Below are 109,646 nucleotides of genomic sequence, written 5' to 3'. Positions count from 1 at the left end.
TGATATTTTTCCAGTTTTACTTAAAGTCCTATGTAAACAGTTTTCCCCCTTTTCCAACTACAGTGATCTTCCTATTCAGAAATTCTAGAGGGTGGCAGGTTTTTGTTGGGGGTATGCATGGCAAGGGCAGGGGGGATCAAGAATCCAGTTATGGACATGTTAGTTTTGAAATGCTTATTATACAGTCAAGCAGGCAATCGGCTATCTTAAGTCTGGAGTTCTGGGCTACACATAGAATTTGGAAGTAAGCCACGGAAAGCTGGTACTTAAAGTCATGGAAATGGATGAGATAGCTTAGGCTGAGAATGAAGAGAGGAAAAAGGATCCAGGATGGGGTCCTGAGAAACACCAGCATTTAGTTGTCAGAAAAAGAAAACCCAGTAAAGGTAAGGAAGAAGGACTGTTTGAGGAAGCCGGGAAAAAACCAGGGAAACAGAATAGTCTCCAAGAGGAAGTGTTTCATTCATTTAATAAATATTTATTAAGAGTCTACTGAGTGCCAGGCTCTATTTCAGGCACAATAATAAGTTGAACAGAACAAAGCTTATAAAAAGGAAGGCAGACAATAAAGAAACAACTATGTATATAATAAGGTGTCTGAACATCTTATTGGACAATAAGTCCAATGAAGAAACATAATGCAGGATAATGGAATAGGGACTGATGGAGGCTGCAATGATTGGGTGGTCAGCAAAGTCCCTATTTGAGGAAATGAAATTTAAGCAAACACTGGGAGTGAGGAAGCAAACCATGAAGATGTCAGGCAAAGAGCACTCCAGACCAAGGGAGTAGCTAGTGCAAAGACTCCAAGGTGGGCACATGTCAAGGATGTTTGAGGAACAGCAAAGTAAGTCTGTGGCTGGAGTGAAGTGATCAAGGGGGAGAGCAGAGAGGATATTGCAGAGGGAGCTTGGGCCAAATCACACAGGGCTTACAAGGCCACTGTAAGGATTTTCGATTTCATTCTAAATGGGTGAGAAGCCATTGGAAATTTGGATGGCTTCTACTTTTTATTTTTTTAAATATTAAGTATGAGCTGTGATTTTCAAATGAGTACGTGTTACAAAACCACCCCAAAGACACTGCATTTTAGGAAAATGTTTTTCCTCATGCTATTTTTTTCCTGATGCCAGTTTAAATTAAGGCCCTGACAGTAGAGAGTGCATCCTCCAACCCATGCTAATAATAATAGTAATAATAGCTAACATTCATTGAAAGCTACCATGTCAGACTCTCTGCTAAGCACTGTGCAAAGGTTATCTCATCTCTCCTCTTCATAACAACCCTATGAAATAGATTCTATGACCATCCCCATTTCGCAGAATGGGAAAGTGAGGCTCGGAGCAGTAAAGTGCTTTCCCCAGGCCACACAGGCCATGAGAGGCACTGACCTCTGTGAGATCCCTGCTTCTTTAACACGCGTATTCCAAGCTGTTCATTATAGGTGCCCAAGGATGTTTATTACACAGTGCCTTGCCAAAGCAAAAAAGGGGGAATTTACAAGTTCCCCATCATCTCTAGATATTGCCTGAATGCATACAGCATGCTGGACTAACTCAGCCTGAAGTCTGGTGGATTCCTTAGCTTGCTGATTCTACACATGTGCGATCTTTCATCGGGTTATGTGGATTTTACTTTTCGTGTCTCCCTGTAATGTCTCTCTCATGTACAGTTTGCTTCCCATTCCTGCCCCACCATAGCTTAGTTCTGGTGCTTGTTCCTTCTTGGGCTCTTGTGATGAGCTCTCCCATGGCAGAGGCCTCTGCCTGTTGTCTCTCTTTCCACCAATACATCCTACATCCTGTGGCCACAATAACTTGGCTGAAATACAGGTCTGATCTTGTTCTTCTGCTTAGATATCCTTATGGGTGGTCCATTGCCTGCAGAGTTAAGTCTGGACCTGGTAGCCTGGCTCACCTTGGTCTGACCTCAGCCTACCTTTCCAGCCTCATTGCTGACTCATACTCCTGGCAGCAGGCCCCACTCTCACCTCAGTACGTTGCTTATGCATCTGCACTACCTCCTGCTCCATTTCTGCTTTTAGAAATTCTGCCCAGATCATGTTTAAGACTTAGCTCAGGGGTCACCTTTTCATGAAGACATCTCTGATTAGCACTCCAGATGGGTAACTGACCCCTATCCCTTTGTTCCCGAACCATACCGAGAACATGTCCTAAAATGGGCCCTGTCACACTATCATACTTAAAGGCCATGTGTCTGTCTCTCTCTGACCCCAACACACACACACACACACACACACACACACACACACACACACACACACACATGGCTACAACTCAACTGTAAGCTCTTTGACAGAAGAGGCTGTGACTCATTCATCTTTGAATTCCTACTCATCTTGAATTTCTAGACAGCATAGTGTCTAAAATATAGTAGGTGCTCAGTGAATGTGTATGGAATGCATAAATGAAGGAATTCAAGGTAGAGAGAAGATGAGGAAAAGGGAAGAAGGCCCTGGAATAGGTTGTAATTAGTTAGACAAAAATACATATTGATCATCTCTGTGTGTAGGGCACCCGCTCAGAACTGGGGTAGGAGTACAGAATTAACAATTCTATGAGAGAGCCTTGCCCCACAGCTCCAACACAAAGGTCGAGTTTGCTGTTCTTTAACACCAGATTTCAAGAGCAAACAAATGACCCTCTGTTGCTTGAGCTGTTTCCTTTCATGATGTTCAGGGTTCTGGCCCTGTTGTTCCAGCTTCCTTACCTACCCGTTTACTGGGAGTGAGGTCACTGGATGACATACTTATTCTGGCTCACTTCCCTCCCTTAGGCTCCATCTTTGACCTGTACCAGGGGTGAAGCCTCTACGAGAATGATTAGGGCTGAGAAGCATCCTTCTGGCTTAATCACCAAGACCTAGCACCCAAAGCCTTGATAAAATACAGGAAGACAGGCCCCCTTCATCATTCCTCCTTTGGGCTAAAGGATTCTGCTTGACCACTGGAATCTGCTCTGTTGCTAATTTGGGGGACTGTCGATGCTGTTCTGGTTTCCAAAGGAGGCTAACACTGAAACAAAAACAGAAACAAAAGCAGAAACTAGAGATAGGGCTCATAAAAGAGAAGCAGCCTTACTTCATCTTTGGCTCTGTAACTCACAGAAAAATTATAGGCTGAACTATCAGTCAGTAAGGGTTCCCAGGGCTTCAACTGCTCATAAATAACTTGATTAACAGCTCATGATTGAGACAGAATGAGAGCAGGTGTACATTTGGGGGCTTTGTATCTGGCTAAAGATACAGGCCTGACAAAACACCTGTCACCCCTCCTTGATGGCTCTCTCCTTCCTCCAGGGATGTCCCTGAGATGAAGTAAATTGTGGCACAGCTGTATCTTTTGTCCAAGCAACTGCTTCTACAGTGTAGAGCTATTAGAGCAAATAGAAAATCTAAAGAAGAAAATATAAATGAATGACTATCCTACCTGAGATAACCATTATCACACTTTTGTTGTTTCCATTGTCTCTTTTAAATGCATTTTCTATATTTGAGACCCTGCTCTAAATATAATTTGATGTTCTGTTCTTTTTTTCTGCATATTATCCTTGGATGGACCTCTGTGGGGAAAGCATAGACAGCTCACTCAGGTGGGGGCCGCCCACTGTTGGTGGGGTCTGGCCTGAGGATGGGGCAAGCAGACATCATCTGATTCTGCCCCCCACACCACCACACTTTGATTTGAAGCCTGAGACAGCAGGCTCTTGGGTTAAATCTGCTTCAAGTACGTGAAATTTTCAGTACGTTCTCCCAATCCTTTACTTATTATATACTTACCACTGCTCTTGGCAGTACAGCTTTTAAAGATTTTTTGGCATCATGCACTTTATATTTGCATTTCTTTTCTTTAAAGCATTTTCTTAATGAAACAATTTATTCTTCAATATTAAAGGCTTCCAGATTGAAAACATTTCCAGTTTCCAGTACAGGGTGCCTAGAGTCGCCAGTATTTGTTTGTTTATATTTACTTATTTTAGTGTCTCACTTTAATTTAGATTTTTTAAGAAATTATAATTCATTGACAGTGGTATTGAAGATATGGGGGATGGGGAAGATTAACAAATTGAAAAGGTAGCACAAGGGAAGGAAAGAGGAACAAAACTTAGATATGAAACAGGTATCTGTTTTAAAGTCACACCTCATAGATTTCTCCTGGAAGACCAGGTCAGAGAGAAGTAGAAATGTGATATTATCTGTGTGCTTTAAAAAGACCTACATTCAGCAGAATTCATGTGCATGCATGCCTATGTGCCTGCAATGAAATCATGTTTTAAAGAGGATTCAGCTGCATTATATTTATAACTATGTGGTTGCTACCAGCTACCAGCCTGTCTCCTTGCGGTGGTTCACTTCTCTTTTTCTCCATGTCCTAATTCTGTTCTAAAAGGTGTAGCTTTGGCCAAGCCACCCATCAGTCTGCAGCCTCTCCCCATCATACAGAATTCCAGCTGTGGCTTCCTGGGAATCCTGATCTGGTCCCACACAGGCCTATGTTTTGATGTTTTGTCTCTGGCTGCAGCAGAAAGTTTGAAGTTTTAGGGATGCAGACCCTTCCCTTGGCAGTGAAAAATTCATCTCTGCAAGGGTCCTGTCCTACTTGGCCAGGATAAATGGACAACTGGAGTTTAACTCGATCTGAATCCGAGGCTCATTTGCAAACATCAACTCAACAGCTTCCTGGGAAAACAAAAAAAGTGATTAAGTAGTGCTTCTTAAACATTAGTGAGCTTCAGAAGAATGTGAGGAAGGCAGTTAAAATGCAGATTTCTAGGTCCCACCCAGAGTTTCTGATGTCATAGTTTTTTTTTTCTTTAATTAATTTATTTTTTCATTTATTTATTGGTTAAGTTGGGTCTTTGCTGCTGCACAGGCTTTCTCTAGTTGCTGTGAGCTGGGGCTACTCTTCATTGCAGTGTGTGGGCTTCTCACTGCAGTGGCTTCTCTTGTTGTGGAGTACAGGTTCTAGGCATGTGGGCTTCAGTAGTTGCGGCACATGGGCTCAGTAGTTGTGTCTCGAGGGCTCTAGACCACAGGCTCCATATTTGTGGTGCTCGGGCTTAGTCGCTCCACGGCATGTGAGATCTTCCCAGACCAGGGATTGAAGCCATGTCCCCTGCACTGGCAGGTGGATTCTTAACCACTGCACTACCAGGGAAGTCCCTCTGATCTCATGGTTTTTAGTAGAGACTGGGAATCTCCATTTAAGCAAACACTTTTATGTGATTCTGATGTCGAAGTTCAAAAACCACACTTGGAAGAGTACTAGGGTTCTGGTATCATATCCTGCTACCACCACCAATACAGTAAAATAATACCACTGTCCCACCCTCCTCCCACCTCCAACCTTTAGGCTGCATGTTTTGAATCATCAGGTGTACCCTTAAATTTCCTCTTAACCCTCCATTACCTTGGTAACAACATGTACATTGGGCAGTGGTACACACCATGATTTAGTCCAGTTTAGCATCTCCTTAGGGATGGCCCAGGTCCCACCCACTCAGAAAGATGCTAACCAACTATACCTCTTTAACGAGAAGACAGACACACAGGGTGCTATGCAGAAAACAAATTCCCTGGATGGTGGACAAGGCCCCTGCATTCTATGATTCACTCTGGTACAAGCTCTTCCCCAAGTGCCCTGACTCCTTGCTGATGTACAAACTCCAAGCACACATTCAAAGCTCGCTTCTGTGGGCTTTCACTTTCTACTTCCCATGCACACTCAGGTTCCCTTCGCTTAGTCCATCCCCCACTTACAATTTCTCAGTTCTTATGTCCAAGTTTTGTATCAAATACCATCACTATGTATGCTTAGATACTAAACACTATTCAAACTCTTTTATGCTCTGTGTGTATCGGCACACCCTCACACACACACAGACAGAAAATGTGTGTAAATAATTTGTAGACAATACAAATACATCATCATATCGACCCTCTGGTCTAGAGGTCGGTTTTAAAGTGCAAAGGGCACGTGTTTTGGAGCCAAAAGATCTCAGTTCAAATCCTTCCTTTGCCACTTGCTAGCTGCCTGATCTTAAGAAGTTAATTAAATGCTCTGGGCCTGAGTTTCCTCATTAGGATTAACTGAGAAAGCTTGTGAAACATCTAGGACTGTGTCTAGAACCTGAGAGAAAACCCACAAATGTTAGGTATCTCCTTTATTTAGATTTTCTTCCTCCCTCCCTTCATCCCTTCCTTCCTCTTTCCCTCCCTCCCTTAACTTTTGTATTTGAAAGAAAATAATCCTCCAAATTTCTCTCACCCAGCGTATTAGTCAGGGTTCTTTTTTTTTTAAAGAACTTTTATTGAGATATAATTGACATACAATAAACTGCATATATTTAAAGTGTACAATTTGATATATTTTTCTTATTAGTAATGTATATATGGCAATCCCAATCTCCTATCTCATCCCACCCCCCCACCCCCGCTTCCCCCTTTGGTGTCCATATGTTTGTTCTCTACATCGGTGTCTCTATTTCTGCCTTGCAAAACACATGCCCTTTGCACTTTAAACCGATCTGTACCATTTTTCTAGATTCCGCATATATGCGTTAATATACGATACTTGTTTTTCTCTTTCTGACTTAACTTCACTCTGTATGACAGTCTCTAGGTCCATCCATGTCTCTACAAATGTCTCAACAGTCAGGGTTCTTAATTGCAAGCTTCAGAAATCATCTCTGGCCAAAATAAGCAAAGAGGGAATTTATGAGAGGATACTAGGTGGCTCAGAGAATTGCCAGGAAGGCTAAAGAGCCAGGTATAGAAAATGAGCTGGAACCCAGAGAGGCTACACAACCAAGAGCACAGCCAAGATCACACCCCAGGGTAGTCTGACCACCTGACCTCTGCCACAGCTGGCCTGTGAACACTGGATGCCGGCTGCCCCCCCTCAGCGGCAAAACCGATTCTGCCCTGACTCTGCTTCTTGCCTCAGGGCACTCCCGATTCAGAAAGCTCTCAGCGAGAGGGTCCCTGGGTGGGGAGACTGCTCTAGCCTTTTTGGCTTCCATAGTTGGAACTCCTTGAAAATAAGAAGGGAACTGAGATGTCAGGAAGCCATGAAAGACCAGTCACTTCTCACCATTTCTGATGTTCACATCTCATCCCCGTTTCACATATACGGACATTCCTTCCTAAGTGTGTAGAGTCTCTCCAGGACTCTCCTCAAGCCTAGAACCACTATGCTTTTAGAGGAATTTTATACCTTTCTGCCCTGTCTCCTTTCTTTCCTCTGCCCAGAATTCCCCCTGCCCTGTCCCCTTTCCACCACCAATTCCTCAACAGCACAAATCTTGTCCATTCTGCGGATACCAATTGAGACATTACCTCTTCACTGTGGACGTTGTCTACTCTGCCCAACTCTCCAACCCACCCCCCCAAACTGCTCCTTCCTTCGTGTTCTGAGGGCACTTTCTCCATACCTCCATCTTCTCATTTGCTCTGTTTCACTGCCAGTATGTGTTAAGTGTTTAATGGTCCTACCTTCCTCCCTCTCCTGGACCCAAAATGAGGCTCTTTAATGACAGGAAGTCTGTCCTCCTCATCTTTGTAGCCTTGCTTCTTAGCACCTAGTAGACGCTTAATATATGTTTGTTAACATATACATTTCCCGGTTGTCTCAAAACACATACACTTAGAATCCTTTCCTATATACACAAGACAGATGCTTTTAAAAAATGAAGTCATCCACGTAAATGCGCCCTGCAGACAGTCAAGTGTTGTACAAATGCGCCTGATTTTAGCCAAAAGGCGAAGCCATTAAGTGGTGGACACATGTGAGCCCTATAATTGTTCGTTTCATATTTTTACATATTTTCTGTTACAGAGCCGCATGCCCTTATTTCATAATGTTTTCACAAGAGGAAGTTTCGACGCGGGATTTTCACCTACCTTTTCCAGTTGTGCGGAGCCCCTCGGCTCCTTGCACCGCCCAAAAGGGAACGGGACGGAGGGGCAGGTGGGTACAGCGAAAGCGCACACACTTGCCAAGGAGTTCTGCCAAGTCCCCGCAGGTCCCCCTGTCCCGCTCTCCCAGGTCGGAACGGCCCTACCCACGTGCGTACCCAGCCGCCCCCGCCATGAGTCCCCAGCCCCGCTTCTGGCTCGGGTCCCGAACGCCGGCTTCGCCGGGAGCCGCCGCGCCGGCCGCCTCCCCCGCGCGCCCTCTCGCCCGCGCACTTTGTCACTCGCCGCTGACCTCCGGGCCGCCGGGGCGTGCACGTGACCAAGAAACTTTGGAAGCCCCGGGGCGGCGGGCGGCGGGCGGCGGGCGGGGAGCCGGCGGCCGAGCTCCCCCGCGCGGCGCGCTCTGCGGCGGGAAGGCGCTGGGCGGGCGGGCCGCGCTGCCTGGGCGTGCGGGTGCGCCAGCCGCCGGGGAAGGCGCCGCGGAGCGCCGCGCGGACCCCGGGAGCCCGCGGCAGCGCGCGTGCCGCCGGCGGCGCGGTCAGCCCGGGGCCCCGCCTGCGCGGCCGGGCCGGCGGGCGGCGGCGCCCAGGGACGCCGGGGGCCCGTTCGCGCCCGCCGCCTCGGCTCCGCCGCCGCTCGGTTACCTAGACCCTCCCGTCCCTGCCGCTTCCCGCTTCCCTCACTCCCGAATCTGGATGGGACGCTGGGGAAAATGGACAGGGTCGTGCTGGCGTGGGCTGCTCTCTTCTGGCTAACAGGTAAGAGGCATTTTCTACGGAGACGGGTAACTTTATCTGTATTCCGGTACTGGTCCTGTTCTCACCCTACCCCACCCCACCCCCAGGTCCCCCCGATTGTGTTCAAAGCTGCTTAGCAGGCTGGTGGTAAGTGGGGGAGGGGTGTGTGTGTGTGTGTGTGTGTGTGTGTGTGTGTGTGTGTGTGTGTGTTAGAATGATGGGGGAGGCGGGGAGAAGCCCGATATCAAGTGAGCCGGATCGAGATGCAGGTGTTTTGACTCATTCGAGATATTGTTCTTCCTAATGTGCATTTCTCCTTCCATACAACGGTTCTTCCTCGGTCTTATCCTGAGTTTGTAATGCTGTGAGTCCTGGGAAAAGCCTGGTTGGGGGAAGAAAAAAGCAAGCAAGCCCGGAGGAGACCGATTAATTAAGAGAACTGGCTTTCTGGAGGTTGGAGGTTGAGTGTCTTCCTTAATTCCTTCCCCAGAGAAGCCGGGAGGCACAAGGACAGTCTTCTGTGGCTCCCAGGTGTGTATAGGAGCGGGGATGAGGAAGGAGATGGGGATGGAGGCTTGACTGGTTGTGGAGTTGAGGGCCCTGCTCTCTCTCATTTGGTACCATTTGGGGAGTGGTCCCATAGAGGGGAAGAGCCTTCCTCTCCCGATAAACAGGGGAGAATACCCCCTAATAAAGATAATTTGCAGATATTCAGAAGGTAGGGTCTCTCCTTAGCCTTAGAGTTACTTCCTCTAGCTGGGACCTCCGCGTTTCCCCTTCCCTTTTGGTGAACTTTCTCCCCACCCTCCTGGGGTCTGGAAAGGCTCTAGTTGGTAACACGTGTTCCCACAGAATGATCTGTGAGGTTGAGAGATAGGTGGCCAGGCAGAGGGGACAGCCCTGAGAGATTCACAGAGCAGCCCTGCCTGGGGTGGCGGTGGAGGGGTTAGGAAGGATTGGGTAGTCTGGACTGGGTCTGAGACAACAATTCAAAGCAAGGTGGAAACCAAGTGATGGAGGAGGGGAACAAGGGAGCAGAAAGGTGGTGAGGACAAGATGGGCCAGTGAAGGGCAGGAGAGAAAATGGAAAATAGCACCAAAACAAAGTTGTGTCCCCCACTGGGGACACTGAAGACTGGGAAAAATCAAGTCAGTAGGAAAAGAGGAACAAGATTAAAATACCTAAGGCAAGTGATTGAAAGAGGGTAAAATACATTTAAGAAGAAAGACAAAACCACTATTTCCCTTAGCTTCAGAATAAGATTATAGGTTGCCTCAGTTTTTTCTTCCTATTCCTAATGAAGGGTCCCTAACGCTGGCTCTTGCCCCTTGCTGGGTTTAGGCTGGGGGTGGGGCGGTGGGTTGCTTAGCAGAGTTAGCCTCTTCTCTTGGCTGCTCTGAGTTCATCCCTCCCACATTATTCAAATATGAATCATCTCTAATTTCAGGGTTTGGCTGATCCATGCCTCCCCACTCTCCTGGCCTCCCAGTGCCTTCCATTTCCACCCTCACTGATTCTGAACATCCTTAATTTGCCTCTACCTCTCAGTTATCATATTTGAGGGGTACTTTGGCCTTGAACCTCTATCACCACCTACCTGAAGCCAGCTAGGCATCTGGGGAGGGGTCCCCAAGTCAGAGGTGCTCTTCCAGATACCCTGGGTATACCCGAGCAAAGCTCTCTAGGGACTTGCAGGGCATGGGGCAGAAGGGGAACACATAGCCCTTGCTAAATGGCTGACAGCTTTTCATGAAATGGTCCCTGGAAGGGACCATCTAGGTCAGTCCTCTCAGTTTATATTACAAACAGAGGCCCGGAGAGGCAATTGTGCACACAGCAAGTTTGTGTTGGAGCAGGCACTAGAACCCAGTTCTCCCAAACCCCAGGCCAGTCCTGTTTGTACTCTCCTGAGTGCTCTCTCTGGGTTTTGTGTTTTGTGTGTGGTGGGGGTGGGGGGGGGGTGTATTTCTTTTTTGTCTTGAGGGGAGGTGCCGCTTCATCTGGTCTGTGCCTTCTCCCATCTGCACCTGGAGAGGTTGCTCCCACCTGGAAGCAGGCAACAGGTTAGTAATCAGGGCCATCCCAGCAGTCAGAGGGCTGGCACTTCTGGGCTCTGCAAGTGAGGCTGGCTCCAGAGATCCCCTTGATCACCCACTGGCATCCCCCAGCTTCCACTTCCCCCTCATCCCACTGTGGACAAGCCCCTCAGCCTCAGCAAAGTGGAGGAGCTAACAATGGTGGCCGGGGAGGGGGAGGGAGGAGAGACGAGCAGTCAAGGATGAGATGGATTCAGACTCATCGTTCGCAGAGCAACCAGGAGAGGAAAGGTAAGACATTTTAGTCCAGCCCAATCAATGAATTCTCTGTTGAGGGGGTGGTGGAAAGGGAGGGAGAAAGGAAAGGACAGATTAAAAATGAGTCATAGAGCCAGGAAAAAAACACATTCATTCTCCCTCTCTCTCTCCTCCCCCTTCTCTCTTTTTCTCCTTCTCTCCTCCCATTTTCCCCCCACCTCCCCTAGTTCTCTCTTTTAATGCAGGATGAGCAGTTTCCAATCAACACTTCAGGTTTTTATCCTCAGGCTCTAGCAGCTCCTTCCTTGTCTTTCATTGCAAAAATTCTGTATCTCTTTCTGCTGTATATTTAGCCTCATGATTTCTCATTGTCAGTGTGACGCCGCTTCCTGTAATAGATTATTCTTGTTGTTGTTGTCGTCCTTGTTGTTTTGCACAAAACAAAATGCTTACCAGCTGCTATTTTAGCAACAGGTGCCATCTAGCAATAGGACTTGAGGAGGGTTCACTCTGTCTTTGTTGCTGAATATGGATGGCATTTCAGCCCCTCCTGGCAGCAGAGGCTGTGAGAAACGCCGGAGCTGTGGCGACAGTGTGGGAGAGCACATTCTCTTTGGGGTCTCTCGGTACTGAAGAGTGCTTGTTCTGTTAGCATTGCTTTTGGTACCTTTTTGGTTGTAGTCATTCATTATTCATCCTTTCTCCAAGCATGCATTAAATTCCTGTGGTTTCTAAGTATTCTGATAGGTACTGAGAATCAAGAGAGAAAAGACGTAGGCCTTGCCCTCAAAAAGTTGTCAGTCTAGTCAGTGACTCAAATGAGTTTTCAGGTAATTTTGATATGGAGGTAAAATGTCCTATAAGAAGAGCCATGAGAGCCACATACCTGCCCCAAGCCTGGTGTGGGCGTGGAGCAGCTCGGAAACAAACTCCCAGAAAAGGTGATGGCTCAGGGACGACACGTACTCATGCGCAGTCAGCTGCTGCGTTTCTGTGCTGGGGTTAGTAAGACAGCCCTGCCGTCCGTGAGCTTACGGTTTGGTGGTGAAGACACCAGTGATGGAACAGTGATCGCACAGTTGCGGAGTACCCTGTACAAAGGCCATCATGGAGATCTGCACTAAGTGTTGTGGGTGCCTCAAGGTGGCTTCTAACCCAGCCTGCAGCAGCAAGGGTTACTGGTTTGGTTTGCATTCAGGTAGATGCCTGGTGACCATGAGAGGATGGGCTTGGGTGTGGAGGGTTAAAGTGTAATTAGCTTTGCAGAAGAGTTGCTTTTACAGATTTGTGACACCTCAGTTTCCATTATCTCCTTTCCGATCCTGTATACCTTTCAGTTTTTCTCCATCCTCTGTTCTACTTTCCTCCATGGAAGAGACCTTTTTCATCCCAGGGCATCTTCTTTCAGCACTTTGTCACAGCTCTCTCTGCTTCCCACCATCCTCAGCCTGGATGCTTCTCTCTGGACTGGGAGAGGGGGCTTATTTCAGTATCCCCATCATGCTTTAGATTTTAGACTCACATGATTCTGCTGAGTGTCTAGTTTATACAGACTTGGGTATTAGTTCTAGTAGTCCTACTGCGATACTATGTTAGTACCATGTCTTAGCGCAAGTACCTAGTGCTTAGTACAGTGTTAGTAGTATTACTACCAGGACTTGGTTAGTGGGAAGAACCCTGATCTGGGATTTAAGGATTGGATTCCAGTCCAATCTTCTCCACAAATTAATTGTATATCCATGGGATCTGGGTCTTATAATCTGTTTTTTTTTTCCTTTTGGCATCTAGTTTTATTTTATTTTTTTCATTGAGCTATAATTGACATAACATGATATTAGTTTCAGATGTACAACATGATTTTATATTTGTATATATTGTGAAGTGATCACCACAATAAGTCTAGTTAACATCCATCACCATATATATTACAATTTTTTTCTTGTGATAACTTTCAACATTTATTCTGTTAGCAACTTTCAAATATGCCACACAGTATTATTAACTATAGTCACTATGCTGTACATTATATCCTCAGGATTTATTTATTTTATAACTGGAAGTTTGTACCCTTTGACCCCCTCACCACTCACCCCCCACCTCTGGCAACCACCTATCTGTTCTCTGTATCTATGAGCTCAGTTTTTTGTTTTTGTTTTTGAAGATTACACATATAAGTGAGGTCATACAGTATTTGTCTTTCTGACTTAGTTAACATAGTGACCTCAGAGTCCATCCATGTTGTCGCAAATGGCAAGATTTCATTCTTTTTTATGACTGAATAATATTCCATTGTATGTGCATGTATGTAAATATAAATTATATATATACACACACTATATAAGTATATTTGTGGCATCTTCTTTATCCATTCATGAAGTGAAGGACACTTAGGTTGTTTCCATATCTTGGCTATTGTAAATGAAGCTGCAGTAAACATGGGGTTGCATGTATTGTAATCTTTTGAATGAGGACACATCTTAGGTCACTTTCAGCTCTAAGATTCTATGGTTCTGAACTTTTCTCCATTAAATTTTGTTGAGCTGGAAATCAAACTTACAAAGCAATAGATCCTTAGTGAGGAGCCATGGAGGGAGCCCTAGTTGTCTTCAGCCTTTCCCTGACCACAAATGATTGGAATGAAGAACAGCAGCGGGGAAGGGAGCTGCTTCTCGTTAACATTTTCAGAGGAAGAAGTGGAGTAGCACCCAGTGCTTGGTGGAGAGGATAGGGTCCACTCAGAACAATTAAATGTGGTCATACTGGGGACTGCGGAAGCCAGGCAAGTGCTTTGGGCCAGGTGAGATGCATCCTACTCTAACCAACATGGCCCTAGAATGTCCCTTCTAGTTTCAACTTCTTGTTTCAGGACGCACTCACCTCTTCACTCCTTCCAACTATTTTAGCTCTTATACCAATTTTCTGCCAATCAGGAATCTAAAGAAAGGTATGATCTGATTGTTGCTCCTGCTTATTTAGATGCTGTAATGCTTTTCTATGTATTAAATGGCTTTCATGGACATTATCCCTTTTGATCCTTCTAAGTAAGTAACGCCGATATTACTACCTACCTATACATAAGAAGAACAAGGCTCAGAGGAAGTAAACGACTTGTCTAAGTCCATGGTATCTTATTGATTAAAATAATAAGAAATAGTGTCACTGACTTATATATGACTTGGTTGCTTCAAATGCCTGAATCCAAGAGAAACATTATTTCCTGGTTAAGGTGGGTCAAACTGGAAATCCCGATTTCAGGGAACATATATATTGTCTATTATGGGGCATTGGGTATTGAGGCTCAGAGTTCATAGAACTCGGGGAAGTATTTCAGAGAAAAGCGATAAAGAATAGCAGTTAGTATTTCTAATTAAATCCTAAGATCTACAGGAAAGGAGAGAATGAGGAGCGCTCCAGCGGGGCACGGGAGAGCAGTGGATGTGACCCCGTGACAGCAGAGACCGCTGGCGTGTCAGAGCTCATCTGGGACTAGGGACTGGTGCCATGTACCAGGAACCTCACAGGATGTAACTGGGGCATGTGTAGGCTTAGAATCTTAGTCTTCAAGATAGCTTCTGGCTTTCTGAGAAAGAAAGAAGGCTTTTTGGATGACTACAGTTCTTTATAGGCCAAGAAACAAGGAAGAACTCAGAAGAACATGCTGTTTCCCTGTTATCCTGCAGCGGCTGGAGCCCTGTGGGAAGCGGTGCTGTAAATTAGGAGGAGAACCTTCACATTCAGCTGGGATCCTGCATTGTCACTGCTCCCCTGCCCTTGGCCACCAGGGGGCAGTTGGGGGAGAGGGATGAGGCTCAACCTGACCTGGATTTGAATCCTAACAATAGTTTACCTTGTTTTCTTTAGCTTTAAAATGGGGAAGCTCATTTACCTTCTAGGGTTGTTGTGATAATTAAAATGAAATTACGTATAACTCCTAGCACAGTATTTGGCACATAGGGAGCTCTCAATAGTTATGACGAACCCCAAATAGGAATATTAGTCAGCATTTTGATGTGGCCACAAGCAACCCCATAATCTCAACAGCTCACAACACCAAATATTTAGTTGCTCATGTTATATGAGAGCTGTAGTCGGTTGCAGGTCAACTGTGAATTGGCTAGAATTGGTGGACTTGGTTCAGTTCCAAATGTCTTCCTATACTAAGACCCAGGATGAAGGAGCAGCCACTATCTAGGCCTGCTGTTTTCGTGGTGGAGGACTCACAGTGGGTAGGGGGAGGGCACAGAGCCAAACCACACAAATGCCTTTTAAGCTTCTGCTTGGACAAGTCTTATGGCACGTGGACTCACATTCGATTGGCCAACACATGTCACATGGCCAAGCCTATAGTCACTGGAGTAGTAAGTGTACTCTGCCTACAGGGAACAATCTAAGAGTGAGGAGAGAAAACTAACTGGGAACAAATAATACCGTCTATCGACTGGGTTAAATCATTCACAAATATGTTAAGAACCTACTATGTAGCAGACTTTTTAAAAGCCTGCAGGAGAGAGCTTGTTATTAATGGCACAGACAGATGACTAAATAGGAAATTCTCAGGCAAGGTGATGTGATTCTCTAGGGTACTATGACTGCAGTAAGTGTGAGAGAAGCTTCTACAGGAAGTGATAGCTGAGGAAGTCTGGAAGGATAAGTGGGAGTTACTAGGGAAAGAGTGGGATGGAGGGAAGGGAAATTTACAGAAGAAACAGCATGTGTAAAAGCCAAGAATCAAAAGAGGACATGATGCTTTTCAAAAAGTACAAATATTTTAGTGTGGTTGCAGAATTTCGTGCTGCAGGAGGAATGGAAGAGAGTGGCCCCATCTGAAATGAGCCCTTGTACTTCTGAATGCTTAGAGGGAGTCTTTAAAGGATGAGGTCAAAGGAGTGCTGTGCATTTTGGAAATGTCATTTGGACCTCAGTTTGAGGGTAGATTAGACATAGGCAGACTTGCAGCAAAAACCAGCTAGAAGACACTGATAGAGAGGCAAGATATGATGCGATCCTGAACTCCTGTGGTGAAGTAGGGATGAGAGAAGTGGACAGAGTGACCAGAGGTGGAGGAAGTAGTCCCAGCTTGGTTGGATGCGGAGGTTGAAAGAAAGGAATGTCAAAGATACCTCCTCCAGGTTCCTGGCTTGGGATTGCTGGGGGTGCCATTTGTGGGCATGAACTAATATAGGAAGAGAAATGTATAAAGGAGGGAGAGACCGGTTCAGTTTTTTGCATTATATTAGAGAATAGCCTAAGATGCTATAACAAAGAGACCTTAAAATATAGTAACTCACACAAAATAGTTTTTTTTCCTGTCTCCTGTAACAGTAGAGATCTAGTGGGACTGAATCTACCATTCCCAACATGTGGCTCCCAAGACTGCTCCAGTGATAGTTACTTTTCAGCCAGTAGAAGCAAGGAAAGCAGAGGCTCAGGGCAAGTAGTTTGTTTTTAGAGAGGTTACACAGAAATTACATCACTTCTCCTCACTGAATCTAGTCCCATGACCACAATTAGCTGCAAGGGAGGCTAGGAAATGTAGTATGTGGCTGGCTTGGCTGGCCAGATTAAAACCTGGGAAGTTCTGTTACTAAAAGAGGTGGACAGTTAGCATCTCCATGTATAGAATGATGAGTTTGGGGTGCTTGTGTAACATCCAGATGGAGACTGAAATGATATATTTGGGTCTGGAGCTTGGGTGAGAGATCTAAACTGGAAATACAGGTAACAAGTTGATAAGAGTGGAGAAGAGCTTTCTTACAGGAGCTTTCTCTGTGCAAATCGCTGGTCCATCCTAGAAGTCTGACCCACCTGAATGAATCAGGACAGCTTTCAAAGAACCTCGGCCCTGCAGCGTAGAGACTGACCTCTTTTAGTACTGCCTTCGTCGCATTGGAACAGCATGTAAGCCAGCTAGACATTACCCATGCGCTCATTTCAGATCTCTAGAAGATGGGGCAAATCAGACAGAAAGAAGATATGCTTCTGGCTTTCATCTGCACAGTGGTAGCAGAGAATGGGAAAGCATGGCTCCGTGGGACACATAGAACATATGCTTACTAAATGGCAAGCTCTGTGTGCACAAGTACCAGAGTTATTGGCAGCAAATAATAACTAGGCCATGAGCAATGCCTACCAGAGCAAGGGCAGCACCAGTGTTTGCTTTAGTCGCATGGAAAGAAGGGAGATATTGATGTCTTTTAGGACTCTTGGAGAGAAAACATGCAAGAATGTTGTCATGTTTTTAAAATCTCAAAATAGTTCATCTGCTCACCCTAACCCTAAAATGGATCAAACCATCAGGTACTATGGTAGCAAACAAAAGAAACTGATTCTGTCCAGTTTAAGCAGGAAAGAAATGTATTGAAAGGAAATTGATTAACTTACAGGACCAATAGGCAAGCCAGAGAACTAGGCTTAGAAAATAGGCAAACACCAAGGGAATGTCAACTATTCTTGGTAAAGACTTTTTAATTTTATTTTTTAACCCAACTATATCAAGAAGATGAATGGTTTCTAGTTCTGGAGGAAAAAAGGTTAAAGCTGTGTTTTGTCTTTAAAAATTGAGCCTGTGGGTCATTATTTCCCAAAATGCTTTGCTCTCATGCTGACAGTGCTAAGGGTTGGACACACTATGGACCAAACCTAGTGGAGATGCTCGGACCTTCCTTATTCATCTCTTACACTTAGAAAGCCTACCCATCAACTGTTCCTAAAACAGTGTCCTGGGAAATTGGGACAGTATGTTAAAAATATGAAGACAAAAGATGAATTTCTTAAAGCTCTTCCTTAAAGGCAGGAAAAGGAAGATGTATATTGTCATACTGAATGAAGAAAAAACTTAGGAGTCTAAAAGCCAAGATATGCTGGTGAGTGGGCAATTCTGAGGTCAGATCACAATGCTGAGACTTCAAGAGTTAAGGGATGGGTGAGCTTGATACAAAATTTCTAAAGATGCTTTTCTGTAGTGATAATAATTTTGCAGGATCTTTAGCAGCAATCTTTGTTTCTCTAAAATGGGGCTGTGCTTATAGATCTGCCTCTCAAAGATGCTGGCAGGAATAGCTTACAACTAGTGGGGAAAAGGAACTTGCTTTGAAAAGAATGAAAGTGCTAAAATAAGAACAGCATTGCTGTAGATACTGTTTTTGTTATCCTTATAAGAACACAATCGTCATGTATAGAATCCTTTTCTTTACGTGAGAATTGGGGCAGGAACTTATTTTGCCATATGCAGTGAGGCACTGTCTGCACTTGGAGCTGATCCTCCCTGGCCTAGCGACTAGGTACCCCTGGTGACTAGCTGAGATGGGGGCTACTGCTTTGAGCTGTCACTCATCACTCTTTTAGGCAGCTTTCCTAGTTATTGGCCAGAATCCATTCTCTCCACTGAAGACCACCTGCTAAGAAAGGCCCTTCAGATTCACTCATTCATTTGTTCATTCATTCATTCATTCATTCATTCATTTTGTAAGCTTCAGCTCTATTTTATGGCCTTGCTGTCTACTGAGCAACCAATCCTGGTCCTTGCCCTCAGGAATTTTAGAGTTAGAAACCAGGTTTGTGTTGAATTTCTCAAGATCAGAGACTAGTCTCTTCAATCTATTTTCCTGGAATGTAACACTGTATTTTAAAACATGTTTTTGAACGAATTTGAATTAGTTAGCCAAGAGCAGTTTTTCTGAAGATCAGGGCACAATAAAAATGGAAGGAATGATCTGGTGGTCTAAGAATGATGACCCCCTCCTCTGCAAATGTAGAAAACCACCTATAATCTTCATTCTTCAATCTGTCATCTGGTGCTTCTTTTGGTCAGGAATCCTAATTTTTACAGATGTGTTCTATACAGTATGATCCCTTACTTCACTTCCCATCTGTTTCTGTCTTTTGCTTTCTTCTCTAAGCAGTCTTCTTCCAGTATTTTGGGATACTTGCTTTATTTTGTAGGATAAAACATGGATTCTTTCCATACCTCCACAAATGTCTTTATAAGGGCTTCAAAACACGTCCCTTATGGTGTCACTAGTGCCTGGACTCAGAGTCGCAGCCTCCCCATTGTGCCAACACGCGCTTGTTCATGTGTGTGCATGGACCACACTCAGTGCTTCTCTCTGTCTACCTCCCCGAAACTCCTCAGTGACACGCCCTGATGTTTCCCCAGGTGGGGGGAATAACATATTTACAGTCAAAGAATGGAAAACATCTTAGTATGCCTGGAACGTGCACGGGGCCAAATCATGGAGAAGACCTTACATGCAATGTCAAGGCATTTGAGTTTTATCCTGGACGGAATGGGGAATCATTGGAAGCTTTAAAGCAGGGGGATGACACGATTGGATCTGTCTTTTAAAAAAATATTCTAAATAGAAAAAATGTGGAGAGTGTATTGGGTTGAAGTAAGGAGACCACTGAAACGGCTATTATAAAACCGAAAAGGTAATGAGGACTTGTGTAGAGTGATAGTAAGAGCTTTGGAGCCAGTCAGCCTGAGTTCAAATCTGACTGTCACTTGCTAACTCTGAGATGTTAGGCAAGGTGTATACATTCTTTGAGAATCAGTTTCTTCATCTGTAAAATGGGTGTAATGATAATACCTACTTTATAGGATTTTTTGAGAGAATTTATTAAGATACTACATGAATGTAGTTAACATCAACACAATTTCTAATATACAGTAAGTGTTTCATAATTATTACCTAGTAGAAGGAATAGAAACCTGATTTATTCCCACTGGGAATGACCGTGGGAATAGAGAAGGGTCAAGTTTGAGGGAGGTTTAGAATTAATGACCACTGAATGTGGTTAGAGCCAGGGAGGAAATGATCAAAGCTATGATTTCTATCTGGGGTGATAGGATGGGGGTATGCTGGCAAAAGAGCTAGGGAAGCAAGAAGGACTAGTTTGTAAGCAAGAGTTGAGGTGGGAAGAGAGAAGATGATGAATGTTTAATTTGAAGTATCTGTTAAACATGCAGATGAGGTTTCATGGAGTTGAGGGTCTGAAACATAACTGGTAGTTGGAACCATTGGGGGAATAAGATTTTTTAGATTGAATGCACAGGTGAACATTACAAAGAGACTGAAAAATTTTAATTTATTTACTTGCCATTCAAAAATATTCCGACTAGCCTCTATAGACTGCAGCATAAGAAGTACTAGGATTTTAGCATCTGACAGGTGGTGACATAGAAAAACAAAAGCTATAAGAGGTGGGACCCAAGCTCAGGACACTAACCTAGCCCCAGGGCAGATCTCTTGGGAATTGGAGTCAGAGGGAGGGAGTTTCCAGGTCAAATCTCAGTGTCCATAGGGGACTCTCAATCTTGGTTCTCATCCAGATTAGCTACTATCTCTGAGGGGCTTGATCTGGGGTAGGAGTAGGGGTCCCATGAGAGGTATTTTTTGAAGTTGGGTGGATAGCAACATTACAGTTTCAGATATGGGGCAGTCGGGTGAGGGTATGAGACAAAACCTAATCCTCAGGAGAAGGGGCTTGTATCAGGGCCCAGGCAAGCAGACTAGAACTCAGGGCAAAGCTTTGGTCCCAATGGATTGCAAATCAGGTGGAAACACAGTCTAACAACACGGGTTAAGGGAAAGACATGTGGCTCAGTGGGAATAGGGAACCCCACCCCTTGCCCAGAACCCAGGGTTAGGGCCAGAAGAGCAATTCTAGACCTCACCCTCCAGTGGGAATGGGGTTCCTAATAGGCTTGGCCAGGGCAGGCTTGGGACCTGGGTGGCGTTCATCCTACAGTTTGAATATTCTAGAGCTAACACAGGGATTGGCATCTTCAGTTTTCTCTCTAACTCTCCATTCTTATGGTCCTCAGAGATCCAATAAACTGACACGTCCTTGAAATTCCTAGTTCTGTCCTCTCCAGCTATCCAGATCTATGCTTAGCCTAAATTCCCAGGGTTCCCATTATACCTGCATATGTATACATGTCTGTGTATGTGCACATACACTCAGGGGTACCCCCCATTTCCATCTTCCAGGAGGTATATATGTGATCGTGCAGTGATGAGCACACCCAGTCACTGCTGAACACCTAATTACCTGACCTAGCGTTCTGCCTTATACACACTCAGCATCTGACACCTTGATATCTGTGCTCACCTAGCTCTAATTCATGGCTTCACAGAAGTCAACAGGCTATTCTTGACAGCAGCAGCAACTACATTTATTGAGTGCTTACTGTATACCAGTATTATCCTAAGTGCTTAGGATAAAATCTTATTTAACTGTCAAACAGCTCCATAAGACTGTTACTATTATTCCGGCTTTACCAGTAAGGAAACTGAAACTCATAAGAGTTGAGTAATTTGCCTTAAGTCATACAGCTAGGAAGTGGTAGGGCTTGGATGCTAAATTAGGACTCACTCTAAAATCCATGCCTTTAACTATCATGCTATAAAAAGGCAGATGCTTCTGGAAGTGTATTCTTCATTCTTTGGAACATGAGCTTATATGTACGTCATAGGAGCAGCTGTGAATTGACTAACCTCTATTAATAATTAAGGGAGTCCACAATTTTAAGAAATAATAATTAAGGGAGTCCAATGGCTTGGTCAAGTGGCTAATCTCATTAACAGAGAACAGAGCTGAGAAGGAGGTCATTCTTAGTAATCATCTAATGAAGAAAACCCCAAACTTCACTCTCTCAAAAAAGCCAGAAACAACCCTCCCCCCAGCACTTGTGCGCTGCACCTGCCTCCTTTGCTGGTTTGGTTTCATTTATCCTAGAAGGGCTAGGAAATGTGATTTCCCAAGTAGAACCTGAATAGTGAGCAGAGAAGAAAGGTGGCTGATCACCTACCCAGCATTGTACTGGGAACAATGCCTGTGGTTGGTTATCCAACCTCAGTCACTGCTAACTGAAGTCACTTCACCTCTCTGTCCCATTTTTGTTACCTGGAAGATTGGAGTGTACATAAGGATTTGAAGAATTACAAGGTTAAAAATTAATGCATTAGGGTACTGATGAACCTAGTGACAGGACAGGAATAAAGACGCAGATGTAGAGAACGGACTTGAGGACGTGGGGATGGGGGTGGGGCGGGAAGGGGAGGCTGGGATGAAGTGAGAGAGTAGCATTAACATATATACACTACCAAATGTAAAATAGATAGCTAATGGGAAGCTGCTGCATAGCACAGGGAGATCAGCTTGTTGCTTTGTGATGACCTAGAGGGGTGGGATGGGGAGGGTGGGAGGGAGGCTTAAGAGGGAGGGGATATGAGGATATATGTATACATATAGCTGATTCACTTCGTTGTATAGCAGAAACTAACACAACATCATAAAGCAGTTATACTCCAATAAATATGTATAAAAATATTAATGCAATAGAATTTAAGGAGAAACCATAAAAAAAAAAAGGTCTTTTCCTCAACATTTGGGAGTAGTGAAGGGAAGCAGTGGAGCGTGGGAACTGGGGTTCTTTTCTGAGCTTCCAGATGGGAATTATTTGCCCCTCCATGGGGCTGATGTACATAATCTGGCTGTAATCAAACTTATTGGTGGTGGATGGTCATTGAGATTCAAGAGCCTCAGATTGGGAGGTAAGGGAAAAGGCAGGAGAGGTGAGGGAGGATTCGCATTTGAGATCTGCCCTCTACTGGTCATGGTCAAGGTACTCTGTTATAGAGTCCACTCTACAGGCGTCCAGAGAGATGAGGTTTGTTAAGGGCTCTGCTGAATAAGGAATATGAGGCTCATTTTACAGGTGAGGATTGCTTAAAAGGCTTCATTAAGGTCTCACCATTAATACATGACCAGATGAGATGCAAAGCCCTATCTCTTTGATGCCAATGCTCTTTTACTATACTATGCTGTTTATAAGTCATTTAACCAGTTTCCTCTGCAAAGTCCTAGAAATTCCCATATTAATAGTCATTCATTTGCTCACCCATTCCTTCATTTATTCCACAGTATCTATCGAGCACTTAGGTTCAAAACACTAAGTCTCAAATACTCTGTTGCATTCACTTCCAATTCCATAGAATGCAGAAGCCTTTTCTTCATAACAGGAATTCATTTTCACAGTGCTTTCATAGAAGAGAGGCACTGGTCTGGAAATCAGAAGTGAGTACAAACATGGTATCTTGCCCTTGTCAAGAGAGCTTCTATAAAGAGACATTCATGAATAAGTGCATGTTTGAGCTTGTGAGAGTGAGTTTGCTTTGTGGGATGTCATTGTGACCATGCGTAGTAATGAAGGACAGTAGGCTCCCCATGGAAACTAGGCCTTTCTTGTGTGTCTCAAGTCCACCTGCAATTCTAGGGTGAAACTCTTTGCCTCAAGCTACCTGAAGCTGGCTTGGCAGGCTCCTGGATTCATCCCTGAACCTTTTTATCATGTCTTTCTATTCACATTCCTTTTTTTCTGCCTTTCATCATGATTCTACTTCTGCTTCTAACCTCAGATCAAGCTAGAAACTCTTAACTCTCCCATTCACCTGAAGAAGTTACGTTCTCTTTGCCTGGAATTTCTAGATCTTACCATTGAGTTCATAGAGGCCCTTTGCCTCTCAGACATTCCCCTGGGCTTTCATTCACTGAAATTTCCCTCTCTTTCTTGGACACCAAGCCTCAAATTGATCTTTTTAACCACTTAAACTTCTCATCTGCTTTCTAGCCTCCCCCCCACTCTTTTTTGGATTACCCTTCAAAGCTTTTGATCTTAGTCTACTGCTTTTGATCTGAAATTCTCCATTTTTCTCAAAGCCTTCTTTTCCCCTTAATCTCGCTCTCCTTTGCTTGGTCACCAGCTGGAAGGGAAGTCACTTCCTCCTGAAGTCATACTTCCTGGCTTCATTGTCCTCATTTATCAAATAGTTGTTGAGTGTCTATAGGCTTCACCAGCCAGGACAGCAAGATAAGACACATTCCTTACCTGACCCGACAAGTGTGGTGGAGGCGTGAAAATAAGTACTTGCAGAATTATTATAGTAAATGTCTAAAGGAGAATGCTGGGCATACTGATGGCACAAAGGAGGAAGTGACAAATGGACTGATTGGTCAGAAAAGCCTTGACAAGAAGCCTTTGAACTGGGCTTTGAAAGATGGACAAGAATTTCCCAGGAAGAGAAGTGAGGAAAAAGCATTTTGTAAACAAGAAACAACACATGCCAAGATCAAGAGGTGTGAAATAGCACATCCCACTTGAGAAAACTGTTAGTTTGGTATCCTCTGAGGTTGGTGCTCAAATAGGGGTGCTGTAAGAAGTGAGGCTGAGGAGGATTTAGATGATGGAACACCTTAAAATGCCTTGTCAAGAACTTTGGGTTTTATCCTGAAGGCCATAGAGGATAAGTGAAGGGTTTTAAGAAAGAGAACCATAACAGTCAGATTTAGAAAGATAACCTGAACTTATAGCAAGGAAAATGGACTGCATGTGGGCAGCTCCAGGCAGGGAGACAGACAAGAGATTATGGCAAAATTATAAGCAAGAAATGAGGAGGGCATACACAAAAGCAATGGTAGTGGGATTAAAGAGGGGGAAGGAAATATTAAAGATGTTATGAGGTCCAGTTGACATGACTTTGTGACCAATTGGATATTGGGAGTGAGGGCAGATTTCTGGACAAGGCAACCAGGTAGATGTTGATGCTATTCATCATGGTGGAGAAAACAAGGGGAGGGACAGGTTAGGAAGATAAGGCGGAAAGGCACACCTGTGTGGTGTGAGATGAGGCCCAGGATACAGATACCGTTTGGACATGTTCATTCTGTTTTGCAGCCATGGCTGAAGGCCTTCAGGTCACCGTGCCTGACAAGAAGAAGGTGGCCATGCTCTTCCAGCCCACTGTGCTTCGCTGCCACTTCTCCACGTCCTCCCATCAGCCTGCAGTCGTGCAGTGGAAGTTCAAGTCCTACTGCCAGGATCGCATGGGGGAATCCTTGGGCATGTCCTCTCCCCGGGCCCAATCTCTCAGCAAAAGAAACCTGGAATGGGACCCCTACTTGGATTGCTTAGACAGCAGGAGAACTGTTCGAGTGGTAGCTTCCAAACAGGGCTCGACTGTGACCCTGGGAGATTTCTACAGGGGCAGAGAGATCACGATTGTTCATGGTAATAATGCCTCTGTTTTCAATCTAGGGAATGGGAGGGAGGTTGGTTCCATTCTTCTGGGTGCTAGAGGATGTCAGCCTCGCACCTTTTTAATCCCTCAAGACTTTGATTTTACGGGAGATGGGACCATCAAGAAACCTAGCAAATTGCTTTAATGGGATGGTGTGGAGAGGAAGGATGGAGGGTTGTAATATCAAGAGAAGACACAGAGATGAGCTTTGGAAATAGTGTTTCATGAGCCTGATCTCCAGTCTGAGAAATTTATTATCAGTACTGAATTGAAATGGGTTCTAATGGAAACTTTCTCAGTCAAATACCCTACACCTTTACACCAGCCCTTATTGCCCTTTCCTTAACTCAGAAAGCAGACTTCCCTAAGAAGTTCCTCTGCTGGGAGAAGGGATATATGTGTACAAGTTGCAGAGCCAGGTCAATGCCATGGCCCAAGCCCCAGGTGGTTTTGCATCAATTCCACCCTTTCTCCTGGTCCCTAAAGCACTGGACAAGAAAAGATCCAAAGACTGGTATGACCTATTTGATATTTTGAATTTTGAAGAACTCCTGTGAACCCAGCCTCATTTCCAGGAGTCCAGATTAATTCTGGAATTTACTTGGCTTTCAGGGGCCTTTGCAGGCCTGGTTGAAAGCAAGTCTTCTATTTCTGAAACCAGACTGAAACTAGACCAGTTTCTGGGGGTGCTGGAATTCTCTCACCATAGGGATGCTAATTTTTAATTATTGTTCTGCTGTTTGTTAGTTTTAAATAAAGCAAACATCTTGTCAGCCATCATCCAGGTAAAGAAATAGAACACTACAGACACCCAGAAGGGCCCCCACCCACCCTCCGTTGTTCAGGGTATTCCTTTCAGAGGGCAAAGTACAGGACCAGGTCCTTCTCTTTGTGATAACAGATGCAGATCTTCAAATTGGGAAGCTCATGTGGGGAGACAGTGGCCTCTATTACTGTATCATCACCACCCCTGACGACCTGGAGGGCAAGAACGAGGACTCGGTGGAATTGCTGGTGTTGGGTAAGTGAGGACCCTCGGCCACATTTTCACCGTAGACTGCTTGCACTGTTCCCTCTTCTGACTTTTCCTGCCTGCGTGTATCAGCAGGTTGCACACACAGGCTTTGTCTTTGGTGCACAGACAAATCGGTTTTAGAATATGTTCTTTATGAGCAGTAGCTGTATTTATTACATTCTCTTTCTTGGCGGCTATGGCCCTCTTTTTAGCATTGTCCTGAGTGTTTCCTCTGCTTTCTTAGTTTTTTCCCCTCCTTTCCACTTGCACCTTTAACCCTGATTTCTCTCTGCTCTTATTCTTTATGTATGCTAATGGTTAAGGAAAATGCGAGGAGACTTTGAAGCAGGGTAGAGACAGCTAAGAGAAAAGAATTCCCTGGTGTGTTAGGATCTTCCGAGACTTCGGGAATCTTTTCTCATTCAATTATCTCCACTTAAGGCAATCCTAAGGAAAGATGGCTGTAAACTTTTAATAGTAAAAGATGCCCAGTGAAAAGAACTGTGGGGGAGATGTACTAGTGTTTAATTGGAAGGCAAATTTCTTGAAACCTAAAAGTGTCTGAGTTATTCTCAAAGCAAATATAATCTAATCCTTATTAATATTAATTTCTTCATAAATGAAAACATTACTTTTGGCTACTTTCTCTTTTGTGGATTGGAGGAATGTCAGCAGGAGATGACTTCCTTGTATGAAACTGAAAATTGAGCACATATTTCGTGCTCTATAAATGTTGGTTGGACAAGAAAATTAGAATAAAACATACAGAAGTTAAGAAAAGAAACATTAATTGTAGGAGAAAAGGTAAATCATTGAAGCCATTTTTTCAAAAGAAATTACGATTTTTTTGTAGCTTCAAAGAAACTAGGTGATGACAGTTTGACGAAATATTTTAAGGTGCTTTCTTTTAGAGGCAAATGAGGTTGAAGGTTAATTTTTACCCTCTCTGGGAAACTCAGTGCCCAGGGATAAAATGGAATTTCCTACTTAGGACTTTTAGTTTTACTCTGTCATGACTTTGGCAAGTCAGCTGCAGTGCTGCCTTAATTTTATAGTTTACAAAATGGATTAAGGTAATATTTATTAATGATTAACCCTTTAATTAATAATAATTAGCACTTATTAGAGGGTTGACTTAATTCAAATACATATTTCTTGAGTCCAGTATATAAAGCAAAACTGCTGTGATTTGTAAAAGGATGGGAAATATGACATATATTCAAAAGGAAATAAAAATGTAAAAGGTTTATATTGACATTGTAAAAAACTACAGGGCAATCCAGTCAGATTTGAGATCTGCTGTGACTGTAAATCAGAAGGGAATAAAAAGATAAATTTCTGCCTAATGACACAATTCTAATGGCCAAATTTGAAGGAACAAGTGGCTCATTGAGCCTGCAATTAACTAATTGTGAACACAGTTATTTGGCCAGTGCAGCCATTTGCAGCAAAGTAATGGCCTGTACAGGAAAAGGAGGCCAGGTAAAAACCACTTTAAATAATTTGGTCCCAGTTCTGCAAATGTGAGGAAATAAATTGAGTGAAAGCCTTGTCATCTGAGGCTGTGCTGAAGTGTATGAAGGGCAGTCCTCTGATTGAAAGAAACAAAGCAACTTGGGCAAAGATGCTATCCTCAGGACCAAAAGGTGGGCGGAAGGAAGGCTCAGATAAAAATGGTCAACAATGATGGGAGAAACGATAACAGAAATCAGTGTTACCCTAAAAATAATCATAAAGGAAAGTGGGGAGGCTGCAAATCAGCTCATCACAGTGGAAGCAGCATATCTGTGAGATAAAGAGATACATACCAGGGTTCTTGGTGGGGGAGAAACACATAATTCTGCTATATGGATTCCACATTAGTTAGAAATGTTCAGAGCATGGTAAATACTTTTTAGGGCTGTACTAGCTGTGTTAGCTAATTGAAAGGGTTTGACATCTATGAGAATTTTCCGGGTGCAGAAAGTACTGTATTGACTTTCCAAACGCAATATTCTGAGTCTTCTTGATCTTGATACCCCTTTATGGAATTTTTAAAAATACTGTCACAGTTTTTTAAAATGCTAATTATTTGGTGGTTATATCCTGCAGGCCTATTTGTTAGGTACGCTTTTTATGTGAGATTGGGAGAGCAACCTGATTTCTGAAGTCAACCTCAAGGAGATAAAGGCTTCAGTGGGAGGATAACTGGGTCCACAGTTTGCTAATTACAACCTCCATGATCCACTGGTTGTCACTGAACTTAACATGAGGACTGGTTGGAGGAACTGGGAGGATTTGGTCTAGTGAAAGAGGACTTGGGAAAGGGAGCATGGGAAGTGTCTCCAGATATCTGAAGTGAAATTGTATAGAAGAGAGATTGGAAACTTACTCTCTCTGTGTGGCTAGGTAAAACTAGAACCAGGAGTGGAAGTAACGAAGGGAGGGAGCCCATCTCAGGATAAAAAAAGAACTCTTAACGATTGGAGAGACATCTAAAGATGTTCTATGTCCTTAAGAGGGTGGCAGATTTCTTATGAGTTATTGTATCAGGCATTTATGTATAGGAAAAGGTATTCAACTCAGTTATTTTTAAGCTCTATTTCAGTTTTAAAATTCTTGGTTTAAAAAGTAGATGAGTATGAGTGATGTGACTACCTTGACAAATGAGAAAATGATATCCTGGTCATTCAGTCCTCATGATCGAGATAAAAGGGGTTACAGGTTGGTTACAAGAACATACAGGATGGTGCTCACTCTCAAGGAAGCCAGAGGGAATAAACTGTGGCCTTTTGCAGTAGGTCAGGGTTAAAAGGACTAACTCCTCAAGAATGAGAAGAAACTATTGATAGAGGCTTGAAGGAGCTGAAACTTGAGCTGTTCTTGGAGGATGATCACAACATGGGGAATAGAAAACTGGCTGGAATTTCAGATGACCAATTAGTAAGGAAAGATAGTTACAGGGATAAATCAGAGGCAAAGTTAACAAGAATTTGGTTTTCTCTTTATACTCATATAGGTGAAGATGGAAAAGTTGTGGGAGCAAGATTATGAAATGTCTTATATGTCAGACTAAGAAGTCTGGACTTCATCTGACGACTTTGGGGAGCCAGTAAAGAAACCATAACAGAGGAGTGAAATTAGATCTCAAGGTCAAAACAGACAATGCATTAGAGAGGAGTGCTAGAACAGAGGGATCAGTTATGGGGCTGGTGCAGTAGCACGGGTGAAAGGGTGTGAGATTCTGAAGCAGAGTAATGAGTTGAGAACAGACAACCTGGAAACATTTCTAAGATGGAAGTGATGGATCTTGGTGACTAATGTATTTTAAAAAATGAGAGAGAGGGGTGAGTTAAAAGGACACCAGGGTTTCTAGCTAGCTGGGTAGCCAACTATTCCATCAACTGAAAGAGAGGCCACAGGTTGGAAAGCAGGTTGGACAGGCAGGAGAATGCATTTGGTTAAAAAAACAAATGAACTTATTTACAAAACAGAGATATAATCACAGATGTAGAAAACACGTGGAATATGAGAGGCCTATGGGACACTATGGTGGAGATGTCTCACTGACGATTAGAAATATAGGTCTGGAACTCAGTGGAGAAACAAGGATTAGAACAGATTTGAGAGTCATGAAAGATAGTCACAACCATGAAAGAATAGATGAGTGACCCAAGAAGATATACAGTGAAAAGGGCCAAGGACAGAACCTTATCAGTGTTACATTCTAGTAGGACTCCTGGGAGTAGTGACACTGGTACCGCAGGCGTGTTTGTCCTCATTTCCCTACAACACAGGATGCTTCTCACTGGAACATGAGCTCTTCAGAGGCAAGGACCAATGCTCATTTATCTTTCTCTCTGCAGTGCTTAGCAGAGCATCTAAAGAAGCTTGAGTAAATATTTTTTTAAAATGATAAATGGGCAGGATTTGTAACTAATATTACTTTGTACCTCTTAAATGTTAGTCAATGCTGAGTATATATTTGTTGACATGAAGTGTTAATACAATACATGTCTACAGTCTCAAGTGAGATATAATCTGGCTTAATCTCATTGGTCATGAGTCTTTATATGGGTATTTAAATTTTTGCTTGTGACAACCATCAGGGACTATGGTTGAAAGCAACAGAAGTAGACTTTGGCTGACGTAAGCAGGAAAGGAATGCATTGGAAGGCTATCAAAATTGAAAGAAAGGCTGGAAAATCAGTCCCCAAAAAGGATAATATGTTAGACTAACACTTACTAGCTTCTATAAAAACAACCCCCAAATCTCAGTGACTTGCCACAATAAAAGTTCATTACTTCTTCTTGTCATAGTCAGATGTGGGTTAGGAAGCTTACTTGGGGAGTCCCCTTCCACGTAGTGGTGGAGGGGTCTAGGCTTCTTCATTGTTTAGCTTGCTATGTTGGAGAACTTTGCTCCCAGCTGCACAGAAAGAAAAAGTGAGGAAGGTCACATGGGACTTTTTAGGGGTCAGGTCTGTCAGTGACATGGAATACTTCTCCTGTTATTTTGTTTGTGTCCAGGAAGAAATTAAAAATGTTTTGATGAACATAGCACCTTCCCTGCCCTGCCAGAGATGCTCCAGGATCTATGTAGCGAGAATTAACAGACAATGTCTTTGGGGCTCCATGGACGTAAAAAAAATAAACTCAACTCTTTTTTTCCGATCTTGCATTTTCTCTCAAGAATCAGTCTCAGGAGAGAGAGTCCAAGTGGCCCAGTAGGCAGGTGTACATTGCTTAGCCTCGGGGGATCAGAGGCTCTTGGTGGCTAGTCCATCACGATACGGGGAAGATGTGATTCCCCAAAGTAAACTGGGGCACTGTTACAAAAAAAGGAAGAATGGATGTGAGATGCCCCCAAAAGCAATATATATCCGCCAAAGCGATGCCATCACTACATCTACTAACATTAATGTACACTGATAATAATTTGAGGTCACAAAATGTTTCTATAACAATATTGTAATGTAGGAGAGCAGGCATTATTTTTCTTGTTTTCCAAATGAAGAAATTAATGTTCAGGTTTTGTAATTATTATCCCGGTGAAAAAAACAGTGTCATTGATCAAACCTAAGTGTTGCAATTCCCAGCCTCATCTCTTTCCACGATACCCCACGACCTGTCTATATTAAGAAGCTATAGAATGCTCCCTTGCATAAGTCATGTTTTAAAAAATGTTGTCGCTGCCTTAGGCCATAGGTAATGATTTTTACTTGTCCCAGATTTGCTTTAGTTTTTCATTTCATTTCTCAGTGAAACTGCCTATAACCATTGACCTAGGCCCTCACTTCAAAGACATAGTTGTTGTCTAGATTGCATGCCTTCCCACTGAGCATGACGCATCTTCTTTTCCCCATACACCTGAACTATCTACAAATCACTGCAGCTGATTCTTTCAGAGGTTTCAGAAATACCCACAGATGTGATTCAGAGAAATGGGAGGATAACTGCTGATTCAACATTAAACGCAAACACTATGCTGAACACTCTTTAATCTCTTGTTGATGATTCAGAAGGTAGTCATTCTGAAATAGGAAATGCACATGGCGTTTAGGGTGCTTAGAGATAACAGTGACAGGTACCTCAGAAATATTTAGACAGATGTTCGGGATTGTAGAGCCATACCAGCAGACAGTCACAGAAAGTGGAAGTGTCCAGAAATCTGCCACCCTGAGGTTAGACATTGGTCTAGGATCAGTGGCAGGAACAGTCTGTTTATAACCTGGAACCATGCCACTGTTTGGAGAGGAATAAAGTTCCCTCGGGCAGCTCCAGCTGGCAGGAAAAGGACTCCACCATTCAGGAAGACTTAAGTAGGGAAGTTGTTATTTTAAAATCTAAAAGCAGCTCGCCTTGTTCTTACTTCCTTCTATGCACAATGTAAGGGCCTGACCCCTTCTTTCTGATGTCTCATGTGGTAGCTTGTTTTTTAAGGGCCAAGTAGAAAAAGGAGGCAAAGGAGCTCCACGGAAATATGGCTGGATGAACACTTGTGCCTCTGGACCGAGAAAAGAATAACAGGACATGAGCCACGAGTGTTCAGAATTAAAGCTAAGGAAGACTTTCCTAATGGTAAATAACAATTTTTGGAAATTATGGTTGGTTGAGGGAGATTATAGGCTCCCTCCCTGATGAGCTTTCACATGGAACAGGTTCTCTTGTCCAAGACATTAGGATAAACAAGATGGCTTTAGCATCCTTTCTATAATTTTGACCTTATCTAAAAGATCCACAGGTTGCAGAATTAATTCTCTGCATAGGGTGATGCCCCAAATACTGCTGTCCTGTTTTGTTTTAATATTGTTTCTATTTTAGAAAAAATGATACATGTTTATTATGAAAATTTCCACTAAAACAGAAGAATACAGAAGAAGAAAATATCTTAAAAATCTCACCATCCAGAACTAATTATTGTGTTCTTCAGAACTCTTTTAATTGCAAGGGATACGTTCTTAAACTGGCTTAGAGGAACTTTTTGGCTCAGGTAACCTATAAGTCCAAGGGTATTCCTAGCTTCAAGCATGACTGGGTCTGGGTGTTCAGATTATGTTTTAAAGAATCTGTCTCCTCTGCATTAGCTTCATTCGGGCAGGCTGTCTCCAAACCTGGCCCCTAGCAGGTCTTTAACACCTTTGATCTCAGGACGATAAAGTGCCTCTCTCCATAGTGTCAGCAAAACTCCTGTTGTTGGGAGTAGGCTGTGCATTCCCAGTGGAGCTTAGGGTACCACCAGCCCTAAATGAACCATATGCATTGAAGGCGAAAGGTAAAGGAAAAGCTTCCTAAAGAGAAATTGGACATTTGTTTCCAAATGAAGAAGAAAAGAATGCCAGGCTGGCAAAAACACACACTGTTAATATTTTGTGGAATTCATCAATTTCTGCTTCTCTTTAGGCCAAATGCAATGCTATTCCAGGAGGCCAGAAATAGGCTTGCTCCCAGCAGGTCCTTGTGAGTAGGCGCTAAGTTGGAATTGATTCTTCCCTGCAAAGGTAATGCCACAGAATTACCTTTGTTTTCCTGTCATGCTTCTATTTTTCCTTCCATTTCCTATTATGACTTATCCAGAAGTACAGCATATATTACATAGACAAGAGATGGAGAAACAGGCATGCACTAATTTAAAAAAAAAAACACATTATTCACAATACTGTGCCTGAAAATGTTATTCTGGTCTAAAATCAACCTTTCTGCCCATTAGTATTAAAAAGCCATTAAGAACATAATAAGAAATCAGGGAATTCTTAGGAGGGGACATCTCGGAACTTGTGATCAGCTTTAGGGATTTTTGATGGAAGTCTGTTTCAATGGCTGTGCAGAAATACTCGGGCACTCACCCCCGTGTCAAGGCTGCCTCAATTTGAATCCCTTCCTACCTCCACCCCCAGGACATTAGTTCTGGCTATTTAGAAAGGCTACTTGTTGCCAAGACTCCCCCTCCCCCTTCTCTTCCTCTCTGCCAGGCCCAGCCCATGCTGCTAACCAAGGAGATTTGCCGATTAAAAGGGCTTCAGCTGAGAGAGTTCCCATGGCAACAGCCTCCTCGGAGGTCTTTGTTGCCTGCTAAAACTTTGATCTCTTGAGAGTGGCTGCTGCTGTTTCTCTGGAAGATTTACAAACAGAGGAAGCAGAGGAAAGAATTGGAAGAGAAGAAAGAAAAGTTTACTCCTGGCCAAAGGAAGAGAGGAATTAATTACAGAGCCACACTCTAGCCATAAATCTGGGGGTTACTCCTTTGGAACATCTTTCAATTAGGGCTGTGCCCACATTTTCATTTGTAGACTCGATTCTACTTCAGATATCTTGGCTACACATGAAAGCCTTCAAGTGGAGTTGATTCCTCTAGGAGGAAGGACCTATCCTGTCTACCTTCAGATTTTCAGAAGAGCCAAGATAACTGTACCTCCTCCCGTGAAAGGGCGGACACAAAGCTAATAATGGGAGAGAGCTTTTTAGGCCTCAGCCCGGTTGGCTTTTCTCCCAGCCCCTGCCCCTACTTCTGGCCTACTCTGCCCTGAGCTTACCTAGATGCCTCTGTTGGTCTTGGTTTTGAGAAGAACCAGAAAAATGTGTTCAAGGTATGGAGGAGGAGGCAGAAGAGTCAGCCAGGCATCAGCTAGAATCTGATTCTGGTTCATGGCTGTCAGTAATGAGCTTTCTACCATCTGAGGAGTGGAGTGGGGTTTGTGGTTGCTCCAGACTAGGGATCATGCCTTTTACCCTTTGCAAGAAGCCCCCTATGGCCTTCAGACCTCTTCCTGCATAATCACAACCTTGCTCTTTGATAGGCACCCTGGAATGGAGTCCGTTTTGCTTCAAGTGTGATTTGTATTTGAATTATGCTTTAACTTTTAACCAGTCTGTTTTGCGTACTATATCCCTAGCACAGTGAGGATACAAAATTTCAAAGTGAAACTGTTTTGTCCCTATAAAAAATACTGTCTTTTGGTAAAGATAAGTATTATTGTTTCTGAAGCAATGAGAGAACAATACAAGAAAAGATTAAAACTGTATTTGATATTAAGTATCTAGGCTACTGATTCTTAAGAGGGGCCTCTTTTGCCCCCCCCCAGGAGATACTTGGCAATGTCTGGAAACATTTTGGTTGTCACAGTTTGTGGGGTGCTGTGGCATCTAGTGGGTAGTGACCAAGGAGGCAGCTAAATATCCTACAATGCACAGGACGGCCCTCCTGCCCCCAACAAAGGATGATCTGGCCCCACATGTGAATAGTGCCAAGGTTGCAAAATCAGAGGTCAGTCTGGATGCTGGATAAGGTCCACTGTGAAGAGCATGGGTTCTGGGGTCACATATATGTGGATTCAGTGCAGCAATATAACCTTTGATAAGTCAGTGTTGCTGAGTCTCGGTTTCCTTATTTGTAAAAATGGGGAAGGGAAAATAAAAGTCACATGGAAGACCTATTATGAAGAGTAAATAGCACATAATACAAATTCAGTATATGTTAGTTCCCTTCTCCTACCTCTTCCCATCCCCCCCCCCCCCATCTCCTTGCCAGTGTGTCATCCCTAATCTGAGGGAACCCTCTTTAGGGAATTCTGTGTTCCAGGACTCCTCCTAGAGAGCCGATTTTCCTTTAGCCCGGTCCATAGGCAGAGGCTTTAATGAGCCATCTGTGAATTGGCAATCCTATTACTAATAGATTCATGTTTTCTCAGTGACATCTGTGCAGTGCCTTGTGAGTGGTGACCCTAATCAGCCCTGTGGGAATCTTCCTGCTAGTGGGTTTCAGGGCACTCTGTCCCAGCATGCAATCTTTTGGTTGCTATGTTTTGGTAGCTGTTGGAAGCCCCTGTTTCTCGGTTAATTAGAGGGTGTTTACCACCTAACCTGAATACGAGGATTAGGTCATACAGGCCATTCGATGAAGTCTGGAAGGGTTTGGGGAACACGTAGCACATAGGTTAGGATGTGGATGGGCCCAGAAAGAGTGGGACCTTATAATTTATTGTCCAAATTAGGATACTCTTGAGAGTGAAAAGAGGAGACTTTCAATAATTTATGTCAAGACAGTAGGCATACTGGTATGATGGTATTATCTTTAGAGATGACCACCTGGAAAGTTCTTATTTTGGTGGAAGAGAGCAGAAGATCCAGAGGAGCTGGGAACAAATGAGTTGCAGCTCACCTTCACCTGCTGAACCCTGGATGTTAGCTGGCATTCTAATTATGGGGACCTAGGGATGTGCCCATCTCCATTCATTTACTAGAAGCAAGCAAAGGGGCCCAGCAAAGAGGTGGTGGTCTGCAGGAATAGTTGTTCACTGAAAAATGTGTGCTAAGATTTCTGAAGGGTAAAGGACGTCCTTTTAGGCTCTTCACTGCCCTGCGTTGAGGTCTTGAAGGCGCTCTTTGCCCTCTCCCCCCCCCCCCAGCCCCCCAGCCCCCCAGCCCCGCGCTGTGACCGCTCTCCCCTCCCTCCCCCTGCTCCCTCCCCCTGGTCCCTCCAAGCTTTTAACCCGCCTCACTATTTTTGCTTCACTTGTTGCTCATCACTGTGGGAGGAAACTCGGCCTTCAATTAGCGCGCATTCCTGAAGCCCGCGGTTGCCGTGGTTACCGGGCGGGAGCCGGAGCAGCTGGGTCAGCCCGCCAGCAGCATTGTAGTCGTTGAACCCGGGCAGCGGCAAAAATGCGAAGACGGTGCGCGGGAGGGAGGGGACGGGGCCCGCAGAGGGGAGGCACTGGAGGCCCGCGGGAGAGTGGGTGTCGCCTAAAGTCGGCTCAGCCCTGGAGAGAAAGAATGGCAGCCCTCGAAAGCCGGTCAGGAGACAGGCATGGCATTTTTCTCCAAAGCCAGCTGCCGCTATTCAAGTGTGCAGGTTTGCGTTCACACGGGGCAGTGCCTCTGAGTGTGCGCTGGGAAATGCTGCATGCGCAAACCCCTCACACTGAGAGGGGGCTGGCCGCGGAGGACAGGGCTGGAGCTCTGACAGTCCAGGACCTACCAAGCTGTGTGCCCCTCCGTGTCTGCCTTGGATCCCCTGGGCTTTTTTTGGTTAAGGAAACTAGCGATTCTTGATATCTTTGCATCTGAGGTGTCTGTGCCGGTCTGATGGATGGAGCACAGGGAGCTCAGGAAATCACACTGGACACCAAGAAACTCAATTTCCTCCTTCTATTAAATCCCACCCTCCTCCATATCATTTTGAAATCAAATCTGTCTTCGTCATTTCATCTCAGGCCAAGTTGAACATGTCATGTTACTAATAACACTTCGCATCTATTCACTCTTGAGGGCCAAGGGGTTGGATCACTATACCACTTTGCAAAGGCAGAGTGCTTTGCAATCATTTTTATTATTGTTTATTAGTTTACAGCAGCATGGTGAATGCCTTTTAATTAGCTCATACTGTGTTATGATGTATTCAGCGGTCATTTTCTGGTCACAACTTTAAAAGGTGCTGAAATTGTTAACCATCTCCAACACTCCTATATCCAAAAATTATACTTTAATTATGTAAGTAGAGCAATAATGCCACAAACACAAATTTCTGGGTTGCTCACTGCAAATACTAGGAGATTAGAAATGCTGCACATTTCTAACATTTCTAAATTAAGAATAAGCGAAGCTTGAGGGGGAGTGAGGTAGTGGGGAAAAAAATACAGGAATGGGGGTGAGTAGACGCAGGTTGTACTCCTGGTTTGATTATTAGTCAGCTTTGTGACTTTGGGTAAGATTCTTAAGCTCTCTGAGCCTCAGGGTCCTGAAAACATGGAGTGGGTTATGGCTTAGATGACCTCTGAGATCCTTTCTAGCAATACAATCCGATTTTAGAATTCCATGTGAATAGAAGAAGTCAGTGCCTTAGACCAAGCTTATAATCACTGCTGAAAAGCCTGAAGCATTTGTTAACAGTTAATTGCAGATGGTCTGATACTAGTCATTTTGTGGAGAGAATTCACTGTCAGAATTATTCATTATAATTTAAAGTGAGCTAAAACGAAAGGGACACAAAAAGAAAAAATACACTTAAATACATAGTTTATAAATACATATAGAAGAAAGGCAGGCTATATCCACATTTGTGATGAATAATCATAATCTATATTGATTGAATGCATGGTTGCCATGGGAATACAGAACAAAAGCAGGGATATGTGTGCCCTTGGGAAATTTCCAATTTGGGGGGATACCAAATAGCCATAGAAACAACTTTACACTTAAAAGGGCCAGAGAAAAACATCTGCTCTCCTCAAAGACTTAGGAGAGAAACATTTTGGAGGGTTAGTAGCTGAGAGAACAGGGGTGGATACCGTACATCCCTCAAAATGGATCCCGGGCATCTTAGGAAAGCTTGGAAATGGGGTGAAGCCCAGATGTGCATGAAGCAGAAGGGAAAAGAAGGGGACCTCAAGGAGCTGGGGAAGGAAAACATTCTAGATCATCCTGAACAAAAGGTTCATTTGTATAATATATTGGTAAACTTGAGGAGGACTCCAAGTTAGTACGTTTCAAAGAAATGAATGGAAATAACTATGCCGTCAGTACTGTTGACCTCACAAAGACAAAGGAAGTATTGTTTTCCCTTCTTTTCATAAGGTCCAGTGCATTACATAATGTATCTATTATCATGAAATAATTGAGTAGCAGATCGAGGATCTGAAAACAAGTTTGTCCTGCATCTAGAACTTCTGTACCTCCCATTGCACTTCGAAGGCTTGGACTAATGATCAGAGCTTGGATTTAAGTTTTAAGACTAGAGCCAGAAACCAGTTTGGGGGGCATATTGTATCTCTCTGTAATGGCTGCCTTGAAAATACCCTAGTCCAGTGGCTTTCTACTTGTAGGGGTGGGGTGAGGTGGTGCCTCAATCCCCTGAGACGGCACGATGGCATTTGGGGATATTCCAGAGACTAGAAGATGCTCCTGGCATTGAGCCCTGAGTCCAGGGCTGCCAAACATTCTCCGGTACATAGAATAGTGCTGAATGAATGAACGGTTCCTTCATATTCTCATTAAGAGTCAGTTTCTCTCTGGGATGGATAAAAGGCATTATTGTGAGCAGTAAATCACAAGTCCAGCCAAAAGCCCAGCATAGAAAACAATGGGGATTTACTGCTGGGAAAACTTCAAGGTCCTGATGGGTGAGGTGCCTTCTCATGCCAGGCTGTTGGGATGCAGAGGGATTTCCATCCTGCTAGTGGAGGCACATGGAAGGGAATCACGGCAGCTGAGAGATAAGCTCTCTCATGAAACTGGGAGCATGAAGGAGGATACACCCTCTCGGGGCAGTATTCTTACAGGGCTCTGTCAGAACATATTTCAGAGTCTTGTAGACTGTGTGTGGTAAGGATTTGGGTGAAGCCAAAGATCAAGAAGTTCATTAGCTGGTTATCTTAGTAAAGAAGGTAAGAACATCCTGCATTGAAGGCCTGGCCAGCCAAGAAAAGGGTATCAGAACCTTGGGGAAATGTCACCAGGACACGGTTTGTCGTGAAAGAGGCAAAGATAATGCCATGGGTAGGAGAGGAGTGGGAAACCAGGCAAGGACTGTGTCTCTGGGGGAAGGCCTCATGACTGGGGAAACCTGATGTCAAAAATGCAAAAAAAAGAAAAAAAAAAACACAGTGAAAACATGGGATTTGGCAGGAAGAAAGTCCTTTGACCTTGGTGAGTCATGTGACACAGAAGCAGATACATAAAGCTGAGTTCTTGCCCTCACATTGTTGGACAAGCTGCATGGGCAAGCCTGAGGCTTTCAAGCATAGGGATCATGTCTTGTTCCTCTCTGTGTCTCTACCTGGCACAGTATACATTTCTTTGTTGAATGAATGAATGAATTGGAGACATTGCAGAACTGAGCTTGTTCTCAGGAATATGTACCAAGGATTCAGTTGGGGATAACGTCAAGGTGTCAGTGGCAGAAAACAGCTGAGATAGGGAACGATATAGGTAAAATCTGTAAGTTGTTTTATTAACAAGGATTGTTTCTGCCCTTGTCATTCCACCCAAAATATGTGACTGTTTGGGGCCGTGATGTTTGTGGCAGTAGGGTATTCTACTGGCACTTGCATGTGTGCGTCTACAGACTATTAGTATGCCTGATTCGTTTGGTCTATTCATGTGGAAATTTCTTAAAAGTAATGGATTCCGCAAAGTTTGGGGAAAACTGTTTGAGTGCTTACATGAAAACTGTATTTTCTCCTCATAGTTTGAACTGGGGTTTGAAGAGAGTAAACAGGGCCTGCTATTTGCAGTGTCTGTTTTCCATCCTTTTCTTAGACAGTAAAGTGACTTGTGATTGCCACTCTAACTGAATCCTGGAAGAATGACAGTGATTCACAAGTGTTAGTAAAGTGCTGCTGAAGTCTGGAATGTGTTCACTGCAGTTGTTTGGACTCTCTAACATCAGACCTTCACTGGTTGTGATAGAATAGAGTAGGGCAGGAAGAAAAGTCAGAGCATTTCTAACTGGCAACAGCATTTTTTAGGGATTGTTAAGCAATAAGCTGGAAGCAAAATGATTTTTGGAAATACAGCATTCCAGCATAAATCCACTTTTTAAAATGCCTTTAGCTCCAGGGAAATACAGGTCATGGTATAAAAGCCAGAGAGCTTTGGGCTCTCTCTCTCTCTCCTGTTGACATAACATAGTGGTATTGTCTGCTGTCCCAAAACTCCTACTGTGTTCTGAATTCTGAAGACATTGGGTTTTACCCACTTTACTGCCAGAGTCTGTCACCCACGCCACCCTGGGGCTAACACTGCAAGAGTGCATCATGGGAAGGCTTTACCATCTTCTGAATAATCAGCTATTGGCTGTTGCTTCAGGGAGAAGGAGAAGCTGGATGTGTGTCTTTCTGTTGGAGTGACAAGCTTTGTGAAGCTCCTGTCCATGTTTCTTATTTTAGCTTTTTCAGTTACACATGTTAAAAAAAAAAAAAAAAAAAAAAAAACCTAAAAATTGAAAGCCCCTTCATTGTTCTTTCATGATGCCCATTCCAGCTCCCCAGAAAGAAGGGCTAACGATTTGGTGTGTCATACTGTGGCTTTCAGATTTTAATTTGAACATAGGTGCCTAGAGCTTATATTCACTAACATTTTGTGTGTAGAAGTCATCAGAACACCATCAAGGTGTTGTTCTAAACAGCCTGTGGGGAAGTCCAGCTTTTGTGTTTTACCCATCATAATTACATCTGTGTATATATACCCCTCAGTGGTTGTAAGCACATGATCTCTGGGCTCTATACAGCCCCCAAACATATATTGTATGTCTTGTCCAGTGATTTTTTTTATATATAAATTTATTTATTTACTTATTTATTTTATTGGCTGTGTTGGGTCTTCATTGCTGCACACGGGCTTTCTCTAGTTGCAGCGAGTGGGGGCTACTCTTCGTTGTTGTGCGTGGGCTTCTCATTGCGGTGGCCTTTCTTATTGCAGAGCACGGGCTCTAGGCGTGTGGGCTTCAGTAGTTGCAGCACATGGGCTCAATAGTTGTGGCGCACGGGCTTAGCTGCTCCGCGGCATGTGGTATCTTCCTGGGGCAGGGTTCGAACCCGTGTCCCCTGCCTTGGCAGGCAGATTCTTACCCACTGTGCCACCTAGGAAGCCCCCCAGTGATTTTTAACATCTATGAATCAGTTGCCAACATTTAAAAATCAGGATATTTCACATAAAAATCTGGGGTCTGCTTAATCTTGAAAAATAGGAAGATTTCCAACCCTGAAGACACATTTCTGTGAGGCAACAATTGGCTAGAGGTGAGCCGTAGCTACCCCTGCAGACACAACGTGCCGTTTGCCACACTGCCGTCTGCTCCCAGTTGTATTACGTTTGGCCAGCTGCACTTGTTAGCATTACCCAGTGGTCCACATGAATGCAGAGAGTTGAGTTTGCAACTCTACTCTCTAAGCATCAGATTTGAGAACTGAAAATGTTATGGATAGGGTGACCACATAAACCATTGTCCAAATTAGAACACTTTGAAATCAAAAAGGGGTGCTGTTGATAGCTGCACGAGGACAACAGGCATAAACCAGGACTGTCCCAGGCAAACCAAGATGTATGGTCTCCCTACTTATGGATCTCTTCATGCAACCACTTCATTTGACTAATGGCAAAATTGAGTCCTAGGAAGAGAAAGTACTTTGCCTGTAACGGTCACCAAGTAAACTCATGGCCAAGCTGCCTCCAGTACCCTGACTCTCAGCCCACTGCTTTCTCCAGTAGCACATGCTCTATATAATATGTGTGAGCACCAGATCCTCCTTGAATGTATGGGTTTTTTTAATAGTGAATGATTATCACAAAGCTAACTTCCTGTCAGAAATTGTATACACATCGATAGCTTATATCATCAATAGCATTTCTGTTATGAATGTGATCAGTGATTTGGGCTACAGCACATATAGGGATGTCTGAAACATTGGTAGGCTTGAGAACTAGAGAGTAAACACAATAAAAGCTTCTCATTTTACCAGATACAACAAGAGATATATTTAGAAGTGCTAATTGTGCATATTTAAAAAAAAACACACCATTAAGTAAGCATCTGATGACTGCCTTGCTAAAAGCACAGTATATTGAATTCTTGATCATTGGCTATTGGCTATAATTAATATTAATTAAGAGGTGTCCAAGATCCCAAATCCTTGACCACCTGTCTACTGCCTTGTTGAGTTTCCAAGAGATATTTGTACAGAGAACATTTCATAGGAGACCAATGCACGCTCTCAATCACTTGCGCAGACTTTGGCCCCAAATCCCTGCCTGGTCTCCTACCCTAGACCACATTTGAGCCTTGAGGCACCTCTTAGCCTTTTGTGAAGGCTTAGGCCAAAGGCTAGCCCAAGAACTCTCCTTCAAGATGCTCTTTTCCAATGACCTACTTGACTCTCACTTGTCTTCCCAAGAGACTTTGCAAGCAACAGACCCCCTCTTACCGTGTCAACTGCACATAATGGAAGACAGAAAGAAGGAAACCCTTCTTGCCAAAACCTAAAAGAGAGCTAACTTCAGGACTTCCCTGGTGGTCCAGTGGTTAACTCTGTACTTCCACTGTAGGGGGCGCAGGTTCAATCCCTGGTTAGGGAACTAAGATCCCACATGCTGCATGGGGTGGTCAAAAATAAACAAACAAACAAACAGAGCTAACCTAGTGGCCCACTCCATGCTTCCTTTTCCTTGGAATGTACCCTGGTCCTGATTAACTTTTCAAATGTGAGACCGCTACCCACGCAGGAGACGTGACTGGGACACGTGTTACCACACTGGCCCTGCGTAGTTAAGGAGAGCCAAGAAAAATGAAGTGAGCAAAGAGCCCTCTTACCCGACTCCCTCACACCTTGCCCCTACTGCAGCATCCTCCCCTGGTGTCCTGGAAGAACTCCTTGTCCTTCGACTTTTGTCAGAGCTGCTTTTCTATGGGGTAATTTGATAGAGGAGAGGCTCAGTGACCAACTATGACCTTTAGATTCAAAATATAAACCACACATGAGTGACTTTTTCTCTGATGCACCTCAACAAACTTCAACAGGAAAAGTTGTTTTCTAAGTGAGCCAAAGAGACCAGACCCCTAGAGTTGTGCTTTCTAATAGTGATGTGTGGCCACTAAGCCTTTGAAATGTTAATAGTCTGGCTACATTGGTACAAGTAAAAATATTTTGAAGCTAATTTCAGCTTAAAAAAATTTTTTTAATGTGTTACTAGAAAAGCTAAAATTACCGGTCACTCACATATTTCTACTGGACAGAGCTGTTCTAGAGGATGTGTCATGCCTATAAATGAAGTAAGATTCAGTTGCAGGCTTAGGAACCATAGTGACCTTTTGCCATCACAAGCCTGAAAGGAGACGAGTTTGCTGGTTGTTTCCTAGTGCAACTTGTTTCTTAGCAAGGCTGCATTGTGACAGAGATAGTCTGGTACAGGGGCAGAAGTCCTATCATGGCCTTTACATCTACCTGGCTGTGAGAACATGGTGGAAGCATTCAGCACTTCTTTCTATAGAAATCAGCCTAGTTTTTTAAAAGGACTAACTTCCTCCCTCACATCCTCCCGGGAGTTGTTTCCTGCACAGCTCTTTGCTTCTCAGAGCCCTGAGGGGCACCTGTTCTGACACCAGCCCTTAAGCTTCTGTGCCGTATCACGCAGAAGGCACTTGGGTCCATACCATGCCAGCTGTGGGCGCCATATGGAAAAGCCATACCATCTACATATGTACAGAGTATTTCTGAAGCCAGAAGGAGTGTCGAAGAGTGTGTAGCTGATCTAGCTTTATCTTCTCTTTTATCTTCTTTTGAAAACTTTAATCATTGAAATATCTTTAGGCTATAAATAGAATCATGTAGGGAGATAATTCGGAGTTAAAACCAAATACGTACTTTTGTTTTTATATGGACATGGGACTGTGTATGGATGTATGAAAATGTAGGTTGAACGTTTGGATACAGACGGGTTTGACTTTCCAATAATATGTGTGGAGTAGGATGTATAAATGAATGGAGATGGTATGTGTCAGTCTGCTCAAGCAGGGTTTTTCATATTTGAAGCAGAGATTTCCTCCTTCTTTAGTAGTTGGAGAGGAAGTTCTATTTCTGCTTCTGCCTGGTTTAGGTGCAGAGTTCACTTAGATGGCTACCAAAGATTGATGGAGAAGGTCCTTCTCTGAACGGAGCCCAGCCTTGGTGATGTGTGTCTCACGACACAAAGAGCGTGGATCAGTGGCCCCGTGTAGGGATGGTGCCAACGGGAGCCAGGCTTCAGGCTGCATTTTTCCTTTGGAGTAACCTTTTTCCTTCTTCTTTTCCTTCCACCTCTTCTAGGCAGGACAGGGCTGCTTGCTGATCTCTTGCCCAGTTTTGCTGTGGAGATTATGCCAGGTATTCAGTCATTTAACTCTATATTTGCGTAATTTGCTATCCCTCCATCTGTCTGGCTTCCGCATTAGTTACTAATTGCTCCTTTCATTTATTTGCACATTTGTCTGTATATGTCTGTGGTATTTTCCAGGATGAACTAAGCCCATTGGAAGAGCCTTCAAATTGTATTTCTTCTGTTACTAGGCCCTAAAAGAATAATGGTAATTAAAAATAGGCTGAGATGGGGACCCAGTTCTTCAGTGTCAGGTATGCAGGCCTTTTGGCAATCTCAGTATCTCAGCTGCACCCAGATAGCTATGAGTATCTTTAACAGAGTGGTTATTTATCTGCATTCCTTATTCCCTAAGTTTTATGTTTACCCATTCATTAGTGTACAACCGTGTTACCGTGAATTACCGTTTATAACTTTATCAAAACATTTTTTCAAACCTTCTGAAAGCTATGTACCCCTCATCCGTTGAAAAGTATACATTTACAGATCTCCATTGCTTTGCATACAATTTCAGGGGCTTCCTGGCCCCTAAAGTCCCTGAGGTCCGTGGACCCTATGTCAATGAGGACATCTGTACCAAATGTACACCTCTGCCTTTTTATGTAGCTTCTGTTGCACGTACCAGCTAGGCAAGCCAACGTCAGTTTGATGCTGCGCTATAGCCCATCATGGAAGGAGGATCAGAGAGAAACAAGAATGAACTATGGGAGAGGACATACCCAAAGGCAGGGAATAGAAAAGGGTATGGTTCAGTCTTGCCTTGGAGGGCTTCTGCCAAAGGGTTCAGAGCTGCCTACTAATTGAGAGCAAAGGAGAGATACAAAATAACCCTGGCGGTTGGTTTTGACTTGATTTGAGTTTGAAGAAGCATCCAGAGTCTTCACAGTTGAGCTTCACTAATTATTCTCCTGTGAATTCTCCTGATCCTTTCCCACCAGCTGGCCAACCCCAACACAGACAGTCTTCTTACTGATGTGGATCCCAAGGACACAAATAGATATTTCTTTGTGATCCGCCTTATCCAGAGTTCCGTCAATTTGTACGCATTTGTTCATCACAAAAAAACACAATGTTACACTGCATGGCTTCAAACTAGATGTTCTATCCCCCAGTCTCAAGGGAAAGTTACTTCATCTTTCATATCTGGTCCTGGCCGCCTGAATTTCTCTCCCTTTTGACTTCAAGAATCCTTTCATGGATAACATTCTTTGTTTCTCCAAGATAACCTGCCAGTCTTTTATCCTTGACTGCCTGACCCAAGTCGTAGCCATCTCACCACACGGCTCATCTAATCCTCAGGGCCCGTATCTATCTCAGGCCACATTGTGGTGTTATGTTAGTGCTAAGGCACAGGCCAAAGCCCTCAGGTGTCTACTGTCCTCAGCAAGAATGCTCGCCAGAACATTCTAGCTGGGCACGAGGCCTTCTCACTTCCCTCCTGAATAGAGGGTGACCTGGCTATTTTGAATGTATTTCTGATGAGTGAGTGAGGAGGACCATTCAGGAAAAGTAAGTTGTTTGCTTTCTCTCTGAGGAAATTATGTTCTAAACAAAGATCAAATAACTTTATCATGACCACAAAACCCTTTATAGAACCAAAATGTCATCGTCTCAAGCTCCAACTGAGTGTTCCATTTTATTGAAGGAATATTTAACAACTAAAATTCCAACAAAACAATGTGTACTTGAAGTTGATTGCAAAGGGATTTTTGGTAGATGGTTTTCAATCAAGATGAATCGCTTTTATCTTTTGCTTTGAAAGGAAATCAAGGCTCACTCCAGTCTGTCCCGGGCCCCCAATGGGACCTTGGGTCCTATAGCCAAGTCCCAGAAGCATGACATCAAGTCACTCAAGGGCCACAGTCATTTTTATCTAAGCCAAATGATATTTGTTCCCTTTCTCTTAATCTCTTGATGGGCAAATGAATTCAATTCATGTTCAGCCCCTGGCAGAGCTGTGAAAACAGCACATTAACAAACGTGGTCAGACACACAGGTGAGCCTCGCCAGTCATCCCAGCCTGAGCCGCTTTAGTCCATGGTTATGCTGGCTGTGCAGCGTGGTCATCCTGAGTGTGAGCAAACCAGTCTCGGGGGACGGGGACAGCATCTTCTCTGTCAGAGCCTATGTCTCTAGTTTTCTCTAGCCAATGGTTTTGATCTCAGCCCTGATGCTGAGTACAGGAAAGGTGTTAAGAGGCGGTCAGCAGGGAAAGCAGATGAATACATAAGGGACCTGGACCACCTAAATATGTTTTGATTTAGACCCTATAGATCTAGAGGACTTTTTCTCAGGACTTACACTTTTAGGGACAAGATTAACTTGGCTACAAAAGATGTGTGTTCACAGGACCTACCACTTTATAGCTCAGCAAGCAGATTCCCCCCTCCCCAGCCAGGAGTCTCTCTGCTCTTGTCCCATACTTGTTGTGACACTACAATCGGTAAGGTAAGCCCTTTCCCCAGGAAGCGGCCCTGAAACTCCCCTAGCGCTTTGTGTGCTGAGTATGACTCAGGCAACCTTCCCTGCTCTCCACTCCCCAGCCCTGGGAGTGTCTGCACTTCTCACTCTCAGAGTCCCTCCTGAGTATGGGGGGCTCTGTGCCCTGTTTCGAGATGCTGTCTTCCCCCAGGTCGCTCCCACTCACTCCTCTCATGGAGACACCGAAGGGAGGACGCCTGTCCCGACAGGGGGCCGCCTCGAGTGTGGGTTTCTCTGTGCATCCTTCCAGAGTGGGTGTTTGTTGGCCTGGTGATCCTGGGAGTCTTCCTCTTCTTCGTCCTGGTGGGGATCTGCTGGTGCCAGTGCTGCCCTCACAGCTGCTGTTGCTACGTCCGCTGCCCGTGTTGTCCAGACTCCTGCTGCTGCCCGCAGGCCTGTGAGTACAGTGATGAGTCGGGAGATGCAGAGCCATCAAGAGAGAGGTCACCTCTCCATCAGACAGCTATGTGCCCTGAGTGCCTTCTCCACCGCCTTTCCTTCCACCCCAGAAGGGATCGTTCCAGACTCTCCTCTGCTGGGAGCCCCCGGCTTCCTGAGATGACCATTCTTATTTACCTTGTCACCTACAGGCACCTCTCCATGCTTTTGATTTACACCTGTCACCCCTGCATGTGGCATTCTCATTGACACTATTGATGAAAGGAAGGGCAGGTTCAGGATGGTGAAGCTGTGGGGTAAGGCTTTTGCCCTTTCCTTGGGCATCCAAACCAGAGGAAACCTTCCCTGGTCATGCCTCTCGCGTGCAGAGAACTCCTCTTTTTACCAGCGGCGTTTGCAAACCACAGCCTTTGGGTCCCACCCAGCCACAGATGAGTTGTATTTACTCCTAGGCAAAATGGTCCACAAAGGAGCTAGTCCTCATTTGGGGATTCACAGTTTTACCTCCCTGGCCAAGCCCATGTAGGCATTAAGGTTGACACCCCTGCCATAAGCCAAACTCATCTTGAAGGAGAGAGACACGATGTGTATCTTTAGTATCCTTAGGAACAAAGCAGTTTCTGGGAGAAGTCAGGTTATTTACTCTGATTTTGAGCTCACAGATCGGGGCCACGTGTCAGCTCACAGCTGGCTTTGCCTCTCTAGAAGAGGTTAGGAGCCTCCTGGAAGAGGCCCTGGGCAACCCCAGTGCCAGGCCTCCTCCAGAGCGGCTGAGGCAGCCTGGAGACCATGTGGTTAAGAGTGGGCTGCGGCTGTCACAGGGGAGGCTGCTGTGACAGCTCCCAGCACCACTTAATTACTCAGTTGCCAGGTACTACTAAACACTGTAATTCCTTATGTCATTGCTGGAGGAGTCCAAGAGAGTGGGGGAGAGTGGTTCCAATGAATCAATTCAGGCCTAGTAGAAAACACAAACACACACACACACACACACACACACACACATACACATACACACCCCCCGTGCCCACGCCCATGCCTGTGCCCACATCCAGGAGCTCCCTTAAGCGCATCCTCAGGGATTTTTGGTGTGAGGGTTGTGGAGGGTGGGATGATGTAATCTCTCTTGCTCTTCATCTCCCTCCACAGTGTATGAAGCAGGGAAAGCAGCAAAGGCCGGGTACCCTCCCTCTCTCGCCGGTGTCCCCGGCCCTTACTCCATCCCCTCTGTCCCTTTGGGAGGAGCCCCCTCATCTGGCATGCTGATGGACAAGCCGCATCCACCTCCCCTGGCACCAAGTGACTCCACTGGAGGCAGCCACAGTGGTAAATGTAGTTCCAGACTGCCCTGCCCCACGCTCCCGCCCGGCTTCCACTCTGGTTCCTTGCTGATAGGAACCATCAGCTCAGTGATGCTTCTTTGGACAATGATTATCTCTATTCTGGAAACGGGATCTTGCCAGCTGTATCAGATATCTCCTGGAATGCATGTCAGGCTTTCCAAGGGCTGCAGGACACAGCTGCCCCTTGCTTCCTGCCCAGGCCCCTCAATAACTAAAATCATAAGAAAAAGAGGCAAGCTACCCCTTGGATGTTGATCGTTCAGTTGAGAAATAGTTCTCTCTTCTCTACCTAGTGCTCAGGACTGTACCGGGTACTGGAGGAACACCCAGAAGTCTAGGACACTCAGTTTGTCTAACAAGCAGTATGACTCAGCCAGGGAAAGAGAATGGACTTTTATTAGGACAATTAGGTGCTAAAACGTATGGTACTGGGAGTTCAAGAGAGAAAGAGCTGGAATGGCTACAAGGTCTTCGGGGAAGAGGTGAGATTAGAGCTGGGCCTTAGAGGAATGAGAAGGATTAGGAAAGCAGAGACACACGGGCCAGCATGGTGGAAGCCCAGAGCTAAAAGAACACAGTGTATGTGGTTGCCAGTGTCCAGCTTGTCTGTGTGACTAGAAGACAGTGAAAGAATATGGTGCAGCCAGATTGGGGAGCGCCTTGAAACCCCTCCAGAAGAGCTGGGGCTGGGAGCCATGGCAAAGGAGAGCCACTGCAGGCAGGGTCCTGAGGGGGGAGGTGACCTGCTGACAAAGCCAGTGGTAAGCAGGGGAGAGCAGAGTCGGAGGCCTTCAGCTGAGGTGTGATTGAAGCATTTCAGGTGGGACGCGTGAGTGTCTGGATGCTGATGGAGACAATGGGAGTTGAAATGAGTGGATACACCTGAGAGAGGCTTTGAACGAGCAAGCAGTTAGATGTCAGGAGGCGTCAGGGTGAGCCCAAGTGGTCTCGTGTTGCATATCCTAGACAGAAATGAAATAACTGGTCAGGAGGGTTTATTTGGATGAAGATTAGCCCCGCTGAGGGCATGATGAATTCGTGGTTATAGGCAGGGGTAACAGGACTACGGGGGCATTAAAATGGCGCTTTCCTGGAGGCATCTGAACAGGACAACAGAGCAGTAAAGGTTAGAACTGTGTATGTAGTACATTTAAGAGGTGATTTTTAAATCCTTCGATGTGAATGAGCCACTTGGGTTGGTGAAACAGACATTTCTCCCCTGGAGGTATCTGCACGGCCTTCAGTGAGGAGCGGGAAAGAAAGTCTAGCCCATTTAATGAACTGTCAGTGCTCCACCCTGGAAGGAGTGGATATCCTCAGTGAGTAACTGGTATTTGTGTTTTTTTCTCTCTCAGGAACTATTAGTAGAATTCTGACATCTGAGATTGGGAATGAGTCACAGACTGAGAAGGAAAAGTTAATGATCAAGGACACACAGGGTATTAGAGAAATAAAGACAATACAGTCCATTTCCCTGAAGGATGGGGTGGGCAAAAGAGGCATTAATAGGACTTGTCTCATGCTCTATTTGCAGCTTGCCTTTTCCCCCCAATCTTCTTTCTCCTTCCTTCTCACCAGAACCCTTTCCCTCTTACTTTTTATTGAATGGATTCTCATAATAAAATCACTCTTATTCACAGAATGGCAAATACTTCTTCTTTCCTGTTTGCAACCTTTTTCTAGTTCCTGCTTGTTGCAGTTCAGTCATTTTGGGCTCCATCCTGCCATACTAACCAATTGCAATTAGAAGTGGCTTAAAAAATAGAAAAAAAAATTATTTCACATAGCAAGAAATTCCAAGGTAAGGTGGTTCTGGGTTAATGGAGCAGTTCAGGCGGTATCACTGAAGGACTTTGTTCTTTTCATCTTTTGTTCTGGCATCTCACACGCATCCTCTGTCCTCCTGGGCTGGCTCCCCTCCAGATTCCACGATGATGGCCATAATCCCAGATATTAAATGTGTTTAGAGATGGAAAATATATGCTTCTTCCTTGTGCTCCTTTTCTCAAGAGTGAGGAAAACTTTTCCAGAAGCCTCTTCCCCGTCCAGCAGACTTCTCCATGTCATTTTATTGGCAAGAGTTGTGTCCTGTCTCCATTCCTAAACCAGATTGGCTTGGACCAACCAAGACTCATCTCTTAGGCCAATACACCTATTCACCTTGGAAATGAACGAAGTCAGGATTCTGATAGCAAGGAGAAGGAGGAGGATGCACAACCAGTGTTGACCACAGCTAGTCTGGCTCATGTTATCATTATCTGGCTTGTTGAGGCAGGAGTGAGTTCTTCCTGATCCCCACCAGGCACATTTCTGTACTCATGGTCCCATCACCAGAATTATTGATGGCATTTGGCTATTTCGCTTTTAAGAAAGGTAGCTTAAGCGAATGTTCCATGTAGATTGTTCTTTAAAGAATGTTAGAAGTGTTAAGAAATGCTGATTTATAAAGATGTAAATTTAGCCTATTTTATATTTTTATGCTCCTTCAATTTTAGGGTAATCATCTAGCAACAATAATTTTTCAGATTACATTTGTACACAATGCTCTTCTGAACACTCTGTGTAGTTGAAAAGACATCTTTGATGAGCTATGTATAGTGTAGCCAGTTAAGTTACGGAATGGGAGAGAGATAAGAGGCGCTCTGATTCCTTCTGCCATGCTTCATAGCCCTTATCGTTACCCCTGTGACAAAAAAGGAAGACTGTCTCCTCCTGCCCTGCTCTGGACCCATGCCCTTCAGCTTTGTCACGGTTCTCTCTTTACTGAATCGCCATACCCCGCTCCATTCCCACCTCATGTCTCCAGCCTTTCCTTCTTTAGTGACTCCTTCCTATCAGCATTCAAAACACACTCAGATCTCTCCCATTAAAATACAACAATTTGCAAAAACCCTATAGTCCTCTGATGCGACTTCCCTATCCACTTTGTCCTCTTCACAGCCAAATTCCCTGATAGAGTTTTGAATATTTAATGTCTCCATTTCCTCTCCTCAACTAACTTCCATCTTGCTATTGCTTTCCCACCCCAAAGACCAGCTCTTGCCAAGATCGCCTTATTGCTAAATCGAATGGATGCTTCTCAGAGCTTGCCCCCTTGACTTCTCAAAAGCACTTGCCACCCCTGACAACGCACTCATATTTCTTTGCCCTCCTCAACACTGTACTTTGTGGTTTTTCCTACCTATTTCACTATATGCTGGCTGTTCTTCCTCTGCACATCCCCCAGATGTTGGTGTACCTCTTTTGTCCGAGGTCCTCTCCCTGGGAAACCTTATCCAGTCCATGGTCTCAGGCATGATCTACATGCTGATGACTGCCAATCTTTATCCATTCTCTTTCCTGTTCCTCAGTACCTGCCTTCTGTACATCTCCACCTGAATGTATTACAGGCATTTCCAACTCAGCCTTTAACTAGGAAATGGAATTAATCTGCTGTTTCTCAACCTCAAACCAACTCCTTTGTTTCTTATTTCAGGGATGGCACCGTTATCCACCTCATAAACCCAAGCCAGAAGTAGGGACTTAATCCTCATCTCTTCCTCTCCCTCACTTCTCTCATCCTATTGGTCACCAAGTCCTTCAGGATGCACCACAAAATAGCCTTGAATTGGTCCATCTCCGCTCGACTATCCTAGTCATTGCTGCCATCATCTCCCACCTTGATTAATGCAATTATCTCTTCCCTTGCTTGATTCCATTTTATTTTCACATCTACCTGGGTCTCCACTCATCCTTCTTGCAAAAGAATCGAATAGGCAAGTAGGGTTTTGAAATGTCATTTTTCAAACTAATAAGGATGTGTGTCTATATATATGCCTACTGTATGTATACAGAGAATATGCAAATTTTAAGCATCACTTCTCCCACAACTGAGCTGCTGTCACCCTGCGGGTGGAATCTGGCAGCTGTTCCACTATCCATAAACAGCCTTCCTTAGCTTATTAAGATAGGACAGGAAGAACAAGGCCATATCCATGGATATCTGCCTTAGAGACTTCTTTTGTAAGTTTTACGAATTGGATTTTGGCTTTAAAGGAGGAATTAGCTGAAATATAGTTGAGCCTTAATTGGGTCAGAAGTATTAGCTCAAATCTCTTAACAATAAAAATTTTTGAAATTATAGTTTGGCATCAAAATAAATATCCCAATATTCCCTCTCCAGTAAAAATCAAAGTTGACAAGGCTGATAAATTAGAGGAGCTGAAGTATGAAAAGCCACACCAACCAAAGGATGTGGACCAGACCGAACTTCAAAAGAGAAATAAATCATCCATCGACCCTAAACGGAATCATCACCAGGAAAAAAGTCATTTTCCAAAAGATGCTGGTCTTTGGCCAATAATGTAGGACATTTCTTATTAAAATATCACCACACATCAGAGAGTTCTCTGATCTTCAGACAAATTACAGATAAAAATCAGCCTGACACCATTAAATTTGTTTTCAAATCAAGAGAAACTTGATGAATGCTTACAAATTTTCTCTCAAGGAGCTTCTGGTCCAGTAGAGTGGTTTCTGGGGGCTTGTGAATGGAAATAAAATGAGTGAAAAATAGAAAGGAGCACGTGATAAGACTGTTCTCTGATGCCAGCTCAGAGGAGGAAAAGTCTTACCTGCTTGGAGGGATCAAGAAAGGTTTTTCTGGTGTTTTCTATGCTCCTGAGCATATATGTGACACAGAGCCAGGTTCTACCACAAATAAAGTGTGCCTCCCAATCGAATTTACAGCTTTCTATTAAAAACAAAACAAAACAACACCTTTTAAAGGGAGAAGCGCCTGGTTTTTTAGCCACTGAAACCAAATAGATGATGCCTCTAAAGTCTAAATATTAATACTCTCCTCTGTCCTTTTTAACAAAGTAGAGGGATCTAGATTTCTGAAGTCATGAGCTGGTGTGACTGAGAAATCAACGCTGAAAGTATCTAGTACAGTGTTATCTCTTTATAATGACTACTGAAATGGGAAGTGGCCATCATCATTTGCGGCTGTAAATAGTTACTGTAACTTTTCAGGGGCATAATAACCTATGCGTCCATGATCAAATCTGTCTCATAATGAGGAGTGTAATTTGTTATAATGACACAGAAAGCAATCTAAGCTTCAGTCCAAGTTGCAGTTAAGGGAGAGGTTTCCAGCTGTTGCGCGGGTGGCAGCCATCTCTCACCGCCAGGGGACAGCCGGTACACTGTTCCATATAGCAGTACCCTTCCCCACTTCATCTCAGTATGACTGAATGTTTGCCATAACAGGGGTCACATATGAAGGACACCTAGATAAAGCCACAGCTGCAAGTAGACTAGATCCCTTCCCTAAGGCCTATAAACATGCCCATTTTTTTTTTACTAAAAAGATAATCATCAATAAAAACAAACAAAAAGAAACCTTACCTAAACCTTGCTGCTCCCTCAAGCTACCATTCAAGCCTTCCCCTTCCTGCTCAAAATTCTCCAACAAAACCACCAAATGGCCTTTTCTGCCTTACTTTGTATTTCTTTGTAATATAGTTTCTATTCTTGATTTCCATTCCTTCCTTCCCTCCTTCCTTCATTAAAAAACACACCTGTGTTTTGAGTGTCTGCAATGTGCCAGGTTCTATGCTAGGTGCTAAGGATGCTGAGATTAACAGAGAACTGGTCCTTGACCTCAGGAAGTTTACAGTCTAGAGAAGGAGACTCTACTGCAAATACTCTTTCTAAAGAAAGCACTAACCGCACCCCCATTCCCAGGCTGGCCCCAGTTCAGCTTAAACAAACATTTAAGTGCGTACTCAATGATTTTTGGAAAGATTAGACATTTATACAAATCATTTGAAACAAATGAGAATATATTAAGGGCCATGATGAAAGTTCAAAGTAAATGATTTGTAAGTTAGTGGGATAGAGAGAGAACTTTCTAGCTAGAGAAAAAGGAAGCCTTTTGGATGAGGTGACATTTGAGCTGCCCCAATAATTACAAAAACTCAAAGTGCTCCACTGATTTCGTCTTTGTTGTCGCCTTTTTTCCTTTTTTTTAAAAATCGTTTTGGCTTATATATTTGTCTCCTCTGCCTTATGAGATTGTTTAAAAGGTAAGAAGTATTACTTGTATTTTATAGACATGAAAACTGAGTCCTGGATAGGTCACCACTTATTTGAGGTCCCTCCATAAACCAGTGGCATGCCTACAAGATGCCCAGTCCCCCACTTCCCAGCCCTGTGTTTCATCCATCAGACATAACTGCCTCAGAACAGACACAGCAGTTCTGTGGGATAATTGCATTTTAATTGAACTGTCTGTACTACTCTGTGAACGCCTCTGCAGAGATGGAAAAGTGTGTAGCTTGATAAATAAAATCATTTCTGCTAATAATTGCTTCTGCACAGGGATTATGGATCTAACCTCTGGGAGAAGGTGTCACTAAAAAGCGTGTGCTGAGATTCATTAATTTTTTTAAGTAATTCCACACTTGGAGCTGAATGTGGACTGCCCATCCTGTTCTCATATAGAAAACCAGTGCACCTGCAAATGGGTGTGTGGGCGTCTTCCCAGTCTTCAGTGCCAGGGCTCTGATTAGAGTCTGTGCAAGATGATATTTTAATCTCCATGTTCATGCTTGTGTGGGGGGCTTTGTCCACAGCCAAGGTAACATGACCACAGAGCAGAAAGCAGAATTTTCTCCCGAGGTGCATGCAGTCACGTGGTTACTTATGGTATCTGCCCTACTCTGGGAACAGAGAATATTGGAGGTGGGTCATTTGCTTCCAACCCATTATACAGTCCTGATGGGCTGGAAGGTAGGACCGTGCCTCAGACGACACTGCCCATGGCACACCTAAGAGCATTTCCTACTTTGGGCTCTTTGTTTTTGTCTTCCTCTCCTCTCCATACTGCCTCTGCTCCTAGACTCCAGAGAGGCAAGATGCCCAGTATGGCTGGGCTTCAATCAGACCACATGGTTCCAGTCCCGGCACTACCACTTATTCCTGAGCAAGTTATGAAACCTCTCTGAACCAAAGTCTCCTCAACCATGAAGTGTGGCTACTAACAGTTAACTTCCCTAAGTAGTTGTGAGGAGCCAAGGTCCCTGTAAAGCATTTAGCACAGTACCTAACACATTTCAGGGCCCAACACGTGTTCTCTGTTTCCCTTGTTGTTCTGTCCCCATCCCTTACTTTCACTCTTTCTTGTTTTCTCTTTCTCTTATCTGTGAAGGTTAGACCTGCCTGTGTCTCATCACTCTTGGGGCTGGTATTAGACTAGACTGATGCTTGAGTAATATGGGACTTCTGCAGCTTTTGTCCCTGACAATGAGTGATGCGAATGTAGGAGATGGTATTCTCTCTCATCCTTTAGTTTTGTTTTTATTGAGCCCTGAGAATAACACCTGCCTGTAACCACACAGCAGCAGGTGGAATTAATCACGTCTAAAATATGGTATTCCCTTTCCTAAGAGGAAAACGCTAAAGAAATAATAATGGAACCATAATTAGTAATCCATGTATTTTGCATTTTATTTTGTACTAATGCGTATAAAGCCTGTAATCTAATATTAGCTCTTATGCACCACCGAGTTATGGAATTTTTGCACAACCTCCTGGGCAACTAGAGGCTTTTAGGCCCCCGGTGTCAGGGTCCCTGACGTTTGGGTATCTGTTTTAAAGCTACATGTGCTTCCACCAGGTGAAGGTATGATTCTCAGACTGTAGAGTGATCTGAGTCCCTTGTCTAGAAAGTGGTCTTTTTTTTTTTTTACAGTGAGTATACTCCCCCAGACGTTGAGAAGATGAGATTAAAGTGGAGCTATAAGAGGTCGGGAGGTAGGAAGCAGAGGTTAACAAATGACTAAAAACAAACTGTACTAGAATTTTGTTGTTGACCTGCTGCCCCTGCACGCCAATGGCACCACCTGATAAAGGGGATCTCAGGTATGGTTCCATAGATAGAAAAATAGGTTACTCTCGGGTTGGCCAAAAAGCTCATTCAGTTAATGAATACGTTGTTCAATAACGGTCTTGGTGAAAATGAGAAATGTCTTTTACTTAAAACCAACAAACGTTTTGGCCAGCCCTATATTTCTGGGTGATTTCGAAAAAAGCTGTTATAAGTGGGATTCATGTTTTCTACTTGGTAAAATAAATGGAAGCCGCCTTCTCCTGATTTTTTTTCAGCTCACTTTCTTGTCCATTTCTCAACAGTTCGCAAAGGTTACCGGATCCAAGCTGACAAAGAGAGAGACTCCATGAAGGTCCTATACTATGTCGAGAAGGAGCTGGCTCAGTTTGATCCAGCCAGAAGGATGAGAGGCAGATGTGAGCATCAGTTAGTTTTATGTGATCTGTGCATCACGCTATGGGGGATGGGGGGGACCATACACGGGCAGCCCTGTGCTTTCAGGGTCAGAACTAGTAGGGGTGCTGGTGACACCACCCTAAAGAAAGCAGCTTTGAGTACAGAGAGGAAAGAAAAAAGGGATTCTGGTGTAAAGAGCAGAGCAATCACAGGGAACTATATTCAGTATCCCGTAAGAAACCATAATAGAATTAAGAAAAAAGAAGAGCGCAATCATGTACCATCCTGGTTTCTGTTGTGTCTTTCCATGGGGCAGTCAGTATTGCTGGGGCTGTGCAATCCTGGGGTTAGAAATATTTTATTAAAACACCGTTTCCCTACTACTCCTTTTAAAATATATTCAAAATGATGACTTAAGATGTGGAAGCTTGAGTATCAGTTTTCTCCAACGTGAAAGGCTCTAGCATTGAACGACAGTCCAGCTGCCGACTTGCTGTATCAATGAAAGTGAAAGAGCAAGTCTGCCAAGTGAATCTCATAAAAAAGAGGCCTACATTCCTTTGAGATGCCCAGCAGCAGAGACTGAGGGGCAAGCAAAGAGACTGCCGCTCTTGTCAAAAGAACGTTTTAATTACTGAGTCTGTGGGTGGCAGGGCCCCAACCCTTAACTTACCCACAGCCCTTGGAGACTTTGCAGCTGACGTAGCTGATTCTTTGGGGTGGATTCCAAATTACCATCTATCATGAGAGGCAGCACAGGGCAGGTCTGACATGGATGGGCTACTTATCAGGGGGTGCTGGCAGGCATGGGAGTGAGGTCACTAGGTTTCTCTCTTTGAACCCTTCTCGCCTTGGAACCAACCAGAGACTTGATGGCATTGTTGGGGAAACAGTCCCAGACTAGGGGAGCTTTATTCAGATTAAGGACAACATATTCCTCCCAGTTTGCAATTCTAATTTCATCCTGTCTGAGTTGCATCCATTCCTGCCTCCTCCCACCACATGGACTATAAAAAGACCATCTCCAGATTGGAATGTCAGGAATGCAGATGTCACTGCACTTGACAAGCTAGTTGTAACAGTGTTGTCATGGATCCCTGTAAGGGGACAGAGACAGAGATAGTCAGAGATCAAGGACAAAGAGCCCGCGGAGGAAATCCGTGAACCTCACAGCTCAGAGAAAAAGTGAAAAATGAAGATTAAAAATAAAGGGTGGATCCCAGTTTAGGTGATGTCTCCTGTCTGCCTGGATTAAAGTCATCTCCAAGGGCTGGCTGGCCATAAGGTAATGACCAAGGAAGAGTCCAGGGGGTGGCCTGGATTGACAGATGAGGAAACAGAAGCCCAGAGGGTTGAAATGACAGAATCAGGACTAGAACCCAGATGTTCTGATTCCTGTCTTGTGCTCGTTTGTTAAACCAGAAACTTTAGAGCCAACTGTGGAGGGTGCCATGGCTGCAGCGGTGGTTTCTATTCAAAGACCACAGCCTTCTAGCTCTTAGGACTTTAGGATGTTGGAGCTGGAAGAGACTGAGGTTGTTGAATCTATCTCCCTCATTTTACAGAGGACAAAAGGGAGGCAGAGAGGGAAAGTAGCCAGTGCCAGTACCCAATGCCAATGCCAGAACTGGGACCCAGAGCTCCTGGAACCTGCAGGTTGACATTACAGTAACTGCACAGAGATGAAGTAGGAATCTAATTCTCTTTAGAGAGCTTCTGTTCCTGAAGAGCAAAGTAAATCCTGGGATGGGATCACAGACATGGGACAATCTTGAAGATGTCATCATAAAATAAGTCTCATAGTTTCGGGTGCAGCAAGGAAGTAACAGATTCTGTAAGAAATGGGAGTTTCAGGGTCAGGTCCATGAATTTCCCAGTCCATGTGGTCCTCATTTGCCTGCCCCTTGTAAGTAGGGGGTTGCTCTTGGGATATTTTAGTCTGGAATCAGCAAACTACAGCTCCCAAGGGCACATATGTTCCACCTCCTGTTTTTGTAAGTAAATTTCCTTGGAACACAGCCATGCCAATCCATTTCTGTATTATCTTTGACTCCTTTCAAGTTGCAATGGTAGAGCTGAATGGTTGTGACAGTATGGCTTGCAAAGCCTGCAATATTTACTCTGTGGCCCTCTACAGAAAACGTTCGCCTGTCCTGCTCTAGAGTGCCATTATTAGGTGTCTGTGAAGTGGGGAATGTTGATGTTCATGTTCACTGTGGCAGAAATTTTAGAGCCACATGCAGCCTAGACCATCCACCATAAGAATGGTGAAACAGAGCTGGCCCTTACTATCTGGAGAATTGAAAAATGGCCCTTAATCCTGGAAGCTTAAGGAAAGTTCTGAGCCAATAATGTAAGTTTTCAATAAACACACCTGGTGCAGTTTTAAAGTTCTCTTCTGTGTGGTTCCCGGGAGATTGGAATTCACTGGCATCATGAGAAAAGGAAGGTTCTAGATTTTATTAATCAATAGGATCTAAGTTGTTTTCTTCTAAAAGAGGCACGAACTAGTCCATTCTCCGTACGAGGAAGAAAAGGCTTAGAATTAGATTATAATTCAAAACTGGCTGATCCTTGTGTCCTGGTAAAACGGGACAAGGAGGCTGCGTTTACACTGTGGGGGGAGGCCCTCCCATCCCTTCATGGGTGGCAACCAGCAAAAATCCCCTGCTGCTCTGAGGACTGCTGGGGAAAGGGAGGAGATGAGGTAACGGGGAACCCGAGACACACGTGTGTGCTTCCCACATCTGATCTCAGCTTACCTCCCACGTGGCAGCCAGGCCCTACACCTTATAAATGTTGATTTTGATAACATTTTGAAGTTCAAAGGCTTTTTAGAAAACAAATGGATTCAGTTACATTACAAATAGATTCACTAGATTAATTTTGTAAGTCATGTGAAATTCAACCCCTTTCAAAGTTTTATAAATAAAGTTTCTTTCTTTTTTTTTTTTTTCTTTCCAGATTGTGACTCTGGTCCTTATTCACAAGCGCTTTTGTGAAAAGCTACTTAGGGGCCACCCTAGGAAATGAGAAGGCTGTGACCATCCCCTCCCTCTTTGCATTTTTGGGCTGGGACCTGAGTATAAGTGGAGGCCCATGAGCCATAAGTGCAGCCCAACCTTCCCCTTTTCTTCCCACACCTCCATACAGCTGTGCTGGCCACCCATGGCCACAAACACCTGGAATACTCTTTGGGGAGTGAAGAGGTCTACTCAGGCCCTGGAAATGGACTTGGTATCATCTGGGGAAGATATTTCAGGTTCCTGGGTGAACATCCAGAAGAGGGGGTGGATGGCCACTAGGTGTGCACATCCTCTTGGCCCTGTGGACTCCTTGCTCTGTGGGGAGGGGCACAGCTGCAGGAGGCTGGAATGGGGTGCCTCTAAAGCAGGGGGCGGTACTGGCTCTGAAGGCCTCATCTTGGGACTCAGCCGACAGCAGGGAAGATGCTGGGATCTGTGGCTTCTCTCTCTTTTTGCCCCTTTTGCTTCATGCCTGGAGTCATCATGGCTCATCACCGAATTAAACAAGAAGAGGAAAAACATTTGAGCAAGGATGATGATGTACTAGGAGGAGACCAGCTGTAGAGAGCCCAAGTTCTGGGAAGCCTGCCTTAGGTGGAACAATAACAATTGTTTTCCTATTCCAAGAACAAGAGCATGTAGGAAGCCTCCCTCTCTGCAGGCAAGTGGGCTTCTAGCTGGAGCCAATTCTGCTGAGCTAAGAACACAAACACCACTAGTTCAGGTCTACACCCACCGCAGACAGGATTGAGGCCCTCGGGTGGGAGTTTCCCAAAGCCTCTAGTCTCAGCCCTTAATCGGTCTGCAGGTAGAAAGCTCTGTCATGCCTGGTTTTTGTCCCTGCAGATAACAACACCATCTCGGAACTCAGCTCCCTGCATGAGGAAGACAGCAGTTTCCGCCAGTCTTACCATCAGATGCGAAGCAAGCAGTTCCCTGTGTCCGGGGACTTGGAGAGCAATCCTGACTACTGGTCAGGCGTCATGGGAGGCAGCAGTGGGGCAAGCCGGGGGCCCTCGGCCATGGAGTATAACAAAGAGGACCGGGAGAGCTTCAGGCACAGGTGGAGGTGGCTATGGCGGGGCAGCTCTGGTGCTGGGTGTGAGGGGGCAGGAGCTGGGAGGCAGGGTGGATCCGAGGCTGTTGTGATCCGACAGCATCTCTGCCTGCCCTTCTAGGTTATCCTGCTACATCTCTCTATGGGCTCTCTCTGTGTTGAACATCCCTTTCCCACGTGTGTTAAGCAAGGGGACACTCGGGACACCATGTGCAGAAGTGATCACTCAAGGCTCTTTGAAGAGGGTGCTCTAGACCCCTTAATGAACCTTGTTAACATTTCTCTGCTCTTCTCATATATGTTTTATCCTATAAGCTCTAAAAAAAAAAAAACCCCACCTATCATCTCCATCAGTTTTGATCATTTGTTTTGTGAAATGTCAAATGCTAAACATGTTATACTGTTGCATTTGATTCTCATAATTCTAAAAGGCAGGTACTATTAATGTCCCCATTTTAAGTTGGGGAAACTGAAACTTACAAATGCTAAGGAATTTACCCAGGGTCACAGGGCCAATGAATGTGGGGGGTCAAGATGTGTGTCCAGTTTTGTGTAGCCAATGCCCACTGATAGCACCTTCCCCACTCACCTATCCTGTATCTTGAAGGGCAGTAGATAGTGCTTTTCTCTCAGAGTACCAACTGCAGGCTCCTTGCCTGCCACCCCAAGAGGTAACTTGCCCTCAGCTCTGAGGAAGGAAAAGGCCTCTGTTTGTCACCAAATATTACAGGGACTCCGTGGGCTACAGCTGTGTGTGCGACAGGCCACATCACCCACGCAGGCTTAGAGGGTGTGGGGATGAGTCAGGAGGCTGTCAACCAGAGGTCACATCATAATGGCCAAAAGAAGGCCCCACGCATGTTTCAGCAGCGTGTAGGTCACAAAGTATTTTTATCCACCCAACCCCATCTTGATCCTTAACACCAATTCACGAGATGGGCACGGCCGCCTTGACCCTGTTGTCTGTGAGTCTGAGGCGTGAGAGGCGCCGGAGGTGATTCATGCAGCCAGGAGCAGAGCCGTAGCTGGGACTGCGGTCTCCTGACCGAGGACCCAGGCACGACGGGGGCCCTTAGATCCCGGCTCGAGCTGCCAGCCTCGCGCACGGCGGGTGTTCGGTGCCTCGGCCTTGCCTGGACTGACCAGCGCCTCCTCTGCCCGCAGCCAGCAGCGCTCCAAATCCGAGATGCTGTCGCGGAAGAACTTCGCCACCGGGGTGCCGGCCGTCTCCATGGACGAGCTGGCGGCCTTCGCCGACTCCTACGGCCCGCGGGCCCGCAGGGCGGACGGCAACAACCACGAGGCCCGGGGCGGGAGCCGCTTCGAGCGCTCGGAGGCGCGGGCGCACGGCGCCTTCTACCAGGACGGCTCCCTGGAGGAGTACTACGGGCAGCGGAGCCGCAGCCGGGAGCCCCTGACCGACGCAGAGCGCGGCTGGTCCTATAGCCCCCCGCGCCGGCGGCCGCCCGACGATGCGCACCTGCCCCGCCTGGTGAGCCGCACGCCGGGCACCGCGCCCAAGTACGACCACTCGTTCCGGGGCGCGGGGCTAGAGCGGCAGGCGCGGCCCGAGGGCGCCAGCCGCGGCGGCAGCCTCGAGACGCCGTCCAAGCTGAGCGCGCAGCTCGGCCCGCGCAGCGCCTCCTACTACGCCTGGTCGCCGTCGTCCACCTACGAGGCGGGCGCGCCCCAGGGCGACGAGGAGGACGCGCCCGACGACGCGCTGCCGCCCTACAGCGAGCGCGAGCTCAGCCGGGGCCCGTCCTTCCGCGGCCGCGACCTGCCCTACCACAGCAACTCGGAGAAGAAGAGGAAGAAGGAGCCCGCCAAGAAGACGGTGAGGCCCAGGCAGCCTCCGGGGTGGGGGCTGGGCGGGGGGCCAGCGGGCACGATCGCTGTCCAGGGGCCGAGGGGCTGGGGAGGAAGGAGAGCAGAGCGGAGGGCCCTGCCCCAGACGCCGGTCGGGGCGCAGGTGGAGGGAGCAGGCCCTCGCGTTAGGCTGGTTTGTCGTCCACCTCCCTCTATCCAGGACCAGGTGAAGTAAGTGAGCGTGGGACCCTGGAGCGTTGAAAAGAGGCAGAAGTAGCAGGTGTGTAGGTGTAGCGTGTTAGAGAACATTAATGACCAGCTCTAAGAAGCATTGAGCATCAGGGATTCCAGAGGTCACTACCACCACAGGCCTTCAGGTGGGCTTCTGAGGTCTGCGTGCAGGATCTGACCTATGCTCTATACATGCTTATCTGTGCATTCTTCTACATCCCCCCCACCCCCCGCCGTGAGGGTTTGTAACTTGCATCAAATGCCCCAGAGTCCACATTCCTGAAAAGGTTAGTGGCCATGGGTATTTATGAAGGACAGCTCACTTCTTTTTCTTTCTGACGTCTTATTGCATGTAAACTGTACTATGTCCTTTATATGTGAAGGAAATATTTCAGTCCCTGCCCAGCCAATTGTCTCTTGCATAGGTTTGTTATTTAGACTTTACTGTTTTCTCCCTAAGTGCCGAGAGCAGCCCATTCCATCCCTCAGCCCCCAAACGTGAGCTCTGGACCTCAGAGAAATGTTGGAGGACAATCACAGATGTCCACTGTGGGTTTCCAGGGTGCCTCTGTGCTCCAGAGGCCACTCTCCAAGCCCGGGTGCTTCTGCACCCTCCTCAGTTACCCTGCCTCTCCCAACATTTTGTTTTTCTCATGATTCCAAGCAGGACATTTGCTTTGGTGTATGATATGGGGAGAGAACATGAACAGAAAAAAGCTTCTGACATGATTATTAACGCCTCCGAAAAATTAAGTGTCTTTTCATAAAAAACTGCAATGACCAAAGCACTGTGAGTAGGGAAGGGACTTTCAGATGATGTCAAGTTTATGGTGCACTGTCCACACTAGCTGTGGTGGAGCTGTAAACATTGTATGTAGCTACCGGTAAGGCTGGCGTAGTGGGGGGGTACTTATTCTGTGACCATGGAACTAAATTCTATCAGATGTCTGTTGGCCTCGGCACCAGTTAAGGGACAGCAGTGACAAGCCTAATGAAATGTCTTAAAAGTCAGGTGTGCCAGGCTCTGAGTAGGTGTGGATTCGGCCAAGGGTTATCTGTTGTGTTTCTTTAATCAGGGTCTTTCTGCTCTTCCCCCAGAGTGACTTTCCAACGAGGATGTCCCTTGTGGTCTGATGTTTGTTTTCAAGACAACTCTCTGGATGACTAGAAATCAGAAGCAGAACACGGGAACAAGACAAATCCGAGAAGCAGCAGGCCCGGGACCTTCTCTGGCCACCACCTTGGAAGATTTGCTGATCTTTGCTTTGGCAAGGGATGGTGGGGGCAGCCTTTAATGGAGGCTGATTCCAAAGCTCAGTGTCCATCTAACTAGTTTGAGAAACTTATCAAGAAAACAGCTACGTGTGAGCTCATTCCCACACATGGAGTTTCTCACCCACAGAGTTCATCCTGCCCGGTCTCCTTCCTTAGCCACACCAGGATTCCTTTTCCAGTTCTGAAAGGGAGTTAGCTCTGGACTGCTGATGTCCAGATAACACTTATGCCTGCAGTCTGCTTTTCTATACCTCCTGTGCTGTGTTTAGCCACAGAATTGATTACTGCCGTTAGAAGGCCTTCACTGACAGGGGAGGGTAGCTTCAGGCAAAGTATACCTTTTAGCCCCATCACCTCCCAGTCAGTAGTCAGTGACTGTGGTTACACTGAAATCAGGCCCATGGTGAGCTCAGTGATGGGGACCTGCTGCACAATCACAGAAGTGACGTCAATTTGCTGTCCTGAACGACCGCTCTTGAGTGGCTGGAACAAAACAAGAGCTGTCGCAGTGGTATTTCTTCTTCCGTCCTGAGAACATAAACTGATTTTTCCCTCTCAGCACAGTGACGTCTGAGTCTTGACCATCAAGGGCTCTCCTTGTCCTCCCCTCTCCTGGACTCTCCACAGGTTGGTGCCGCGCACAGAGCCCCGCCTCCCTCTGCACTCTGATTAGGTTGTCATCAGGTGCCTTTTGACAAATGCTTAAAGTACACACATGAAAGAGAAGAGGGAGAAAAACCAGTAATACAAAATAGAGAAGAATGAGAAAGCATCTAAAAAGGAAAGAATATATCATCTCATTATATTTTGAATATGGGCCATTTCCCCCATAGACTCCACTGGCTCTTCCGTGTGTTTTATACTTCATCTACCATGAGTCATTCCTACCATCCCAGCTTCATCCTTCCAGGACATCCAAGTGTGGAGCGGGCATCCGTGGGCCTCACCAGGCTGCCAGGTTGGGAGATGAGGGATACTGCTTTCTCAGGAAGGAGCACTTCCTATTCCCACCCTTGCCTAGATGATAGATTTCGCCTACATCCCAAAGCTGGATCTCTCTGGATTTTGTAACTTAGATAGATTGTGAAAAATGGCCACAAACTCTTCCCCTCTCATCAAGAGGTGCAGTCTGTTTCTCAAGCCCTTGAATCTGGGTTTGGCCATGTGATTCGATTTGGCCAGTGGTCCCATAACAGATGTGACACAAGCAGAGACTTGACAAATTCTTGTGCCGGGGGCTCGTCCTCTCTTGCTGCTGTTGGGAACCTTGCAGTCCCACCGGTGAATGAGCCTGGGCTGGCCTGCTGCATGATGAGAGAAAGGGGCCCAGTTACCCCCATCACCCTAACTGGCAGCCTATCAACTCTCACCTGATTGCAGACACATGAGTGAGCCCAGCCTAGACCAACAGAAGAGCTGCCTAGCTGAGCCCAGCCCAAACTGCTGATTCCTACTCAAGGCATGAGAAGTTGGTGCACTCTTTAAATGTTCATTTCTCTTCAAGGAAAAACTGACTTTTTCTTCTTGTCTGAATGTTTAGCCCTAAAACCCTGACTCCATCTAACCTTAGGTGTCTCTCAGTCTCCATTTTCTTTGATAGACTTTTGTCAAAGCTTTTCATCCCACACTACCATGGTGGGATACATGGTTGAGTCAAATCACTGGAGGACAATGATGCCTGGTCTCACTATCCCTCTGCTCCCAGCAGTGGTCCATCCTCTATCTATGGATCCATGGACAACCTCTGAAGAAGGTTTCTTCTTCAGCATCTCATGGCTCTTCTCCAGAACCATCTGACTGGAGCTAGGCCCTTTTCTCAGAGTACCATTCCATTGGTGTCCATTTAATTCATGGCATTTCCAAACCAGTCCTGTGTGTGCAATGAAATCAAGAAGTGGCTGGGAGAGGGTCAGAAGGATGAGTTGATATCATTGCTCGGGGGAGAATTGCCCTGCCAAAGGACTTCACAGTGGCCTTGGCCTTTGTGAGTGGAACCAGGAGAACAGTTCAGCCCAGTGCCGGCACTTCCAAGGGCTGGAAGACACAAGCCATAACCCTGGTGCTGAGTTTTAGACTTGCTGGTGTCCCTGGCCTCTGAAACCTTAGGTCTAGTCTGTCCTTTTGGGCCCTGATTCCGATGGAAAAGATGATTAAAACGTTATTTCTTAGTCACCAGCTTTGGATTTCAACTTGCTCAGGCAATTTTAGAGAAACTTGGGTAGCTGCAGTAGCGATTCTCTCTTTATATTGAGCACTGTGTCAGGTTATTCACCACCAAAGAGCCCCATAGCACCAGCTGCAGAGACCAAAAATACTGCTTTTATTAGCCGGGGGCAAGCATGATTTTGGTGAAGGTCAAAGGGAGCCATGGGAAAGAATTATTAAAATTGGAAACCTGCAGTTCCAAAGACAACAAAACTACAGACAGACAATAAAGAAAACAAAGATGATAACAGGCTACTGAAATAACCTGGGGAGATGGGACCAGGTTGTCCTCTGAAGGGCTGCATACATCACTCAGACCTCCAGCCTCCAGCTGAGAGAGAAAACAGTCATTTCTGGGTATGTGGACAGGAGATAAGGCTGACTGGGCAAGTAAAGGCAAAGCTGGCCTTCCTCGGCACCCCGGCTTTTCTCAGCACATCCTTCTGTTTCTGCTCCCCCAAACAGTCTGTCCCGCTTATACGTGAGCTTCCTTCCTAGGTGTTACAGGGAGTACAAGATAAGACTGTGTAAGACATGGTCTCTGTCCATGGGGACCCTGCAATTGAATAGAGGAAATAAGACATGCCCAAGAAAGAATTGGGAGATTTTATGCATATAATATGAACTGTTGCTATGGATAAATTACAACAAACCCAGAGAATTAAAGGTTTTTAATTTAAATGGGTATATTTTGATATTTAAGTGTTGTGTGTGTTTGTACATCCATCCTATTTAAATATATGCTCAGTGATCTGAAAAGCCAATATTAAAAAGTCTGAGCTGAAAAGGTGAGCTAGGATGGGGATGGTTGAGAGGCAGAGGTCCCAGTGGGATGATGCATGACAGTGTTTGCCTGTGAGTCACAGCTGAGTCAGGGACGTGTTGGATGAGGGGGCATGGATGCAGGTGGCAGGTAGATGAACTTCTCTAGAGACTCGTGAGGAAGCTAGGAACGTTTGCTGGACCTAGTGCTTACGGGGGAGCTCTCCGTCTGCTTCTCCAGGGCTTCAGTTCTGCAGCCATGAGCATTGCTGCCCACGTTTACTGACGCGGAGAACATCTTGCAGAGATGATGAGCCTCTCCTCTCTCTTCTCTGCACCTGGCACGGGACTGTGCAAACTGGGCACAGTGGGAAGTGGCTGCCACTCTAGCCCAAGGCACCCCATGCTGAAAAAAACCTAGCCACATATGTAAATATTTCTAACTAGTCTGAAAGACTTCGTATAGGTGATCTGATCAGACCTTAGGCAGCCTTTGAGAGAGGCTGAGGTTACAGATAGTGTTGTAACCCACCCCCTCTTTTCTGTATAGAGGGAGAAATAAACCAGCACTACCATTAGTGAAGTCAAAAACCTAATTGGGTCTTTAGACTCTAAGGTCTTTTCTACTGAACCAGTGTTTCCCCAGATTGCCTAACCATATGAATTACTTGATTGCTGTTAAAAATGTATTGTTGGGTTCCTGCCTGGGATATTGATGGGATGGGTCTAGAGCTAGGATTTGTATTTTTAATAGGCATTTCAGGAGAGTCCTGTGATCACATGTATCTGGAAAATCTTACGCTAGATCATACCTCATCATGTGCCCCAAGCACTTGGTCCTGAGGCTTCCTCAGGCTTCGAAATTTTTTCTTCCGATGTGCTGGTGAGGTCGCTCTTGCTCCCTTGGGGCCAGCAATGATAAAGCCTCCAGCAGTCTGGCTCTGATGGTGTTGACTGGCTCACCAGGGTCCGAGAGTAGGAGAACTGTGCAAGGCAGACAGAAAGGCGCACTAGGAGCACGCCCCAGGGGGCTGCCCCAGATGTTTCCAGTCCTAGAATAGAGAGCCTGTTGTGACCATCTCAGATCTGACAACAAGAATTACAGGTCATTTTCTCATTCCCTTGATGTCATTCTGAGCAAAACTTAGAGCATGAATAGAAAGAAAAGAGACCATTGGGGAAATGGCAAAAAAAAAATCACTTTTTGAAGCATTCAAATCATCAGCCTGGCTGGTCATCTCCTACTTCTGCCTTTAGACCCAAAGTGGGATGGGCAAGAATAATACAATCTATGTTACAAATCCTTCCAACATCAGATTTAAATGCTGCCACAATCTGACAGGAGCTTGAAATTGGTTTATAGGATGTAGGATCCAAATTCACCGAAATAGGGGCCAGATACTTAAAGAAAAAAGTGCCTAGATTTTTCCTGCCAGGATTCTTCCTCCTCTTTACCTGGGAAGCTGTTCAATGAAGCTCCGGATAAGGGACTTTTAACATCAGAGGGGAGCAAAGAGTGCAGAGCTGCTTTAAGCAGTGGCCTGAGCTTTAGCACTATAAAAATAAAGTTTGTATTATTTTTATGGTGTATTACTGTTTAAAGACCACTTTCACATGCATTGTCTCATTTGATCCTCACAATGACCGCTGTGATAGAGGCAGGGTGGATGTAGTGGTCCCATTAAACAGAATGTAAAACTGAGGCTGAAAAAAACTAAGTGATTTGCCTATAGTCAAACAATTTTTTAAATCATAGAGCCAGGCCTTCTGACTGTCGAGGGTTCTTTCCAATTCCTATAATACCCATGGGAGTGGAATCATCCCAACATCTGGGGAGAAGAGTCCTGGACGCGATGCTCAGTCATGGCATCACTGGGGTGAAGCTATAGGGACAGGCACTGTGGCTGCCTCACCCTCCCAAGCACCGGTCCTCAAATGGTGCTCTAAGACGGAGTCAGCTCTACTCAAGGAGACTTTCATTTTCATTAGCCACGTTGGAGGGGAAAAGGCTTTAATAAAAATGTGCTTCAGATTTTAGAATCCATCCTGAAGAGTAATTTCTGAGCCAAACTACAAATTCATCTAGACTCAGAATTCCAGGGCTTGGGGGTGACCTGCCTGGAATGAACTATCTGGCATCTTCACTGCATTGGGGGATTTTAGGTAGAACTGAGAGGGGCCAGATATAGAGGAAGCCAATACAGTAGTTTAGTTAAAAGTTTTGTTAGGGTTTCTTGGTGAGGCTGGATACAGGCCCATGTGGTCTGGCCCATTTCTTCTGGCGAGGCTAGAAGAGACACAAATAGCTTGCCTCTTATCTTGGCTTTCAGAAAAGCCACTCTGTTAATAAAGGTATTAGGCACTATCCAATGAGAATTTTCCTTGCGAGAATAAAGGAAAAGGGAATAGAAGGAACAATAGGACAAAGAAAGGTCAGAAAGCTACTTCATGAGGGTCACCTGCCCAGTTATTTTTGTGCCTTGTCTGTGGCATCAAAACTGAGATGTTTGTATCCCTGTTGCCCGTGACTTTTTTTCAGTGTCACCCATACAAACTGAATTTGGTTGTAACGTTTAAACTAAATAAAGCCTTTTCACCTATGTTGGTTATCAAGAACTTATGATTTAGCACAACTATGTTTAATCATGATCTGACCTCCGTAGAAAAAAAAAATCATACAATAATACGTGACCTTCTCAGACTGTTTTAAGTACTGTACTGGGGAATGAATACTGTGGAACTAGAGGCAAGGACTGAGAAGAGTGTAATATATGTTTTTACAGATTTTAATAAGCTACGGCCCGGATACATTCTGTGGCCACTTTCACCACTCTCCACAGACTGTCTAACACTCAGGAGATGAGGAGTAGGAAAGATGATTGGACAATGGGATGGTTCTTAGCTCATTTTCAAGAAGTGTCAAAGCATTTGCCTGCTAGAGATGGCACTCGGAGAAGAGAGAAAGGAAACTATCTGTGGGAAGACATTTTAAGTTCTGAAGAGATTTGAAAAAGTCCACAACATCATAATTTAGAGAAGGCAACTTAAAACCTTGTTAGCAAAGGAAGTGATAAGTACCCCCAGAGAATTATTAATCCTCTCCTCTTGGCCAGGCCCTCTCAAGGGAGTTCCAGACTTTACAATCCTGATTGAATGGAAAATTTATCCTTGCTTGAAGCATCTGGACTCAATTTTCTTCTTTTAATATTTAACTTGAAAATGTTGATGTGTAGATTTAAAGTTAGACACTAAAACAGTTTAACTCTGATTACCTCCTCTGAACTTTGCTATTTTATCCATTATTTTAATTCCATCTTGCTTTTCAGCTTTTATAAAATACAGTGTTTGACTTATAGTTTGTTTAGAATCACCTACATGTTTTTTCTACACATCTTTTCTTCCTGCATTTCAGATCTGCTTTTGAAATCTTCTCCCTTCTTTCTGAAGGAAGTTTTCTTCAGTGATGGTCTATTGATAGGATAATCTTTCAGTTTGTATTTGTTTAAAACAAAATCTTTACTTCATTCTTGTTCTTAAAAGATAATTTCACTGAGTATACACTTTTAAATCAATAATTTTCTCTTGGCACACTGAAGATATTATTCCATGCCCTTTTGCTTTTATTGCTGCTTTTGAGAAGCCAGTTACCAATCTAATTATCCTTCCTTCCTAAGTAATCTGTCTTGTCTCTCTGGTTATTTTTAAGATTTTCTTCTTAAAGTTTTTTTTTTGTTGTTGTTTTTGTTTGTGTTTGTTTGCTTGCTTAATCAACATGTGACGAGTTGTGGATTTCTTTTTACTCATTCACATTGGGATTTTGTTGTGCTTCCTGAATCTGTGGATATTTTATTAATTATGGAAGACTCTCAGCTATTATGTCAAATATTTCTTCTCCTCTTTAAACTCTCTTTTGAGAATTCCAATCTAATGTATGTTAGAACTTTTCATTCTATTCTACATATTGCTTAAATCTATCTTTTGTATTTTTCATCTCTTTATCTTTCTGTGGGCTCTTCTGGGTAATTCCTTCAAGTTTATCTTCCGCTTCACTACTTTTTTCTTTAGTTTCCTCTAATCTCCTTCCTTTGAGTTTTAATTTTAATTAATAAATTTTTATAAATTTTTCACTTATAAGAATTCAATTTAGTTCTTTTCCAAAACTTCATGTTCATTGGTGATAGTGTTTTGCTCCTTACTGTTGTATACAATTTGCTCTTATTTCTTTGAATATATTAAATGTACTAATTTTATACTTTATACCCAATAATTCCAATATCTGCAATCTTTGTGGGTCTAATTTTGAAGTTTGTTACTTCTGCTGACTCTCACTTACGGTTTCTTGTTTCCTTATATGTTTTGTAGTTTTTGATTGTGAATTCGTGTTTGGTAAAATGTCATTATATTGATGCCAGTCAAGAAAGACCTTTCTTGCTCCTTACCTGTCCTCATTCTCTCCATAGTAACTTCACATCTACATACATGTACACAGCAACTCTGGAGGGTCCAAGAAGAATAAGTGATTGAAGGAAGAAGGAATGGAAGTGCTTAGTGGGGAAAATTTAGAAAGAACATGAATTTCTCTCTAATGCAATCTTCTAGAGTGAAATGAGCCTACAACAGGGGAGAGCAAGAAGCTTTAACTTTACAAATTGTCCAGTTTGAGCATTATAAAAGAATTATTATTTTAATTACAGAAGCAAGACTATTTGGTGAATTAAAAGTGAACAGAATGCCATGTATTATTTAAGAGTGACCAAAGAAATTATGGATCTAGATTTCATTCAAGAAGTAAGGAAGGACTAGACCCATAGGATGGATTAGAATTAGGCAATTGTGGGGAAAAATCAACTATTTTATGTTTTAACCCTACTGATTTCCATTTGTTTAGTGTAAAAGTTATATTGTTACATACATTCAATTCAAGAAACAAAGAAGCAGGCCGATTTTAGGCTCTGAAAAAAATCTTGGCAGAGACATCCTAATAATACTCATCACACCATTTAGGTGAAAGTTATATTTTCTGCTGAATTGGTCTTAAGCATTTCCTGAATGTTTATCAGGTGGCCTGAAATGACTCACCAAATACAGCAGGAGGGGTAGAGGTAGGGAACTAGTTGCTCAGAGGGGAGGGAGTTAGCCTGACACGCCATCTAGTGGCACATGTCTAAAGGCGCGCCTCTGGTGCTAACTTTCCAGGACTCAAGGTATTGATTGGACAGCAGTGTGCCTCACATTGCCTGAGATGTATTCTTAAAAAGCTGTGTATGAATTCACTTTTGGCAAATCAAATTACGTGAATTAGGAGTTCTTTATTTAGAAGTGGTGAGTCTTTCTGTATGTTTTGCAAGTTTAGATTTTGCCATGTTATATTTTCAGGGCAGATTTCTGTGGGTACCACATGGGGAAAACCTCATGTTTCTTGCTTGGGACCAAGCGGAAATGAAGCACATTCCTCCCTTGATTTACAGCTATTTTAAGGTGTTCATTTTTAACACCATTGAAATATAAGTACTGAAGTCAGGTGATACTCCAATGCTGCAAAATTATAGTGAAGTCTGTTTCTCATTAACAAGCAAAAATTATGTCGTTGAATTGTGCAACTAAAGGATTTAAATAGTCCATTCCCTGGTCTTTGGCTGTAAAAGGATGAATCAATATTTCTTTCTCTTTCTCTCTCTCTTGCTCCATCTCTAAAAAACAAGCAGAGAAGATTCCATAGTCTCTTGCATTAAAACACTTTTTATAAAAAACAATCCTTAGCGGGGTGGAGTCAAGATGGTGGTGTGGGAAGACGCGGAGATCGCATCTCCCCACAAATAGATAGGTTGCCAGAGAGGGACCTAAGGCCAAAGGAGACCGCAGGAACCCCACAGCAACTGGACAGGACCTGGGGGAAGTCAGGGGGGTGGGGAAGGGGAAGCTGGACGGGACCAGCGCCCCTGGGGGGTGGCTGGGTGAGGGGGGAGGTTCCCGCCTGGAGAGACCCTTGGGGCCTGGGATGATCTGAAACCTCAACTAGGTTTCTCCTGCCAGGGAGGCTAGGAGGCCTGCTGAGCTCCCTGGCTTGGGGGCCTGCTGGGCTGCCCAGCGGTGTCCTCCACCCTCCAAGGCCCCCTCTGGATTGCCTGGATCCTGGGGGTGTGGGAGGGAGGAGGGGTGTGGGAAGACATTCGGGAACTTTTCTGAAACCTTGAAAATGTTAAAGTATGTGGGCAGAGCGATGGGATTCAGAATGTCCTGCTTGAGCAGTGGAGGAGCTGAGGATGCGGGGCGTGGAGACTAATATCACCCTGTTTGGCCCTGGAGGATGGCTGGTTAGCCAGAGACGGGTAAGATTCCTCAAGGGAGGAACAACCTAAGACAGGCACAGTCGCAGAGGGGCCAACAGGGGTGGGGCACAGACCCCTAATATCTGAGAGAGGTCTCCTGCCCCCAGGGCTGTTTTGCTCTCCATGCCCAGCTCAAATCCACACCTGCTCAACTCGGACCCAGGAAGCAAACAAAGATAATTGCCTCAGTCATGTGAGGCCTTTGATTGTTTATGGGTGTAACCTGAGAATGTTAGCCCACGAACTCAATAAAAGCAACCTGGGATGAGGCAGCAGGGCTCTTGATCCGAGAGGTCTTGAGCCCCCCAGTCCCACTTTTCTCTTCAGTCTGTGTCTGTGTCTTCTTCAAGCTTGCGGCACCCGTCACTCACCTCGAGTTGCCGAGCTGGTCTTGGCAGAGGGGCGAGGAGGTGGAGAGGCAGACTGGTGGACTGGTGGGGGTGGGGGCTTTGAGATGGGGGGATGGGGAGGCAAGAGGGCATTTTGCTTGCCCTTTTGGCCAGGCAGGCCGACTGGGCACTCGGGCCTGGTCCTTCACTCTCCCGGCCCCTCTCCAGCAGGAGGGTCTTGGGGGCTGGTGGGGAGGGGGAGAGGGGGAGGGAGAGAGGCAGACAGTGGGGGTGGGAAGGGATCTCTCCCGGTCAGAAGAATAGGGCAGGTGCCACCGGGTATTTCTTCTGGGTGGGTCCTCCACCTTCCAAGGTCCCTCTGGGCTGTTGGTCCTAGAAGTACAGGAGGGAAGCGGTGGGGGGAGAAGAAGAGAGGCGGAACACGGGAGGGACCCTCTGGGATCAGAGGATTGGGGGAGGAGCAAAAGGCATTTCCGTTGCCCACTGGCCCAGGAAGCCTGCTGGGCTCCCAGGCCTGGTCTCCAACTCTCCAGGGCCCCCTCCCAGATGCGTTGGTCCCGGGGATGTTGGAGCATGGCAGGGGAAGAGGAAGAGAGGCAGACTGGTGGTGGGACGTTCCAGGATCAGAGGACCAGGGGAAGTGCAGAGGACCATTCCCCTGCCCACTTGGGCCTGGCGGGCCTGCTGGGCTCCTGAGTCTGGTCCCTCGGTCTCTCCAGCTGAGTGGGTCATACAGGCATGGGAGGGAGGGAGGAAAGGAGAAGAGGAAGAGAGGCAGACAGTGGGGGGGGGGGGGGGGACCTTGCATGACCAGAGGATCAGAGGGGATGCTGCAGGAACTCTCCCTACCCACTTGGCACCGGGAGGCCTGTTGTGCCCCCAGGCCTGGTCTTCAGTCCTCCAGGGGCGCCTCTAGGTCTCACTGGTCCTGGGGGTGCAGAAGGAAAGCAGGGGAGAAGAGGAGAGGCGGGCAGGGGAGGGGGCCTTCTGGGATTGGAGGATCAAGGGAGGCAGGGAAGGTATTTGCCCTGCCCACTAGCCCTGGGAAGCTTGCTCAGCTCACAGACCTGGTCTTTCACACACCAGGGACCCCTCCAGCTGCTTGGGACCTAGGAGAGTGGGGGGCGGGGGAGAGGAGGAGAGGCAGACAGGGACCCTATGAGATTGGGAGATCTGGGGAAGTGCCACAGGCATTACCCTAGCCCAGTTGGCCCTGGGGAAGCCTGTTGGGCATCAGAGTCTGGTCTCCTGTCTTCCAGTGCCCCCTCCAGCTGTGAGGTTCCTAGGGGAAGAGGAGAGAGGGGGTGAGAAAGAAGAGAACCCAAGGGGGAGCGACCCTCCAGGATTGGAGGACTAGGGGAGGTGCCTAGCATTTCTCCCACCAACTCGGGCCAGGGGAGCCTGCTGGGTACCTCGACCTGGTCCTTTGCCCCCAGGACCAGAGGCATCCCTGGGCCCCTCTGCCTCATTGGGCCTAAGCCCCATTCCCCACCACCCCCAGGGCCTTTTCTAAGTGTAGGCCCTGCCCATTGCCTAACCCTGCCCCCCTTGTCTAAGCCCTGCCCCCACAGCCAACACCTTTTCTGGCTTTTTTTTTTTCTTTTTCTTTTCTTTTTTTCCTTCCCACTTCCTCACTTAGGCTATTGTAGTTGTTTTACCTTCCAGTTGTTGTTCCATCTTTTTTTTTTTTTAATTTTTTTTGTTTTCCTGCTCCACATGGCTTGTGAGATCTTGATTCGCAAGCCCAGAGTCAGGCCTGAGCTCCTGAGGTGGGAGCTCTGAGTCCAAAACATTGGACTAACAGGGAAACCCAGATCCCAGGGAATATTCATCAGACTGAGGTCTCCCACAGGTTCTCACCTCAACACCAAGACCCAGCTATACTCAACAGCCTAAAAACTCCAGTGCTTAAAACCTCAGGCCAAACACCCAGTGGGACAGGAACACAATCACACCGATCCAAAGTGGGGGAAAATGAGATGACAAAAAAATATGTCACAGTTGAAGGGACAAGGTAAAAATACACAAGACTAAATAAATGAAGAGGAAATGGGAAAAATGCCAGAAAAAAAATTCAGAGTAATGATAGTAAAGATGATCCAAACTCTCGATAAACAAATAGAGAGACTAGAAGAAACAGTTGATATGGACGGAGAAGAACTAAGGAGCAAACAAACAGTAATAGATAACAAAATAACCAAAATTAAAAATACTCTAGGTGGTATAAACAGCAGAATAACTGAGGCAGAAGAACGATTAAGTGAGTTGGACGATAGAATGGGGGAAATAACTGCCACAGAGCAGGAAAAAGAAAAAAGAATAAAGAGAATGGAAGACAGTCTCAGAGACCTTGGTGACAACATTAAGCGCACCAACATTCGAATCATAGGCATCCCAGAAGAAGAAGAAAAAAAGAAAGGGTCTGAGAAAATATTTGAAGAGGTTATAGTGGAAAACTTCCCCAACATGGGAAAGGAAATAATTAATCAAGTCCAAGAAATGCAGAGAGTCCCATACAGAATAAACCCAAGGAGAAATACACCAAGGCACATATTAATCAAACTAATGACAATTAAACACAAAGAAAAAATATTAAAAGCAGCAAGAGAAAAGCAACAAACAACATATAAGGGAAAACCCATCAGGATAACAGCTGATCTTTCTGCAGAAACTCTTCAGGCCAGAAGGGAATGGCAGGATATACTGAAAGTCCTGAAAGAGAAAAATCTACAACCAAGAATACTCTACCCAGCAAGAATCTCACTCAGATTTGATGGAGAATTACAAAGCTCTACAAACAAGTAAAAGTTAAGAGAATTCAGCGCCACTAAACCAGCTTTACAACAATTGCTAAAGGAACTTTTCTAAGCAGGAAACACAAGAGAAGGAAAAGACCTACAAAAACAAACCCAAAACAATTCAGAAAAAGGTAATAGGAACATACATGTCAATAATCACCTTAAATGTAAATGGATTAAATGCGCCAACCAAAAGACACAGACTGGTTGAATGGATACAAAAACAAGACCCTTACATATGCTGTCTACAAGAAATCCACTTCAGACCAAGGGACACATATAGACTGAAAGTAAGGGGATGGAAAAAGATATTGCATGCAAATGAAAGTCAGAAGAAAGCTGGAGTAGCAATACTCATATCAGACAATTAGACTTTAAAGTAAAGACCATTACAAGAGACAAGGAAGGACACTACATAATGATCAAGGGACCCATCCAAGAAGAAGATATAACAATTGTAAATATCTATGCCCCCAACATAGGAGCACCTCAATACATAAGGCAAGTGCTAACAGCCATGAAAGAGGAAATCAACATTAACACAAAAATAGTAGGAGACTTTAACACCCCACTTACACCAATAGACAGATCATCCAAACAGAAAATAAATAAGGACATACAAGCTTTAAATGACACATTAGACCATCTCAACTGAATTGATATTGATAGGACATTCCATCCAACAACTACAGAATACACTTTCTTCTCAAGTGTACATGGAACATTCTCCAGGATAGATCACATCTTGGATCACAAATCAAGCCTTGGTAAATTCAAGAAAACTGAAATCATATCAAGCATCTTCTCCGACCACAACGCAATGAGACTAGATATCAATTACAGGAAAAAACTGTAAAAAATACAACCACATGGAGGCTAAACAATACACTATTAAACAACCAAGAAATCATTGAAGAAATCAAAGGGGAAATAAAAAAAAATCTAGAAACAAATGACAATGAAACCACAACAACCCAAAACCTATGGGACACAGCAAAAGCAGTTCTAAGAGGGAAGTTTATAGCAACACAGTCCTACCTCAAGAAATAAGAAAAATATCAAATAAACAACTTAACCTCACACCTAAAACAATTAGAGAAAGAACAAAAAAGTACCAAAATGAGCAGAAGGAAAGAAATCATAAAGATCAGATCAGAAATAAATAAAAAAGAAATGAAGGAAACAATAGCAAAGATCAATGAAACTAAAAGCTGGTTCTTTGAGAAGATAAACAAAATGGATAAACCATTAGCCAGACTCATCAGGAAAAAAAGGGAGAAGAAATGAAATGAATAGAATAAGAAATGAAAAAGGAGAAGTAACAACTGACACCGCAGAAATACAGAAGATCATGAGAGACTACTACAAGCAAGTATATGCCAATAAATTGGATAACTGGAAGAAATGAATAAATTCTTAGAAAAGTACAATCTTCCAAGACTGAACCAGGAAGACATAGAAAATGTGAACAGACCAAACACAAGTATGGAAATTGAGACTGTAATTAAAAATCTCCCAACAAACAAAAGCCCAGGGCCAGATGGCTTCAAAGGCAAATTCTATCAAACATTTAGAGAAGAGCTAACACCTATCCTTCTCAAGCTCTTCCAAAATAAAGCAGAAAGAGGAACACTCCCTAATGCATTCTACGAGGCCACCATCACCCTGATATCAAAACCAGGCAAAGATGTCACAAAAAAAGAAAATTACAGGCCAATATCACTGATGAATATAGATACAAAAATCCTCAACAAAATACAAGCTAACAGAATTCAACAGCACATTCAAAAGATCATACACCATGATCAAGTGGGGTTTATCCATGGGATACAAGGATTCTTCAATATATGCAAATCAATAAATGTGATACATCATATTAACAAATTGAAGAATAAAAACCATATGATCATCTCAATAGATGCAGAAAAAGCTTTCGACAAAATTCAACATCCATTTATGATAAAAACCCTCCAGAAAATGGGCATAGAAGGAAATTACCTCAACATAATAAAAGCCATATGTGACAAACTAAAAGCCAGCATTGTTCTAAATGGTGAAAAACTGAAAGCATTCCCTCTAAGAACAGGAACAAGACAAGGGTGTCCACTCTCACCATTATTATTCAACACAGTTTTGGAAGTTTTAGCCACAGCAATCAGAGAAGAAAATGAGATAAAAGGAATCCAAATTGGAAAAGAAGTAAAATTGTCACTCTTTGCAGATGACATGATATTATACATAGAAAATCCTAAGATGCTACCAGAAAACTGCTAGCACTAATCGATGAATTTAGTAAAGCAGCAGGATACAAAATTAATGCACAGAAATCTCTTGCATTCCTATACACTAACAATGAAAAAGCAGAAAGAGAAATTAAGGAAACTCTCCCATTTACCACTGCAACAAAAAGAATAAAATACCTAGGAATAAACCTGCCTAAGGAGGCAAAAGACCTGTATGCAGAAAACTATAAGACACTGATGAAAGAAATCAAAGACGATACAAACAGATGGAGGGACATACCATGTTCTTGGATTGGAAGAATCAACATAGTGAAAATGACTGTACTACCCAAAGCAATTTATAGATTCAACACAATCCCTATCAAATTACCAACGGCATTTTTCACAGAACTAGAACAAGAAATCTTACGATTTGTATGGAAATGCAAAAGACCCCAAATAACCAAAGCAATCTTGAGGAGGAAAGATGGAGTTGGTGGAATTAGGCTTCCTGACTTCAAACTATACTACAAGGCCACAGTGATCAAGACAGTATGCTACTGGCACAAAAATAGAAAGGAAGATCAATGGAACAGAATAGAGAACTCAGAGGTAAACCCAAGCACATATGGGCACCTTATCTTTGACAAAGGAGGCAAGAATATACAGTGGAAAAAAGACAGCCTCTTCAATAAGTGGTGCTGGGAAAACTGGACAGCTACATGTAAAAGAATGAAATTAGAACACTTCCTAACACCATACACAAGAATAAACTCCAAATGGATTAAAGACCTACATGTAAGGCCAGACACTATAAAACTCCTAGAGGAAAACATAGGCAGAGCACTCTATGACATCCATCAAAGCAACATCCTTTTTGACCCACCTCCTAGAATCATGGAAATAAAATCAAGAATAAACAAATGGGACCTAATGCAACTTGAAAGCTTTTGCACACCAAGAGAAACCATAAACAAGACAAGAAGACAACCCTCAGAATGGGAGAAAAAATTTGCCAACGAAGCAACGGACAAAGGATTAATCTCCAAAATATACAAGCAGCTCATGAAGCTTAATACCAAAAAAGCAAATAACCCAATCCACAAATGGGCGGAAGACCTCAATAGACATTTCTCCAAAGAAGACATACAGATGGCCAACAAACACATGAAAAGATGCTCAACATCACTAATCATCAGAGAAATGCAAGTCAAAGCCACAATGAGGTATCACTTCATACCAGGCAGAATGGCCATCATCAAAAAATCTAGAGAAAATAAATGCCAGAGAGGGTGTGGAGAAAAGGGAACTCTCCTGCACTGTTGGTGGGAATGTAAGTTGGTACAGCCACTATGGAAAACAGCTTGGAGGTTCCTTAAAAGCTAAAAATGGTACTACCATATGACCCAGTAATCCCTACTACTGGGCATATACCCAGAGAAAACCATAATCCAAAAAGAAACATGTACCATAATGTTCATTGCAGCACTATTTACAATAGCCAGGACATGGAAGCAACCTAAATGCCCATCAACAGATGAATGGATAAAGAAGATGTGGCACATATATACAATGGAATATTATTCAGCCATAAAAAGGAATGAAATGGAGCTATTTGTGATGAGGTGGATAGACCTAGAGACTGTCATACAGAGCGAAGTAAGCCAGAAAGAGAAAAACAAATACCGTATGCTAACTCATATATATGGAATCTGAAGAAATGGTACCAATGAACCCAGTGACAGGGCAAGAGTGGAGATGCAGATGTAGAGAATGGAGTTGAGGACACGGGGCTGGAGTAGGGGGGTGGGGGGCGAAGGGGAAGCTGGGATGAAATGACAGAGTAGCATAGACACAGATACACTACCAAATGTAAAATAGCTAGTGGGAAGTTGCTGTCTAACGAGGGGAGATCAACTCAATGATGGGGGATGCTTTAGAGGGCCAGGACAGGGAGGGTTGGAGGGAGTCGCGGAAGGGAGGGGATATGGGGATATATGTATAAATACAGCTGATTCACTTTGGTGTACCTCAAAAACTGGTACAAGAGTGTAAAGCAATTATATTCCAATAAAGAGCTTAAAAAATATCCTTGCCCTCAAGAGATGTTTTCTTATATTTTGTTTACATTTCTTGTGCAGCAGCCTAGCACCAATGTATTCTTGGCTTGTTCTGTTTTTTCCTGAGATGTTCAGTCTCCAGAGAGAGAGAGAGAGATGCCAACTTCTGTTCAGCACTGTTCTTATGAAAGCCCTTCGTTCAACTGAATGGCATTCATTGACAATGGGCATTACTACCATCCCTCTCTCCCGTAGCCTCTTGTTGTTGCTGCTGTGGTTCAGGCAGCTGGCTGTTCTTACTCCTTCATGCCAGAGAGACAGCCACTGAAGTGCCAGCCGAAGTTGCTTCCCTTTTGCAGCAGTATTCCTCAAAAACCTTTCGGTTGCAAATGAGAGAAGCCTAGCTCAGGCTAGCTTAAAGAAAAAAAAAAAAAAAAAGGAAAAGATGGAGGTTGTTTATCAGAAAGATCCTGGGATAGATCATGGGATGGAAGAAGAGCTGTAGGAACTGAAAATCTGGGTTGTGATGTATTCAGATTCTCTCTCTATCACTCACTTATTTGTCTTTATATGTCTACATTTTTTCCCACCGAGGACAGACCTTCTTTACAAGGCAGGAATACAGCCATTAGCAGTCCAAGAGTCACAATTTTCCAGCTCATATGGCCCCAGATAGGTGAAGGGTCTTACTCGTAGGAACAATCCTGGGGAAAGGCTGTGATTGACCCATACTGGGTTATGTGCCCATCTTTGAGCTCATCCTTGTGGCCAGGGAGATGGCAAGTCCATTCATGACTAAAAAGATATGACTCGGTGATGGACTGGATAGTGGAGAAGAACATTTCTCCAAAGGAGAGAGGGAGGTGTTATTAATAGAAGTAGGAAAAGGGATGTTGAGCAGACCAAACACAATAACCACAGGCATCTGCTACTGCATCCTGAAAGATTCTCCTATAGTCATGGAGCGAGGCTCACACACCCCTCGGGTGTAATATTTCTATCCAGGGCATCGTGGAAGCTGTTTTCTTTGCAATTCAGTGAAAATTCCCACCAGAGCCTTCCACATATGGGTGTATCTCCTTGGCTACACTCTGCTCATTCTAAATTCAGAAATCTGTGTCACTATCTTAGTTAAGATTTTTCATCTCTTCCCTGGGTTCGTGTACTATCCCCCTTTCTTCTTTCCCACCTCCAGTGTTGTCCCCTTCTACTTTGTTGTCAGAAGTTCTAGCTAGTTTCAAGAGAAATACTTGATGTTGGGCAAAGTGTCTTCTTTCCTCTCCAAGCTCCACAGCACTGGGAACTTCTTGCTTCCCTGTCCACCTCTTCATTCTTTTCTGTGCAAGCAGGAGAGAACTAACTGGATTCCTGAGAATCTCTGAAGCTCACCGTGCCACATTTCATGCATAAAGGTGAGTGTTCACAGACAGCACACTCTCTCTTCTGATCCCACTTCCTCTTTCACTTCCTGTGCTCAGGATGGACAGCACCTCTGTGCTTCCTTCCCTCACGGGAGGGCGCACTTGGGTAGAGTCATCACTAGGCAACTCGGCCTCAGATTAAGGCTGCATTCTCTCATATGGTTACTGCAAACCCTGCAATTAGGGAGATATTTGTCCCTTGGAGCCCTCATTTGAATTCCACTCTTTATGTGTACATGTATGTGGTATTGGTCATGGGAAAACAGGGCTGTGCTGCCCCAAGCCTCTAATGCTGCAGAGGACATTCGTTGACCAAAAAATATTTGTACATGTTATAGAAAGTTTACTGATGTACATATCTATACATGCAATTTTTATGTTAGATTATGTGACTTTAAATACATCTTTTAAAAAAATTCATTAATTTCTTACAGGCAACCAATATCTCATACTCAACTGACCATAGATTTACACTTTCTTTCCATTCCAGCATTTGACACAGAAATTCAAACAAAATACTGAACAAGTTTTAACAAATTTAGAGCAGCAGTTTCTTGAGGGGAAAAAAAATCCATTTATTAAGAGATGTTCCTGCAAGAGAAGCAAACGCCATGTCCAAGGCCTCCCCATGGGGAGAACCTGGAGACCACCCATAGAGATTCTTCAGATTTAAATAACTCAATCCAATGAAGGTGGATTTTCATGAGGATCCAAACTCACGTTATTTAGAGTTGGCCATGGGGCATTTTCAAAAGGAAACCTCTTCTGCAGGCATTTGAGGGTTCTTGTGTCCACTTTCAGTGTTTCAGAAGGAAAAGTCTTCAAGAGCTGGCAAACAGCTCTTCATCACAGCAAATGCATCTCTCATTCCAAGAAACTTATCAACACAATTTTTTTTCTCTCAAGGAAATCTGAAACCAAATGTTTTAAATTCTTGACTTAAGGAGACCTGGGTTGTTGTTGTTTGGTTTTTGTTTTTTAATGAAGCTGCCAAATGCTCCTCAGGGTATGAGCAAGAAAAGACTAAAGACTTTCACTGTAACAAAACCTAAAGACTCTCACTGTAAGAACTGTGAGGGATAAAAGGAAACTACTTAACTCTGGCTTGTGGGAAAAGGCACCCTGACAGGAGGCAGTGCTGACCCACACAGAGGACGGGGTGCTGGGGTACTGGGGTGTGTGCCGTGAACCAGGTGGGAGCCAGAACCCCTGGACCCAGGAAAAGAACTTTAGCAGCACACAGTTCATCCAAGAGGGAGAGCCGGACACGCTCACACAAGCCATATCACACCTTGATAATGACCCTCAGTTACAAAACTCCAGATGTGTAAATACTTCCTAACCAGAAAACTGAAATAAATAGTTCAATAGAAATTAAGATAGCTGACAAGACCAAAGTCTGACTTTGTCACTCTCTGCTTAAAACTTTTCTGGCTCTCCACACTCTTCTTGACACAAGGTCAAGTGCCTTAGAAAGTACACGAGGCTCTCTGTGGTCCAACCCCTTCCTGCCACGGCAGCTTCACTTCCAGTGTCTGCTTTGACTTCTCTTTTTTCTTTCTCTTTGCTGTGCTCTAATATGCAGAATCATTTGTAGCACTGTACTTGAATACACTATGTTGTTTTGCGTCTTTGCGCCTTTATTGCAGAATGCCTTCCTCCTCCTCTTTGGGCACCTCCTCACACATGTTTTAAGATTCAGTTTGGGTGTCACATCCTCTAGGAATTCCTGCTCCCACCAGGCTGAGCTAAGAGCCCCAGTTCCATGCTTCCCTGGCAGCATTCATCCTGTTGCTGCATTCAACATGAATTCAAAACGATCCCTTTTTTTGTGTCTGTCCACCCACTGAGATGCAAGTTCTTTGAGAGGATGCTTTTTTTGTCTCCTTCAAATCACTATGGTCCGTGGTACACAATAAGTTCTCCACCGTTAGTTAGGAACTAAACCAAAGTGAGATCATGTTATGATATTCTGAAAGCTCTGATCGCAGGAGGGCTGGAGAGGAGCCACCCTCATGCTGGTTGAATATACCCAAACCCTTCCATATCCAGCTCACAGCCCAGCCAGGACAGACAACCTCCAACATCTTGAGGTTTCCTCCTAGCCATACACTAAAGCAGAGGTTGGAAAAGTTTTGAAAGTAACTTGCCATGATACTGGTCCCTTTCTCAGTGACCTGTAAGCCTAGAGGGGTTTGGAGGGCAGGAGACGGGGATTGTGTTCACCTATAAACCATGGGAAAGAGGCCAAAGATTTTGGAGGTAGAAACACCTGAGGCCCTACACTGGCTGCCAACCTCAGCTGTTCACTCCAACTGAGGCTTTATATCCATAGAAGGTTTTGATGCTCTTGCGACTGAGACATGAAAGAAGCAACCAGTCTCTAGGCCACAAGCGGTGTGTGTGTGTTGTCATCAGCAGCTAGATCAGCTATTACTACCTCCAAGCTCATGAAAACCAGGAAGAATTATAAACTGTGTATCCAAGACAGAGACATCAGGATTGGACAACTCAGGGAAGCCTGGAAGACATCCCGTTCAGGTAGTGGGAAGGATGGAGCACTGAGCAACTGGAGAGACCTACTCAGTCTCTGACCATCTCTGGGTCTGCTCCCTTCCTTGCCAACATATCTGAGCCTCAGCTTCTTTTAGTCTAAAAGGCAACCAATCCGTGTGATAGGTAGAAAATATCAGCGTTATGAGCACCCCCTAACTTCTTTGTCTTTCAATGCGCACCAAATTCTGAGCAGCCAGCTCAGCGTCTGCAATTTGTGATATAAAACAAGGCAATGAGTGAGGGCAGAACCCAGAGGATCGTGGCCTGGCTCGGTGGGTTCACACGGAATGAGCAGAGCGTGGGAGAGAAAAGGGTAAAGGATAATGGTCAAGGTGGGCTAGGAGATTTTGAAGAGGGGGAAAAAAAGTAGATTTGGGGTGTAAGATCTTAAGGGTGATATGAAAAGACTATTTTAAAGAATTTATTTATTTTTTGTTATGAATGAAATCCCCTCTGGCGTTTTTGAGGAACTTTAGTATGTATCAAAATGGGGCCTTGGGTTAAACTGGTTATAACAGAATTTTAAAAGTCTCCCTTCTTAGCAAGATCTCCATCTTGTCATCTAGCATAAAGGGGTTTTATGGTGGCTTCTTGAGGAGGTGTCTCCATGCTTGGCATGAAAACTGGGGGAAGAAAGGACAAGATGCCCTATTGTGTAAGTGAAGGGTGGGGGCCCGATTACCTTGGAGATGAGCTCCAGAGAATAGCGCCTGGATTCCCAGCAACCTTCCCACAGTGCAAAGCCTCTCCCTGACTCCTGTCAACTGGCCCTAGCTGTCCTGGAATATTATCTCCTATTTCATACAATTTTAGATTGTTCCATGGCGTGTTTATGTACATTGTTCTCCGATTCGTAACAAATCTTGGGGAAAGCATGACAGGCATTTTTGTCTCTCTTTTACAGATGGGAAAATGAAACCACAAAGAGGGGAATGGCTTTCCTGAGGTAATTTTTAAAAAGATAACAGACACTGGAGCTAATATCCAGATCTCTTGAATCCTGGTTCATTAATCCCCATGACACTTAATTCTTGCTTTCTAAACAAGTGTAGAGATTGCAGAAGCACATATGAAAAAGGAGGTGCAGTGAAAAGGCAGCATAAATTAAAGGAGCTGGGAACATTGAGTGTCCATCAGCGCAGGGCTGGAGGCTGACGGCCAACTGGTATGGGATGCTGGGAAGGACCTGAAGACCCGCTGGCGGTGGCCAATCCAGAATCAGACCCCAAGAGGGATCTACGGACGGGGGCAATGGGCCATGTCTAACAGAATGAAATCAAGAGGAATAAATGCCAAGTCTTAAATTTTGATCTAAATGATAATTGCACAGGCTGAGATAGGGAGTTATGCTTAGGATTCTTTTATCCCTTTATTTTAAAAGGGGTTTGTTGGGGGCTCATAATATCTATATGATGTTGTTGACCAAATAACCCCGGTAAATAAAAACCAGACAAATAATGCCCTATTCTGCTGCAGCTCAGATTACAGTGAGAGAGACAGCCAATACAGAGACAAGAGATTCCATAAAAGTATCAATGTTATGAAGAAAATAAAGCAGAGTCATAGACATTAACTATTGAACGGTAGGACAATATTAGAAGCGTGGTCAGAGAAGGCCCTCTCTGAGACATTTTCAAACTCTTACCTGGAGGATAAGAAGGAACCTAGATTGGGAGGATCACTGGGCAGCGTTCTAGGCAGAAGGAAAGCAAATGCAAGGGGCTGGAGGTAGGGATGATTTCAGGATTTTGAAGGACAGAAAGGAAGTCACTGTGGCTCAGAATTAGTGACATAGGAAGGATGCAGGAAATGCTGCTGAAGGGCTGCAAGGGCCGGGTTATTTAGGCTTTCGGAGCCACAGTAAGCATGGCACATCACCAGCCATCCTCCCAAAATCTACTTTCCTTTCCTCCTTGGTAAAAGACTTTAATCTGAACACCTAGCCAGACAGAATTTCCCAGCCTTCTTTGTGGCCATGCCACCAAAGTTATTGCCAATGGAATATGAGCAGAGGAGATGTGTGCAACACCCACCTCGCTTAATTGAAGGGAAAATGCTTTAACTTCCTCTCTTTTCCCTTCCCTTGAGTGACCAATCATGTAGGTAAAGACAATGTGCTTGGTGAAGGGAGGATGGAGCAAGAAGATGGAAGGAAACTGGGTCTCTTAAGGACATCATGGAGCAGAATTGTCCTGTCCGCTGGACTCAGAATTGACCTGTCAGCAAGACAGCTCTAAAGGCTCTATTAAATTTTGGAGGTGGTGCAGGAAAAGGAAGAACAAATATGGTTCCTAAGTCTCTGACTTGAGTAACTGATAAGATTTCCAGAGGTGGAGAAGATAAAAGCACAGGGTGTGATGGGATGCTTTGATTGCAAACAAACAAAACACAAAAAGTAAAACAGAAATCTTGATACAAACTGGCAAAAATAATAAGCAAATTTATTAGCCTACAAAATGTAGAACAAGCCATAATGGTTGAGTCTTTCAGTGACTTAAGTATGTTATCAACGGCCTCTTTCTAACTTTCCTCTTTGCCATCCAAGTTTAAGCTTCATCCTAAAGCTGAGTCTCTTTGGGGTCAGCAGCTGGGGCAATGTGTTTCTTTGCTCATAACCAACAGGAATGGAGAGAGACGCCCTTCCTCTAAGCATTATAGTACAGGTACTTCCAGCTAGCCTGAATTTGCTGACTTAGGTCTGCCATGTTCTGACTGGTTTAAATGAATAGGGACTAGAGCTGGAGCCAGTGTCCTCTGAGTCATGACTGATGCATGAAGAGCAGTGTGTGACACCTGGGAAAAATCAAGCTCTGTTGGGAAAGACAGGAGGAAAGATTGATTAAGAGCTTATGTTTGTGAGCATCAGCTCTTTCTTTGTTTCTCTCCATCTGTGAAGTGGGAGAAAAAAATATAAGTGCAGCCTTAGCAGATAGAGGAGGAGAGAGTTTTGTGTCCATCAGAAGAAAGGAAACTAGAGCTGAGGTCTGTTTGGCACCAAGAGGGAAGGCTCAAAGGACCCACAGGGTAAAACTGCTGCATGGATGATATAATATGAATATGTGACTTTATTTTTTTTATTTCTCTACTGAAGTATAGTTGATTTACAATATTGTGATAGTTTCAGGTGTACAGCAAAGTGAGTCAGTATTATTTTCAGATTATTTTCCATTATAGGTTATTACAAAATATTGAATGTAGCTCCCTGTGCTATACAGTAGACCTTTGTTGTTTATCTGATTTATATATAGTAGTGTACATCTGTTAATCCCAAACTCCTAACTTATCCCTCTACCCCCTTTCCCTTTGGTGACCATAAGATTGTTTTCCATGTCAGCGATTTTATTTGGATGACACAAATACGGTATCTGAGACTGACGAGTCCAAGCAACCCTGGAGAGACAGAGCAGAAGACAGCAAAAGAAAACTCTTGCTGGTCCTCAGTTTCTGTGTCTTAGAAACCCGGTTTTTTGGTCTAGAGAATGATATAAAGGATTCTAAAACTGTCTCTCTTTTGTGAGTCAAGCCTCTGATATTTTCAGAAACCAGGCCTTGAATATGAAAAACAAACTGTGATTGTGCTGTAAGGGGCAAAAGCAGCCTTAGTCCAGGATGAAGGAGGTCAGGGAAGAGAATCAGCAGGAATGATGTGGTATCCCCTGCTGTCCAAGGAGACTGATTCTGGACGGGCAGCTTTTTTGCTTGAGAGTCTATAAATAAGAAACTTATTAAAAGTTGCTCACCATTAGCCATGGAGAGGAGCTGTCCAAAGAAGTTCTTGGTTAACTTTTGTGATAACCCTGGAGCACCCAATGACTATAAGATTGATGTTGGTCTGAAGGAAGGGCACAGGGGTTATTTCCAATCATAGGTGTGGCTGCCAAGAACCTAACGAACTCAGGGGACACGAAGTACCTGGGCATTTCCCACATAGTTTGCATCAGACACATAGAGTCTGAACCCCCATTAGTCCCAGATTGTACCCTGCAAGCCACCAACTCCAATTCCTAAGGATGGAAGTTGGTCAAATAGATCAGACAAAGCTATGAAGCAATCAGTGCTGCATTTCTGATTTTGAATCTGCCTTAGATGTGCTCCACCTACCCTTTTATATTTCTTTAGGAACTGGACATGTGAAACGTAGGGAAGTGGAGGAGGGCCAGTAGCCACCCTTCCCTGAGAAGCAAGTTCGTCCTTGCTCCTCAAGCTGCAGTTTGCTTCTCTGTATCATTCATCAATTAAGGTGTTAAATGTTTATTGAGCACCTACTTTGTCAGAGACTTTGTGCAGAACACAGGGCATCCTCAGATGGCAGAGTAGGAGGACGTGCACTCACTCCCTCTTGCAAGAGCACCAGAATTACAACTAACTGCTGAACAACCATTGACAGAAAGACACTGGAACTCACCAAAAAAACCCACCCCACATCCAGAGACAGAGGAGAAACTGCAATGAGACAGTAGGAGGGGCGCAAATGTGTTAAAATCAAATCCCATAAATGCTGGGTGGGTGACTCACAAGCTGGAGAACAGTTATACTGCAGAAGTCCTGAGGGTTCTGAGCCCCACGTCAGGCTTCCTAACCTGGGGGTCCAGCAATGGGAGGAGGAATCCCCAGAGAATCAGACTTTGAAAGCCAGTGGGATTTGACTGCAGGACCTCCACAGGACTGGGGGAAATGGAGACTCCACTCTTGGAGGGCACACAAAAAAGGGTGCTCACCAGGACCCAGGGGGAAGGAGCAGTGATCCCATAGGAGACTGAACCAGACCTACCTGCTGGTGTTGGAGGGTTGCCTGCAGAGCTCAGGGGGCAGCTGTGGCTCGCCGAGGAGACAGGGGCACTGGCAGCAGGGGTTCTGAGAAGTGCTCATTGGTGTGAGTCCTTCCAGGGTCCACCATTAGCTCCACCAAAGGGCCTGTAAGCTCCAGTGCTAGGTCGCCTCAGGCCAAAGGACAACCAGGGTGGGAACACAGCCCCACCCATTGGCAGACAAGCAGATTAAAGTGTCACTGAGCTCCACCCACCAAGTCGGATTAAGGTTTTACTGAGCTCTGCCCACCCAGCCCAACCCACCATCAGTCCCTCCCATCAGGAAGCACCCACGAGCCTCCTAGACAGCTTCCTCTACAAGAGGGCAGACAGCAGAATCAAGCAGTATCAGCAGTATTTCATCTTGTGGAACTGAAAATTACAGCCACAGAATGACAGAGAAAATGAAAAGGCAAAAGACTTTGTACCAGATGAAGGGACAAGATAAAACACCAGAAAAACAACTAAATGAAGAGGAGATAGGCATGCTTCCAGAAAAAGAATTCAGAATAATGATAGTGAAGATGATCCACAACTTTGAAAAAAGACTGGATGCAAAGATCGAAAAGTTGCAAGAAAAGTTTACCAAAGACCTAGAAGAATTAAAGAACAAACAAACAGAGATATGCAACACGATAACTGAAATGAAAAATACACTAGTAGGAACCAAGAGCAGATTAACTGAGGCAGAAGGGCGAATAAGTGACCTGGAAGACAGAATGGTGATAATCACTGATGCAGAAAAGAATAAGGAAAAAAGAATGAAAAGAACTGAAGACAGCCTAAGAGACCTCTGGCACAATGTTAAATGCACCAACATTCACATTATAGGGGTCCCAGAAGGAGAAGAGAGAGAGAAAGGACCTGAGAAATATTGGAAGAGATTATAGCTGAAAACTTCCCTAACATGGGAAAGGAAATAGCTACCCAAGTCCAGGAAGCACAGAGAGTCCCAGGCAGGATAAACCCAAGGAAAAACACGCCAAGACATATAGTAGTCAAACTGACAAAAATTAAAGACAGAGAAACGTTATTAAAAGCAACAAGGGAAAAACAACAAATAACATACAAAGGAACTCCTGTAAGGGTAACAGCTGATTTCTCAGCAGAAACTCTGCAAGCCAGAAGGGAGCGGCACGACATATTTAAAGGGATGAAAGGGAAGAACCTACAACCAAGAATACTCTACCCAGCAAGAATCTCATTCAGATTCCATGGAGAAATCAAAAGCTTTACAGACAAGCAACAGCTAAGAGAATTCAGCACCACCAAACCAGCCCTATAACAAATGCTAAAGGAACTTCTCTAAGTCGGAAACGTAAGAGAAGAAAAGGACCTACAGAAACAAAAACAATTAAGAAAATGGTAATAGGAACATACATATCGATAATTACCTTGAGTGTAAATGGACTAAATGCACCAACCAAAAGACACAGACTGGCTGAATGAATATTTCTTTAGGAAGAGTTTGGTATATTGAATTCTAAAAATCAGAGTTAACAGTTACTATGAAGGCAGAATAAAGAAGGTAGGAAAATAGAAAATAAGCCATTTTTACATTACCCTTAGAGATAAACTGGAAGTTTTAACATAGGCGTAACAGTAACTTACACTAGCCATACCACCCCCAAAACAAAAGACCTGCCCTCTAACCTATTTTTCCTACCTGTGTTGATGGCCTCACCAATCCCAGTTAATCTGAGTCCTAGGAGATCATCACAGACTTCTCTCATCCTTCTACCCCAGCACAGGGGTGAAATGTCCAGTTCCCAGAGTCAGACTTCTTGGGTTCAAATCCCAGCTTTGCTATTTTCCAGCTCTGTGGATTTAGGTAAGTCATGGAGTCTTTCTAAGCCTTGGTTTCCCCATTTTTGAATGAGGATAAGGACACCGTCTGCTTCATAGAATAGCACAGGCTGTGACACATAGTGAGAACAAAATAAATGTTAGAGTCTGTTATGATCAGCCAATCAGTTGTGGAGTCCTGCAGATCATATCTCTTTTAATATCTCTTGTATTTATCCTCCATGGCCATCTTAAAGTGTGTGCCATGGGTTGAAAGGTTTATTTGTGGTGGGTGGGCTTCTTGTTGTGAAAGGAGAAATTAGAGAGGGAATTACAGTCCCAGTGGGAAGTGGGGGAAGGGGTAGACACAGACAGCCTTGGCTGTTTGGAGGGGGTGATGGGTGAGGCAGCACTGGGATGGAGGATATGAAAGGACAGAAATCAAGAGAAGCTGAGAGGCTGGCATGAGTGTGGAGCTTGGGTGAAAAAGATGTCTAAAGAGAATTTAAAAAAAAAATTTTCTGTGATACACCACACAAACATCTGTATTATAAGTTCAAGAAAATTTAAAGATTTACATTATTAAGTCATTTGGAAACAGATCTGGATTTCTTTTAACTTGACATAGTCCAAAGATGGTCTCGGGAGTTTCCTGGTGGCCTAGTGTTTGGTGCTTTCACTGCGGAGGCATGTGTTCAATCCCTGGATGGGAACCATCCTGCATGCCATGCAGCACAACCAAAATATAGAAAGAAAGAAGGAAAGAAGGAAAGGAGGAAAGAAAGAAAGAAAGAAAGAAAGAAAGAAAGAAAGAAAGAAAGAAAGAAAGAAAGAAAGAAAGAAAGAAAGAAAGAAAGAAAGAAAGAAAGGAAGAAAGGAAGAAAGAAGGGAGGGAGGGAGGGAGGGAGGGAGGAAGGAAAGAAAAAGAAAGAAAGAAAGAAAGAAAGAAAGAAAGAAAGAAAGAAAGAAAGAAAGAAAGAAAGAAAGAAAGAAAGAAAGAAAAGAAAGAAAGAAAAAGAAAGAAAGCTTTAAACAAACAAACAAACAAAGATGGTCCTTAATTGACCCAGTTTTACTTGGACCCCACACAGTGCCTGGATAGAACACACTGAGGGTATTCTGGGCAGCACAGGACAAACATCTTTCCCTGAGCTGGAGACCAGACTTCTGTCCATGCAGCCCATGACCACAGGGACTGCAGTGGCACTCCTGGCACACTACTGACATCTTGTCAACCAAAAGCCTTCAACCTTTTTCATATATATTGTTTGCTTTGTTCTCCATAATTTACTTTTTGCAGGGAGGCTTCAAAAAATCTATTCCCATCATACAGGCCTCCTTTCAGTTTCTTGAACCACCTTATTCTTGGCTTTTCTTAATTTTTAATATCTCAGCTTTAAATGTCCTTTCTTTGGAGAAGCCCTCCCAGTCAGTCTATCTGGTGCCTCTGTCCATCACCTTATTTCCTTCATAGAATGTAGCATTATTTAGTTAGCTTGAGTATTTATTGGTTACTTCTTTATTGTGTTCCTTCTCCAATAGGAGAGAATGCATGCTTACATGAAATGTAAGCTCCATGAGGACAGGAATCTTATATTTTATTCATTTATCATTGTAGTCCAATACCTTTCAGAGAATTATGTCCTGGACAAATATTTGTTTAAAGAATTAATATAAACGCAGTGAGCCATAAGGATGGTGTTATATAATACACACACACACACACACACGCACACACACGCAAGCACGCACACACACTTGATGGTGTTCCCTTTAATTCTCCTGTTCTCCTTAGGGATAGAGCATTCAAGTGAAAGACAGAGTCAGAAAATATTCACTATTGTTAATAGAGATCTCATTTCATAGATGAGAAACCTGAGGCTTACCTAACAAGCCACAGAGCTTGTTAGGGTCTATAGTGGATTGATTTGTGGATCCCTCAAAATATGTCTATATTCTGAACCCCAGAAGCTGTGAATGTAACCTTATTTGGAAAAAGAATCTCTGCAGATATAGTGAAGTTAAGGATCTCAAGATCAGATTATCCTGGATTATCTGGGTGGGCTCTAAATCCAATGACAATGTCCTTATAAGAGACAGAATGGAAGATGCAGAAGGATAGAGGTGAAGGCCATCTGAAGAAGGAGGCAGAGACTGGAGCTGTGCAGCCCAAGGTCAAGGACCACCTAGAGCCACCAAGTGAAGGTGGTGAAACTGAAGCATCAGGGAAAGGTTCTTCCCTAGAGCCCTCAGAGAGAGCACGACCCAACAGACAGATTGATTTCCAGTTTCTGGCCTCCAGAACTGTGAGAGAACACATTCTGTTGTTTTAAGCCTTCAAATTTGTGGTAGTGTATTAATGAAGCCACAGGAAATTCATACAAGGGCACAGCAAGGAACTACTAGGCATACTTCTTAACTGGTGCACTTTCCATGAGCTCCTGCTTTCCTAGGGTGACTATGAATACTTACTGGGTGGGCCAAAAAGTGCCTTCAGTTTTTCAAGTAAAAATGAAACTCACATTTTTTTCATTTTTACCAAGAACTTTATTGAACAACATATGCACCCTTTTGTTCCACTACTTTCTGCCATTTTTCAGGCAACTTCATAATTCCATCTTCCCAAAACTTTTTAATCTTTTTGAGCAAAGAACTGTTCCAGTTGCCTTTTACAGTCTTCTGGGGAATTGAAATTTTTTCCATTAAGAGAATTTTCTAAAGACTGAAATAAATGGAAATCCGAAGGTGCAATGTCTGGTGAATATGGCGGATGAATCAGAACTTCCTAGTCAAGCTGTAACCGTTTGTGCCTGGTCATCAAAGAAACATGCGCTCTCGTGTTATCCTCATGAAAGCTTATGGGTTTTCTGTTGACTGACTCTGGACACTTTTCGCATAGTGCCACTTTCAGTTGGTCTAATTGGGAGCAGTACTTGTTGGAATTAATCATTTGGTTTTCCGGAAGGAGCTCATAATAGAGGACTACCTTCCAATCCCACCATACACACATCACCTTCTTTGGATGAAGACCAGCCTTTGGTGTGGTTGGTGGTGGTTCACCTCATTTGCCTAACGATCTCTTCTGTTCCACATTGTTATACTGTATCCACTTTTCATTGCCCATCACAATTTGTTTTAAAAACAGAACGTTTCCATTACATTTCAGTAGAGAATTGCATGTGGAAATATAGTCGAGAAGGATTTTTTCGCTTAACTTATGTGGAACCCAAACATCAAAGTGATTCACATAACCAAGCTGGTGCAAATGATTTTCAGTGCTTGATTTGGATATTTTGAGTATGTCGGCTATCTCCTGCGTGGTATAATGTTGATTGTTCTCAATTATTATTTTCATTTGATCGCTATCAACTTCAACTGGTCTACCCAACTGTGGAGCATCATCCAGTGAGAAATCTCCAGCACGAAACTTCGCAAACCACTTCTGACAGGTTAAATCAATCACAGCACCTTCTCCATACACTGCACACATCTTTTTTTTGCATTTCAGTTGTGTTTTTACCATTCTTGAAATAATAAAGCGTAATATGCTGGAAATGTTGCTTTTTTTCTTCCATCTGTGATATTAAAATGGTTATACAAAAGTTCACCAACTTTGATGTCTTTTTTTTTAATGCACACTGATATGACAGCTATCACATGCAATCTAACAAAATCGTTTTGAATGAAGTTAAATACAACTAAGTGCTACTAGAGTCATCTGACAGAAAAAACTGAATGAAACTTTTGGCCCACCCCATACAAGAGGATTGAGCTCCAAGTGACAACCCAAACCATTAGCCCTCAACTGGGGGGCACTTAACTCAAGAGAAGGTACAGATCTCAGTCCCAGGCAAAACCCCAAAAGCCAAAATCCAAAAGAGGGAATGTCTGAATTCTGAGTCCAGGGAAAGTGGCTTTCTTAAACCACCAAGAGAGGGAAACTTTAGGTTCTAGGAGTGTCCTGCCATTCAGTTAGCAATGGGCAGGCCTTGTTTCTCATGGGACCACGTTTCTTCCCAATTGCCATTTCAAGAAATTGCAACATCAAGAAACTGGGCTCAAAATTAATTTTAAAAAAAGAAGAAAAAAATTCCAATTAAAAATGGGCAAAATAGGGACTTCCTGGTGGCACAGTGGTTAAGAATCTGCCTGCCATGCAGGGGATATGGGTTCGATCCCTGGGTGGGGAAGATCCCCCATGCCTTGGAGCAACTAAGCCCATGCGCCACAACTACTGAGCCTGCGTGCTGCAACTACTAAAGCCCCCACACCTAGAGCTTGTACTCTATGAACAATGATTAGCCCGCGCACCGCAAGGAAGAGTAGCCCCCGCTCACCACAGCTAGAGAAAGACTGCATGCAGCAACAAAAACCCAATGCAGCCAAAAATAAATAAATAAATAAGTCTTAAAAAGTAATTTAATGATTCTGTCAAAAACTGATAAATTCAAACAAAAGTAACATTGAAAAAAAATGGGCAAAATATTTGAATAGTTACCTCACCAAATAAAATATACAGATGGCAAATAAAAAAAAATAGACATAGGACTATTCAGGTTTTTCTGTTTCTTGTTGTGTCAGTATTGGTAAACTTATGGAATTTGTCCATTTCATATAAGTTGTCAAAATTATTGTAATAAAGTAGTCTATAATAGCTTTAAAAAAAAGAAAAGAAACTGGGCTCACTTTGCTCAGGTCCACCCCCAATACACAGCCCCTCTCTGCACAACTGTGCTGAGCAAAGGTCCCTCTTTCAAGATTCTTCTGCATACCTAAGGTGGGAGAATGTGCTCAAGTCAAAGGAGGACAATTCCCTCCATTAGCTCATTAAAAATGCTGGCCATCACATCAAGAGTCTTTACCAAGAAGTCAGTGTTTACAAGGGGATTGAAATCTTATTTCTCTTTTATAATAATAGCATTTCACAAAATTCCATGTGAAACTCTCTAAGCAGTGTTTCTCAAACTTTATTGTGTGTTTGAATGACGTGGGTATCTTGTTTAAAATGCAGATTCTCATTCAGTAGGTCTTGCTGAGACCTGGGATTCTGCATTTCTGGTAGGCTCCCAGGTCATGTCGATGCTCCCAGGTTCTGAATGGTTCAGAGTAGCAAGGAACAGAGCCAGTCCTTGCATTGTCCTTTGACAAGTGGCCGTCTTTGGAACTTCTATAAATTTGTTTTCGTTCGGCTTTCATAGAGCTTGTCCCAAAAGAATTCTTCCTCTTTCCCTAGCCCACATGCCCATATTCACAGAAGTGCCAGAGCAAGGGGAAAGGAGGTTGTATAGGGAAAAGCTTATGTGTATATATATATATATATATATATATATGATATGTAAAATACATATACTTAAAATATGAATACATACACATACAAAATAACACACCTGTATATGAAATGTACATGAATGAAAGGATATGAAAGGTATTTTAAAAATCTAAGTGTTTGGATTTGGAGGTTCCTTAAAAAACTACAAATAGAACTACCATATGATCCAATAATCCCACTACTGGGCATATACCCAAAGAAAACCATAATCCCAAAAGAAACTTGTACCATAATGTTTATTGCAGCACTCTTTACAATAGCCAGGACATGGAAGCAACCTAAATGCCCATCAACAAATGAATGGATACAGAAGATGTGGCATATATATACAATGGAATATTACTCAGCTATAAAAAGGGATGAGATGGAGCTATATGTCATGAGGTGGATAGAACTACAATCTGTCATACAGATTGAAATAAGTCAGAAAGAGAAGGACAAATATTGTATGCTAACTCACATATACGGAATCTAAAGATGGTACTGATGAACTCAGTGACAAGAACAAGGATGCAGATACAGAGAATGGACTGGAGAACTCGGGGTATGGGAGGGGGCGGGGGGTGAAGGGGAAACTGAGACGAAGCGAGAGAGTAGCACAGACATATATATACTACCAACTGTAAAATAGTCAGTGGGAAGTTGTTGTATAACAAAGGGAGTCCAACTCGAGGATGGAAGATGCCTTAGAGGACTGGGGCGGGGAGGGTGGGGGGGACTCGAGGCTGGGGGAGTCAAGGAAGGGAGGGAATACGGGGATATGTGTATAAAAACAGATGATTGAACCTGGTGTACCCCCCAAAAAATAAAAAAAAAAATAAATAAATAAATAAAATAAAAATATTATTAAAAAAAAAGAAAACACAAAGGAAGCTAAAACTAAATCTAATCAGTTGAGAACAGCAATGATGTAATAACTTACATAGTTTTAGCTCTCAGTGATGCCATTGCAAGTGTGAATTTGACATTGTGATAATACTTAGCAAAAATAAGTAGAAGAACCTTGAGGATGTTGTACTAAGTTAAATAAGCCCAGTCACAAAAATTAATAGTATTGTACGTTGTCAGGTACCCAGAGTAGCCAAATTCATAGAAACAGAAGGTAGAATGGTGGTTCCCAAGGGCTGTGGGAGGGAGGGAAAAAAAAAAAATCAGTGAGAGCAGAGGGTGAACTGAGCACGAGGCGGGGGAGGGTGTGCTTAGAGCTACCTGGTTATCCAGCCTCTTCAGACAATTGGCTCAACACTTGAGTAGGAAGGCAGTTCTCGGGGCCACTTCAGGCCAGAGTGAGAAGAGTATGAAGAGGAAGAAATAACTTGGTGGGGGTAGAAAAGACAAAGGCACAAGAAGGTCTGTAGTGTGGGAAGGAAGTGGATGGAGGAACAAGGAGCCTTAGAGGACAACAAGGCAGAAAGATTCCTATTTCAACCTCCTGTCAATGGAGCACCCACAAATCTTTGTCTCCAGCCCAGACTCTCTCCTGAACCACAGCTGTGTTGCTTTCTAGACATCTCAACCCTGAAGAAAATAGGCTCCTTAAAGTGACAGATGTAACACCAAATCCATCTTTCCCTGCTCTGACTCAGACCTGCCGCTCCTATTGGATTCCTTATACTTTTAATCTAGAAACTGTGAAGTCTTCCTTGACTTGTTCTCCTTCCCCCTGCCATACAAGCCTGACACTAGATAGACAGGTTACATTTCACAGGCTAAGGGCACATTCTTCCACAAGACTGCCTTCACTTCAGGTGCCAGCCACAAGTTCAGGGGTAACCACCTAACCTGCACTTCTGATCAACTAGCTACAGATTGGAGGGTCTCCCATGACCCCTTCAGGTTTGATCATTTACTAGGAGAACTCACAGAACTCAGGAAAGTGTTGTACTTCTGATTATAATTCATGATAAAAGGATAAAAATCAGGACCAGCTCAAAGAAGAAGCCCCGGGACAAAGTCCCAAATGTGAAGTTTCTGTGTCCTCAGGATGCACTGCCCTCCCAGCGCATCAGTGTGCACCACCAACCACAAAGCTCACTCAAGTCTTAGTGACCAGAGTTTTTATTAGGGTTTCATCATAAAGGCATGATTATTGGAGTCATTAGGCATGTGATTGAAATCAACCTCTAGCCTTTATTCTCCTTCCTAAAGTTGGGAGGTCTGGCTCCTATCACTTGGCTCAAAGCCCCAACCTCCCAATCACATGGTTGGTCTCTCTGGTGTGGCTAGTCCCTATCTTGAAACTTTTTAGGGGCCCCCCATGTGGTCCAAGGGACCCACCATGAATAACAAAGGCACTTTTGTCACTTGGGAAATTCCAAAGACTTCAAGCTTATCTCCAAGAAACCAGGGATAACAGCCAAATTCTTCATTGCACAACACACCCGTACAGTGTACCCATTACTAAGCCATGCTGATTTCCCCTCCCACATGTCTTTTCAATACAGCTCCCCCCACTCCATCCCTACTGCCTCTTTTAGGTCCTTAGCGGCTCTCATGTTAGCAATTGTCTCCTAACTGGTCACCTTACTTCTAGGTGCACTCTCCCACAAGCCATCTTTTGCTCTACTATCAGAATTGTAATTATAAAACCCCAACCTGATCAATTCTTTTCCTGCACAAAAACTCTCAATGGCTCCCAACTGCCTATAGCAGCACAGTCCTATAATGTGAGCTGAACACGTAATTTTAAAGGTTCTAATAGCCTCATTTTAAAAAAGAAACAGGTGAAGTTAATTTTAATAATATACTTTAATCAACACATCTAAAATATTATCATTTCAACATGTAATCAATCTATCTATCTATCTATCTATCTATCTATCTATCTATCTATCTATCTATCAAGACTACTTCCATTTTTAAATTTACATAAATATAATGAAATAAAAAATCCTGGCCTTCAGTTGCACTGGCCACATTTCACGTACTCAAGAGCCACATATAGTTCATGGCTATCCTACTGGACCTGTTACACAAGGTCGACTTCCTGCCTGTGATGTAAAAGCCTTCACATGCTGCCTCCTGCTTGCCTTTCATCCTGTCTCCTCCCTCCTGCCCTCAGCTCAGGTACCTTTTCCTCTGGCCACACGGAGTCACTTCCCCAAAACAGACCAAGCTCTTTCCCACTTCACACCTTTGCACATGCTGAACTGTCTGCCTTAAAACCTCTTTCTCTCCCCTGTGCCAGGAAACTTCACATCCCTCCCCTGTGCCAGGAAACGTCACATATATTGTTGAGTATTAAACCCCAATTTTGCCTCCTCTGTGAAGACTTCTCAGACCCTCTAAGCTGAGTCAGTCATGCTCACTGCTGAGCTTCCGTGGTACTTTAATGTTTCTATTTGAGCACACCAAATTTTCTGCATCAAAGATTGCAACACATGATTCGACACATCAACTGACAACTAGGCAGACTATTTGAAAATCAGGGAAAAATGTTTTTTGTGATTATAGTACTTATCATGTCATATTGGAATTGTGTTTGTACATGCCTGGGTGGTTAGCTCTTCAAGGACACAGGCTGTTCCTCTTCATCTTTGTATGCCCAGTTCTAGTTCAGTGCCTGCCGACTGTTGGCTTCTTCCTTGCTTGTTAGATTAAACAGGACAGATCTCTGTTCCTGGATGCAGCAAATACTCCTGGGAGAGGAAGCATGTAGACCAGTTAGTTATATATACTGTTGTTCTCCCCCTTAACCTTCACTGCATTTTGCTTAATCAAAGCACTCTTAGAACATTTGTTCCTATTCAACGTATACGTAATCGATGACTTAAAATTGTTACCAATTGTACAAGGGTTTTGCATTTTGACAGAGTTCAAAGACTCAAACTACAAAGATGAAACGTAAGGGTGGAAGGAGAGGCATCTTCCAACTAGAGGCTGATCAGGGAAGTTTTCTGGAGTCTCTGAAAGCACATCTCATATAGGAATTGCTGGATTCAAGATTAAGTCATTAAAAAATATACCATAGTATAGCTACTTTTGAAATTTGGTGGTTTCTTACAAAACTAAACAGTCTGACCATACCTTCCAGTAATTGCATTCCTTGGTATTTACCCAGAGGAGTTTAAAACTTAGGTGCACACAAAATCTGCACACAGATCTTTGTTGCAATTTTATCCATAATTACCAAAACTTGGAGACAACCAGGATGCTCTTCAATAGGTGGATGGATAAATAAGCTGGCACATCCGTACAATGGAATATTATTCAGCACTAACAAGAAATGAGCTATCAAGCCATAAAAAAGACATGTAGGGACACTAAATGCAAATTACTAAGTGAAAGAAGCCAATCTGAAAAGGCTACATACTGCATGATCCCAAATACATAACATTTCAGAGAAGGCAAAACTATAGAGAGAGTAAAGTGATCAGTGATTGCCAGGGGGTGGAGCATAGGGAGGAGTGAATGGGCAGAGCACAGAGCATGTTTCAGGCAGTGAAATTATTCTGTATGATACTAGAATGATGGATGCATGTCCTTGTGCATTGGTCAAAACCCATAGAACGTATACCAAGAGTGAACCCTAATGTAAACTGTGGACTTTGAGTGATAGGAACGACTCAGTGTAGGTAGGTTCTTGGATTGTTAGAAATGCACCACTCTAAGGCAGGATGTTACGTATGGGGGAGGTTGTGTATGTATGGCAACAAGCATGTGGGAACTCTTTCTACATTCTGCCCAGTGTTACTATGAACCTAAAACCGCTTTAAAAATAACGTCTGTTAAACAAACGAACAGACACTGTAGAATGAGGAAAATTCTATGGTGCTTGAGGAAAAAGCAGCCTTCTACACTCTACAAGGCTCAGAAACCTCTCCGAATACCACGCTGCATGAGGTAGGTACTCACTGTGTGGACCACCCCCACCCATACGCTTACTTGCTCATCTCCTCTCTAGACTGCAAGCCCCTTGAGGGCAGGAACTGTGTTTGATTCAGTGTTGCATCCCCATTGCCTGGTATTAGATGCTTAACGCACACGTGTTCATTCATTCAATGAATCAGAAGAGTGTGGGCAGGAATGGAGCTGCCCTAAAGCACGCTTGACTGAAGCCGTAGCTCTGGACGCCTCACAGCACAGCCCTCTGGGAAAGCACCCTCTGAGTCAGTGACACTCTCTCCTGAGAAGGTGGGGCAACTGCTTCCGGTGGTATTGTGCTGAGTTCTGCTTGAGAGGCCACGTGAAAAAGAAAGCTGCTATTTCTGAAAAATATCTCAAAAACCGAGAAAGTTAAAGCACCAGGTTGGCCTTCTTAACTGCAAGAAATCTCTCTATATGAGGAAAATATTACACCAGCAAATGGGAAACCGGTTAGGATCTGACTGACCTCGTTTCAGGCCCAACTCTTGCACTTACTGACTGTGTGAAGGTGGACATGTCTGTGAGCCTGGTTCTTTGTGAACAGAATGGGCAAACCCTTGGGTTGCATGAGCCCAAAGCTCTCTTTTACCTTTGTGATTCAGCACAGCCCAACAGCAAAGGAAGTACGTTTTAGCCTTCACGGTCTATGTATTCTCTGAAGCAATTTCCCAGCTATCCTTGCTGTATTTCCCTTTGTCACCTTATTAAAAATGATTGTTTATAATAATTTTTATTTCATGTATGGTGCTTATGTTCTCAATTTGCCCTCACTCCCACCCCACTCTAGATTAAAGGACACTTTACGCCCTTGCCTGCAGGCTGTGTCTTCTGTGGCTCCCTTGCCGTTCGAGTTTGTCCAGTGGAAAGCACCGGCCAAGATCAGACAGCAGGAGAAGGGAGAGGCCAGCATATTTCTTCCCCATTCCTTCTCTGCTATATTACTTTCCTAAGGTTCTCAAAACAAATTACCACAAACTGTGAGCCTTCAAACATTAGAAATGTATTCCCTCTCACCGCTCTGGAGGCCAGATGTCTGAAATTAAGGTGTCAACAGAGTTGGTTCTTTCTGAGGCTGTTGGGGAGAATGCGTTTCATGCCTTTCTCCTGGTTTCTGGTGGCTGCTGGTGATCCTTGGTGTTCCTTGACTTGTAGACACATAGCTCCAATCTCTGCCTCCATTTTCTTTTCTTTTTTTTAATTTTGATTTCATATTGGAGCATAGCTGATTAACAGTATTGTGTTAGTTTCAGGTGTACAGCTAAGTGATTCAGTTATACATATACATGTACCTATTTTTTGTCAAATTCTTTTCCCATTTAGGTTATTATAGAATATTGAGCAGAGTTCCCTGTGCTGTACAGTAGGTCCTTGTGGGTTATCTATTTTAAGTATAGTAGTGTGTACCTGTCAATCTCAAACTCTCAGTCTATCCCTCCCTCCCACCCTTCCCTGCCCCGGTAACCACAAGTTTGTTCTCTAAGTCTGTGAGTCTATTTCTATTTTGTAAATAAGTCCATTTGTATAATTTTTTTTCGATTCCACATACAAGCGATATCATGTGATGTTTGTCTTTCCCTGTCTGACTTCCTTCACTTAGTGTGATCATCTCCAGGTCCACCCATGTTGCTGCAAAGGTCTCTGTCTCCATTTTCATGTCTCTTTCCTCTGTGTGTTTCTGAGTTTCAGATCTCCCTCTTATCTCCCTCTTCTAAGGACACCAGTCATTGGTGTCCACCCTAAATCCAGAATGATCTCATCTTGAGATCCTTGAAAACTTTTGCAAAGACTCTATTTCCAAATAAAGTCACATTTTTAGGTACCAAGGATTAGGACTTGGAAATATCTTTGGGGGGGCAGCCACAGTTTAACTCCCATACCTCCCCTGATGTCATGCCCCAGGTAAAAGCAGAGACATATGGAAGAAAGATGTTCTGATTCTCCTTGGTCTCCTTGGTATTTCCTCTCTTTGTCCCTTTCACCCTAGGAGTGATAATGACTTCCTATTATTGGCTAGACTCAGAGATCCTATTATGAGGGATTGAGTTATTGCATGTCCTTCTAATCCAAAAAAAAAAAGCATGGGAATAAAATTTGTATTCCTGGAAAATAACTGGCAAGAAATGAAAGTGAGCTTGGACAGAATTCATAAGGATGCAAGCCAGGCAGGAAGGTAAAGGGTGAATTTTATGATTTCTATAAAGAAGAACCAACTTACATTTGGTTCATTTTTTTCCAGGTCTTTTTTTCAGAGTTCATTATTATAGTGCAGTGTGAAAATAAGAAGTTACAATCAGTTTAAGTTAAGGACTTGCCTGAAATGAATGTCATCTCCAAAAGGACATTTAGGTCAAATATATTGGAGTCATCTGGGATATTTTTTAAAAGTATTGCTTTGGTGCCTTCCCTTTGATCTACTAAATCAGAACTCCCATAAACAGGTTCTAGGTATTTTTATACTCAACTTTCAAACCACAAGAGATTAATTTGTGAACATTTGGTGTAGAGCAGTCTCAGTTTGGGTTCCCCAAACAAGAATTTGAGGATAAGTGCTTTGTTGGAGAGGTGGTCCTAGGAAAACACTGGTGGGGGAGTGGGAAGTGAGTCACAGACAGGGAGGAAGCTAGTAAGAGCTCATTCTCAGGGCGGTTACCATTTCCTGCCACTGGCACTCAGTCCTGATGGGAGATTCTGGAAGAGTGTGTAGAAATGCCTGCATCATCCTGATTGAGACGTGAGGAATCTAGGGTATTTACCCCTCAATTCCCTTCCCATCTTTGGTTGAGCTGCTTCCTGGGTATTGACTTTCCAGCACATCCTGCTTGTCCTCCTTGCTGGGCTGAAGACAAGTCCTCAGACACAGTTGTGGATACCTTCAGTCGGCAGCTTTGTCTTGCAGAGGGAATATTAAGGGGATTATAGTTGGGGCATTGAGGAGCATTGGCTAAAGAAATTAATATCATTAAAGAAAAAGACAAAACCAAAAATACAGACATTTTTTCTATTTATTTGTCAGATTAAGCCAGATTGTACATATACCTAGAAGTCTTCCTTCCTCCTCTGTCCTTGCCATGGCTGAATGATGGGCAGAGTGTAATTCTCCTACCCTATTGATTGGGTTGACCATGTGACTTGCCTTTGTCCAATGGAAGGTTAAAAGATGTGATGGGCGCACAGGGTTTAAATCACTTGCAGGGTTTGGCTTGACCTCCTGTGTTTCTGTCATTCTCATTTTTACCTAGAATTGCACTTTGGGGAATTGATCCTACAGAAATATACACATACACAAATAATTATGCAAAGTGATGGTCATCGTAGAATTGATTATAAAGGCAAAATATTGGAAGGAACCTAATAGAAGAATGGGTAAATAAGGTATAGTATATTCTTATCATGAAATTTTAAGCAGTGCGTGGAAAGATGTGAATGGTATATAAAAAAGGAAAAGCAAATTGCAGAACTATATATAATACCACTTTTGTAATAAAAAAATTATAATTGTGCATATGCAAAGGTGCATATTTGCATCTTTATTGTATACATATAGAAAAAAACCCCAAAAGTATCTCTGGGCACTGCAGTTGGGAGAAGCAGAGAAAAGGAAACTGCTGCTGACAGTTTTTTAAATGTCATATGCAAAACATGTATAAGATAAAAAATTTAATGAGTAAAAGATACAAAATGAAAGTGGGAGCTTCTTTCCTTCTTTTAATACCAGCTCCTATCCCACTGATAACAGTTTCCTGTAACTCATTTCAGAAAAATGTTTTAATGCATATATTCACATAACATATGCATCTATTTATTGGTTCTTGTAAAAATGTTACACATTATACTGCTACTTGTTCTTTTGCTTTTGATGACACAGAACTATCTTATTCTTTTCACAGAGGCATTCTTATTCCATCTTATGTATTTACAGTAATTTAGTTAACTTGTCCCCTTCTTTTGAATGCTGGAGGTTTCTAGCCTTTTGCTATTACAAAACAATGTAGCAATAAACATTCTTGTACATACATTTTGCTAAACATTTGCAACTATATGTACTGGACCAATTTATGGCAGAGGGATTACTAGAAGGAGATGGACATTTTAAATTCTGACAGATACTGGCAAATTATCCTCCAGAAAGAATGCACCAATGTACATTTCCACCAATGATTTATGAGACTGCTCATTTTTCCTCAGGCTTGCCGTACTAGGTGTCATCAAACATCTTTATTTTTTGATCAGATAAGTAAAAAAAAATCTTATCTCTGTCATTGTACTTTTGATGATTTGCATTTATTTAATTATGAGCGAGGTTTCACGTCTTTTCATTTGTTTTCTGGGTAGTCGCGTGCCTTTTTCTATTAACACTAGTTTCTTTTGAACATTTTTCTCCTGAGTTAGTCATCGGTTTTCACACTGACACGTACAAACTCTTTGATAACTGAGGACGTTTAACTTTCTACCATTTGCTTTGTAAATATATGTTTCCAGTTTGCCATTAGTCTTTTGACTTGGCTTATGGTCATTTTGTTCCACGCAGCTTTTTAAAATGTTTATATGGTCAAATACATTCATTCTGTTTCTTAATGGCTTTTGGATATGGTTCTTACTTAAAAGGGCCTTGCCTCTCACAAATTATAAACTCTTCTAGAATTTTAATTTTTTATTTCTAAATCATTGATGCAGCTAGAATTTATTTTGGTGAAGAATATTTAACTTTGTAGATATCTAAATTGTTTGTTTTCTCAACTGAGCATGTGTTTGATTCAGTAATCTAAAACTTTCAGTAAAGGAAAAAATGAAAGAAGATAAAGCATAATAACCCAGAGGATAAGGCCTGGAGACAGAAAGACCAGGTAAGAACTATTTTAATAGTCTTGGTCAGACACGTTCATTCAATACATTGATCACCTATTATTTGCCAGGCCCAGTGCTAGGTCCTGAAGACATAATAAGGGCCTAGACTGAAGGTCTGACAATTGTAATGGGAAGGAGGGGAAGGATTGATGGAAGTATTTTAGCTCATAGAATGATCACCATGGCAACGGGAGCCTGAATCATCACTATGGAGACACAGTGCTTGAAATCATGACTAGAGGGATATTGTGACTCTGTCGGTAAGGATTTTGAAAAAGGTAAACAGGTATGTAACAGATGTTTCAAAAGGACACTGTTTCTTGCTCAGTTAAGGTTATTGCCTCGCTTTTCCCCAGTGCTCTCTTTCAGGGAGGCGAGAGAGAAGATATTTCAAAGACAACATAGAGTAAGACAAAGCACAAGTTTATTTGATCATTGTTACTCATGAATGCACCAGCCAGGAAAGAGCCTTTTATTCAAAGAAGTTGCTATCCAATATGACATGCATTACATATAAAGTAGCCTGGCATCCTGGATCTCTGATCTCCAGGCTGCTTGGTTGTTGGAGAGACTGCTCAGACACATGTTCTTCTCTGCAGCAACATGAAGACTTTTGCCCAATACTTAAAGCCAAAGAGAAACTTACATATGATTGGGAGTGAGGCTTAGTTTGAATGGGATATTCGACCAGGGCTTGAGCTATACCCTTAAGCTAACTGATTATAGCTAATATGTGATAGGCTTCACCTGCTCATCAGTACGGATGAGATCAGATTTAACAACATGTCCAAATAATAGTGCCTTTTGCCTGTTCTGCCCATCCCTTTACACAGACACTCCAGCCTCACTCTCAGGGGCACTGGGACCTTGGGCAGTCTTGGGGTCAGAGGGCTTCATATAGGTTCCAAGTCAGTCTCTGACACCAGTGTATTTCTGCCATTAGGTGGCTGGATGCTGTTCCTTGCTCTGCCTGTGGCCACTGCTCATGCCACAGCTGACCCCTTCCTGAAGTGCCCAGCCACCATGTCAGCTTAAAAGAGGTTATTGCTCTTTTTTTTTACCAGTCCTCCCTTAGACACTTCCTGGATCCCCACAGCACAGCTCAAACCAGGTTTGCACTTTTGGTGTGAATTTTCTTTTAATTTCTTAAAATTGAAATATAGTTGACATACAATATTATGCTAGTTTCAAGTGTACAGCATAGTGATTTTACATTTACATATATTACAAATTGGTCACCATAATAAGTCTAGTAACCGTCTGTCACCATACAAAGTTATAACAAAATTAGTGACAATATTCCCTGTGCTGTACATTACATCCCAAGACTTATTTTATAACTAGAAGTTTGTACCTCTTAATCCCCTTCCCCTATTTTTCCCAGTCCCTCACCCCTCTCGCCTCTAACAACCACCAGTTTGTTCTCTGTACCTATGAGTCTGTTTCTGCTTTGTTTTGTGTTTTGTTTTTTAGATTCCACATATAAATGAAATCATACAGTATTTGTCTTTCTCTGTCTGACTTATTTTATTTAGCATAATACCCTCTAGGTCCATCCATGTATCACAAGTGGCAAGATTTCATTCTTTTTTACAGCTTGAGTTATATCCATTGTATATATATATACCACATCTTCTTTATTCGTCTATCAACAGACATTTAAGTTTCTTTCACATCTTGGCTAAGGTAAACCTGCTGAACGAACACAGGGGTGCATATATCTGATATAGGTATTGCTACCCCGGCTTTCTTTTTGTTTCCATTTGTATGGAGTATCTTTTTCCATCCCTTCACTTTCAGACTGTATGTACCTTTAGAGCTGAAGTGAGTCATTTATTCATGAATAAATATATATATTTATTCATTCAGCTACCCTATTTTTTAAAAATAAATTTATTTATTTATTTATTTATTGGCTGCATTGGGTCTTCATTGCTGCACACGGGCTTTTCTCTAGTTGTGGTGCATGGGCTCCTCATTGCAGTGGCTTCTCTTCTTGCAGAGCATGGGCTCTAGGCTTGTGGGCTCCAGTAGTTGTGGCACAAGGGTTCAATAGTTGTGGCTCACGGGCTCTAGAGTGCAGGCTCAATAGTTGTGGTGCTCGGGCTTAGTTGCTCCATGGTATGTGGGATCTTCCTGGACCAGGGCTCAAACCCTTGTCCCCTGCATTGGCAGGCAGATTCTTAACCACTGTATCACCTAGGAAGTCCCTACCCTATGTCTTTTGATTGAAGCACTTAGTCCATTTACATTCAAAATAATTATTGATAGGTATGCACTTATTGTCATTTTGTTAATTGTTTTCTGATTGTTTTTGTTGTTCTTCTCTTCCTCTCTTCCTTTCCGATTTGATGACTTTCTTCAGTGTTATGTTTGTTTTTCTTTCTCTTTACTTTTTGTGTATCTATTATAGGATTATTGGTTTCTGGTTACCATTAGACCCACATGTAACAACCTATGGAAAAAAAAGAAAAAAAAACCACCTGTGTGTACAGTAGTTTAAGTTGACGGTTGCTTAAGTTCAAGCACATTCTAAAAGCCCTATATTTTTACTCCCCCATCACATTTACATTTTGACATCACATTTTATATTTTGTTGTGTATCACTTAGATATAAGTGATTTTACTACTTTTGTCTTTTAATATTCATACTAGCTTTATAGATGGGTGACCCACTATATGTTTGCCTTCATCAGTGATATTTTTTTCTTCTATAATTTTGTTTCTAGTTATGGCCTTTTCTTTCCATTTAAAGAAGTCCCTTTAATGATTTCTTGTAGGGATGGTTTAACCGTGATGAACTCTAACTTCTGATTGTCTGGGAAACTCTGTCTCTCATTCAATTCTGAATGATAACCTTGCAGGGTAGAGTATTCTTGGTTGTAACTTTTACTTTTCCCTTTCAGTACTTTGAATACATTGTGCTAGTCTCTTCAAGCTTGTAAAGTTTCTGCTGAAAAATCAGCCAAGAGTCTTATGGTGGTTCCCTTGTATGTAACTAGTTGTTTTTCTAGTGCTGCTTCTATTTATTTA

The 109,646-nt window shown here is 43.7% G+C and overlaps 1 protein-coding gene across 1 annotated transcript; it reads left to right on the top strand.

The window, feature by feature from the left end:
- The first annotated feature begins 8,409 nt into the window (after window positions 1-8,409).
- Window positions 8,410-69,858, top strand: ILDR2 (immunoglobulin like domain containing receptor 2). The gene is made up of 10 exons (XM_057729391.1): window positions 8,410-8,693; window positions 24,706-25,038; window positions 25,950-26,069; window positions 44,339-44,395; window positions 47,119-47,265; window positions 48,417-48,593; window positions 56,786-56,899; window positions 60,752-60,968; window positions 62,127-62,799; window positions 64,101-69,858. Exons 1-10 carry the CDS (start codon window positions 8,648-8,650, stop codon window positions 64,134-64,136), a joined length of 1,920 nt encoding a protein of 639 aa, XP_057585374.1. The 5' UTR covers window positions 8,410-8,647; the 3' UTR covers window positions 64,137-69,858.
- The last annotated feature ends 39,788 nt before the right edge of the window (window positions 69,859-109,646 follow it).

Source organism: Hippopotamus amphibius, chromosome 3, assembly GCF_030028045.1.
Source record: "Hippopotamus amphibius kiboko isolate mHipAmp2 chromosome 3, mHipAmp2.hap2, whole genome shotgun sequence".
NCBI classification, from domain to species: Eukaryota; Metazoa; Chordata; class Mammalia; order Artiodactyla; family Hippopotamidae; genus Hippopotamus; species Hippopotamus amphibius.
Note: the sequence above shows the minus strand (reverse complement) of the source record. Positions and strands in the feature narration are given on the sequence as shown.

Bases quoted from the DNA above. Each gene is read 5' to 3' on its own strand.
- ILDR2 (XM_057729391.1), top strand. From the start codon at position 8,648: ATGGACAGGGTCGTGCTGGCGTGGGCTGCTCTCTTCTGGCTAACAG. The intron at 8,694-24,705 runs GTAAGAGGCATT...TCTGTTTTGCAG, and splicing joins TGCTCTCTTCTGGCTAACAG to CCATGGCTGAAGGCCTTCAG. The intron at 48,594-56,785 runs GTAAATGTAGTT...ATTTCTCAACAG, and splicing joins CACTGGAGGCAGCCACAGTG to TTCGCAAAGGTTACCGGATC.